Source organism: Delphinapterus leucas, chromosome 1 (assembly GCF_059928025.1).
Source record: "Delphinapterus leucas isolate spDelLeu-1000000601 "Yukka" chromosome 1, BTC_Dleu_Yukka2, whole genome shotgun sequence".
Lineage (NCBI taxonomy): Eukaryota > Metazoa > Chordata > Mammalia > Artiodactyla > Monodontidae > Delphinapterus > Delphinapterus leucas.
The window spans coordinates 141,024,880-141,169,058 of NC_143129.1; the positions used below are offsets into that span (position 1 = coordinate 141,024,880).

The 144,179-nt window shown below is 40.6% G+C and overlaps 2 protein-coding genes across 6 annotated transcripts; both read left to right on the top strand.

Annotated features, from left to right (window-relative positions):
* Positions 1–7,483: 7,483 nt before the first annotated feature.
* TACSTD2 (tumor associated calcium signal transducer 2) lies at positions 7,484–29,894 on the top strand. 4 transcript variants are annotated; one of them, XM_089921972.1, is made up of 2 exons: positions 7,484–8,624; positions 11,957–12,925. In XM_089921972.1, exons 1-2 carry the CDS (start codon positions 7,657–7,659, stop codon positions 12,072–12,074), a joined length of 1,086 nt encoding a protein of 361 aa, XP_089778098.1. In that variant the 5' UTR covers positions 7,484–7,656; the 3' UTR covers positions 12,075–12,925. The 4 variants fall into 4 exon arrangements, with proteins under 4 accessions (XP_089778098.1, XP_089778099.1, XP_089778104.1 ...); XM_089921973.1 differs by lacking the exon at positions 11,957–12,925 and adding an exon at positions 14,771–16,428 and having other exon boundaries at positions 7,490–8,624; XM_089921978.1 differs by lacking the exon at positions 11,957–12,925 and adding an exon at positions 29,876–29,894 and having other exon boundaries at positions 7,491–8,624.
* On the top strand, positions 29,895–97,176 carry OMA1 (OMA1 zinc metallopeptidase). Of its 2 annotated transcripts, XM_022575796.2 has the most exons (9): positions 29,895–30,394; positions 32,838–33,066; positions 35,852–36,025; positions 36,125–36,232; positions 39,000–39,128; positions 42,860–42,934; positions 56,130–56,186; positions 69,975–70,124; positions 96,671–97,176. In XM_022575796.2, the coding sequence occupies exons 1-9, from the start codon at positions 29,895–29,897 to the stop codon at positions 96,878–96,880; spliced, it is 1,632 nt and encodes a 543-aa protein (XP_022431504.1). In that variant the 3' UTR covers positions 96,881–97,176. The 2 variants fall into 2 exon arrangements, with proteins under 2 accessions (XP_022431504.1, XP_022431506.1); XM_022575798.2 differs by lacking the exon at positions 56,130–56,186.
* Positions 97,177–144,179: the final 47,003 nt, after the last annotated feature.

The window sequence follows — 144,179 nt, forward strand, 5'->3', positions numbered from 1 at the left end:
GGGGCAGGTGGATGAAATAGGTCAATGGGATTAAGAGGTACAAACCACTAGTTGTATAATAAGTTATGGGGATGTATAAGAAGTAATACTGTAATAACTTTGTATGGGGACAGACGATTACTAGACTTATCATGGTGATCATTTCACAGTGTATGCAAATGTCAAATCATTATGTAATATAGGTGAAACTAACATAATATTGTATGTCAACTATGTGTCAATTAAAAAAATTTAAAAAGACAAACAGCCACAGAGGCAGGGAAGAGCAGAAGTGCAAACAACAGAGGAGAGATGACTTTGATGCCCTGATCTGGCAACTATAGAAGAACAAGAGGCTGGATGTAGTCTGAACTTGTACACTAAGTGTGGTGGAGTTGAAAACCTGTGGGTTTGGGAAATTCACACGGTCTGTAACAGCATGGTGTAACAGAAAGAGCATCATCTCAGAACCAGACAAGATGAATGTGAATTCCAGCTCTGCCGCTTACTGTCTATGTATTCTTGGGCAAGTGCCCTTTTTCCTGAGTTTTCGTAAGTGAGAATAACAGAACCTAGATGTTGCAAGGATAAAGATAACACATGTTCAGAAGCTGACCCATAATAGGCTCTCAATAAATTGCAGATATTATAAGCATTGCCCAGAAACCATGTGTCTCTAGAAAAGAGGAAATTGGTAGCTGGGTAAGGGATAGTTTGGATTACACCTACCTTCCTGGGCAAAGGAGTAGAGAGGTGAGACAACAGGAACAAGCCTTCCTCCACAGATTCCTGGGGATCCTCTGCTGGCAGCCTCCCGGTTACACACATCATTTGCTGAACAGGGGCACTGGTGGAAACGCCGCAACCCAGGGTGTGAGGTCGGCACAGGAGGAAGGATGAGGGAATAGTGATGTCTCACCGAGACAAAGGCAAGGGAAGAGGCAGAAGGAAACAGGAAGAGAACTGGGGACAGGAGAGCTGGCTTCAAATATATACCTGAGGAACCATTGAGTGGAGGGTGAAAATCTTACTATTTAGTGCTCTAAGAATGGAAATTCGGATCAGTTTGTAAAACTTACAGAGGCACAGAATTTTCCTAAATATTATGATGAACTTTCTCATAAAGCTGTTCACGTCTAGAGTGAGTTGTCTTGTGGTGAAGAATGGATGATTCGTCAGCCCAGGTAACGCTCAAGCACCTGTTTAGGATTTGGAGAAAAGGTTCCTCTCTTTGGGTGGGAGACTGGGATAAATGACCTCTGAGATCCTTTTCAATAATTCTAAGGAGCATCACCTGGACCAGGACTGCCCAGAGGAGCAGGTTAGTGTGGGGTGCTCTCACCACCTGCCCTCACCTTTGAAACAGCGAGAAGTGCTAAGAAACAGCACACACCTTCACTCCCCTCTATGGGGTATCACACATCACCTGGCCGGCTCAGGGAAAGGAAACACCATGACTCATAAACATGGGCTTCAAGAAACGTGGCTGCCTGGGGAACGTTGTGATAAGATTTCCCAATCTCTCCCCATTTGTTGCCAAATCTCTCTGGAAACTGATGGGCCCGAGAGCCAGTGAGATGATGATTATTTTAACCTTTTTTTTTTTGGCTGCATTGGGTCTTCGTTGCTGCGCGCGGGCTTTCTCTAGTCGCCACGAGCGGGGGCTACTCTTCATTGAGGTGCGCAGGCTTCTCATTGCGGTGGCTTCTCTTGTTGCAGAGCACGGGCTCTAGGTGCGCGGACTTTAGTAGTTGCAGCACGCGGGCCCTAGAGCATGTGGGCTTCAGTAGTTGTGGTGCACAGGCTCAGTAGCTGTGGCTCGTGTTCTTAGTTGCTCTGCAGCATGTGGGGTCTTCCCGGACCAGGATAGATCCCGTGTCCCCTGCATTGGCAGGCGGATTCTTAACCACTGCACCACCAGGGAAGTCCGAGCCAGTGAGATTAATTACAAAGTTACTGGGTGTTTTATTAGCTTTTCCTCAGTCATAAAGCCCTGGGGAAAGAAGCAAATTACCCCTACAGGAAGAGACCAGAATGAGAGGGGAGCCACTTATGGTTTGCAATTCATGGCAAGGAGATCATGACAAGATCATGACGAGAAGATCATGGGCAGAAGATACTGAAACGACCATGACACAGACTTTCAGGTAGTCTGATGAACTACAAAAACCAAGCACAACCATAGACATCACAGCCAACCTCCCCTAAAAACAGAAGTCCCACCAAAATGAGCAGGTGCAAAGAGACACATGCTGTCTTGCCAGAAAAGTGAAAAGATCAGACTTTCCATTCCCTAGGCAGCCAGGTCCCAAAACACACCCAGTCTGCCATCCCGACATCTTTAAACTACTCTCACTCATTCAACACTTTTCAGCAAGAGACCAAACTGTGCCATGGAGAAGTACAGATGATTGTGTCACCAGACCTGGGTTCAAATCCCTCCTCTACTGATTCCTCACTGAGTGATCTTAAACCTCAGCTTCCTGATCAGATGAATGGGGACAAGAATATTTATTTTGTAGAATTGTTGGGGGGATTCTATGGAATGTATTTATAAAGTGCCTGGCACAATGTTGGTGATCAATAAATGCTAGTTCGTATTAAGAGAAACTATGGTAATGGAAAAAAAAAAAGTAGAAGTAAAACCAGAAACTTCACCCCACATATTTCCTCTAAAACTTAATTTGAGGGATTAACTTGATTTAAAATTTTTTATTATAAACATTTTCGTAATAGCAAACAAGGAAATACAGAGAGTGTTCCCGTCGCCTGGCTCTTTTGAATTCTAATAGTTTGTAATACTTGAGTCACATTTTTAAAGAAACGAAACATTGAAGATAGAGTCCTGTACCTCTTGTCTATTTGATTCTCTGCACCCTTGTCTCCAGCCCCTGGGCTGACTTCCCATTCTTTCTGTGGTTTGTTTCTTGGGGCCTCTGTCCTCTATCCCGAGCCAATGCTCACCACAGCCACCTTCTCTCTCTGCATTTTCTACATTCTGGCTGAAGGATCACCTGATTCCTCCAGGGCTCCAAACTCCCTCTGAGGAAGAAGGGAAACCCTCACCAGCCTTCAAGCACTGTCCATTGTCTCAATGGCTGCTCCTCACAGAGCCTGAAGCTGGCCCTGGCCAGGCCAGAAAGAAGAGTGAGTGCTCTTCCCAACACGGCACAAGGCAGCTTCACAGACATTACACGGCTGAATCCCCCACAACATCCCTAAGAGGTAACCATTACCCCTCTTCTACAGAAAAGGAAACCAAGGTGAAGAACCTGCCCATAGCCAGGCAGAATTCTAATGTAGGCTGTTTTTTCAGCAAAGCGGAGACATCAGGGACTACTTCCACTCCAATGTGAGAGGACCTAGTGGTTAGTGGCGTTAAGTCCCAGCGTTTTCAGATGTGAGCTCACTGGTGCACCTTACACAATTAGTTATTTTGTGCTCTTCCCAGAACCAGAACTTTCTAAAAAGCATTTGTACAATTAAGGGAAAGAAAAATAGTAAAAGACAGCCCAAGGAACATGAGATGAGAGTCTCACCTCTCCATTCCTTCAATCCTCCTCCATCTTAATTAATTTGTATGTATATCTGCAGTCGGGAGACCTGGATTCTAGGCCTGGCCTCTCCACTTATAAACCTGTGACCATGAACGAGTCCTTCTCTTCCCCTCCACAGGTCTCTGTTTCCACATCAGTAAAATAGGGATAATAATATCTCCTCTGCCTACACCCAAGGGTGTTGTAGGTATTCCAACAGAAAATGGGAGTAGAAACGCTAAACCACTATCTGTCTCTAGATACTCTCCATATTCCTGTATCCAGTGGGGGCGGGGGAATGATAAGTGTTCTTGGGCAGCTACCCTCCCTAACAGCCAGCCCCTTGGACCATATGGTCAGCAATCCACACAATAACCAGCTTTGTGCTTTTATGGTCTCAAAACAACCTCACATTCCTGAGACGGCCCGATGATGACAGCTAAGATTAATTCCATCTAGTATATGCCAAACACTCTGTTGGGTATCTTATATTCTTTATCTTGAATCATTAAAATAATTATGGATGGTAAGTATTTTATTTTTATTAATCGAATGCACTTTTATTTTTGCATTCTCTTTCTGTGAATCACCTCCTTAAATATAAAACTGATGTGATGGTATTGGTCTGATACCAAGGAAAATCAGATAATCAACACCAGTTTAGAAAACAGAGCACAAGAATAGATGAAGTATGAAGTCCAATGGGAGAAAAGCATGTTCTTAAGAACAAGGTGAGAAATCATCCTTTTCACGGATGGTGGGGAAATGTAGGCCTTATTATCCCCATTTTATAATTAAGGAAATTGAGACTCAGAAAGATGAAGTAACACACAGGCAGTGAAGTGATATAAAACCAGAATTTGAGGCAAAGTATTACTAGATCCAAAGCTCATTTTCTTTCAGCCATACTACACTGCTTGCCTCCAGAATCCCTGTCTGCTCTAACCTTCATCAGACTACATCCTTCCTCCCTACAGCTAATAAAATCTAGGATCATGCTTAAGAGCAAAAATAACACTCATGTATCATTACCCAGTCTTCCTTGAAACTGGGTGTTTGAAAGGTGGGTTATGGTGGGGATAGAGGTTCGTGGCTGGGGTAGGTGATGAGAATTGCACTAGAAGGGAACTACTGAAATGGTCAGCTTGAACATTCCTAGGAGCGTATATTGATACTACAACACTCTGGGCACAACTCAATGTTAAGCCAATAAATATTACTGCATGCCTAATATATGCTGGTGCTGGGGCTACAGTACTCAGATGTGGTTCCTGCCCTTGATATACAGTTGAGAAGCCTGAGTTCATGGCATGCTTTTGTTACATATTTAAAAATTAAAAAAAAAAACCCACAAAAACACGTGATATTTTGCAGACCTAGGCAGGAAACTGACAAAGGGAGAAGGGAGAATCAGAGCTGGGGCTGCTCTTAATAAACTCATCTTGGTATCTGTGTACCTGTTGGAGAAAGTCTGCCAGAACCACAAAATTTAAGAAAGTGTGTGTGGCGGGGAGGGGAGGTCATCTTTGCTTCTCTCCATCTTCCACGTAAGATACTGAGGATGGGTTCCTTTTATCCCCTTCTTCCCAACGCATAACGTGGCTAGAAAATCCAGAGGTTTGGAGACCGCGGAGCACAAGCCCAAGTAAGGCCCAGGCACTGGGGCTGTCCTAGCTAAGTAGACACCACTGTATACGTTCCTCATCCCTGAGACCCCTTCCCCATCAGCTTTCCTTTTGCCAGCCTAGGACCCATTGGAATATCAAGCAGGTGGCTCTCAGTTATAGAGGATTGTGGCTACCTAGTCAGTAGCTGGAAGAGTGAGAAGATAGGATAGATATTTAAAAAGTAAAAAGGCAGCGTATTATTTTTACAGTGTCTTACAGTTTACAAAGATTCGCCATCTACCATCTCATCTATTTACATTTGATTCTCAGAATGACTTATGAAATAGAGGATTACTATTATCTCCATGTTAGAGGGGAGGCCAGAAGCCCAGAAAAGTTGGTGTTGTCATTCTGGTGTTATAGGAATTAGGAAAGCACGGAGAAGGGGCATTGCCCTGAGTGCAATAGGAGGACCAATCAGGGAAGGCTTCCTGGAGGTGACCCAAGAGCTGAGTGAAAAGCACAAAATTATGCACTAAATAGGTGAAGAAGGGGAGAGTCCAGGTAGACGACTTTACAAAGGTTTGAAAACATGACGAAGACTGGAGAGGCAAGATGAAGCCAGATAAAGATGGTGATGATGGTGGTGACCAAAACAGTTAACACCTATCTATGCTTACCAAGTGCAGATACTGTTCTAAGCAGTTTATTTAGGTTCATTTACATGGATTCTAACACCTACCTTGTTAGGCAGGTACTTTTATTATCCCATTTTATTTACAGATGAGGGTAGGAAACTAAGGCACAGAGAAGTTAAGTAATATAACTTAAGAAGTATGCCCAAGATCACATACGATCTTGTGTGCTAACTTAACAAGTATGAATTTTATCCTAAGAGCCAAGGGCCCCTCTGACTCTGTGCCTGAAATGTTCTCAGCAGAGAGGAGATGGGCACAGATTTGTGACTTAGAAGTCCTTCTCTCATTCAGGGTGGACTGTGTGTTGGAGAGGGGAAAACTGACTAGGCTCCTGGTTCAAGAACCTGAACAGAGACAGTGTGGGTAGACAGCAGAGGAGGGCTCCCACAAGGCCTGGTGCTTGTGGGTAAGAAATTGCCCCCCACATGTCTCTGCTTTCTCTGCCTGTAAAGGCAGAATGATATATATCCACCTACCTGCCTCAGGAATTGCTAGAAAATTAATGGGGTAGAGGCCTGGCTGGCTTTCAGCTGTGAAACAACACCCTTGAACCACTGCTGGTGTTCTTTAAATGTTGAACATATAAAATGTGCTTTCACCAGGAATAATTATAGCTTGCTATTTATTGTTAATTTTACCACAGCTTTGAAACCCTGGACTTTCTTGATGAGTCAAAAAAAGAGATGGCAACTCCTCCATCCCATGGAAGCAGCCACACACAGGCAATTTCCCACGGGCTCTAGCCTTTCATTGTTTGCAGTGGTTCAGCTACTTATATGGGATATAGTGAAAGAAAGCAATGACTTGCTCTTTTAGAATCAAATTGTACAAAGAACTCCTTATAGCCTTGCTGATTCTTTGAAAGAATTTGTTCCTTTTCATCTCCCTATACTGAGTACATGCGTAAATATTCCGGGTTTGCGTGTGTGAAGGAGAGGGGAAAAAGGTGTTTAACAGAACTTCTAATACATTGGCCACCAGGCCACCTGGGTTTTACCCATGCTATGGTAACAGAAAGACTCCCTAACCTTTCTTCAGATTTTGCACCACTCCGTTTCCATAAGCATTTGTTTAAGGTCTCAGAACAGCCAGGCAGAGTCCCAACCGCGCCTCCGAGGAATCTGAGGAAGTTGATGGCTGGGAGACCTTAAAGTTTAACCACACCACTTTTAAAATGGGTCTGATAGGGAATGCATACCTGTCGGGACCTGATGTGAGGGTGAGATAATATTTGCAAACTGTAAACTATATAAATGTGTGCTATTACAGGAAGTAGGGAAAGAGGCGAGGAAGTGAAAGTAGGGACAAGGGCTGGGAAGGGGGGAGAGAAAAGCGGGGAAGGGGGACAAAAGAGTGACAGTCCCACGCCATATCTCTCAGTACAACTTCTGAGAATTCCAGCCCCGGAGAGCGGCCGAGACGCCCAAGGTCCTCGGCTGGAGGCCGCGCCTAGGGCGGGTCGCTCCGCAGGTGGGGCCGGGTGGGCCGGGGGCGGGTCCTCGCAGCCCTCAGTTGAGTATCGGTTTTCCGTTCCCGGGCTTTCGGTCCACAGGAGACGGGACAGCCTCCGCTCCCCTGATCCTGCCGCAGGCTGCGCAGGGCGGGTTGGGCCTTCCGTGGGACGGAGACGAGGATGGGGGGCGGCGGGATGTGTCACCCAAATACCAGCGGGTGAGTCGGCGGCCGAACCAGCCAGGCAGGTCCGGTGGAGTACAAGAGCGGGAGGGAGTGGCGGGCGGCAGACGCCTGGAGACCGTCTCAGACGGCGGAGCCGGAACCCAGCGCAGTCCCCAGCCCTCGCCAGCCCGCGCCCCGTCCGCGCTCCTCCGCCCCACCATGGCCCGGGGTCCGGGCCTCGCGCTGCCGTGGCCGTCGCTGCTGCCGCCGCTCCTGCTGCTGTCGGCGGTGATCGGCCACGCGGCCGCGCAGGACAACTGCACGTGCCCCACCAACAAGATGACCGTGTGCAACCGGAGCGGCCCGGACGGCCGCTGCCAGTGCCGCGTGCTCGGCTCGGGCCTGGAGGTCGACTGCTCCACGCTCACGTCCAAGTGCCTGCTGTTCAAGGCGCGCATGCGCGCCCAGAAGAGCGGCCGCGCGCTGGTGCAGCCGAGCGAGCACGCGCTCGTGGACAACGACGGCCTGTACGACCCGGACTGCGACCAGCAGGGCCGCTTCAAGCCGCGCCAGTGCAACCAGACGTCTGTGTGCTGGTGCGTGAACTCGGTGGGCGTGCGCCGCACGGACAAGGGTGACCTGAGTCTGCGCTGCGACGAGCTGGTGCGCACCCACCACATCCTCATCGACCTGCGCCGCCGCCCGGCCGTCCGCGCCTTCAACCACTCAGACCTGGATGCCGAGCTGCGGCGGCTTTTCTGGGAGCGTTACCTGCTGCACCCCAAGTTCGTGGCGGCCGTGCACTACGAGCACCCCACCATCCAGATCGAGCTTCAGCAGAACACGTCGCAGAAGGTCGCCGGCGATGTGGACATCGCCGACGCCGCCTACTACTTCGAGAGAGACATCAAGGGCGAGTCGCTGTTCCCGGGCCACAGCGGCCTCGACGTGCGCGTGCGCGGAGAGCCCCTGCTGCTGGAGCGGACGCTCATCTACTACCTGGATGAGAAGTCCCCGCAGTTCTCCATGAAGCGCCTCACCAGCGGCCTCATCGCCGTCATCGTGGTGGTCCTGGTGGCCCTGGCCGCCGGCGTGGCCGTCCTGGTAATCACCAACCGGAGGAAGTTGGGGAAGTACAAGAAGGTGGAGATCAAGGAACTGGGGGAGATGAGAAAGGAACCGAGCTTGTAGGTACCGATGGGGCTGGGGTGGGGTGGGGTAGGGCATCGGATTTCAGCAAGGTCCCAGACCCAAGTGAGTCACGCTTCTTGATTCTTGGCCCCAAGGAGGGCTTTCTCCCCCCAGATTCCTGCCTCCCCCCGCCACCACCAAATTTAATAGATCCTGTTCTCTGGGTCACCTCTTTCTGACTTCTGTCCTGAAGGAAGCATTTCTAAAATTCCTCCCCTTTCTGTCCAACCAGAAACCTGACTCGAAGGGTTAAGGGAAGTTTGGCATAGGGTTATGTATAAGGGTCAAGTGTTTGTATGACAACTCAGCATCGTTTACAAGTGACGCAAAATCAATGCTGACGGCTAAATGCGTTTAGATGGGAAACAGCGCTTTTACTGTCTTGGGTTTAAGTTATTTGATTAGCTCCCCTTGTATTGTGGCTTTCCTGATGAGGAGTTCGCAACTTGGCCCCGTGTAGTATCCTCATTTACCATCGTTTGTACTGATATTACCGACCACACATGCTTGTCATCGGGAAAGAAGCCTGTTTCAGCTGCCTGAACACATTTTAGATGTCTTTGTTTGCCGGCAGACTTTGGCCCAGAAACTCAGCATCTGTTCTTCAACTTGCCCTTGTTACAGCTGATACTAGCAAGGTTTCTTCTGTAAAATGTTTGTATATAGGTTGTCTTTGATAATGCTGTTGTGATTTTTAAAATAAAAAAAAAGAATGTAATAAAATATAAAAAAGGCACAAACCAAAAGATGGAGTTTGTGAAAACTTGCTCCAGGTTTAGATCACTTTGGTCTCCTCTAATTTCCCACTACTCAGATTTCTTATTTCAAAATTCTAACACTTTTTAGCAGGATGGGTCATTTCCTATAGCCACTCTGGTGTTTCTGAGATCCCTGAACTGGCAAGTGTAAACACAGGTCTTTCTAAATAAGATTGTTTGGAAACCCCCTGCAGGAGGGTGGGTCTGAGGGAGGAAGCTAGAACTAGCTACTGTTGTTGGGGAAGGGGACCAACTTTAGGTTATCTCTAAATGAGAATTCTCCCTTGGAGAAGGAAAACTCTACCTTTGTTTTAGGAGCTGTATCTCCTTTGAATCCCTGCCATACTTGGAAGTAGCTGTGCTATTCCCATTTAGTCCTTGGCAATTGACTTAATCCCAAAGTATTGCGGCTCTGAGTTAAATGACTTTCTCACATAGTCATAGCCAGTCTGTAGAGGGCTTATGCTCTGGCTGTGTGTGCATATGTACACAGTCTGTTTTCCTAAGATTCTACTAGTAATGTGCTTTAAAAACTTTTACTTCATTTTAGCTGCAAAACATCTTGTCTCCTTCACATTTATCTCCTTGTTTTCACTCATTTATGTGAAGCGGGGTGTGTTAGAAGGTCACTGTGGGGTAGTCTACAGGTAAACAAATTACTGCAATTCCTGGGAAATTGCTGCAACAATGGGTGTGCACAAAGGACAGGGTGGTTGGTATATCCAACCCCAAATAGCTAGATCCAGGATATCAGTTTCTTCCCTGGAATCCATCCCACGTTCCTCCTCCCACTTCCACTGGGTAGTCTATGCCGACCACTCAAGAATGAAGCACCAGTACGAACTGGGGCGAGGGAGCTCTTAGCTGCTGCCTTGGCAGCTTGGGGCTGTGGTTGGTGTGTGCTGGTGGAGTGATACCTTATGATCGCCAGAGTCTCTAACTCTATAAGCATTCCTGCTAGGGAGAAATGCCCATCAGGCTCCAAACACCCTCTCAGGCTAAAATGGGGCTTAACAAGGGGAGAAGGCTGATGTGGGTTGGCTTCCCCCACGTGGAAAGGACAGCTTCAGTGCCTGAGGATAGAATGGGGAACTTAACAGAGTAAAACCACTCTCAGGCAACCCCCTTCCCCCACCCCCCAGGTCACTGAACTCCTTAGCTAAAGGGACCTTGGCAATCACCTCTAACCTAGCCTCTCATCTTACAAATGAAAGCGTTAGTGACTTCTCAAGATTAATGTTTCTGTGGCACAACTGAAACTGGACAGTCTCTTGATCCCTCGTCCAGTATTCTTTTGTTTACATCACACTGCCATTGTTTCAAGAGTCACTGCAAAAAACCATCACTTGGGACTTCTCAGGCAGTCCAGTGGTTAAGACTCCATGCTTCCAGTGCAGGGGTCATGGCTTCGATCCCTGGTCAGGGAATTAAGGCGTGGCCAAAACAAAAAAAAACAAAAAACAATCACTTGACTGCCCAGAAAATAAACAGATTAAGGATTGAGTGGGCAGCTGAACAAAGGAAAAAAGTCCTGAGAAAGCCCATTCCTTCATCAGAATGTCACTTCTGGATAATTTCTAAATTTCTGCATTAATTCTGGACTATGAGTCCTTGCACTTTATTGCACTTCATGGTTCTAAAAGCACTTTCACATGTATCACCTCTGAGGCATTGGTTTACTGGTAATAACCCAAGTGTTGACAAACCTGAGTTCAAATCCTGCTCTACTGGGCAATAAGTCACTTAACTCTCCCGAGTTTCCTCATCTGTTGAAAACTACAAATCTCTGTCTATTACAAAAAATTAAATGAAGGTAATTGATAGGAGTGCCTAGAATGATCTGGGCACTTAGAGTTCAGTATATCTTAAATTTTTTCCTCTCCTATAGATTACATCCATTTCACATGTCAGAAAACTGAGGTCCAAATAGGCTGAGTAACTCATGATCACACATCCTCCATGTGCCAAAGCCAGAGTTTAGAGCCTTTGTTTTGGCTTTCTAGCCCAGGTTGCTACCCCAGATACCAAACAGGTTGAGACACCTTTCTTATTCATTTCTTCCAAGGAAGAGCCCCCCATGCTCTGTTCTGAAACTCAGCTTGTCTCTGCCAATCACAGGATTATACTATCCAGAACCGGCTATCTGTAGGGGTTTAGTCTCCACCTCCAGATTTCCAGCCCCGCCCCCCAAATTAACATTTACTGTTTTGGGCACAGGCCTGGGGCTGTCCTTGGAAGGAATGTAAAGAGCAGGTGTGACTCACCTAGCATGTCACAACTTGTCTTCTGAGCCCTGTGGGAGGCTCATCTGATTTCCTTGTTTGGGTCACACGGGGCTTTCTCCACTCTTGCTATTTCCTTAATTGGAGCAATTTTTTTTTTTTTTTTTTTTGGCCACACCTTGCAGCTTATGGGATCTTAGTTCCCTGACCAGGGACTGAACCCAGGCCCTCGGCAGTGAGATCACCAGGTCCTAACCACTGGACTGCCAGGGAGTTCCTGGAGCAATTCTTTAAATCATGTAATTTCTCCCTACTTACATAGTTTTGGCTTCACTGTTTTTCAAACAGAATCACAGAATGTCAGAGCTGGAAAAAGGATCATGTAGTCCAAGACTCCATTCTACGGATGAAGAAACTGAGGCCCAGAGAGGAGAATAGATTTACCCAACCTGAATTTTCAACCTGAAGGTTCCTTTTCAACCTGAATTAAATATGTCCTGCCACTCCCTTCTGGGAGTTTCTGCTGAAAGATCAGCTGTTAACCTTATGGGGATTCCCTTGTGTGTTATTTGTTGTTTTTCCCTTGCTGCTTTTAATAATTTTTCTTTGTATTTAATTTTTGATAGTTTGATTAATATGTGCCTTGGCGTGTTTCTCCTTGGATTTATCCTGTGTGGGACTCTCTGCACTTCCTGGACTTGATTGACTATTTCCTTTCCCATATTAGGGAAGTTTTCAACTATATCTCTTCAAATATTTTCTCAGTCCCTTTCTTTTTCTCTTCTTTTTCTGTGACCCCTATAATTAGAATGTTGGTGCATTTAATGTTGTCCCAGAGGTCTCTGAGACTGTCCTCAATTCTTTTCATCCTTTTTTTTTTTATTCTGCTCTGCGGTAGTTATTTCCACTAATTTATCTTCCAGGTCACTTATCCATTCTTCTGCCTCAGTTATTGTGCTATTGATTCCTTCTAGAGATTTTTAAATTGCATTTATTGTGTTGCTCATCATTGTTTGTTTGCTCTTTAGTTGTTCTAGGTCCTTGTTAAATGTTTCTTGTATGTTCTCCATTCTATTTCCAAGATTTTGGGTCATCTTTACTATCATTACCCTGAATTGTTTTTCAGGTAGACTGCCTATTTCCTCTTCATTTGTTTCGTCTGGTGGGTTTTTATCTTGCTCCTTCATCTGCTGTGTGTTTCTCTGTCTTCTCATTTTCCTTAACTTACTGTTTGGGGTCTCCTTTTCACAGGCTGCAGGTTCGTAGTTCCTGTTGTTTTTGGTGTCTTCCCCCAGTGGCTAAGGTTCGTTCAGTGGGTTGTGTAGGCTTCCCGGTGGAAGGGACTGGTGCCTGTGTTCTGGTGGCTGAGGCTGGATCTTGTCTTTCTGGTGGGCATGACTGCATCTGGTGGTGTGTTTTGGGGTGTCTGTGACATTATTATGATTTTAGGCAGCCTCTCTGCTAATTGGTGGGGTTTTGTTCCTGTCTTGCTAGTTGTTTGGCATAGTGTGTCCAGTACTCTAGCTTGCGGGTCATTGAGTGGAGCTGGGTCTTAGCATTGAGATGGAGATCTCTGGGAGAGCTTTTGCCATTTGATATTACATGGGGCCAGGAGGTCTCTGGTGGTCCAATGTCCTGAATTCGGCTCTCCCATCTCAGAGGCACAGGCCTGATACCCGGCCAGAGCACAAAGACCCTGTCAGCCACACGGCTGAGTTAGAATTCAGGCTTCTTTTATACTAAAAGGGGAGAGCGTATGGCTGGTTGTTGCAAACTTCTTGGTGCTGGGATCCTTTGCAGCGGTCCTCCTAGGTCTGGTCATAATCGTGCATGTATTATTTAGCACTCTCAATAGGGTCTGGAGCAACGTCATCAACACATCCAGATTTCTGCCATGCAACTTATTAGTAGCCACACTAATTGGTATAAATAGACCATAGATAGCTGTAGGCCACTTCAGGTCAGTTTTGTCATCAAATGGGTTGGCACCAAAGTTTCAAAACAGCTTTCAGTTTTCAGAGCATTCTGAATTTGTGGATAAGGGATTGTGGATCTATATAAATTATGGTTTAATTTTTGAGGACTTTTTAATATGGGAAAGTGCTCACAGTATATTGTTAAGTGAAGGGCAGGGGGAATAGTACCAAAGTGGCACAATGATCCCGCTCCATTTTTAAAAAGAAAAATGGGAACACATTTGTAACTTAAATGCAAAATTGGCTGTTTTAAATCCAAACTGACCATAACTGCTTTTGTTTTCCTCTTTTTCTCTTCTTTCTGTTTTTAATCTTCAAGTGCAATGGTATAATTTTTATCAGTGTAGAAATCAATCATTATTCCACTTGGTTTTCTTTGAACAGTCTACTGGGATGGGAGAAAGGGAATCCCTCCTTGGCCACCGCCCATTTGGTGAAGCAAAGGATAAGCCTTTGGATTTACAAAGGGAGGCCCCTTGCTTGGGGAGCAGGAGAAAGAACCCAGACTGATTTGTATTAAGAAGTGGGAGGATATTTTTTTGGAGTTGGGTAGAAGCTGGGGGATGAGGGTGAGGAGAGGATGGAGAGGCAAGGAGGAGAGATCATTCAGCATGGGGTTGACCCCTGTATTAGTTTCCTGGCGCCGCCATAACTATGCACAACAAATGTAGTGGCTGAAAAATAATAGAAAGTAATTTCTCACAGTTCTAGGGGCTAGAAGTCTAAAATCAAGGTGTGAGCAGGGCCACATGCTCTCTGAGGCTCTAAGGAAGCATCGTTCCTTGCATCCTCTAGCTTCTTGGCGCTCCTTGGCCTGTGACAGATAGTTTCAATCTCTCCTTCCTATGGCTGTCTTTCCTCTGTGTGTGTCTATGTCCAAATTTCCCTCTTCTTATCAGACACCAGTCATTGGATTGGGATGCACTGTAGTTTAGTATGACCTCATCTTAACTTGATTGCATCGGAGAAGAACTTATTTCCAAATAAGGTCACATTTATAGGTTCCAGGCGGGCATATATTTTGGGGGGATACTATTCAACTCCATCCAGACCACTAGTGTGTGACTTGACTAAGCAAAGGAAATTCTAATATTTCATTTCTTTTAAAGGCAGTGCCTGCCGAATGAATGAATGAATGATGAATACGGAACTGCGATGTAAATTTCCTCCTTGTCTTTACCCCCAGATTTTCAGGATAAGTCAGCTATGCAAGTGTGGAAATCAAGGAAAAGGCATCTCTTTGTTTCTGTGGGATAAAAAGGGGACACCCGTGGTAAGTGAAATCAGGAATCCCGGAGGAGGGACCCTGAGAAGGTAAGGCCAGGAGTGTCCCTGGGGGCAAGAGCCAGGATCTGAACTGACACCTGGTTACAGATACACACAAAATAAAACACAAAGACTCATCAGTGGGGATACTGGGGCTTTCCATTTTCTCCAAATATACTTTTACATATTTTCCAAATTTTCTATGATGCTTATAATTTGCTTCAATAATCAGGGGGACAAATGTTATTTAAAAGAAGGACAATTCAAGGTGATGTATTATTTAGATTTAAATCCAGATCTTCAGAAAATGCCTAAGGAGCTGGCAAACTGAGTTCTTCCTTTCTTTAGTCTCATCAGACCGCTTAATACTATTAAAGCAATAATCTTCATCCTCCATGAGTATAATTATCCTCTTCAAATTATTCCCTTTGATCAGCCTGTGTGTTTTCAAAAAATTATTATTATAGTTTTATTAAGAAATCCCTAGGTAAAAGTAATTACCAGTGTCTCTACTAAAAATTAATCAGGACATATTACAATTGTCCAGTAGCCACACACACACACATGCACACACACACACATACAGCAGCCATAACTTATATTTGGTCATAGCCTACTTTACCACACTTTGAAAAACAAATGAAGATTCAAAGTTGTGAATGAACAGACATTAGTCATCTACTACTTTTCATCACTATGCTAGAAACCAGAATAGAGCAATAAACAGAATTATTTTCTGTTCTCAAAGATCTTACATTTCAGCACAGAGGTAGTGTTGGGATAGGGGAATAAACTAAACAGGCAAGTACAATCATGTGAGATAAGTGTTGTGATAAGGGAATGCTGGGCTATGAGAACATCCATCAGGTAAAACTGATGTAATTTGGGGTGGAGGTGGGGATCAGTTTAGGGAAGGTCTACTTGAGAAAGTTTAAACTGAGACCTGAGGATAAATAGGAATTTGTCAGGTATAAGAAGAAGAGAAGGGGAAATGGATCAATCAAGGAGGAAAGCAGGTATGTAATACTTGATTGTATTATTAAGAACTATTTCAGGTGCAAGTGTTTGTTAGCAGCTAAACTCAAACCAGTTAAGCAAAAGGAATTTGTTGACTCATGTAACTGGAAAGTGAAGGACAGGTATTAGCTTTAGGCATGGCTGGGTCCAAGGGCTCAAATAATGTCAGGTTTCTGTTTCTCTCTTTATATCTTTATTCTGCTCATGGCTTGGCTTTCATTTTCTAGGCCAACTTCCTCCTCATCTAGGGCAATAGGGCCACCGGCAGCTCCAGTCTCGTATTTTATTAATTTAAGAGCCACACAGAAGAACTTTTTCTCCTTCAAATTCCCATTGGAAATAGTTTTTGTAGATCTTAACTAAGCTAAGGATCTTGAGAGGAGATCATCCTGACTTAGGATGGGGCCTAAATCCAATAACTGGTGTCCTTATGAGAAGAGAGGACACAGAAACACAGAGAAGATGGTGATATGAAGACAGAGGCAGATAATAAGAACCTGCTGTATAAAAAAATAAATAAAATTCTAAATTTCCAAAAAAAAAAAAAAAAAAAAGACAGAGGCAGAGACTGGAGTTATGATGCATCTCCAAGTCAAGGGGCTCACTTGTACGGGAGCGTGCTAGTGGTTTCATCGTGGGATTTGGAGTCAGGAGCCAGCTTGGGTCTCAGAGCCACCACTTACAATCTCTTAGTAGGAAAAACATAAGCATGGAGTGCTGCTGGTACACAGAAAAGTGGGGCAACTCACCAGGCCTGCTGCAGAAGCGTGCAGGACCTGCCGGAGGGTGTGATTTCTGCCCTGTGTTTTGAAGAATGAATTAGCCAGGTGACGGTAGAAAAGGCATTTGTAGTAGATGCCAGTGGTGCCCACACAGATCTCCCTGGATGGCTGTTGGTGTCTGGCCCATAACTCTGCACACGCTGGTTCTACTTGCAACAGCCAGCATCTGCATCCCTCTTCTTGAGGCTTTTGGATCCCTCAGAAGCGTATGCAAGATGCCGCAAGCGCAGAGAATTAATCACCCCCAGGACAGCACTCAACCAATGACTGGCTGGAATTGGTAGATAAATAGCCTGGCGACTTTCTCCTCCAGTTAGGAAAACTCTGTGTGTTACATAGTCTCCCCACACTCTTCAGAGAGACTCCACTCCATTTGACCCCGTCTGTAACTAGTTGGTTAATGCATCATGTATTGGCTTGCTTCCTTTTCCTGTCTCACTTCTCTGCTCCTCAGCTGGTGCTTCCTGGGATCATCTCCCAAATAAATTACTTACATTTGATTCCTTGTCTCAGGGTATCCTTCTGAGGGAGACCCAAATTAGACAACATTCCACATAGAAAAGACAGCATGTGCAAGAGCATTGGAATTATAAGCATGGACATCTCACAACACATTTAAGGGATTATCCAAATTATTTGAGAATCTGCTGCCTGGTCCCCTGGTCTAATGGGTAAATAATTATCCAGGGCTTAGAAATAAACGGGTACCATGTTGTAATGACCCCTCTTATATTTTGGGAATTGTTGGAGTTCAGAAGAATGGCTGGGGATTGTTAATTTTCCCTGGAGCCCTCACACCTACACAGTGCCTGGCACATAGTGTGCACTCAGCAAGTATTTTTTGAAGTAATGAATTTTATTGTGTTGAAATTGGGGTATTACAAAACTCCAGGGCTCACTATACAACACCCATTCATTAAATGTTTATTGAACAGAACTGAAGGCCACTGGAAAGCCAAAGGAAAGCCTTTCTTTGAACAGGCATTGCGCCACCTGGAGGAGGGGGCCTTTGCAGGCACTGGTTGTGTGCTATAGAATTTTTGAGAACTTTTAGTTAGGGTGCAAGGTTGTAAGCTGAGTTCTTTGTAAGAACAAAACAACAGCAATAGTTTAAATGTCCACAACAGGGGAATAATAAGTGATGCAGTATCATTTCCATAGAACACTATGCAGTGATTAAAATGAATTAAGTTATCTCTATACATTGATATATAAATTTCTCCAAGACTTGCTGTTCAAGCAATAAACTGAAGTCACAGAAAATACATGTAATATGATGTCATCATGTCAAAAAAACTCACCAAAATACACCCCATATCTTTGCTTGTTTGAGAGGCAAACTCAGCTACAGATCGAGTGGGATGCTGGGATGATTTTTAAGTCCCTTCCAGTTCTGATATTCTGTAATTTTAAGATGACAAGTCAAAGTTTATAGTTCCTTTAGAAAATATACTGCTTTGACTCATATAAGAAAACTGTAAAACTTTATGGAGGGACATAAAAGAAAACCTGGATAAATGGAGACATATGCCAGCTTCCTGGACTGATAGAGTCAACATTGCAAAGATATAAATTTCTTCAAAATTAATCTAAGTTTAAAAACAACAGCAATAACAAAATCAAAGTCTCAATGCATTTTTGGTGGGGGAGGACTTGAAAAAATTTCTAAAGTTCATCTTAAAGGTGAAATGGATAAGAAGAGCCAGAAAATATTTGAAAATAAAATCTATATTGTGAAGTTAGAATAATTAGAATCTTATACTAGTGCCAGAACAGACAGACAAAGGAAAAGATGTGGGTATTTATGAGAATTTAGTATGTAACAAAAGCAACACTTCAACTGAGTCAGGAAAGGATGGGCTGTTCAATAAATTGTTGGGACAGTAGTTACCTTGGTGTCCTCACCATGGAAGGGCATATGCATGTGTCTTTTGTAAAAGCTCCACTGGCCTAATCATTCAGAAAATATTTTAGGTTATATTTTTCTATTCTACTTTGCACCAAAATAAATTCCTAGTAGACTAAAGATTTAAGAACAAAGTCATTAAATATTGATACTAGAGGAAAATATTGGTAAATACATAATTTTGGGATTAAGACAGACTATAAATATGACCTCAAAGGCAAAAACCAAAATGAAAAGATGGATAGATTTGTCTATACCACAATTTTAAAAATTATTTATATATGCAGACATGAATTAAAATTGAAAGGCAACTGTCAAGCAGGGGAAATGTTTGCTACGTGAACGACAGACAATTCTTAAATATATAAAATATTTTTACCAGTCGATAAGATAAAAATGAATGTTTTTATAGAAAAACGGGTTAAGGCATGAACAGACAATTTGCTAAAGAAGAAATCGAAAGAGCAGATAAGCATAAAAAATTGCTTACATTGTTAGGAATCAAAGGAATGCACATTAAAACAACAGTAAGAAATGTTTTATCCTATCAAAGTTTTAAGTATTTAAAGTAATTTTATTTTTTTAATTCTGTTTATTTTAAACATTGCTTCTTTTTTAAAAATTATTTTATTTATCAATTTTTGGCTGCACACGGGCTTTCTCTAGTTGTGGTGAGAGGGGGCTACTCTTCATTGCAGTGTGCGGGCTTCTCATCATGGTGGCTTCTCTTGTTGCGGAGCACGGGCTCTAGGCACGCGGGCCTCAGTAGTGGCTCGCGGGTTCCAGGGCGCAAGCTCAGTACTTGTGGCTCACGGTCTCAGTTGCTCTGTGGCATGTGGGATCTTCCCGGACCGGGGTTCAAACCTACATCCCCTGCATTGGCAGGTGGATTCCTAACCACTGCGCCACCAGGGACGTCCTAAAGTAATTTTAATTTTGCTTTTCAAGAAGGTTACGTATCAAAATGTTAACAGTGATTATCTCTGGGTAGTGGGGTTAAGGGTACTTTTTTTTGCTCTTCTGTGGTGTTATTTTACTTGTGCAGTAAAGAAATAGTAGTTTGCACTGACTCTTAGAAAAGTGCCCAGCTGGGATCTCTGGAGAACTAACCTCTGGAGAGTGAGCAAGGACGTGTCCAAGCTGTGGCTTCCTCTTGGGCCCAGCCTGGAGCTTGCTGAGCCATACTGAACCCTCTTGGCCCCCAACTTCAGGAAGTGGGTCTGGTTGGCTGCTGTTTATACAAGGGGAATGAGACAGAGGTAGGGAGACCAGTCAGCAAGCTAGTGCAATGACAATCCACGTGGCAATTTATAAAAAGAACACACTGGAATTTGGTGTGACAATTCTATTTGGGCAAAAGAAAAAGAAAGAAAGAAAAAGAAAAGAGACTTCGCTGGTGGTCCAGTGGTAAGACTCCCTGCTTCCACTGCAGGGGGCACAGGTTCAATCCCTGCTTGGGGAACTAGGATCCTGTATGCCACGCGTCACGGCCAAAAAAAAAAGAAAGAAAAAATTATAAGTTATAAATTTAAAAAATGAAATGGCCTGCCTGTTCATGCTATATGAGAAGAAGAAGGTAAAAAAGGAGAGGAAAGTTAAAAAGTCAAATGTGGATGGAGAAAATACTAAGCTAATTTTTGTTGGAGTGGAATATGCAAATGAAGATGCAGCAACTGTCTATGTGGGGGTGCATTTCAGATGCAGAGCCAGCCATCTCCAACATCCGGAATGGTCAGGCCTAGCACGTATTCAAGAAAAAGGAAAGGCCACTTTAAGTTGACGACTGCTCGTGCCTTGCAGACAATCAAATATGTGACCCTCATCAAATCCTGTGCTCATCTCACCTGGCTCTCAGCCCGAATCTAGTTCAGCAGAGTCCTCTTGTCTGTTGTGCTTCTGTCTATGCCTGGTGCTAAAACAATTCATCCCTCATAATTCTTCAGAGTTAGTCTCTCCTTTAATTCAGTATTCAGTTTCCAGTACTTCCTTTAGGAGGTGAGATTGAAAGTCTTTCTGTATCAAAGCAGCTTCTACTTCTGGAGAAACTCGAGTTGCCTTAGGTTGCGTTCCCCAGAAACAGATTCTGAAAGAATTCTTTGTGTGCAGAGTTGCTGGAGAGGAAGGGAAAGAGGACTGGGCAGAAAAAGTGGGGCTTCTCCGCCAGTCCCATGGAGACCTGGGATGGCCCTGCAGAGTTGTCCTCAATTAAAATCCAAGGGTCAGGCCTTTGTCCCCCCAGATTAACCAGTCATTGGATGCGCACTGTCCCTGGAGAGAAGGCATATTCTTGGATGAGGCAGGTGTCTTCATCCAAGGGAAATCTCCAGAGAGGAAGCCATCTGAATCGCTCTGGCAGACTCTAGAAGAAGAAAAGAAAAGCCCAAGGGAAGTGGGCTTGCTGGAATGATTTATTTTGTGGAGCCAGAAGACCAGACAGAGGATTATGTTCCATTGGAGGCCCAAAAGACAGATAGTATACAAAGACAGCAAGGAAGGTACAGATGAGGAGAGCACCAGCTAGGGATGATGGCAAGAGAAGCAGTCACAGGGCTGGGCTTGATAATATCCAGGAGGATGATAGCATCCTGAAGCAATAGAAGCCAGGTGGTGGCTTTAACCACCAGAAGTCTGGGGGCTGTGATTACTATAACAGCTGGCAAGGTCAAGGGGGCAGCCTTAGGGGGCTTGATCCACAGAGGTTGTGAAGGTATTTAATAATACAAGGTGTCCCTAGGGGAAAAAATAGATGGGCAGCCAACTGGGTTCTGCTTAACATCTACGACCAGAAAGACACAGGAATGGAGGAACAGGGCTTCTCTGGTGGTGCAGTGGTTAAGAATCCACCTGCCAATGCAGGGGACATGGGTTCGAGCCCTGGCCCGGGAAGATCCCACATGCCGCGGAGCAACTAAGCCTGTGCACCACAATTACTGAGCCTGCGCTCTAGAGCTCGCGTGCCACAACTACTGAGCCCACGTGCCACAACTGCTGAAGTCCACGCGGCTAGAACCCGTGCTCTGCAACAAGAGAAGCCACTGCAATGAGAAGCCCGCACATCACAAGGAAGAGTAGCCCCCGCTCGCCGCAACCAGAGAAAGCCCGCGCACAGCAACAAAGACCCAACACAGCCAATCAAATCAAATAAAATAAAATTAAAAAAAGAAAAGAATGGAGGAACAGGAGGCTCAGAGTTGTTACCCCAATAAAAAGTCATGTTCTTTGCTTAATTCTCACATCTGAGTCAATTTTCAGACCCAGACCACAGAACCCATTGACCAAAGAGGTGGCTGGGTCCCTAGGAAGAAGAACCCTAAAACACTGAAACAAGTATTTACAGTAATGATTGCTCCATGGCCTATGACCATTTTCTCAGCTAACTATATATTGGGGAAAGAGGAATACCCAGACATTTCCCAGGGTCTGAAAGGATCTTGTCACTCAGAAATCCAAGTGTTATCAAGTCCTTTCTCTAAGACTGGGGACTTCTAGGGGTCAGGTAATAAGCGGAGTCCTGAATAACATCCAGCTTACAATGGGTCCCTGGGCCCATAGACCCACCCAGTGGTCATTTCCCCAGACTCTGAGTGCATAACTGGGAGTATATATATTGGGAAGCTGAAGGAAGCCCCCACATTAGGTCCTTGGCCTTGAGTTCTCATGTGGGGAAGACCAAGTGAAAGCCTCTGAAACTGTCCCCTCCCTATCAAGTCGAGATAGTAAATCAAAACCTGTATTTCATCCAAGGGGAAGCGGGGGATGATGGTGGAGTTAATGCCCATGAACAACCCAAAGGATGGTCGTCCCTGTCATATTTCCATTTAGTTTGCCTGTCTGGCCCCTTCAGAAACCAGGAGGATGGCTTACAAACTACTGCAGACCTAATCATGTAATATCCCTGATCACAGCTGTTGTGTCAGCTCTGTGATCCATCATAGTACAGGATCTGGACCACCTGGTCAACCCACAGAATGTCACACCTGTTTCACTGATGACATCATGCTAATCAGGCAGGATGAGCAAGAGGTGGCTAGTATATTGGAAACCTTGGTAAGAAACATGCACTTCAGAGGGTGGGAGATAAGCCCATGAAGATTCAGGGAACTGCCCCTTCAGTTTTTAGGGAACCAGTGGTCAGAGATATGCCAACATAGTTCCTTTAAAGCAAAAGGCAAATTACAAATTATAGACAAGCAAGATAAAAGAAAAAATTACTTTAAAACACTCTAAAAGTGATACCTAAAAATAGTGTTTACATCCTTTAGGATGTTCTTCATTGTGCATAGAATATAAATATAACAAACTGACTTTGAAATTATGGGATCATGTCACTATCTGATATTTATTTACTTGTTTACTTGCTTGTTGTCTCGTTCTTCACTGTGATATAAGCTCCATGAAAGTAGGGTCTGTCTTGCTCTCTGTTTCCCTGTCACTTAGAAGGCATTTGGTGCCCAATAAATACTTTTTGGTGGAATGAATGAAGTGTACTATACACATCACTTTGTAGCCAGCTATTTTCAACTAACTTCCAGATGCTTCAGGTTATTCTTCATCTTCCTTAGAATGTGCCATGTGAAAACAGAGTTTTCACAGCCCAAAGACTACTTCTATCAGTGCAACTTCTGAACCAAGAAACCTTAGCCTTTTGGCAGCCCTCGAATCTCCTTCCTTTTGGTCAGCACTGCCTTAGAATCTACAGCGGGCACAGGCTTGCCTGGATCACTCATTAGAGGGACCCAAGTCAGGTTCCGAGACCTGAGCAGGTGAAGATGTTTCCAGGCGAGCAGCTCTGCCTGCAGCCACGTTCCTCCTCCGGCCACGCGGGGGCGCTAGAGCGCCACAGTTCACATGGGATCGGGGCCCTCTGGGAGGAAGACTCTGGGCGGGTGTATTGACTACCCGGTGTGGGCGGAGCCAAAGGCGTTCACGTCCGAGGCGAGGGCAGGAAGTGAGGAGGCCGGGCTTCTTTGGCGGGGCGTACGCTTGCGCATAGGCCGGGTCAGAGGAACCTTCGGTTTCGCTACTGTTAGGGTCTGTCCTGGTGGGGGACGCCTTTGCACGGCTATTAAGAGTGGGCCGGGCCCAGGGGAGGGGGCAGAGTACGGGAGTTGGGGTGGAGGGAGCTTGGAGGGCCGCTGAGGGTTAGGAGCGGGGACACTTGGGGGCTCGGTTGGGTTGGGGTGGCGAGGCCTGGGGTGGAGGAGGGACGACGGGGAGCCGGGCTGGAGTAAAGCACGAGGGCGGCGTGTGGAGTCGGGGGAGAGGGCGAGTGGGAAAGGAGGACGTGGCAGTAAAGTCTCCGTTCCCCGCCTGATCCCGTCCTGGTGTTGAACTGCGGGGACCCCAGGGTGTTACCCTGGCAGCGCGGGAGTTGCAAATAGGCAGGTGGCTGCATTTTCCGGGAAGATAAGCTCCCTCTCCTCGCAGCCTTCTCATTAGCGGCGCTTTTTAAAAAGTTGTGGTTCTTTTTACCGCAGTATCGTGTGCGTCACAGTGACACCTTCACCCGTAGAAAACCTCTTCCAGCCGCTTTTGGTATCTTGAGACTTAAACCATCTCTTTTACCTGTCCCTCTTAAAGCAGAGAAAGTAAACGTTTTCCTACCCAAACCCCGCAGCGAAAAATAGGAAATTTCCTGCCTCAACAGTTGTAGGGTATTTAAATAATTTCTTCATGAACTTGTCTACAAATTCACTTTTTGTGCTCCTTAAATAATGTCACTTGCCTGCGTAAAGTGGAACAACAGTTGTGTTGTGCCATGCAGTGCTCAATGAGAAATTTTAGTCCAGGGAGATGAAAATACTTCATTGGGAATTCAGGGATTGAACAACTATGGTGACCCTGACCAATGCCATGTAACCCTCACGAAAAGGATTTGGGTTCATATCCATCATTCTCAGCTGTGGTGAAGGGGTGCAGTCTGGCATTTGGAAGCTTAAGAACCAACTCTGCTGCCTTCTAATTTATTATTATTTTTTTAAGCTTTCCATCATGTGTGTACTTTGCTTGAATGATTATTTTAAAGTACATGTGCTATTTTTGCCAATCTGACAGCTGTTTCCATAGAAACTAGGGAAGAAATAGTCACTTTCAGAATAGTTGTTAAAACTGTCTTCCAGGCTTCAGCCGTGAGTGCCAGTGAGCGCTGTACTTGCTCATTCTGAGATGGTACTTAAGGAATTAAGGATCTGAAACGTTCGTAGAGGCTAACAATCCAAATTGTTTAGTTTTCTCACATCATTAATTTAGTAATCCTGGAAGCCTGCCAGCTATGTTTGTTGACCTGCTACAGTTCTTTGAAGAGGATGTGTCAGCCCTGATTCTTTCTTCTGCTCTGTGTAGTCTAGTGATTGGATCTTTGAAAATGTATAGTTTTCTTCTCCCATTCTTTACCCTTTCTTAAGGATACAGCAGGGATTACAAAATATCAGGCACTATTTCTGTTTCAGGTGACACTTGTAGGTGATATAAATGATAGCGTTTTTGCTTATATGTGTACTACATACAGTGTTTGGGGCTTTTGCTAACTTCTGTGTCAGTAGAATACTTTAAATTTCACGTTAGTTGTGAGCTGTGAGCAGGAGTTTGCTTGACATGTGAACAGAGCTAAGCAGTATAAATAGATGTGCACAAACAGATGAGAGCTTTTCTTTTCTGAGAGGTGTAAGTAAATCAGTGGGTCTGGAGCTTCGGAATGGGTGAAGGAGGGGTAGGGAAGGTGCCTGGAGAAACAGTGGGAGGTGGTATTATGAGGGGCTTGGTCTGAAATATGCAGTTTATTGAAGCCCATGGAAATCAATGGTAATTACAAATATAGTTGCCTTTATTGATTTGGGGCTTACAAAAGTAATAACATATCCTGTAAAAGTTTAAACAGCGCGGAAATATATGAGATGGAAATACTGAATCCCTTACAACCATCATCCTGCCACCCCAAATAACCACTGTGAATGGTTTGGTGTGTATTCCTTTAGATTTACTTATATTTGTATATACTAGTGTGTTTTAAGCATTACTGAGTATGTAAAAAATTTGAGTAATTTTCAAATAATTTGATGTATAGATAATACTATTTATGAAAATTGATGTTCTGAAGCATCTTTCCAGATAATATTGTATTAGCCTAGACTGAGTTAGATTTATGTATTTTTCCCTGCAACTTTTATTATGAAGATTTGAAACACTAAAAAAAACTGAAAAAAAATTTAATGAGCACATATATAACCACCACTTAGATACAAAGGTTGTTAGCATTTTTCTGTATTGCCTTTATGTCCTGTGTGTATGTCTGAATGTATTTTTATTATAAAATTTGAAAGTTTTGTTCATCATGAAAAGAGAGTTGAGCAAGCATTTCAGGTATAAGATATCCACCTACATAACCACATCTTTATCACCTAAGAAAATAAGCAGCACTTATCTAAAATAACCTAAAAGCAAATTCATATTCAAATTACCCCAATAGTTCCAGTTGTCTTCTAAAACAAATTTTTTTCTTTCAAATTAGGATCTAATCAGAGATCACACATTGCATTTGATTGTCTCTTTTTAGTACCTTTTAAAAAAATAGCTTAATGTATAGTTGATATTGTACAATAAGTTGGACATATTTGAACCGTGCATGTTTTGACTTACGTGTATATCTATGAAACCAACAACACAACCACAATAGTGAACATCTTAGTTGCCCCCCCAAACTTTGTAATCCCTCCTCTTGCCCCTCTTTACCTTTCCATCCTCTGATTTCTCTATAAGTATAAATCGGTCTGCTAACTATATATTGTTATATATAGTTAGTTTATATATATATAAACTTCAGTTTATATTATAAAGCTGAAATCATAGAGCATGATTTTTGGAGAGAGAGTAGTGTCCTTTCCTGTTATTTTTTTTCCTGTGTATGAGTCTGGCTTTTCTCACTTGCTAGTGTTTTTGTGTATTGCTCTTGTATTCTGCCACCTTAAACTCATAGGTTTTTTTTGTAGATTTCTTTGGATTTCCTGGATAGACAGTCATGTTATCTAGGAATAAAGATCATTTTACTTCTTTATTATCTGGATGCCATTTATTTAGTTATGTATCTATTTATTTAATTCTGTTGCACTGCCTAGCATCTCCAGTATAATGTTGAATAGAAGTGGTGGGAGCAGACATCTTTGCCTTGCTCCTGATCTGAGGAGGAAAGTATAATCTTTCACCAATAAACGTACTGTTGCCTATAGGTTCCTGTAGATGTCCTAGTTACTGAGTTTTTATCAGGGTTGGTTGTTGGATTTTATCCATTGCTTTTTCTGTGTCTTTTGAGATGATCATGTAGTGTTCCCTTCTTCAGTTAGGGTGAATTACATTGATTGATTTTTGAATTTTTATTCAACCTTGCATTCCTGAGACAAACCTCACTTGGTCATGAGGTATTGTCTTTTTAATATATTTTTGAATTAGATTTCCTGAATATTATTAAGAATTTTTGTATCTATGTTCATGAGGGATATTATTCTATAGTCTTCTTGTAATTTTTTTTCTGTCTTTGGTATCAGGGTAGTGCTGGTCTTATGGAAGGAGTTGCAAACTATTCCTTTTTAATTTCTTGGAAGAGTTTATATAGAATTATTATTATTTCTTCTTTAAATGTTTGGTAGAATTCCCCAGTGAAGCCTTTTGGTTCTGGAGCTTTCTTCGTGGGAAGGTTTTTAACTATAAATTCAATTTAAAAATTGGGTATAGGGCTCTTCAGGTTGTTTATTTCTTCTTGAGTGAGCTCTGGTAGTTTGTATTTTTCAATGAATGTATCCATTTAATCCAAGGTGTCAGATTTAAGATTTTCTCTTTCATTGGTTTTAAGAAATTTGGTATACCTTAAAGTAGTTTCTTTTGTGTTTCCTGTGTGTGTGGTTTGTTAAACTTCTTGGATTTGTGGGTTTACAGTTTTCATCAAATTTGGAAAATTTTGGTCATTATTTTTTCAACTTTTTTTTTTTTTTTTTCTGTCTACTATCCCTCTCTACTTTTCAGGGTCTCCATTTACACATATATCAGGTCACTTGAGTTATCCCACACCTCAGTGATGCTGTATGCATTTCTTAAAGTCTGTTTTCTCTCTGCATTTCATTTTGGATAGTTTTTTATTGATACGTCAGTTCATAAGTCTTTATTTATACAATGTCTAATTTGGTGTTCGTCTCATCCAGTGTAATTTTTATCTAAGACATTATAGTTTTCAAATATAGAAATTCAGTGTTGATCTTTTGAAAAAATGTATTCCATGTCTCTACATAACATGTCCGAACTTTCCTTTAACTTCCTAAACATATGCAGTATGTATAACTAGTTTAATATCCTTGAATTCCCAGCTTCATCTCTTTAATTTAGGAGGACCATTGGGCTGCGCTAGGTTTCCCCTCTTTGCATGGTGGCCTAGAAACTCTCTCCAGGCAGAAGGCTGGGGCAGTTGTAGGGCTCGCCTAATTTGTTTCCCATTTCTCAGGGATGACTGTTCTTCGTTGCCTGATGTTCAGTATGTTGAAACCATTGTTTTACTTATTGTCTCTGTTTTTTTAATTGAAGTATAGTTGATTTACAATATTGTGTTAGTTTTAGGTGTACAGCAAAGTGATTCAGTTTGTGTGTGTGTGTATATATTTCAGATTATTTTCCATTATAGGTTATTACAAGATGTTGAATATAATTCCTTGTGCTATACAGAAAGTCCTTGTTGCTTACCTATTTTATGTATGGCTGTTTGTAACTGTTAATCCCATACTCCTAATTTATCCCTCCCCTCTCCCTTTCCCCAACAACCATAAGTTTGTTTCCTATGTCTGTGAATTTGTTTCTGTTTCGTATATAGACTCATTTGTATTATTTTTTGGGATTCTAAATATACATGATATTATATAATATTTGACTTATTTCACTAAGTATAATATTCTCTGGGTCCATCCATCTTGCTGCAAGTGGCAGTATTTCATTCTGTTTTATGGCTGAGTAATATTCCATTGTGTTGATTGGCACTTGGGTTGTTTCCATGGCTTGGCTGTTGCAAATAGTGCTGCTATGAACATTGGGGTGCATGTAGCTTTTTGAATTAGGGTTTTCGTCTTTTATGAATATGTACCAAGGAGTGGGATTGCTGGATCATATGGTAGCTCTGTTAGTTTAAGGAAGCTCCATACTGTTTCCCATAGTGGCTGTATCAATTTACATTCCCACCAACAGTGTAGGAGGGTTCCCTTTTTTCCACACCCTCTCCAGCATTTATTATTTGTAGACTTTTTGGTGATGGCCCTTCTGACCAGTGTGAGGTGATACTTCATTGTGGTTTTGATTTGCATTCCTGTAATAATTAGCAATGTCAAGCATCTTTTCATGTGCCTGTTGGCCATCTGTGTGCCGCCTTTGGAAAAATGTCTATTTAGGTCTACATATTCTTTCTGTTCTTTTAGTTATTTTCAGTGACAGGATAAGTCCCTTTTACTCTGTATTGACCTGAATCAGAAGTGCCAGTATTATATTTGAAAGGAACAAATTTGTATTTTATTGTTATTTATTTTTTTTTAGGTTTTTAAAAAAATATTTAATTTATTTTTTTGGCCGCGTCAGGTCTTAGTTGCGGCATACAGGGTCTTTGTTGAGGTGTGCAGGATCTTTTGTTGCAGTGTGTGGGCTTCTCTAGTTGTGGCGTGCGGGTTTTCTCTCTCTAGTTGTGGTGCTTGGGCTCCAGGGCACGTGGGCTCTGTAATTGTGGCACAGTGGGCTCTAGTTGAGACACACGAGCTCAGTAGTTGTGGCGTGCAGGCTTAGTTACCCCACGGCACGTGGGATCTTAGTTCCTGGAGCAGGGATCGAACCTGCTTCCCCTGCATTGTAAGGCGGATTCTTTACCACTGGACTACCAGGGAAGTCCCACAAATCTGTATTTTTTAAAATGCATTCTTTGTTAGACTTTACTATTCCATTAAATACTCTTTCCCCCCATTGCTGCCAATTGCTGAGACTTAGTGCTGTTTTTGTTTAATCCATTTCTTATTCCCCAACTAATTTAGCTGTTAAAATAAAAATAGACTCCCCCAACTAAAATTAAAAAATGAAACGAAGGAAAAAATCCAGATTTTGAAAGTACATGTTGTTGAGTTAAAAGTTAGTAAAACCTCTTTGGTTTTTATTGTTAAGAGGAGTTGCTGCAGGGGGCAGTGAGTTGAAACCCAAGGTAATTTAGTCAGAGATACGTTAAAGGAAGAACACCTTTTTCATAAGTGTTATATTCCCAGTTTGGTAATAAGTATTTTGCTTAGATATTTATAGTTTATATTTTGTGTTCCAGATAATCAAGCAAAACAAAGATGAGCTTCATCTGTGGACTGCAGTTTGCTGCTAGAAACTGTGTTTTCTTCCGATTTAATTTACTGACCAGCTGGAGAAAATGTAACACACAAGCTGTAACCTCACTGGACCGTCATCAAGTGAAAATTAACAGTATAGTAAATAAGTCTCTGGGCCTGGGAGTAAATCAGGGTGATAGATGGACATTTTTGCCTGAAAACTTTCATTTCTGTAGGACTTTTAATAACAAAAGAACAGGCTGCCTCTTGAGCATCAGAAGTAAGGAAACTTGGATGATTACCCAAAAATGTACTGCGTGGAATAACTCTTTCTCAAGACAGCTACTGATGAAAGACGTTCTAGTAGTTCCTGCGCTTTCAGTGGTGCATCCTCTAAACTGTTTACCCACAAGAGACATCAGGAGTTTCCATACTTCTCCACGGTTTCAAGCTGCTCCAGTTCCTCTCTTGTTGATGATTCTTAAACCAGTGCAGAAGCTACTGGCTATCATTGTGGGCAGGTAAAATGCTCTTTAAAATATAAACTCTTATATTAAAAAGTATCTGTAAAACTCACTTTTAAAGAAAACTTGATAGATTTCCCTCCCGTAATTAGCTCAGAATTCAGTTTCTAAACAGTTGGTTCTACTCAGTTTTTTTATGTATGCCTTAATAATCTTAAAATCATCTATTGCATATTATAGTACAGAAATGTGATCTTTAAAAATTATTCTTGTATATTTTATATAGACACTATTTAAAAGGTCTTATATTTATGATTACAAGAATCAGAAATGTTTGTTACAACTCACATATAAGAACTGTACTTACAAGCATTCCTTTTTAGTTCATGGAATTTGAGACAATGGAGCATGAAACTGAAGAACTTTGCTTACTTAAGAAAGGGCTCATTCCTAGCCACGTTAACTCTTAATTAGTATTTATTATTTATTTATTTATTTTTCTATTCTGTTTCCGACAAATCTTTATTTTCTCTTTGTGATCCTTTATAATAGTTAATGTTATTTTTCAGCTAAGTAATACTTCATATTTAATTTAAAACTCCCCCTCATAATTCTGTTTTCTCTTATTTGCTCCATGAAGATTGAAGAAAGGTAAAGTTAAGTATTGTCTCCTTATAAACTTTTCTTATGTTTGATAACTATGAAGTGCCTTCTAGCCTTCTTACTTCCATACTAACCAACCCAGTTTTCTTTTTATCAAAAATCAAGGACCTGTACTCTGTAATTTATTGTGTTCTTTATGACTAGGCTTTGGCACTCAGAAAATATTCAGCTAATTTAGCTCTCAATTTAAGTAACGACTATCAAAGAAAGCCAGAGCTAGACAATAGTTAAAGAAGTAAAAACAGATTTTATTCAGAACTTCTGCAGTAGGAGAAAACTTCTTCTGCATAGAACCAGAGTCAGCTCTGAATACACCATGGGCTATGTGGGCAGGGCGGGGGTTGGTAGATGGAAAACTATAGAGAGGAAACATCAGAAGCAAGGGGGGATTCCACCCAAACTGACCTACTAGATTTATTGCTGAAGGCAGGTGAGGGTGATCAGATATCACCTGGGGGATGATGAATGGTAAGGACAGATTGGGTATTGTGATCCGATATGGAGGATGAGGGATTCTGAGTTAATTGACCTAGCAGGATTCTTGCTAAAATTGGACAATGCAGAGATGAACACAGTAGTCCAAAAGACAAGGCCTGTTTGAAAAAGAGTTCAGGGGAGTCTGAGTAGAGTTCGGGGTAGGAGAGAATCTTTGTCACAACTCAGCCCAAGTTCTTGGGCCAATAACTCTTTTTCATCCTTTTAAATTATTTATTTATTTTTAACCTTTTGTTGATATTACTATTGTAAATCACCTAAAATTTTATTTTAGGATATGTTTTCATACATTTTAAATGATAATGTCATAAACTTTTAAATTGGAAATAAGTATACTTCATAGTTTGATCTGAATCTTTTTAGGTTGAAACACTTTAAAGGCATTTTAGGTGTGTCACTTAACAAGATTAAGATAACTCAAAGAAGTTATTTTATAAAATAACTTTTGTCAAGAGAATGATGTATATATTTTAAATTCTTGTTGTAATTTCACAGATGAACTCATAGGGGAAAAGTTCTGTTCCAGCGCTGAAAACATTACTGGTTGTCAAAATGTCCATGAACCCTAATAAGCAGCAGAGGGTCTATTGTTGCCTGGTAGCATTGGACCTCCCCAGATGTTATCTATAAAATCTCTCATTTCCGCATTTACAGTGCTTATGCTCTTATTACCTCTCCTTTGTCATGTTCTTGAGGGGTTAGTAGAGTTTCTGCTACTGAGAAATATTTGTTTCTAAAATCAGTGCTCAGATAGTTTCCCTTGTACCTTACTGAAGTACTGGCACATTGTCTCAGATGTCTGACGAGCAGTGGGGGCAGTGGTGGTTAAAGGTATAGATTTGTTGTACCATAACGCCTTCAGATGTTTATCTGGGCAATTCATCCCTATTATATTGCCTCCCTTGCCTCATTTTCCTCTTATTAACTCTACAACCTTGTATAAATTGTTTAACTTCTCTCAAGTCTCAATTTTCTCTTCTGTAACAGGATTATTATGAAGATTAAATGAGGTGATATACGTATAGCATTAGAAGAGTACCTTGAATGTGCTGAAGTCAATAAATGTTAATGGTAGTTATAGTAAAACAGCTTCTCATTTAGCGTTTACCTTTAAAATAACTGAAGAAAATTCAAATGAGCATTAGAATTTTTAACTATAGCTCCATATAATTGATTACATTTTCATCATTTGGCTAAGAATTTTTAAAAATTGAAAAAACCATCTATACAGAAAAATATAAAAATTCGAGTATTTGATGACAGAATTTTAGCATAAGCATTAAGTTTTGGTGATATGTACTGATTCTATTATCAGAACTTTGAATTTTTCTTTTTGCTCCAGGGGCATAAGGAAATGGTGGCAGGCACTTCCTCCTAACAAGAAGGAACTATTTAAAGAAAGTGTAAGGAAGAATAAATGGAAGTTATTCCTTGGTTTGAGTAGTTTTGGATTGCTTTTTGTAGTATTTTATTTTACACACTTGGAAGTGAGTCCAGTCACAGGAAGGAGCAAGCTTCTATTACTGGGGAAAGAACATTTCAGACTTTTATCAGAACTGGAATATGAAGCAGTAAGTAGAAAGAATTGTTTTCAACTACATTGCTTGATGTAATACTCAAAGGAGGAAAGTTTCTTAAATATGAAAGATGCACTAGTTTTTAATTTAATCTCTGATAGCAAATTAGCATTTTTTCCAAAAGCCCTCAGACCTTTCATGCTTAGTATTCCTACTGCCTACATTGCCTTTCCTTGTATCACCCAGCTAACTCCTGTTCATCACATGTCACCTTAAATGTCACTTTCTCAGGAAAGCCTTCCTTGATTATCCTGACTGGGTTAGGCAGGGTGGCTACGTTAGGCTCTAGGGGGTATCCTTCATACAGACTGCGTTATGAATTAGTCATTTGTAGCTATGCTCTGTGCTTGGCTATATTGGGGCTAGGTCTCCTACTTTTCTCTTTGCATACTGTCCTTTTCTTTTAAAACACTTATCGTGAGGGTAACACCATAATTATTTGCATAATTATTTATCTGTTGATCTGTCTCCCTTTCTAGACTAGCTCCAGGGGGTCAGAGACCCTGTCTATTCTGTTTATCATTTCATCTTAAGTACTGGCACAGTGTACAAAGTAGTGCTTAGTATATATTTTTTGAATAAATAGATCTGTAATTTGAATTTTTGTACCTTGAAAATAAAGTAGAATAAGATATTCTCTCCCCCCCCGCACATCAATTTTGGCTATTTATTATATTTTTTGAATGCAAAATAAAGTTGGAATTCAGAAGTCTTAACCTCCTTGGAAAGTATAGTCACTCAAGTAGTTAAACACTTTATACCACTAGTGAGTTCCTTGAGGACGGATCATCTTTCTATCTCTCATGCCTGGCACATAAACAGTATAGACAAACCTCATCTTATTGTCCTTTGCTTTATTACACTTTGCAGATGTTGCATTTTTAAAAATTGGAGGGTTGTGGTAACCCTGTGTCAAGCAAGTCTATCGGTGCCATTTTTCCAACAGCATTTGCTTACTTCGTATCTCTATGTCACTTTTAGGTAATTCTTGCAATATTTCAAGCCTTTTCATTATTATTATATTTGTTAGGCAAAAAAGATTATGACTTGCTCAAGGCTTAGATGATGGTTAGCATTTTTTAGCTATAAGGTGTTCTTTAAGGTATGTACATTGTTTTTTTTAGACATAATGCTGTTGCACACAATATGCACTGGGAAACCAAAAATTCATGTGACTCCCTTTACTAAGATATTCACTTTGTGGTGAATATCTCATTAAAGATATCGAGGGCTTCCCTGGTGGCGCAGTGGTTCAGAGTCCACCTGCTGATGCAGGGGACACGGGTTCGTGCCCTGGTCTGGGAAGATCCCACATGCCGCGGAGCGGCTGGGCCCGTGAGCCATGGCCGCTGAGCCTGCGCGTCCAGAGCCTGTGCTCCGCAACGGGAGAGGCCACAACAGTGAGAGGCCCGCGTACCGCAAAAAAAAAAAAAAAGATATCGAGAACTGGAATTGAACCCACAGTGTCTCTGAGGTGTGCCTGCATATGCTCAATTAATATTTGTGGAATTTATAACCTCACTTGACAGCTTTGTCATGGTTAGATTTTTATTTCAATTGAGCTTCTGAGTTTGTTAATGGAAAGTTACCATAAAAAAGGAAATAACAATGGTTTTTCACTAAAAAGATTGTTCTTAATAAAGATAAGACCAATCTCTTCTATACAGTTTATACAGAGATTTGAGATGTTTCTTAGAATAGTCTAGTTAGAAGCAAGTTTGAGGAAAGTGGTCTGTTAAGATTGAAAAAGGCCTAGTGTTAAATTAGTGTTATCTTCTACCATTTATATCACTAAGAAGCTTTAAAAAATTATATACATGTACATATATTTTTTTCTTATTTTTTAGCCTACAAATGTAATACCTGCTTGTTATGAAAATTCAAACACATGCTCTTATGGGATTATTATAAAGTACTGTAATTACATATAATTTTGTTTGTTGTATCTACTTCAGTGTTTTTCTTTGTTTCAGACAGTTTACACTGGTGACTTGTACTTTTAAAAAATGCTATATAAAGACTTTCAAATTCATATTCTATAAAATCATGTTTTTAATGCATCTCAAGGAGGAAGGTTACGGACTTCTTGATTCATATATGAAAGAAATTATACATTTTATGGAAATTTAATATTTTAAGAACATCCTCACTTTTCGAAGTACACTTGAAAGAGTCTCATGAATATAGCTTCAGAAAAAGTGTCTTCATATGGTGGTTAGTCTTAATTAGCATAATATAGAGAAAATCATATGCCCATTAGTTCTAAAAGTTTAGTAATTTCAACCTATCTGGCTAAAGCACTTTAAAATTAATGAAGTGTCCTTTTTTGGCGGAAGTTTAACTTTCTTAATAAGTATAGGGTGTTTTTCTATTCAGTATGTTATGAAAGTAATTTTCTTTTGTATTTTACTTTCTTATATGAAATCTTTCTGTTCTCTAGGCAATGTTTTGTTTTCTAAAATATTTAGGAATTTAGAAATAATATTTAAGCATTTTATTTGTTCATAGACTAATAGAAAAGATGAGTGAATTTTTATTTCAACCAATTTATATGAAAAATCTTAGTTATTAGAATTTATTCTCTTTGTGAGAAACCAGATTGCCCTTGCATAAATAATTCAAATTTGAAATTTTTTGAGTATTTAATATGTGCATATTTTTACATATTTAAAAATTAAAGTGTTCAACAGTAAGTGCCATATAGCACTCCTTAAAGCAATATAAACATTTTGTAGAGCTAACACTCTCTTAGAGACTACTTTTCTTTTTAATCTTTCAGTGGATGGAAGAATTTAAAAATGATATGCTAACTGAGAAAGACACCCGATACATGGCTGTTAAAGAAGTGGTTCATCATTTAATTGAATGCAATAAAGATATTCCAGGGATCTCTGAGATCAATTGGATAATTCACGTGGTTGATTCCCCAGATATAAATGCCTTTGTGCTTCCAGTAAGTAAATGTTACCCAGCCTAATTTTTAATTGTTAAATTTAACGTCCTTGTTTTTTATGTTGTTCTAATTCCTTACCTTATTTTCATTATGGTGCAGAACGGACAAGTGTTTATCTTCACTGGGCTTTTAAATAGTGTGACTGATATTCATCAGCTGTCCTTCCTTCTGGGCCACGAAATAGCACATGCAGTACTTGAACATGCCGTAAGTACCTAAAATGAATGTTCAGTTGTTGAAACACTCCTTTGAAATTAGCAAGTTAAATCTCTCAGAGAACTGAATCTTTTCAGTTATTTTTTGTGATGGAATTTTAGTTTTTAATAATTGACTTATTCTGTTACCTGAGAAAGTATGATTGGCTAATTTTGAGAATTTTTATCATCTTTAGTGTTTGATACTGAATAATTAGTGTTTCTGTTAAATACTATTTTTATCATCTGTCTTTTTTGCTAAGAAGTGATTATTCTCAACCTGTAATTATTTCAAATTAGATTTTAAACTTTCCATAATTATTAACATACTTAGAATCTAGTCAGCAAATCAACTGTAGGAAAGTGATATTACTATTCAAGTGGTAAGTGTTTTCTTACTTTTTTATTCATTCTCAGAGGATAGCTTAGAGCATCTTTGAAAATGTCTAGAATGATATGCCATGTATAATTAAGGCAGAGTAATAATAATGATACCTTTCCATTTTACAGTTTACTGAGTTTTTTAATACCTTCTCATTCATAATTTTAATACTATCCTCATGAGGTAAGTATTTAATATCCCTATATTACAGGGGTCCTCAAACCCCGGGCCGTCGACTGGTACTGGGCTGCACAGCAGGAGGTGAGCGGCAGGCGGGTGAGCGAGGCTTCATCTGCCGCTCCCCATCGCTCGCATTACCCCCTGAACCATCCCCCAACCCTGTCCGTGGAAAATTGTTTTTCATGAAACCGGTCCCTGGTGCCAAAAAGGTTGGGGACTGCTGCTATATTATATACGAGGTCTCTAATGTTTAAAAAGACCCTAAATAACATGACTAACGTGACAAACTGGCGGAATTGGAACTTTAATCAAGGTTTTCTGTTTGCAAGTCTGGCACTGCTTCCTTTTCCCACAGTTACCCGGCTGTTGGCAGCACTTTTCTCATAGATCATAGAATTCAGGTAGATTTATATACCCTTGTGAATATACATCTGTTTGACTTGGTGTGAATCTAGAAAAATAATATATTTGTTTACTCATAGTTTTATTTTTATTCGTTAGAAATTGTGCATGGCTCATTTGTTTGTATGATTAGCGAGAGGTGTATTTTTTAATTGAAAACACAAAGGTAAATAGTGGAAGGATTGTGAATATATCAGAAATGCAAGTGGAAATGATAATGTTATTAATCCCTCTAAATGTCATCTCAAATTCTGTCTTTTCCTTAGAGTATCAGTAAGATGAGGTGGGCCAAAGTTGTGCTATTCTAGAGCGCAAATAGTAATTATCTCCTTTATTTCTTCTGAGTTACAGGAAAATAGAAAAAAATTTCTTCCTTAAACGGATACATACAAGAATAAATCTAAGCAGTTGAAATACGTTATATCGTTCTAGAAATGGCTTTATAACTGCAAAATCAATCAATTTTGGCCATTTTTAGTTTTTAAAAGGTGTTCATTTCAGCACATTAATTTTTCTGGCATTTGGGTCAGTGCCTTGTTCAGCATAATGTTGTCATCTCTATCGGTGCAAGAGCAATAATTAGACGAGACATAAAAAGCAAATGGTCTTAAAAATAGGAAATAGTTATTAATATTTCTTTGTTAGAGGTCTTAGACACTGTCAATACTATGTTTTCTCTTTTAGGAGTCTCCATTTTATGTTGTTTTCATCATTTCACAAATACAAATTTAAAAAAATTTTTAGTTTTCTAAGATTATGTAATAACAATTATATTCTTTAATAATTAATTACAAGGGTTTTCTCTTGTATAATGACTTCATCATTTAGTGCTAAAATAATTCCATAATTGTTTTTCATGAGTCTTATAATGAAGCAAAGAATGCTTTGTGAAGGCAGATTATATTCAGAAGTATTCTAGGTGATTATTTTTAGTTGTTAGCCATGTTTCATACATTCAAGTAATGATTCCTATGTTATCAGTATCAGCACTACAATAAAATTTATTCAGCAACTTTAGTGAGGAACAACGAACAGTCCAGTGCATTAAACTTATATTTAGATATCACTACTCCAAACAACTATTTTAAGTAAAACATTTTTTGGTTACTGCTATAAGTAAATACAAAAAAATCATATAACTAAATTTCCTGGTGGGAAATACCAGGCTGATAAAGTTGCAGACTTGCATGACTCTTCACATATTAGGTCATGAAGTCAAAAGACTTTTATTTAAAAAATAAATTTCTAATATTTTCCTGAATTGACCTTGTTTTAACTGCTTCATATGTTAGGTCTAGTGTTTGGTCTCTGTCTAAAAGTATAAGCATAATAAACATATTTATTTGATTTTTTAAAAAGATTTAGTGACTGTATTAGAAACTATAACTTCCTGGGTTTGATTCCTTGTTCTTTTACTAATTGCTCTTTGAATTTGGGCAACTCTTTTAATCTCTCTTCATCTTAGTTTATCTATAAAATAGAGAACAATTGTACCTATTTTACAAGATTATTATGCTTGTTAATATAAGACACTGTAGGTTAATGAACCTGTCATTGTATCTGAATGGTGGTAGTGGCTCAAGTAGATATTAGTTGAATGAATAAATGAATGCATAAGTATGTACACAAGAGATGGGAAAAACAGACTGGGAAAGGATAAAGCACACAGAAGAAAACGAATTTGCAGTCTTACGTGGCGAAGTTCAGTTAAACACATGTAATTATTTAATGTTGTTACACACGATGAACTAGAAAATGTTAGCATGTACTATCTGAATTTATTAAGTGTAATTTTCATTATTTTGATTTTTCTCAGGCAGAAAAGGCTAGCTTGGTTCATTTCCTGGATTTCCTAGGTCTGATTTTTCTCACAATGATTTGGGCCATTTGTCCTCGAGATAGTTTGGCACTTTTGGGCCAGTGGATTCAGTCTAAATTGCAGGAGGTAAGTCTGAAACAATAAGTTGAATTTGCAATGGCCTGTGGTGAGGACATTTTACTGTAAAGGAAAAAGTACCAGAAATGTTTTCATACCTTATCATGAGTCTTACCACGAAAAACGGGTGCTAATTTTTAGCGTCTTACGTCTTCTTATTTTTAGGGGATATTCTTTTTTTATTTTTTATTTATTGTTTCTGGCTGCATTGGGTCTTCGTTGCCGTGCACAGGCTTTTCTCTGGTTGCGGCAAGTGGAGGCTACCCTTCATTGCGGTGCGTGGGCTTCTCATTGTGGTGGCTTCTCTTGTAGTGGTGGACTATGGGCTCTAGGCGCGCAGGCTTCAGTAGTTGTGGCTCGCGGGCTCTAGAGTGCAGTCTCAGTAGTTGTGGCGCACGGGCTTAGCTGCTCCGCGGCACGTGGGATCTTCCCGGACCAGGGCTTGAACCCGTGTCCCCTGCGTTGGCAGGCAGATTGTTAACCACTGCGCCACCAGGGAAGCCCTTAGGGGATATTCTTAATAGTGAGCATTCAAATTAGAAAATATTACATCTCTTATATGATGGAGATAGATGGATTAGAAGGGCTTGGCAACTTTTGGCTAGGTTTTTTTTTTTTTTTTTTTTTGCATAGTTATTGTTCTTACAGAGAGAAACCCAGTCACAACCCTTTCTTTCCTTCTGTTGCTTTACCTTCAGACGTTCCCCTTTTGTCTCCTAGTAACAGTGATGTACTCACTGGACGACTCTCCCTTCCCCCAAATATTTGCGTTTTAATGGGGAACTCTTAAAACCTGTAAACTTTTATGGGCGCAGGGTTGGCAGAAGCTGCTTGACTACCTTCATCTCCTCACTCCCAGTTAAATTAATGTTGCCTGGAAAATACTGAAAGGACAGTCTTAATAGGTGTTTGTTAACTTTTGTTTTTAGTACTTATGCGTAATGATAGTCATCTGATAAACTTTTTTGAGTCCTCCATCTTGTTCAAAACAGTACACTACTGAAAGGAGGTCTTGCAATCTTAATATTTGCTTTGTTTAACTATGATTAGCTATTATATTTTATGTCTTTCATCAGATATTTCTTCTTGTCCTGGGAGGTTTGGTTATTTAGGAACAATCTGTTATTTGTTTATTCAGTGATTTGTGGAGCACCCATCAGAGTGCCATCTGGGTGCTGTTTAAATCCAATGTGTAAAATTCTTTGAGACAAATTGCTTTAGAAATTGAATAACTAAGTCTTTTATTCAGTGTTAGCATATAATTTGGTTTCATTTATATTGAAATAAAGGTTCTTAAACGGAAAGAGAAAGAATGGTTATTGCTTAGATTATAGAATCTCATATTTTGAATTTTATTTTTATCATTGATGTGCTGGGAAGTCAGAGAAGGTAATGTAGTTTTCCCCCCATTTATCAATAAATAGCTTTTTCTGTAATGGAATCAGGAGATGAAGTCATAAGAAAGATAACTGGAAGCTGTTTCTCCCTTGAAATACTTGATGATCCTATTTGAGTATAATTCTTTAATAATTAAACTGAAAACGAAGTAAGGATTACTTCTGTTTGAACTCTTTTTCCCTAAATCAGGACCCCCTCCCAGCAATTTTGGTGACAAGGAAATGTTTCTTTCTCTGGAAGCTTGCTCATTGTGATTGGAGAGCAGAGGGGAATGCTGATAGTGAAGTTCTTGAGGGGGAATTGCTGACATTTTTTTGTCAGAGAAAGGAAGAGAGGAAGGAAGAAGTAGGGGGCCCTCACTTAACTGTCTGGGTACAATGTAGCAGCCCTCATAGAGCGCTACCAGGTAGGGTTTTGAGAGCTATTAATAATGATTATAGTAGCTAACATTTATTGAGTACTTACTGTATTGTAGGCACTAGGATAAACACTGTAGATTAATTGTGTACGGGGGTTAAGAATACAGGCTCTGATCAGATGGATCTGTGTTTGAATTTAATCTCTATTAGACCTAAATTTTGTAGAACTTCAGCAGGTTACTTCACTTATTATAGGTTTCAGTTTCTTTATCTGTAAGTTTGGATAATAGTAGTGGCTAACTCAAACATTATTGCGGGTTTAATTACACATTTAAAGCAGCATTTCTCAATATAGGCACTATTGACATTTTGAATTGACAAAGAATTGACAAGATAATTCTTTGTTGTGGGGAATTGTCCTCTGCATTGCAGAATGTTCAGTGGCTCCTACACGTCTAGATGCCTCTACACATCTGGCCTCTACCCACTAGATGCCAGTAGCACTCCCCCCTCTCTTCCCAGCCCCAGTTGTGACAATCAAAAATATCTCCAGACATTTCCAAATGTCCCTGAGGGACAATATCACGTCCAGTTGAGAACCACTGATTGAAAGCATTTAGCACAGTACCTGGTACCAAGTAAGGACTCAACAAATGGGAGTTATTATTATTATTATTATTTGCTCATTTTATTCTCTCTGCAACTCTAGGAGTTTGGTACTGTTACTGCTCCATTTTACATATGATGCTATTGGGCTTAGAGGCGTTAAAAAATTAGCCCAGAACTAATAGTTAATACACATCAGCATTTGGGCTTGAACACGTTTCTTTCCTTTTAAAGCCAATGTTTTTAATTGGTTATACTACCGGCAGATTTGTTGGGACACCTGCAGACTGCTTATGGAAAGTGCAGACACTATATAATATAGTTCAGCAACCTAAAACAGACATGATCGAGAAGGAAGCAAGTCATATCTAGTGGTCATATACAATGGATTAGATTGATTTTACTATTTCTAGCCATTACTGACATGCAGCTACCTCTGAAAAATTGCTTCCCCAATTAATAGCTCTTCTCTCAAAAATCCTGCCTATTGATCCATCTTCTACAAAGTTTTAGTACTTACTGAAAACTAGTATTTAACTGGAAAGCATTCACATAAATACAAGTAATTAGGAAAATTACAGTTATAATATCTATTTGTATTCTTTTATTGAAGTTGGAAGAAAAGTTCATTTTCCTAACTAATCGATACTTAGAAAACAAAGAGGAAATTAAGATAGTATGTCAAAGAAAGAACATTCTGCTATATGGTTAATTTTCTAACTGAAATAAATCCTCTAGTAGTGTCACTGGCTATTATATAGCTATAGTTTTTCAATTTTCTTTTAAAACTGCAAGATCACAATGTTCCTTGGTCATATTAAAAATCCTGCATCAATAAGCTTTCTTAGGGAATCCTCTACATAGTAAGTAGAGATTATAATTGGAAAAATGCAAGTCCACTGTATGATACTGTGGACTCTCCAAAAGTTTGCAGGCTGGTTTTTTCCTATTCTTTCCATGTTTTAAAAATATTAATCTCTGGGCTTCCCTGGTGGCGTGGTGGTTGAGAGTCCGCCTGCCGATGCAGGGGACACGGGTTCGTGCCCCGGTCCGGGAAGATCCCACATGCCGCGGAGCGGCTGGGCGCGTGAGCCATGGCCGCTGAGCCTGCGCGTCCGGAGCCTGTGCTCCGCAACGGGAGAGACCACAATGGTGAGAGGCCTGCGTACTGCAAAAAAAAAAAAAAATTAATCTCTGATGGAGGAAATAAAGGCTGCACTTTGTTTTATACCATGGTGTTCTTTAAATGTTAATCATGGAGAGCATAAAAGCTATATCCTAGGTACTTCATGAAATTAATTTTTAAAATCTCATTTTTTGCTCCTTTTGTTATGAAATAGCCTTAATGGAACTTTTCTTTTTTTTATTTCTTCTTAGTTTATGTTTGATAGACCATATAGTAGAACACTGGAGGCTGAAGCTGACAAAATTGGACTACAACTTGCTGCAAAGGTAAAATATTTAGTAGTTGAGAATACACAGTGTCCTTCATATAGTAAAAGATAAATGTGTATCATCTTAATGAGGTTTGGCGTGGGCATAGAATGAAAGTTGGGCTATATATAATTTTTCATTAATACCTTTTTAAGTCTGTGCCCTCTTTGCTATCTTTATTTTATTCCTTTCCCTTAGTTTGCTGATCTAAGGAGGCTTTTTGAGTAAGTAAGATGATGTGTAGCTGTTTTTCCCCACTTGGAGAAAGGTTTACCTTACTGTAGCTGTATTCCTGGCTAAGCAACCTGAATTTTCACCATTTAAATAAACGGTAGAAGAGCAGGCTTATTACTCTGTATCTTTCAGATTATTTTTGTTGCAGCAGATGGCTTATTTTTGCTAGCCACAGAGAGCAGCTCTGGGCCTTTACTCTGGTTTACGTTGGCTTTGTTCGTATCTACCTAACAGGGCACTTCATGCCTGGCTGCTGTTTTTAATCACCTGTGATAACTGCGTATTATTAGTAGGATTTAACATTAAAAGTAAAACTGTATTTTTAAAAATGAATGAAAACAGTGCCACTTCACATATTAAATTCAAATTGTATTTGATTCTTTGTTGAGTTTTCAGTAGTTATTAAAAGTCCTAACTATTGAAAATTACTATTATCTGAATTTCTCATTATGAGTTTTATGGATTTAATTTCATAAATCAAGATATTACTCATTCACAAAAGCAGTGTTCTTTGAATGTTACATAAGTAGAATTAAGTGAATTATCAGACTGCATAGATTAAGAGGTTCCCAAATGATGGGCCACAGATTGGCTCTATCAAGAATTTCCTAATTTTAATGTACTACAGTCTGTGAAATTTTCCCTCTAGGTAAGTGCATTCTGTGTTCTGATTAAGAAATCTTTGCTTATTTCAGTAAATTGTTCCTGTTTTATTTCCAAGAAGTTTTATTGTTTTGTTAAATATAAGGAGGAGGTCAAGATAATTTTTTTCTCATGTGGATATCTAATAGACTCAGCACTATTTATTGAAGAGTTTATCTTTTCTCCACTATACTTCAGTGTCTCTTTGTCATTAATGTGGGAGGCTATATGTAAGTCTGTTTCTGGACTCCCTGTTGTATTCCATTGGCCTGTTATTTATCTTTGAGCCAATACCACATTGTCATTGTAGCTGTGTTACAAGTCTCGATATCTGATATCTTGATATCTTGATTTCTGTCCTCCAATGTTGTTCTGCAATACTGACTTGGCTATTCTTGGTCCTTTGCTTTTTCATATAAATTTCAGAATCAGCTTGTTAAATCACATACCTGTACAAAAACACGCCTGGGATTTTGATGGGAATTGTGTGCATCAAACATAGATCAATATGGGGACAGCTGACTAGTGTCAACAGTATTGAGTCTTCCAATCCAGGGATGGTATATTTGTCCATTTATTTAGACGTTCTTTAATTTCTTTCAGTGATGCTTTGAAATTTTTTGGTGTGTGTAGGACTTATACATCTTTTGTTAGATTTGTTGCTTAGTGTTTGACATTTTTGATGTTATAAACAATGTCATTGAAAAAACATATTTGCCTATATAGAGAAATACAGTTTGTTTTTATCATTGGCTTTGTATCCAGCAACCTTGCTAAATAAATTCACTTAATTCTAATAGTGTGTAGATTCTTTTAGATTTTTACATATACATAGTTATGTTGTCTGGGAATAATAACAGCTTTATTGCTTCCTTTCCATTCTGTATACTTCCTTTTTTTTTTTTTTACCTAATTGCAATGGCCAGAAACTTCAGCACAGTGTTGATGGTGGACACCTTTGTTTCTTCATGATCTTAGTGGAAAAGCATTCAGTATTTCACCATTAATTCTGATGTTTGTTGTAAGCTTTTTTTAAACCTGACTTTTGTCAGATAAGAGTTTCCCATCTATTTCTAATATGCTAAGAGATTTTTAAAAATTATGAATATTAAGTTTTTCAAATGGTTTTTCTGCACTTATTGATGATTTTATAGTTCTTCTCCTTTAATCTGTTAATGTGGCAAATTACAATAATTTTTTTTGTTTAAAAAATGACAATTTTTTATTTTTGAAATAAACCAGTTTTGTCAATTATATTAACCTTTTAGTGTATTGCTGGAGTTGGTCTGCTCATGTTTAGTTTAGAACGTTTCTGTGTTCATAGGAGGTAGTGGCTTGGAATTTTCTTGTAATATCTTGTCAGGTTTTGGTATCAACATTATGCTGATCTCATAAAATGCGTTGGGTAGTGCTCCTTCTTCTTTGTAAGAGTTTGTGTAAGAATAGTGATATTTATTTTTTCAATGTTTGGATAAAGCCATATGGGCCTACACATTTCTTTGTGGAAGGGTATTTAATTATGGATTCAATAGATGTGGAACTACTCTTTAATAGATGTAAAACTACTATTCAGATTTTTATATCAGTTTTCATAAGTTTTGTTTTTCTAGGAACTTAGGTTTTGTTTAAACTTTCAGTATTATTGGTATAAAGTTGTTTTGATATACTCTTCTTATATCTTTAATGTCTCAAGGATTCCTGCATTCTACAGATATATTTTTTAAATGTCCCCTTTGTTCCTAGTATTGGTGATATATGCTTTGTCTCTTTGCTAGATTTTATTACATTCATTAATCTTTTCAAAAAGATGTTTTGGCTTTGCTTATTTTCTCTATTCTATATTTGTTTTCTGTTGTTTCAGTTACTGTTGTTATCTTTATTATTTCCTTCTGCTTTGAGCTTTATCTGCTGTTCTTCCTAACTTCTTTAGATAGATACTTATGTCATTGATTTGTCATTTTCTTTTCTAATGTATACATTTATGCCTAGCCGTTTTCTTTTCAGAATATCTCATCATATTGCAAGTGTTGATATGTTTTTGTTTTCTTCAGTTTAAAATATATTCTTGCTTTCATTGTAATTTCTTCTTTGACCCATGGGTCGTTTAGAAGTATATTCCTTAGTTTCTAAACATTTGTTGGTTTCCTTAGTTTCTAAACATTCCTTGATTTCTAAACATTTACCTTTTGTTTTTGATGTCTAGCTTAATTACAGTCTGATGGGAGAATATACTGAATGGTGAATTCTTTAAAATTTGTTCAGTTTTGCTTTTTGGCTCAGCATGTTACCAAGTTTGTTAAAATGGTATGCACTTGAAAGTGGATTCTGCCGTTGTGGGTGCAGTGTTCTGCGTATGCCCATTTTGTCAAGTTTGTTAAATCTGTTGTTTCAGATCATCTATATCCTTGCTGAATTTTTTTCTCTGCGTTTTTTTTTTTCTAGTTACCAAGAGAGGTTAGTCTCTCGTGATTCTGAATTTTTCTGTTTTTCCTTTTAGTCCTATTAATTTTTACTTTTTGTATTTTAATACTATTTTTAGCATACTCATATAGGATTGTTAGAGTTTACTGGTAGCTTGATCCTTTTATCAATATGTAATCCCTCTTTGTCTCTAGTAATGCTTCTTGCCTGAAGTTCTCTTTTTCCTTTATTAGTATTGTCATGACAGCTTTCTTTTGGTTAGTGCTTGTCTGTCATATCTTACTCCATTCTTTTATTTTCAAGTTTTCTGTGTTCTTATGTGTGTGTCTCTTATAAGTAACACATAGTTGTTTTCTCGTCCGTGCTGTATTTTGGATGTTTTTAGTCTGTTTATATTTTTAATTTGTATTTCTTAATGACTAATGCTGTGGAGGATATGTTTATGTGTGTACTGGCCATTCATGTACCTTCTTTTGTTAACTGTCTTTTTAGATATTTTACTCAGTTTTAAATTGAGTTGTCTTCTTATTCTTACATTGTAAGAGTTCTTTATACATATGCTGGATATAAGTCCTTTGTCAAATATTTGTGCAAATATTTTCTCTTATTCTGTGACTTGCTTTATTTTTTTTATTTTTTTTTTGCTTTATTTTTTTAGTGTGTTTTGAACAATAAAAGTTTAAAATTTTTATGAAATCTAATTTTTCTACTTTGTGTTTAATTTACTCTTTCTCTAGTTTTATAATGTAGATGCTTAGATCATTGGTTTTAGACTTTCTTCTTATTTAGAATAGCATTTAAAGCTCTAAATTTCCCACTCTGCATTGTTTTAGCTAGACACAGATTTTGATATGTTGTATTTTTATTTTCAGTTACACAGATTTTGATATGTTGTATTTTTATTTTCAGTTAAGTCAGAATATTTTCTAAAATTTCCATTGTGATTTCTTCTTTCATCCATGTGTTGTTTGGAAGTGAGTCATTTAATATCCAGGTATTTGGAGTTTGTCTAAACGTTTATTTCTAATTAATTATTTCATGGTCAGAGAATATACTCTGTGAGAATTTAATTTTTTCAACTCTGTTGGGACTTGTTTTATGGTGTATCATTTGGTCTATTTTGGTGACTGTTCCATCACTTGAAAAAATGTGTATTCAGTATTTGCTAAGTGTATACTCTATAAATATCAATTAAGTTAAGGTAGTTTATAGAGTCATTAAATCTTCTATATCTTCTGATTTTTTGTCTACTTGCTGTTGAGTAAGGAGTTTTGAAATCTTTAACCGTGACTGTGGATTTGTCTATTTTTTCTTTCAGTTCTGTTAGTTTCTGCTTCCTGAATTTTGAAGCTCTCTATTAGGTGCATACACATGTGGGATTATTTTATCCTCTTATTGAACTGGTTGATTATTGTGAAGTATTTTTTTATTTGTCTCTAGCAATACTCTGAAGTATTTTTTGTTTGGCATTAATTTTTTTAAATTTATTTTTTATTGAAGTATAGTTGAATTACAATGTTGTGTTAATTACTGCCGTACAGCAGTGACTCAGTTATACATATATATGCATTCTTTTCCATATTCTTTTTTTTTTATTAACTTATTTGGTTGTGCTGGCTCTTAGTTGTGACCTGCAGGCTCCTTATTTGCGGCACATGGGCTACTTAGTTGTGGCATGCATGTGGTATCTACTTCCCTGACCAGAGATCGAACCCAGGCCCCCTGCATTGGCAACGTGCAGTCTTAACCACTGCACCACCAGGGAAGTCCCTTATTTTTCATGTTCTTTTCCATTATGGTTTATCACAGGATATTGAATATAGTTCCCTGTGCTACACAGTAGGACCCTGTTGTTTATCCATTCTGTACATACCAATTTGCATCTGCTAATCCCAAACTCACAATCCCTCTCCCGCCTCCCTCCCCCTTGGCAACCACTAGTCTAATCTCTATGTCCCTTTTTCTGTTTCTGTTTCATAGATAGGTTTGTGTCGCATTTTAGATTCCACACATAAGTGAAATCATATGGTATTTGTCTTTCTGTTTCTAACTTACTTCACTTAGTATGATAACCTCTAGTTGCATTCATGTTGCTGCAAATGGCATTATTTCATTCTTTTTTATGGCTGAGTACTATTCCATTGTATATATGTACCACATCTTCTTTATTCAGTCACCTGTCAATGGACATTTAGGTTGTTTCCGTGTCTTGGCTATTGTGAATAGTGCTGCTATGAACATAGGGGTGCATGTATGTTTTTGAATTATAGTTTTGTCTAGATATATGCCCCAATCGAAAAATGCTCAGAAGACCTAAAGAGACATTTCTCCAAAGAAGACATACAGATGGCCAATAGGCACATGAAAAGATGCTCAACATTGCTAATTATTAGAGAAATACAAATCAAAACTAGAGTGAGGTACCACCTCACGCTGGTCAGAATGGCCATTGTTAAAAAGTCTACAAATAATAAATGCTGGAGAGGGTGTGGAGAAAAAGGAACCCTCCTACACTGTTGGTGGGAATGTAAGTTGGTGCAGCCAGTGTGGAAAACAGTATTGAGGTTCCTCAGAAAACTAAAAATAGAATTACCATGTGATTCAGCAATCCTACTCCTGGGCATATATCCTGGAATTAATTTTGTTTGACATTATTTTGCTTGACATTAATATAGACCCTCCAGCTTTCTTAGGTGTTATTGTTCACTTGGAATATCTTTTTCTGCCCATTTGTTTTCAAACTCTTTCAGTTTTTGTATTTAAAATGCATCTCTTACAGATGGCATAAACTAGGTTCTTGCGTTTTTATTGTTTGACAATCTATGCCTTTAGTTTGAAGTGTATAGTCAATTTATATTTAATGTAATTATTGATATGCTTGTATTTAGGTCTGCCATACTGCTATTTCTTTTATCTGTTTTTTTGGTTGCTCTGTTCCTCCTTTTATTCCTTCTTTGAGTTAATCATACTTTTTAGTATTCCATTCATTGGCTTTTTAGATATAACACTTCGCATTATTTTTAATGGTCCCTTGTGGGATTACAATATGCATCTTTAACCTTTTGAAATCTACTTCAGGTTTTGTTTTGTTTTTTTATACAGCAGGTTCTTATTAGTCATCAATTTTATACACATCAGTGAATACATGTCAATCCCAATTGCCCAATTCATCACACCACCCGACCCCCTGCGGCTTTCCCCCCTTGGTGTCCATACATTTGTTCTCTACATCTGTGTCTCAATTTCTGCCCTGCAAACCGGTTCATCTGTACCATTTTTCTGGTTCCATATATATGTGTTAATATACGATATTTGTTTTTCTCTTTCTGACTTACTTCACTCTGTATAACAGTCTCTAGATCCATCCACGTCTCAACAAATGACCCAATTTTGTTTCTTTTTATGGCTGAGTAATATTCCATTGTATATATGTACCACATCTTCTTTATGCATTCTTCTGTCGATGGGCATTTAGGTTGCTTCCATGACCTGGCTATTGTAAATAGTGCTGTAGTGAACATTGGGGTGCATGTGTCTTTTTGAATGTGGTTTCCCTGGGTATATGCCCAGTAGTGGGAAAGCTGGATCATATGGTAATTCTATTTTTAGTTTTTTAAGGAACCTGCATACCGTTCTCCATAGTGGCTGTATCAGTTTACATTCCCACCAACAGTGCAAGCGGTTTCCCTTTTCTCCACATCCTTTCCAGCATTTGTTTGTAGATTTTCTGATGAAGCCCATTCTAACTGCTGTGAGGTTATACCTCATTGTAGTTTTGATTTGCATTTCTCTAATAATTAGTGATATTGAGCAGCTTTTCATGTGATTATTGGCCATCTGTATGTCTTCTTTGGAGAAATGTCTATTTAGGTCTTCTGCCCATTTTTGTATTGGGTTGTTCGTTCTTTTAATATTGAGCTGCATGAGCTGTTTATATATTTTGGAGATTAATCCTTTGTCCGTTGATTCGTTGGCAAATATTTTCTCCCATTCTGAGGGTTGTCTTTTCATCTTGTTTATGGTTTCCTTTGCTGTGCAAAAGCTTTGAAGTTTCATTAGGTCCCATTCATTTATTTTTATTTCTATTACTCTAGGAGGTGGATCAAAAAAGATCTTGCTGTAATTTATGTCAGAGTGTTCTTCCTTTGTTTTCCTCTAAGAGTTTTATAGTGTCCAGTCTTACATTTAGGTCCCTAATCCATTTTGAGTTTATTTCTGTGTATGGTGTTAGGGAGTGTTCTAATTTCATTCCTTTACATGTAGCTGTCCAGTTTTCCCAGCACCACTTATTGAAGAGACTTTCTTTTCTCCATTGTATATCCTTGCCTCCTTTGTCATAGATTAGTTGACCATAGGTGCGTGGGTTTACCTCTGGGCTTTCTATCTTGTTCCATTGATCTGTGTTTCTCTTTTTGTGCCAGTACCATATTGTCTTGATTCCTGTAGCTTTGTATTATAGTCTGAAGTCAGGGAGTCTGATTCCTTCAGCTCCATTTTTTTCCCTCAAGAATGCTTGGGCTATTTGGGGTCTTTTGTGTCTCCATACAAATTTTAAGATTTTCTTTTTCTAGTTCCATAAAAAAATGCCATTGGTAATTTGATAGGGATTGCATTGAATCTGTAGAATGCTTTGGGTAGTATAGTCATTTTCACAATATTGATTCTTCCAGTCCAAGAACATGGTATATCTCTCCATCTGTTGATATCATCTTTAATTTCTTTCATCAGTGTCTTATAGTTTTCTGCATACAGGTCTTTTGTCTCCCTAGGTAGGTTTATTCCTAGGTATTTTATTCTTTTTGTTGCAGTGGTAAATGGGAGTGTTTCCTTAATTTCTGTTTCACATTTTTCATCATTAGTGTATAGGAATGCAAGAGATTTCTGTGCATTAATTTTGTATCCTGCAACTTTACCAAATTCATTGATTAGCTCTAGTAGTTTTCTGGTGGCATTTTTAGGATTCTCTGTGTATAGTATCGTGTCATCTGCAGTGACCGTTTCACTTCTTCTTTTCCAATTTGTATTCCTTTTATTTCTTTTTCTTCTCTGATTGCTGAGACTAAGACTTCCAAAACTATGTTGAATAATAGCAGTGAGAGTGGACATCCATGTCTTGTTCCTGATCTTAGATGAAATGCTTTCAGTCTTTCACCGTTGAGAATGATGTTTGCTGTGGGTTTGTCATATATGGCCTTTATTATGTTGAGGTAGGTTCTCTCTGTGCCCACTTTCTGGAGAGTTTTTATCATAAAATGGGTGTTGAATTTTGTCAAAAGCTTTTTCTGAATCTATTGAGATGATCGTATGGTTTTTATTCTTCAGTTGTTAATATGGTGTATCACATTGATTGATTTGTGTATATTGAAGAATCCTTGCATCCCTGGGATAAATCCCACTTGATCATGGTATGTGATCCTTTAAATGTGTTGTTGGATTCTGCTTGCTAGTATTTTGTTGAGGAGTTTTGCATCTATACTCATCAGTGATATTGGCCTGTAAATTTCCTTTTTTGTAGTATCTTTGTCTTGTTTCAGTATCAGGGTGATTGTGCCCTCATAGAATGGGTTTGGGAGTGTTCCTTCCTCTGTAATTTTTTGGAAGAGTTTTAGAAGGATGGGTGTTAGTTCTTTTGTAAATGTTTGATAGAAATCACCTGTGAAGCCATCTGGTCCTGGACTTTTGTTTGTGGGAAGATTTTTAATCACAGTTTCAATTTCATTACTTGTGATTGGTCTGTTCATATTTTCTATTTCTTCCTGGTTCAGTCTTGGAAGGTTATACCTTTCTAAGAATTTGTCAGTTTCTTCCAGCTTGTCCATTTTATTGGCATAGAGTTGCTTGTAGTAGTCTCTTAGGATGCTTTGTATTTCTGCGGTGTCTGTTGTTAAGTTCTCCTTTTTCATTTCTAATTTTATTGATTTGAGTCCTCTCCGTTTTTTTCTTGATGAGCCTGGCTAATGGTTTATCAATTTTATTTATCTTCTCAAGGAACCAGCTTTTAGTTTTATTGATCTTTGCCACTGTTTTCTTTGTTTCTATTTCATTTATTTCTGCTCTGATCTTTATGATTTCTTTCCTTCTGCTAACTTTGGGTTTTGTTTGTTCTTCTTTCTCTAGTTCCTTTAGGTGTAAGGTTAGATTGTTTACTTGAGATTTTTCTTGTTTCTTGAGGTAGGCTTGTATAGCTGTAAACTTCCCTCTTAGAGCTGCTTTTCCTGCATCCCATAGGTTTTGGATCATCGTGTTTTCATTGTCATCTGTCTCTAGGTATTTTTTGATTTCCTCCTTGATTTCCTCAGTGATCTCTTGGTTATTTAGTAACATATTGTTTAGCCTCCATGTGTTTGTGTTTTTTACATTTTTTCCCCTGTAATTGATTTCTAATCTCATAGCATTGTGGTTAGAAAAGATGCTTGATATGATTTCAATTTTGTTAAATTTACTGAGGCTTGATTTGTGACCCAAGATGTAATCTATCCTGGAGAATGTCTGTGCACACTTGAGAAGAAAGTGTAATCTGCTGTTTTTGGATGGAATGTCCTATAAATATCAATTAAATCTATCTGGTCTATTGTGTCATTTAAAGCTACTGTTTCCGTATTTATTTTCACTTTGGATGATCTGTCCATTGGTGTAAGTGAGGTGTTAACGTCCCCCACTCTTATTGTGTTACTGTCGATTTCCTCTTTTATAGCTGTTAGCATTTGCCTTATGTATTGAGGTGCTCCTATGTTGGGTACATATATATTTATAATTGTTATATCTTCTTCTTGGATTGAACCCTTGATCATTATGTAGTGTCCTTCCTTGTCTCTTGTAACATTCTTTATTTTAAAGTCTATTTTATCTGATATGAATATTGCTACTCCTGCTTTCTTTTGATTTCCATTTGCATGGAATATCTTTTTCCATCCCCTCATTTTCAGTCTGTATGTGTCCCTGGGTCTGAAGTGGGTCTCTTGTACACAGCATATATAGCGGTCTTGTTTTTGTATCCATTCAGTGAGCCTGTGTCTTTTGGTTGGTTCATTTAATCCATTCACATTTAAGGTAATTGTTGGTATGTATGTTCCTGTGACTATTTTCTTAATTGTTTTGGGTTTGTTTTTGTAGGTCCTTTTCTTGTCTTGTGTTTCCCACTTAGGGAAGTTCCTTTTGCATTTGTTGTAGAGCTGGTTCGGTGGTGCTGAATTCTCTTAGCTTTTGCTTGTCTGTAAAGCTTTTGATTTCTCCATCGAATCTGAGTGAGATCCTTGTTGGGTAGAGTAATCTTGGTTTTAGGTTCTTCCCTTTCATCACTTTAAGTATATCATGCCACTCCCTTCTGACTTGTAGAGTTTCTGCTGAGAAATCAGCTGTTAACCTTATGGGAGTTCCCTTGTATGTTATTTGTCGTTTTTCCCTTGCTGCTTTCAATAATTTTTCTTTGTCTTTAATTTTTGCCAATTTGATTGCTATGTGTCCCAGCATGTTTCAGCTAGGGTTTATCCTGTATGTGACTCACTGCACTTCCTGGACTTGGGTGGCTATTTCCTTTCCCATGTTACGGAAGTTTTCGACTATAATCCCTTCAAATATTTTCTCGGGTCCTTTCTCTCTTCTCCTTCTGGGACCCCTATAATGTGAATGTTGTTGCATTTAATGTTGTCCCAGAGGTCTCTTAGGCTGTCTTCATTTCTTTTCCTTCTTTTTTCTTTATTCTGTTCTGTAGCAGTGAATTCCACCATTCTGTCTTCCATGTCACTTATCCCTTCTTCTGCCTCAGTTATTCTGCTATTGATTCCTTCTAGTGTATTTTTCATTTCAGTTATTGTATTGTTCATCTCTGTTTGTTTGTTCTTTAATTCTTCTAGGTCTTTGTTAAACATTTCTTGCATCTTCTCGATCTTTGTCTCCGTTCTTTTTCCGAGGTCCTGGGTCATCTTCACTATCATTATTCTGAATTCTTTTTCTGGAAGATTGCCTATCTCCACTTCATTTAGTTGATTTTCTGGGGTTTTATCTTGTTCCTTCACCTGGTACATAGCCATCTACCTTTTCATCTTGTCTGTCTTTCTGTGAATGTGGTTTTTGTTCCACAGGCTGCAGGGTTGTAGTTCTTCTTGCTTCTGCTGTCTGCCCTCTCTCTACTTCAGGTTGATAGTGAGTAATTTCTGGCAAAATGTACAAACTTTGCGATAGTGTATTTGTCAGTCATGAATTTAAGCCAAGATGTAGTTCACCCTTCATGTTGTTTTCTTGATTCTGAGGATTTCCTCTTAATTTCCATTTGTGCTACTCGCTTCCAGTTTTTTTTTTTTTTTTTTGTGGTATGCGGACCTCTCACTGCTCTGGCCTCTCCCGTTGTGGAGCACAAGCTCCAGATGCGCAGGCTCAGCGGCCATGGCTCACGGGCCCAGCTGCTCCACGAACCCGGTTCCCCTGCATCGTCAGGTGGACACTCAACCACTGCGCCACCAGGGAAGCCCTCGCTTCCAGTTTTGTTAATGACTTGAAGCCCATAAGGCTTCAGCTTTTTGTCATCCTAATTGCTCATGGTTGAGGAGTACACTGAGTTTAAAAAAAAGAAAGAAAGAAAGAAAGAAAGATAAAAGGCAGCAGACTTACAGATTTTGCCCCCACAGTTTTATTTTTCAAGAGTCCCTTTGTGTGTGGTCTTTGCTTGCTTTTCTACAACTCCCACCCACCCTCCTTGTATCTCCCTGCCTTAAATGTAATTTAGATGCCAGTCAGGGATTTGGGTGGAGTTGACACAGAGTTTCTCATTCCTTTTGTAGTTCCCTCATTGTCAGAATTCCTCCTTTAGGTTTCTCACTGCTTTAACGTCCCTGAACTATGATCTCTGGCACTTTGGCTGATGAGCCTGTTGCCATTTTCTGTAGCTTTGTCAGTGGAAGCTGGGCAACACCTTCAGGCCAGAAAGCAAGAATTCTTGTCTTATCTCTTCTGTTGAAGTTTTTCAAGATTAAATTCTCTTCTGGCTTCTGTTTTTGTACAGTTTCCATTATGTTTAAATAGTTATTTTAAATCACGTTTTTATAATTGTTATCTGCTGGAAGGTTCACATGTTTGCTTCCCTTTTCTTGCGTTAGTCAAAGTTTCACCTTTCCTAAAATAATATTTTTGCAGGGCATAAAATTTTTAATTGGCAGTTATTTTCTTAGAGTATGTTAACGATGACATTTCGATTTTCTCTAGCTTATTGTTCCTGTTCAGGTTTCAGCTGTCAGTCTTTTTCTGTTCCTTTGAAGGCAGTGGGTCTTTTTCTTCCATGACTGCTAAAATTCTCTGTTTGTCTTTGCTTTTTTATCGTTTGTGTGTCTAGGTGTGCTTTTCTTTGTATTTATTGTGCTTGCTGTGGCTTATAATGTTTCACTAGTTTGGGAAATTCTCAGGCATTATTTTTTAACATATTGTTTTAGCAATATTTTTCTCTTTTCCCCTGTAGCTTTGGGATTTTTATACTTTCATTTGTCTCTCGAATTTTTTTTTTTTAATTTTCTGTCCTTATCTCTCTACATTTCAGAATGTATGTTTTCCACTCCTGTCTTGTGGTTCACTGATCTTATTTTCAGCTGTGTTCATTCTGCCATTAAACTCATTTTTGAGTTTTAAATTTCAGTTATATTTTTCCATCTAGAGTTTTAATTTGATTCTCTTTTATACATTTCAATTATCTGGTAAAAGTCTCCATTTTGTCATAATTTTCTTTATATTTTCTTGAATGCGTTAATCACAATTTTCTTTAAACATTCATGTTTGTTAACTTATTTTTATTATCTCTGAATCTGTTTCTGTTGTGTGTTTTTGCCTTTGGTCTTGTTCTTGGTGTGCTTGCTTATTTTTTTTAAATTATGACTTTATATTGTCTCTTTTCAATGAAGTATATTTATGGAATATGTGTGCTCTTTTTCAGATTCTTTTCCCTTGTAAGTTATTACAAGATACTGACTACAGTCCCCTGTGCTACACAGTAGGTCCTTGTTGCTTATCTATTATATGTATAGTGATGTGTGTCTGTTAATCCCAGATCCCTAATTTATCCCTCCCCCTCCCCTTTGGTAACCATAAGTTTGTGTTGGTGAGTCTGTTTCTGTTTTGTAAATAAGTTCATTTGTATCATTTTTTTAGATTCCATATATAAGTGATATCCTATGATATTTGTCTTTCTTGGTCTGACTTCACTGAGTATGATAATCTATAGGTCCATCCATGTTGCTGCAGATGGCATTATTTCATTCTTTTTTATGGCTGAGTAATATTCATGTGTGTGTGTGTGTGTGTGTGTGTGTGTGTATGTGTATACACCACATCTTCTTTATCCATTCATCTGCTGGTGGGCATTTAGTTTGCTTCGATGTCTTGGCTATTGTAAATAGTGCTGCTATGAATATTGGGGTGCATGTATCTTTTCAAATTATAGTTATCTCTGGATATATGCCCAGGAGTGGGATTGTTGAATCATATAGTAACTCTTTTTTTAGTTTTAAAGGAACCTCCATACTGTTCTCCATAGTGACTGCACCAATTTACATTCCCACTAACAGTGTAGGAGGGTTCCCTTTTCTCCATACCGTCTCCAGCATTTATTATTTGTGGAATTTTTGATGATGGACATTCTGACCAGTGTGAGGTGGTACCTTATTGTGGTTTTGATTTGCATTTCTCTAATAATTAGCAATGTTGAGCTTCTTTTCATGTGCATTTTGGCCATCTGTATGTCTTCTTTGGAGAAATGTCTATTTAGATCTTCTGCCCATTTTTTGGTTGGGTTGTGTGTTTTTGTGATATTGAGCTGTATAAGCTGTTTGTGTATTTTGGAAATTAATGCTTGCTTATTTTTTATTAAATACTGGGCATTTTATACAAACAGTGCTGTTGACTCTGAGTGGTGATTTCTTCTGTCATTGGGGATTCTCCTTGTAGTCTGGTGGACAACTAGAATAGAGCAGATCACTTCAGTCAGTCAGAGCCTGAGCTGAGTCTTTATAAGTTTCAATTTACCTCTAGTTCACTGTCATTCATAAGGGTATTACTGTCTAGCAAAGCCTATTGAAGGCTTGAAGTATATACTGAGTTCCTTCTCTGTAGTGGTTCCTGAACTTCAGTTTTTGTTCTCATGGCGCCATAAGACAGTTGAAATCTTCACTTAGTTTTTCATCTACTTTTTGTTTTAAAAAGTGCCCTGTGCAGCTACTTTGGTGAACTGGCGTCAAGTGTCTCTGTCTCCATACTTTCAAATATTGACTTCTCAAATTTGGCTGCCTTGTCAATCTGGACTTCTAAATTTTGGCTCTCTAACCCTGATAGACAGTGAAAAGCTCTTAGTCACCTCCTTCTGCTTCTGCTTGGATTTCATTTGATTTCTGCTTGTATTCTCAGTTTCTTGCTCTTCACTGCTTAAAATTGAATAGATTTGCTGGATGGCATTGTGACACAGAAGATCAGACTCACCTCAGTGAGTTTTCCTTCTTTCTGGGATTTTGTCTTCTCTAGTCTTGGTTGACTTGGTAACTCTTCAATACCTTTGAACAAATATTATTTATATTTTATCCAGATTTTCTAATCTTTTCTGACAGGAACGTCAGTCTGCTATAATAAGCTACTTGACTCCATCACTGTTAGGAGAGGAAGTCCCTAACTTAGTCTTTTGAATAGCTACCTAATATTCTGTAATTTGGATAACTCATTTAATTAGGTATCTATTAATGAACTTTTGGGTTATTTATTGGTCTTTTTTTTTTGGTTGTTGTTTTTATTGCAAATAATTCTGAAATCATCAACCTTATACTCATATCCTTCTGCTCCTTGGGCTTTAATAGCTATAGGGTGGGATTACTGGCATTTCAATTTTAATTTTAAAAGATACTCCCAATTATTTCAAAATGTTAATAGCAAATCTTACCAGTGACAACTCAGGATGCATTTTTTTAATACCCACTTCAGTACTGTTTTCAATCTCTTTTTGTTAATTTGGACAAAAAATGAAATCTCATTGCTTTTAAGACTTAAATTTTCTTGCTTAGCAGTCAGGTTGAACATAATGCTTCATTTTCATTGGCTCCTTTATTTCTTCTTTTGCAGATGGCCTTTTATTATGTTTTGATTAGTAGATTTTAAAAATACATATTCTAGGCTCCGCGTTGGCAGTTCTGATTCAGTAGCTAGATGATGAAGGTCTGAACCTGAAAATGTTTAGGAGCTGCCAAGTGATTCTGATATCCAGGCAGATTTGGAAATTACAACTTTGAGTAATCAAATGCCTGTTTTGTGTTTTGAGGTGACTTGGTAAATTTCCTGTTTTATTTAAAAAAAGAGGAATGAAATTAGAGAAGTTATTAAAGAAATATTGATATTCCTTTGATTATTTATCAATGCAAGCCATATATTTTTTTAAAAGTATATCTTGATAGATGAAACTATGATCTTATGTTCTAAAGCACACTAAATATTGTGTTATGGACTAGTGACCTTTTGGTATTACGGTTTATTTAGTTCAAAGGAGGATATGATATTGCTACAGATGTAAAGTCATGAATATATATATTCAATTCAACATCTTCAATATAAGATGTTATCTTATATTGATAAGATAACATCTTTGTTATGGAGCACTTAGGATATAAAGATGCAATCTCTGAATACAAGTATTTCTTTCCTGCCAAAGGGAGAAATAGTATGAAAACCTCAAATATTATATTTATACTACCGCTTACTCTGTCACCTTTTTAGATAATAACACCGTCATCTTCCATTTAATACTTACTGTGTTCCAGTACTTTGCTTAATATTTTATATGCACTGCCTAATTTAAGCCTTACAGTAACTCCATGAAGTAGTTGTTATCATTACCTGTGTTGTGTAGGTAAAGGAACTGAAGCCCAGATATTGTTACTTTCTTGTTCTCAGGTACAAAATGGTAAAGGCATGATTCAAACTTGAGTGTGTTTGATTTCAAAATCCATGCTCCAGTTTGCTATCCCTCTACCACAGTTACATTTCTCAAGGTCTGCTTGTCTACCTGTATATTGTTGTATCCCATGCTTACTTTGCCATGTTTATCATGTTCTTCTCCTTAGTAGCATTTGATACTATTAACCGTACTCCCCTTTAAAAAATATATGTATCCATTTGTGTAGCCCACATTTCATTATAGCATGGAAAGTAATTTAGTATTATAAACTCATAATGGGAAATAACAGCCTTCACTGCCCCCTGCCTTATACCCCAGAGATGAAAATCACCTTAACTTCTTTTTGCTATTTACCTCTATATTTCTACATAATGAGTTTATTTTGTAATTTCTTGACTCATTAAGTTTAGACATTATTAGTTTCTTGTTATAAAAGATTTAGTCTGATTGTTTTCTTACTATTGACTTTAGAGTGTTCTTTACATATTCTGGATACAGTCGTTTGTTGGATATGTGATTTGAAAATTGTTTTTCTTCATCTCCGGGTCATCTTTTCTTAACGGATTTTTTTTTTTTTTTTTTTTTGTAGAGCAAGCATTTTTAATTTTGATGAAATCTAGTTTAAGGAATCTCCAAGTAAACTCCACACCAGTTTCTGGGGCAAGCTCTTTCTGACAGCTTGCCCCACAGATTCCTGCAACTTCTGCAGCTTTAAACTCCTGTCTTCTAATACCTTAGCTCAGTCAAGCTCACCATTCTCTGCTTGGGTTCTACCTCCCTGTGGTGTGGTCAGGAAACTGCCCCCAGGCAGAGAACAGGGGTAAATCTCAGAATCACTCATGTTTTTCTCTTCTCTCAAGGATCATAGTCTTGTCCTGCCTGTTGTCTAGTACTTGGAAACGTGTGCCTTTTAGATTCATTCCATTTTATAGTTATTCATTTTGGGAGGACAGGTCCAGTACTAGTTACTTTGGTGGATGGAAGTGTAAATCCCCAAATAGTGGACTTCACTGTAAGGTTATAGCTCTTTCTTTGGGAATTTCCATATGGAATTTATATAGATATATATATATGTCTTTTCTCTGTGGCTATTCAGGTGTCTTTGCAGAAGAATCTTATAAATTGTTTACGGGTTGAGCCGGGAGGGGAGGTGGGCGTTTTCTTGTTCACTGTGGAGACTTTTACTTAATTCTCTACTTGAGTCTTTTTATGTCAGCCCTTTTCTCCTGGATGCCAAGTGCTGAACCGTTCTGGAGTTCCTGCGGTGTGGGGCTGTCGGTCAGCTGCTGTGGAAGCAATAATAGCCTAGCGATAATGAGTGAGCTCTGGGGCCAGAATTCCTAAGCTTGAGAGTCTGCTTTGCCGGAGACGGTACTAGCTCTGTGATCTTGGGCAAGTTATCTTCCCCTCCTGTACTTCAGTTTTCCTTATCAGTATGAAAGGCACAATAATAGGACCTGCCTGTGTCACAGAGTTAATACAGTTAAGGTCCTAAGAGCGTGAATCTTCTAATTATTTATATTCACATGTCTGCTGTTATTTCCTCTTTCTGTTTCACAAGTATCTCAAACCTGATATATTCAATGTTAAATCCTTGACTTCTCCTCACACCTATTTCTCTTCCAGTCTTCCTTTCCCCCAGATTATACCACCTTCTATTCAGTTGCTTTTGGAAAAAATCTGGAGTCCTCCTTAGCACTTCCCTCTTCTTTATCATTTGCATGTAATCTTTCACCAAGTCCTGGTTGTTCTCTCTATAAAGTATATCTTACTATGTTTCCATTTCCGCTGTCAGCGTCTGCACAGCCTCCTTATAGCTTTCATTGACTCCAATCATACTCACCTGCATTCTGTCCTCCCCCATGCCACATATAAGAGGCAGGTTCAGTGAGCTAGGATGCTCACTTTCTCAAGGTCAGACTTAGACGGTCATTGGCCAGCATTTCCACCAGATTCTTCAGTTTCTGGGCTGAATAACTCCCTACTTCTGACTGGCACATTCTCTTTCCTATTTGTTAATACAAGCAAGTAGAAGACAGATCTTTGAGGCCCAGATGTCACTCTCTTTAAGTGATGTACATAGCTTTTCTCTGACCTATTGGGTTAATTTTCATTTATTAGATCAACATATTTAGTGTGTACCTATCATTTACTACAATGTAGGGATACACAATAGTTACACAAGTGGTTAGCCTGGTGAAGATGTTGACGGGTGTGTTTTTGGCATGGCAGGCAGCATGTTCAAAGGCAACAGAAATGATGGTCTAGTCCAGGGGTTGAAAATTCTGTATGGCTAAAATGTAGGTAGTATTCAAGAGCACCAGTGTCAAGAGATAAAACTGAAAAGTAGGTAGAGACTTCTCGTTAGCAATTTTAGGATTTTATACCTTATCCAGCATGACGGTCGGGACCTTGGACTCCAGAGTCAGACCTGTGGTTTGAGCTCTTGTCTCCTCGACATGAGTAGGTAAATCCTTTAACCTCTTCAAGTCTATTTTCTACTCTGAAAAATAGCAATAATGATCACATTTACCTCAAAGGTTAATTTGAACATCCTGAATTTGATTCTTATTTGTGGCTTGTGTCCTCTTTTTGGACACTGATGCATCAGACTCTTTTGACTTCTTGCCATTTAATATTCAGATCACATAATTCTCTTATTCCTAATTCTATCCTTATTAGGCAACCTTCTGATTATAGTCTGGCTTCCTTTGTACCATGCCTACGAGGGAGAGAACATGCTGACTTGAGGACACAAATGCCCTGTGCCCTTGTAGTTTGGGCAGTTATAGTTACTGCTGTAAACTACTAAGTTGGCATTCTTATTTTATGTCAATCTTGTGAGCTTGATTAAGGGGAACTGTTCCTGAGAGATGGATCTATTGGTCATGTGCTGTCCCACTGGTTTATGAGATTTTAAGGCCAAGAGCTAAACAATATGGAAAATTCATTAAAATCAAGTTACTCTGAGGCCTCTTTCAAAATATACAGCTTGCCTCCTCTAGAGATACTCTATATCTGCTCTGCTGTTGGCTGTGAGTTTATTTTGTATCCTTACATTTTTATAGTTGTAGTTTTAAATTTTCATTTATGAGATATTTTATCATTACATAAATAATCAGAATGTAAAATATAGTTATAAAAACTGGTAGGACTGAGGTGTCCCTAGTGCAGAATAACAGCTAGCTGTCCAGTTATCAGCTGACAAAAAGGTGTCCCGTGAAGTATTTGGTTTTGTTGTGTGTGTATTCATTTGTCACTGTAAAGAGAATTTGACACTTTACAGTCATTTACAGAAATGACTTTTGTTTATTTGATTTCACAGAAAACTATAATTTTGAATATCTGTTTCTTAAAGATGAGAAAGAAAACTAATTTTCTTTTAGTGGTCCTACGCTAGAGGACAGTCTCTTAGGGCACTGTATATGATTGTTATTGATTGTCACAGTGACTGGGAGGTAGGATTACTGGTGTTTAATGGGCATGGAGGGGGCAGGGATATTAAATATACTATGGTGGCCTGGAGAGCTCACCAGAGAGAGGAGTGTAGCCCCAAGAGCTTGTAGCTCTTGAGATACATAGCTGGGTTATTTCTTCAAGTAACCTGAATAACTAGGCAGGTAGCACCATCTAGTGAGAGAAATAGGTAATAAGCAAAATCTACTTTCATCCTAGGAATAAGAGAAAATTCAAAATTCTAAATTTTCTGTAAAATAATAGGTTATAGAATCACAGACTTTTAGAGCAGGAAGGAAAATTGGAGATCATCTGATCCACCTTCTCCTTTTACAGATTAGGAAATTAGGTTCCAAAGAGTTGCAGTGATTTGTCTGATAACATACAGCTAGTTAGTAGCAAAAGCCGGGGCTAGAATTCAGGTCTCCGAGTTTTCCAGGTTAGTAATCTGAGCCTTCTTCATAGCAGACTATCTTTGTGTTCTATTTGGGTTAATATCTTAGGTTCTTTTTCAGTGATTCATTTAAGAAAGAAAAAATAATAAATGAGAACATTTCACTTACTAGGTGTGTTATGAAGTAAACTTTCATAATGCAAATATTACGCATTACATCTCATTTTGAACCTAATTGTTTCACCTAGAGAAATGAGACAAGCTTTTGTGTTTAATTTTTTTAGTTGCTGTGATTTCAGCACTAGTATTGAATCTTATGATAAAACTTCAGGATAGAGAAAAAAAATAAATACATGAAATTTATTAAAATTATGTTGATGATGAACTGACATGTTGGAAATCAAAAGATGCAGAAAATTTTAAAATGAAATGAATTATAAAATAATGGCAGTCTCATTTTTCCTCTTTGTTAGGGTACGTAAAATAGTTTTGACAAGTCAAAGTTTTTCCTTTCTTTTTAAATAAGAGAGATTGGCATATTTTGAGGATGGTTTAGCTGTTACCATCCCAAGACTATATCACATTTAGTTGGAAAAGAGCTTTTTTAAATTATTGACTAGAAAAATATTGTTTAGACAAGAAGTGGGTTATTAAGTAAAGTGAGCTTTAACAGGCAATGTCATCTATCAGCAGTATTGGGAGAATGAACCTGTTAAAGTGAGAGACTGAAATAAACTAGTTCCCTGGTAGATGGCGATGACAGTGATAACAGGAGTGCTGGTAACACTGATGATGATTTTGACAACAATGATAATAGTTATCATTTCTTTATGTGCTGCACATGTTCTGAGTGTTTTAAATGTGCTAACTCTTTTAATCTTCATAGCAACCCTGTGAAGTATAGGTTCGTTTTTACGTATGAAACTGCGGGATAGAGAAAGCAAGTAACTTGTCAAAGGGCTCACATATAGTAAAGTTTTCCCCTTCTGTTTCTGAAATGGAACTTTTTATCATACTTTAACCTGCTAGGAACAATTTTGGCCATCTGCAGTATTGCCCCTAAGATGACCATTTCTCTATCTGTTTTAGTTCCTTTAAGTCTAATTTTAAAATAGCCTCAGAGTATTCTTCTACATCTAGGAGTCCAGTTACCCTTCTCCCACAGTCCTTTGTAGTATTATTTCAGATGGCTATTTTATTTACCACATGTCTACATGGAATAGAGGAGAGAATGCCAGAATGACTGGGACAAGTGTAGGGTGTTAATGCCATTCCAAAAAAAATTCAGAACTGCTAGTGTCAGAATTTACCTCTTGGAGAGGGTCATGGCTGGCGTGAGTTTGGTTGGAGAGTCTAGGTGAATAGAGAGAGCACAATTCAGAGACACTTTTCTTCTTTGTACTTCTAATGAAAATTTTGGCTACAGGTAGGGTGTACTAGGTCTAGGTCTAATCATATATTTCTCTCTAATATTGTTTTGACCTTGGGAAGTGTTCAGATTATAAGAATAGCTCTTATACTATTGTACTCTCATGAATATGAGTTTTTAGTTGAATAGTAGCAACTTGTCAATTAATATATCCCCTAATGCACATTCTTGCATATTGATATTATAGGCTAAGTAAACTAAATCCTTCTTTAGTTGTAAATTCATGACATAATCACTTATGATCGTATTGAGGATCCTGCAATAACCATAGGCCTGTGGTTGCTCACCAGGGGAAAAGAAGAGTAAAAACAGTGTCTACTATGTTCTAGATTCTGGGCTTGGTACTTTACAAGAGTTACCACATTTAATCCCAATGATCCACTGCTTTAATTTCATTTTTACAGATAAATTTGAGACTCCTGCAGACTAAATTATTGGCCCAAGTTCACACACTCTGGAATCGGTCTCCTTGGGTTCAAATTGTAGCTCTGTCACTTACTGGCTGTGTTACCTTAGCAAATTATTTGACCTCTGTGGGCCTTGGTTTCTTTGATCTATAAAATGAGCATAATTATAGGATTTACTGCATGAGGTTGTTACGATTAAATGAGTTAATATAATGAATTAATATCTGTAACATAGTATCATGTAAGTGATTATTATTTAAATAAAATAAATAACTGGTATTTTGAACCCAGTCTTTCTGGTTCTAACACCCAGTCTCTTCCCCTTACCCCAGCATAATGTCTCAAAAAGTATTCCAGGACCAATGTATTTTACTAAAACATATTTTATGTTTCCTTTGAACAGCTGTGGCCATTACTAGTTCTCTTTTAAAAAGGAAATGTTGTCTAGAAAGTCTCATTCTTTCTATCTTTATGTACTTACAGACACTTGATAAACACAAATTCCTTACTTTACCATAATTTTTACTGAGGCAAGCGAGTTATGCTTGTGATGGGCTAAATATTTATTTTTAAAATATTTGTATTTTGATCTACAATGATCACTTCTTTTTCTTTTTTTGTTGTGGTAAGAACATTTAACATGAGCTCTACCCTCCTAACAAATTTTTAAGTATATAATACATTACTGTTAACTATAGCCATGATGTTGTACAGCAGATCTGTAGAATTTATTTATCTTGCATAACTGAAAATTTATGCCTGTTGAATAGCAACTTCCCATTTCTCCTTACCCCTAGCTCCTGGCAACCACCATCTACCCTCTGCTTCTGTGAGTTTGACTGTTTTAAATACCTCATTCATATAAGTGGAATTGTGTAGTATTTGTCCTTCTGTGACTGGTTTATTTCACTTATTGTTTTTTTTTAAATTTTATTTTTAATACAGCAGGTTCTTATTAGTTATCTATTTTATACATATTTATGTATATATGTCAATCCCAATCTCGCAATTCATCCCCCCACCCCCCTCTATCCCCCGTGCTTTCCCGCCTTGGTGTCCATACGTTTGTTCTCTACATCTGTGTCTCTATTTCTGCCCTGCAAACCGGTTCATCTGTACCATTTTTCTAGGTTCCACATATATCATGCGTTAATACACGATATTTGTTTTTCTCTTTCTGACTAACTTCACTCTCTATGACAGTGTCTAGATCCATCCGTGTCTCTACAAATGACCCAACTTCGTTCCTTTTTATGGCTGAGTAATATTCCATTATATATGTGTGCCACATCTTCTTTATCCATTCATCTGTTGATGGACACTTCGGTTGCTTCCATGTCCTGGCTGTTGTAAATAGAGCTGCAATGAACATTTTGGTACATGACTCTTTTTGAATTATGGTTTTCTCAGGGTATATGCCCAGTAGTGGGATTGCTGGGTCGTATGGTAGTTCTATTTTTAGTTTTTTAAGGAACCTCCATACTGTTCTCCATAGTGGCTGTATTAATTTACATTCCCACCAACAGTGCAAGAGGGTTCCCTTTTCTCCACACCGTCTCCAGCATTTATTATTTGTAGATTTTTTGATGATGGCCATTCTGAACAGTGTGAGATGGTATCTCATTGTAGTTTTGATTTGCATTTCTCTAATGATTAATGATGTTGAGCATTCTTTCATGTGTCTGTTGGGATCATATGGTTTTTATTCTCCACAATTTGTTGATGTGGTGTATCACGTTGACTGATGTGTGGATATTGAAAAATCCTTGCATCCCTGGGATAAATCCCACTTGATCATGGCGTATGATACTTTTAATGTATTGTTGGGTTCAGTTTGCTAGTATTCTGTTGAGGATTTTTGTGTCTATGTTCATCAGTGATATTCATCTGTAATTTTCTTTCTTTTTGATATCTTTGGTTTTGGTATCAGGGTGTGGTGGCCTTGTAGAATGAGCTTAGGAGTGCTCCTCCCTCTGCAATTTTTTGGAAGAATTTGAGAAGGATAGGTGTTAGCTCTTCTATAAATGTTTGCTAGAATTCACCTGTGAAGCCATCTGGTCCTGCACTTTTGTTTGTTGGAAGACCTTTAATTACAGTTTCAATTTCATTACTTGTGATTGGTCTGTTTATATTTTCTAATTCTTCCTGGTTCAGTCTTGGAAAGTTGTACCTTTCCAAGAATTTGTCCATTTCTTCCAGGTTTTCCATTTTATTGGCATATAGTTGCTTGTACTAGTCTCTTATGATCCCTTGTATTTCTGCGGTGTCAGTTGTAAATTTCTCCTTTTTCATTTGTAATTTTATTGATTTGAGTCCTCTCCGTTTTTTTCTTGATGAGTCTGGCTAAAGGTTTATCAATTTTGTTTATCTTTTCAAAGAACCAGTTCTTAGTTTCATTGATCTTTTCTATGTTTTATTTTTAGTCTCTATTTTATTTATTTCTGCTCTGATGTTTATGATTTCTTCCCTTCTACTAACTTCGGGTGTTTTTTTTTTTTTTTTAAGAATTCAAATTTATTTATTTATTTAACGTTTGGCAGTCTTTTTTTTTTCCAAACAGAAAGTCACAAAAATTATAATCATCCTCATCAGTTCACTCAGTCCCATGTAATTAATTTTTTTTCATCTTGATCTTTTCTTAGCACTTTTATGAATTCATCAGTTTTTCCATTAACTTTGGGTTTTGTTTATTCTTCTTTCTCTAGTTTCTTTAGGTGTAAGGTTAGGTTGTTTATTTGAGACTTTTCTTGTTTCCTGAGGTAAGAGTGTATCACTATAAACTTCCCTTTTAGAGCTGCTTTTGCTGTGTCCCATAGGTTTTGGATCATCGTGTTTTCATTTTCATTTGTCTTCAGGTATTTTTTTATTTCCTCTTTGATTTCTTCAGTGATCCATTGGTCGTTTAGTAGCATATTATTTAGCCTCCAGTAAACAGTATACTTTTAAACAACCAATGAATTCAAAGAAGAAATCCCAAGGAAAGTTAATAAATACTAGAGATGAATGAAAATGAAAACATAATATACCAAAAGTTATAGGACACAGTAAAAGCAGTAGTAAGGGTGACTAGTAATTAGATTGAGAATCAGTAATCAAAATCTTCCAGCAGAGCAAAGTCCTGGATCTGACAGCATCACCGGTGAATTCTACCAAGCATTTAAAGAAGAATTAATACCAGTCCTTCTCAAACTTTCCCATAAGACTGAAGAGGAGGGAACACTTCCTAACTCATTCTGTGAAACCAGTATAATTCTAATACCAAATCCAGACAAAGACGCTACAAGAAAAGAAAGCTACTGACCAATATCCCTTAAGAACATTGATGTAAAAACCCTCAACAGAATACTAGCAAATATAATTCAGCAGCCTATTGAAAGAATTATACACCATGGCCAAAAGAGATTTATCCCTGGAATGCAAGAATGGTTCAACATATAAAAATTAATCAAAGTGATATGCTGTATCAACAAAATGAAGGAGGAAAGCCACATGATTATCTTAATTGATACAGAAAAAGCATTTGGCAAAATTCAACACCCTTTCATGGTAAGGAACATGCAACAAAATAGAGGTAAGAAGAAAACTTACCTTACCATCACTTCAATAAAAACCATATATGAAAAGCCCACAGCAGCAAAGACTGAAAGCTTTTCCTTTAAGATAGTGAACAAGGCAAGGATGCGCACTTTCACTTCTATTCAACAAAGTACTGGAAGTTTCTAGACAGCAAGAAAAAGAAATAAAAAGCATCCAAATTTTAAAAGAAGAAGTAAAATTCTCTCTCTTTGGAGATGATATGATCATGTATGTAGAAAATCCTAAAAGACTCTACCAAAAAAGTTGTTTAAACTAATAAACAAATATAGCAAAGTAGCGGAATATAAAGTCAGCACATAATCAGTTGTATTTCTATACATGAACAGTGAACAATCTGAAAAGGAAACTACAAAAATAATTCCATTTACAGTAGCGTCCACAAGAATAAAAGACTTGGGAATTAACCAAGGAGGTGACAGGCTCGTATGGTGAAAACTACAAAACATTTCTGAAACAACTTACAGAAGACATAAATGAATGGAAAAACATCCTGTGTTTATGGATTGTAAACTTAATATTGTTAAAATGTCAGTACCCAAAACAATCTACAAATTCAATGTAATCCCTATCAAAATTCCAATGACTTCTTTTTTGCAGAAATAGCAAAACCCATCCTAAAGTTCATATGCAATCTTAAGGGACCTGAATAGCCAAAACAATCTTTTTCAAAGAACAAAACTTAGAAGGCTCACACGTCCTGATTTCAAAACTAACTACAAATTTGTAGTAATCAAAACAATGTGGTATTAGCATGAAAGGCATATAGACTAATAGAATAGAATAGGTAGCCCAGAAATAAACCCTCACACATATGGTCAAATCATTTTTTTGTCGAGGGTGGAAAATGGGTAAAGGACAATCTTTTCAGGAAATAGTGCTTGGGAAAGCAGGATATCCACATACAAAAGAGAGAATATGGACCCTTACATAACACCATATACAGAAAATAACTCAAAATTTTTTAAGGACCTGAGTGTAAGACCCAAAACAATAAGGCTGTTAGAAAAAAGCATAGGGCAGAAGCTTCACAACATTGGTTTTGGTAATGATTTCTTAGCTGTGACTCCTAAGGTGCAGTTGACCGAAGAAAAAATGGACAAATTGGACTTCATGAAAAAAGAAAAAAATTTGCATCAGAAGACACCATCCACAGAGTAAAAAGAGACAACTCACAGAATGGGAGGAAATATTTGCAAATCATATATCTGATAAGGGATTAATATATGAATATATAGAGAACTTCTAAAACTCAACAACAACAAAATCCTGATTCAAAAATGGGCAAAACTGTCTTTTCTTCATATTTATTTGACGTCTTTTCCCAATTATTCTAGTGGTATAGATGAAGAGTAAAATTTCTTTAGTACAGTTTAATAGCAGATTAGATTTCAAAATCTTTATATGAAGTTTTTTTTTGAGTTTTTTTTTAAAGCAATGAGCATATTCTACTTTTATTAAAATGATAATGGAAAATATTTTTAAAACATGTAATGACATAAAGGTAAATTTAAAATAATGTCCTCATAACTAAGCTTACTTTGTGCTTTTATTAATTTTGATTTTAGGCTTGTGTGGACGTCAGAGCCAGTTCAGTGTTTTGGCAACAGATGGAATTTGCAGAAAGCCTCCATGGTCTTCCCAAGTTGCCAGAATGGTTATCTACACACCCTTCTCATGGAAATCGAGCTGAGCACTTGGATAGACTCATACCTCAGGTAAGCTAACACTGCGTAAGGCAAGACATTATTTTTACTGTATCATTTATTTTTAATACTTTACTTCTTGTGCTTGGAAAAAGAGCACTAGAAAAGAAATCCTTTGTATTAGTTTGCTTTCTGCTAATTCTGCTAAAAACATAGAATAAATAATCACCTATTTTGATTACCATCAGTTTTCAAAGGATTTGACTGAAAAGTAAAATCCTGCTAGTCCGCAAGTCTTAGTGAATAAATTGGTGTGTATAGTTGACTTTACTTTTCTTTTTTTTTTACATCTTTATTGCAGTATATTCCTTTACAATGGTGTGTTAGTTTCTGCTTTTTTTTTTTTTTTTTTTTGCGGTACACGGGCCTCTCACTGTTGCGGCCTCTCCCGTTGCGGAGCACAGGCTCCGGACGTGCAGGCTCAGCAGCCATGGCTTACGGGCCCAGCCGCTCCGCGGCATGTGTGATCTTCCCAGACCGGGACACGACTTCCAGCAGGCGGACTCTCAACCGCTGCGCCACCAGGGAAGCCCTAGTTTCTGCTTTATAACAAAGTGAAATAGTTATACATATACATATGTTCCCATATCTCTTCCCTCTTGCGTCTCCCTCCCTCCCACCCTCCCTATCCCACCCCTCCAGGCGGTCACAAAGCACCGAGCTGATCTCCCTGTGCTATGCGGCTGCTTCCCACTAGCTATCTACCTTATGTTTGGTAGTGTATATATGTCCATGCCACTCTCTCACTTTGTCACAGCTTACCCTTCCCCCTCCCTATATCCTCAACTCCATTCTCTAGTAGGTCTGTGTCTTTATTCCCATCTTACCCCTAGGTTCTTCGTGACCATTTTTTTTTCCTTAGATTCCATATATATGTGTTAGCATACGGTATTTGTTTTTCTCTTTCTGACTTACTTCACTCTGTATGACAGACTCTAGGTCCATCCACCTCACTACAAACAACTCAATTTCGTTTCTTTTCATGGCTGAGTAATATTCCATTATATATATGTGCCACATCTTCTTTATCCATTCATCTGATGATGGACACTTAGGTTGCTTCCATCTCCTGGCTATTGTAAATAGAGCTGCAATGAACATTTTGGTTTATGACTCTTTTTGAATTATGGTTTTCTCAGGATATATGCTCAGTAGTGGGATTGCTGGGTCACATGGTAGTTCTATTTGTAGTTTTTTAAGGAACCTCCATACTGATTTCCATAGTGGCTGTATCAATTTACATTCCCAACAGCAGTGCAAGAGTGTTCCCTTTTCTCCACACCCTCTCCAGCATTTATTGTTTCTAGATTTTTTCATGATGGCCCTTCTGACTGGTAAGAGATGATACCTCATTGTAGTTTTGATTTGCATTTCTCTAATGATTAATGATGTTGAGCATTCTTTCATGTGTTTGTTGGCAATCTGTATATCTTCTTTGGAGAAATGTCTGTTTAGTTCTTCGGCCCATTTTTGGATTGGGTTGTTTGTTTTTTGGTTATTGAGCTGCTTATAAATTTTGGAGATTAATCCTTTGTCAGTTGCTTCATTTGCAAATATTTTCTCCCATTCTGAGGGTTGTCTTTTGCTCTTGTTTATGGTTTCCCTTGCTGTGCAAAAGCTTTGAAGCTTCATTAGGTCCCATTTGTTTATTTTTGTTTTTATTTTCATTTCTCTAGGAGGTGGGTCAAAAAGGATCTTGCTGTGATTTATGTCATAGAGTGTTCTGCCTATGTTTTCCTCTAAGAGTTTGATTGTTTCTGGCCTTACATTTAGAACTTTAATCCATTTTGAGCTTATTTTTGTGTATGGTGTTAGGGAGTGTTCTAATCTCATACTTTTACATGTACCTGTTCAGCTTTCCCAGCACCACTTATTGAAGAGGCTGTCTTTTCTCCACTGTATATTCTTGCCTCCTTTATCAAAGATAAGGTGACCATATGTGCGTGGGTTTATCTCTGGGCTTTCTATCCTGTTCCATTGATCTATATTTCTGTTTTTGTGCTAGTATCATACTGTCTTGATCACTGTAGCTTTGTAGTAGAGTCTGAAGTCAGGGAGCCTGATTCCTCCAGCTCCGTGTTTCTTTCTCAAGATTGCTTTGGCTGTTCTGGGTCTTTTGTGTTTCCATACAAATTGTGAAATTTTGTGTGCTAGTTCTGTGAAGAATGCCAGTGGTAGTTTGATAGGGATTGCATTGAATGTGTAGATTGCTTTGGGTAGTAGAGTCATTTTCACAATGTTGATTCTTCCAATCCAAGAACATCGTATATCTCTCCATGTATTTGTATCATCTTTAATTTCTTTCATCAGTGTCTTATAATTTTCTGCATACAGGTCTTTTGTCTCCTTAGGTAGGTTTATTCCTAGATATTTTATTCTTTTTGTTGCAATGGTAAATGAGAGCGTTTTCTTAATTTCATTTTCAGATTTTTTTATCATTAGTGTATAGGAATGCCAGAGATTTCTGTGCATTAATTTTGTATCGTGCTACTTTACCAAATTCATTGATTAGCTCTAGTAGTTTTCTGGTAGCATCTTTGGGATTCTCTATGTATAGTATCATGTCATCTGCAAACAGTGACAGCTTTACTTCTTCTTTTCTGATTTGGATTCCTTTTATTTCTTTTTCTTCTCTGATATCTGTGGCTGAAACTTCCAAAACTATGTTGAATAAGAGTGGTGAGAGTGGGCAACCTTGTCTTGTTCCTGATCTGAGTGGAAATGGTTTCAGTTTTTCACCATTGAGGACCATGTTGGCTGTGGATTTGTCATATATGGCCCACCTACTTTCTGCAGGGTTTTTATCATAAATAGGTGTTGAATTTTGTCGAAAGGTTTCTCTGTATCTATTGAGATGATCATAGGGTTTTTCTCCTTCAATTTGTTAATATGGTGTATCACGTTGATTGATTTGCATATATTGAAGAATCCTTGTATTCCTGGAATAAACCCCACTTGATCATAGTGTATGATCCTTTTAATGTGCTGTTGGATTCTGTTTGCAAGTATTTTGTTGAGGATTTTCGCATCTATGTTCATCAGTGATATTGGCCTGTAGTTTTCTTTCTTTGTGACATCTTTGTCTGGTTTTGGTATCAGGGTGATGGTGGCCTTGTAGAATGAGCTTGGGAGCGAGTGTTCCTCCCTCTGCTATATTTTGGAAGAGTTTGAGAAGTATAGGTGTTAACTCTTCTCTAAATGTTTGATAGAATTCGCCTGTGAAGCCATCTGGTCCTGGGCTTTTGTTTGTTGGAAGATTTTTAATCACAGTCTCAATTTCAGTGCTTGTGATTGCTCTGTTCATATTTTCTATTTCTTCCTGATTCAGTCTTGGCAGGTTGTGCATTTCTAAGAATTCGATCATTTCTTCCAGGTTGTCCATTTTTATTGGCATAGAGTTGCTTGTAGTAATCTCTCATGATTTTTTGTACTTCTGCAGTGAAAGTTGTCACTTCTCCTTTTTCATTTCTAATTCTATTGATTTGAGTCTTCTCCCTTTTTTTCTTGATGAGTCTGGCTAATGGATTGTCAATTTTGTTTATCTTCTCAAAGAACCAGCTTTTAGTTTGATTGATCTTTGCTATCGTTTCCTTCATTTCTTTTTCATTTATTTCTGATCTGATCTTTATGATTTCTTTCCTTCTGCTAACTTTGGTGGTGTTTTTGGTCTTCTTTCTCTAATTGCTTTAGGTGCAATGTTAGGTTGTTTATTTGAGATATTTCCTGTTTCTTAAGGTAGGATTGTATTGCTATAAACTTCCCTCTCAGAACTGCTTTTGCTGCATCCCATAGGTTTTGGTCATCGTGTCTCCATTTTCATTTGTTTCTAGGTATTTTTTGATTTCCTCTTTGATTTCTACAGTGATCACTTCGTTACTAAGTAGTGTATGGTTTAGCCTCCATGTGTTTGTATTTTTTACAGATCTTTTCCTGTAATTGATATCTAGTCTCAGAGCATTGTGGTCGGAAAACATACTTGATACAATTTCGATTTTCTTAAATTTACCAAGGCTTGATTTGTGACCCAAGATATGATCTATCCTGGAGAATGTTCCATGAGCACTTGAGAAAAATGTGTATTCTGTTGTTTTTGGATGGAATGTCCTATAAATATCAGTTAAGTCCATCTTGTTTAATGTATCACTTAAAGCTTGTGTTTCCTTATTTATTTTCATTTTGGATGATCTGTCCATTGGTGAAAGTGGGGTGTTAAAGTCCCCTACTATGAATGTGTTACTGCCGATTTCCCCTTTTATGGCTGTTAGTATTTGCCTTATGTATTGAGGTGTTCCTGTGTTGGGTGCATAAATATTTACAATTGTTATATCTTCTTCTTGGATTGATCCCTTGATCATTATGTAGTGTCCTTCTTTGTCTCTTGTAATAGTCTTTATTTTAAAGTCTATTTTGTCTGATATGAGAATTGCTACTCCAGCTTTCTTCTGATTTCCATTTGCATGGAATATCATTTTCCATCCCCTCAGTTTCAGTCTGTATGTGTCCCTAGGTCTGAAGTGGCTCTCTTGTAGACAGTATATACATGGGTCTTGTTTTTGTATCCCTTCAGTCAGTCTGTTTCTTTTGGTGGGAGCATTTAATCCATTTACATTTAAGGTAATTATCGATATGTATGTTCCTATTCCCATTTTCTTAATTGTTTTGGGTTTGTTATTGTAGGTCTTTTCCTTCTCTTGTGTTTCTTGCCTAGAGAAGTTCCTTTAGCATTTGTTTTAAAGCTGGTTTGGTGGTGCTGAACTCTCTCAGCTTTTGTTTGTCTGTAAGGGTTTTAATTTCTCCATCAAATCTGAATGAGATCCTTGCTGGGTAGAGTAATCTTGGGTGTAGGTTTTTCTCCTTCATCACTTTAAATTTGTCCTGCCAGTCCCTTCGGGCTTGCAGAGTTTCTGCTGAAAGATCAGCTGTTAACCTTATCGGGATTCCCTTGTGTGTTATTTCTTGTTTTTCCCTTGCTGCTTTTAGTATGTTTCCTTTGTATTTAATTTTTGATAGTTTGATTAATATGTGTCCTGGTGTGTTTCTCCTTGGATTTATCCTGTATGGGACTCTCTGTGCTTCCTGGACTTGAGTAACTATTTCCTTTCCCTTATTAGGGAAGTTTTCAACTGTAATCTCTTCAAATATTTTCTCAGTCCCTTTCTTTTTCTCTTCTTCTTCTGGGACCCCTATAACTTGAATGTTGGTGCATTTTATGTTGTCCCAGAGGTCTCTGAGACTGTCCTCAGTTCTTTTCATTCTTTTTTCTTTATTCTGCTCTGCAGTAGTTATTTCCACTATTTTATCTTCCAGGTCACTTATCCGCTCTTCTGCCTCAGTTGTTCTGCTATTGATCCCTTCTAGAGTATTTTTAATTTCATTTATTGTGTTGTTCATCATTGCTTGTTTCCTCTTTAGTTCTTCTAGGTCCTTGTTAAATGTTTCTTGCATTTTGTCTATTCTATTTCCAAGATTTTGGATCATCTTTACTATCATTATTCTGAATTCTTTTTCACGTAGACTGCCTATTTCCTCTTCATTTGTTAGGTCTGGTGGGTTTTTATCTTGCTCCTTCATCTGCTGTGTGTTTTTCTGTCTTCTCATTTTGGTTATGTTACTGTGTTTGGGGTCTCCTTTTTGCACGCTGCAGGTTTGTAGTTCCCATTGTTTTTGGTGTCTGTCCCCAGTGGCTAAAGTTGGTTCAGTGGGTTGTGTAGGCTTCCTGGTGGAGGGGACTAGTGCCTGTGTTCTGGTGGATGAGGCTGGATCTTGTCTTTCTGGTGGGCAGGTCCACGTCTGGTGGTGTGTTTTGTGGTGTCTGTGGCCTTATTATGATTTTAGGCAGCCTCTCTGCTAATGGGTGGGGTTGTGTTCCTGTCTTGCTAGTTGTTTGGCATAGGGTGTCCAGCACTGTAGCTTGCTGGTCGTTGAGTGAAGCTGGGTGTTGGTGTTGAGATGGAGATCTCTGGGAGATTTTCACCATTTGATATTATGTGCAGCTGGGAGGTCTCTTGTGGACCAGTGTCCTGAGGTTGACTCTCTCACCTCAGAAGCACAGAACTGACTCCTGGCTGCAGCATCAAGAGCCTTTCATCCACATGGCTCAGAAGAAAAGGGAGAAAAAGTAGAAAGAAAGAAAGGAAGGAAGGAAGGAAGGAAGAGAGAGATGGAGGGAGGGAGGGAGGGAGGGAGGAAGGAAGAGAGAAAGAAAGAAAGAGGAAGGAAGGAAGGAAGGAAGAAAAAGAAAGAGGAAGGAAGGAAGGAAGAAAGAAAGGAGGGAGGAAGGAAGGGAGAAAGGAAGAAAGAAAGAAAGAAGAAAGAAAAAAGAGGGAGGGAAGAAAGAAAAAGGAAGGAAGGAAGGAAGAAAGAGGATAAAATAAAATAAAGTAAGATAGAGTAAAGTTATTAAAATAAAAAATAATTATTAAGAAAAAAAATTTTTTTAAGAAAAAAGAAACAAAAAAAAATGGACGGACAGAACTCTAGGACAAATGGTGAAAGCAGAGCTCTACAGACAAAATCTCACACAGGAGCATACACATACACACTCACAAAAAGAGGAAAAGGGGAAAAAATAATATATCTTGCTCTCAAAGTCCACCTCACCTCCTCAATTTGGGATGATTTGTTGTCTATTCAGGTATTCCACTGATGCAGGGTACATCAAGTTGATTGCGGAGATTTAATCCGCTGCTCCTGAGGCTGCTGGGAGAGATTTCCCTTTCTCTTCTTTGTTCTCACAGCTCCCGGGGTTCAGCTTTGGATTTGGCCCCGCCTCTGGGTGTAGGTTGCCAGAGGGCGTCTGTTCTTCTCTCAGACAGAAGGGGGTTAAAGGAGCAGCTGATTCGGGGGCTCTGTCTCACTCAGGCCGGGGGTAGGGAGGGGTATGGATGCAGGGCGAGCCTGTGGCTGCAGAGGCCAGCATGACGTTGCACCAGCCTGAGGCACGCCGTGCGTTCTCCCGGGGAACTTGTCCCTGGATCACGGGACCCTGGCAGTGGTGGGCTGCACAGGCTCCCGGGAGGGAGCGGATAGTGGATAGTGACCTGCGCTCGCAAACAGGCTTCTTGGTGGCGGCAGCAGCGTCCTTAGCGTCTCATGCCCGTCTCTGGGGTCCGTGCTGATAGCCGTGGCTTGCACCCGTCTCTGGAGCTCCTTTAAGCAGCGCTCTTAATCCCCTCTCCTCGCACACCAGGAAACAAAGAGGGAAGAAAAAGTCTCTTGCCTCTTCGGCAGGTCCAGACTTTTCCCCGGACTCCCTCTCGGCTAGCCGTGGCGCACTAACCCCTTCAGGCTGTGTTCACGCCGCCAACCCCAGTCCTCTCCCTGCGCTCCGACCGAAGCCCGAGCCTCAGCTCCCAGCCCCGCCCGCCCCGACAGGTGAGCAGACAAGCCTCTCGGGCTGGTGAGTGCTGGTCGGCACCGATCCTCTGTGCGGGAATCTCTCCGCTTTGCCCCCAGCACCCCTGTTGCTGTGCTCTCCGCCGCGGCTCCGAAGCTTCCCCCTCCGCCACCCGCAGTCTTTGCCCGCGAAGGGGCTTCCTAGTGTGTGGAAACTTTTCCTCCTTCACAGCTCCCTCCCACTGGTGCAGGTCCCGTCCCTATCCTTTTGTCTCTGCTTATTCTTTTTTCTTTTGCCCTACCCAGGTACGTGGGGGGGTTTCTTGCCTTTTGGGAGGTCTGAGGTCTTCTGCCAGCGTTCAGTAGGTGTTCTGTAGGAGTTGTTCCACGTGTAGATGTATTTCTGGTGTATCTGTGGGGAGGCAGGTGATCTCCACGTCTTACTCTTCCGCCATCTTCCCCCTCTCCCCTAGTTGACTTTTCTTGATGGTGGAGCTTTACCCTTTTTAGTATCATACTTTTTAATTTTAAAAAAATTTGGTGAAAGTCTAAAACTCAAGGTGTATTTTTCATCATACTGATCATAATCTTTTCTTAGTGATTTAAGCTTATCATTAAACATACCAGTTAATGAGTTGTACAAAAATTTTGGGTCAACTGGGTCTTAATTCCAGTAGTGACACTGGAATTTGTTTTCTTAGGGAAAAAAAAATCCTTCATTATTAGTTTGCTTTCTGGTTATTTCTTTTAAGATAGAATAAAGCATGTGCCATGTGCTCTTCTTTTTCTCTTTTATTTTTGTGTAGAATTCATTAATGTATCAAGCTGAAGCAGCTTTCTCCCAACTAGTATTCCCTATCTTCTAAAAACCTTTTGATTTAACATCAGTCGGAATGTTTTCTGTGCTTTCCACATAGGTACAAAATGAATGTCAGACATCTTTAAGCCAGGCTATATGCTCCCTTCTGTCTCACTTGCATTAAATTTGCTGGTTGGTTATAAAAGCAGAATATTCTTTACCAATTTAAGAATTGGTTTTGGGCTTATTTGCTAAAGGATAACACAACAAATACAGATGTATTATAAAACTATCCTTAAATATGTCTTCAAATTCAGATGAACAAACATTGACTACCTATTATAGGAAAGATACAAAAGAAATAATACGTGGTCTTGATATTTGCGGATGCTAAGGTAAGTACAGGATGATTCTTAATATATTAAAGAATATGAATTACCTTAAGAAAAGTAGAAATACAGTGGTATACATTTTGAAGGAAGAATAGCCTGCATCTCATTTGGGATAAGAAATTACCATAAGGTGCATTAATTCATTTGTGAATATTTATTCGTGTTCATTGCTAATCTACCATCCTGTGTTCTGTTGCTGGGGAATGAGCAAGGAGCAAAACAGTCTCTGTTTTCTTGGAGCTAACTTTCTAGTTAGGTAATGCAAACAATAAACAAGCAAACAGACATACATACAGTATGTCAAGCAGCGATAAGCACATTGCAGAAAAACAAAGCAGGTTAAAGGTAGGAGAGAAGGCTGGGAAGCAGAGAATGTGTACTAGTCATTGTTCATTTGTCAAGGAAGACCTCACTAAGCAGAATCTGGAAAGAAGCAGGGGAGCAAGTCCTGCGGGTATGCGGAAGGAGAATCTTTTAGGCTGAGGAAGCAGCAAATCACAGGACCTGAAGTGAAAGTATGCTTGGTGTGTTCAGGGAATAGCAAGGAAGACATTGGGGCTGAATGTAGTAAGGGAGGGGAGAATGATTGAGGTGTACGGGGGCCAGGCGGTAAAGGGTCGTCTAAACCATTGTAAGAACTTGACTCTTATTTCAAGTGATATGGGAAGCTAAGAGAGGGTTTTGAGCAGAGGAGGGACTTGATCTGACTCAAGTGTTTTATAGTGATAGCTGGAGCTCCTGTGTGGGCTGTAGTGGGGCAAGGATGGAATCAGGAAGACTATTTAATAGGCTCTTGAAATAATCCTGGTAAGAGATTATGGAGGCAGAAGAGAGGGAGAGAAGTGGTCAGATTTTGGATTTATTTTGAAAGGAATGATGACAAGATTTGTTGATACTTTGAGCATACTTTGTGCCTTTTATGAACACTGGGGACAGCCAGACATACCTTCTTGAGACCTATCCTAAATATATTTCATTTATACTCTTAATTTGAAGAAAAAATATGTGAGAAAGAAACAGCAGTGAAATTTACTTGATATAATGTGTAGTAATTATTTGTCTTAAAAGACAACATAGGACTGGGACAATACATGTTTCATTAGTAACTGGTTTGTATTGAAGAGCACTGACTCTGAGAGTCTTCTCAGTGCCATCCAACACCCAGGGACCTCATACTACCCTGGGAGGCTTAACCTATCTCTAAAGCCACAATAACCACATGGTTTTCTCTTAGAATTTCCTTTCTTTTTTATTTTTGCTTAGTGAAATTCTAAAAATATATGGTTCGCTTAAAATGGATAATAAGTTCTACCCAACTTTTATCTGATGCCTGTCCTAAATTCCAGGTTTTCATTTCATTATCAGATAACTAAGGATCTTTAAAGAAGTAATAAATGTGCTTTGAAAAGTCTTTAAAATAATAACGAATTGATTAGTGAGTATGAAAAAAAATGGTTGGAGAAACTGATATGTTATTTGGAAGCCAATGGCAAAGAAAAAAACTGAGAGATATTTTTCTTCTAAAAATAAACTATGCTAGTTCAGAAACTTAATTTGAAAAACTCATATAATTTCTTGTATTTTCCCCCCAAGTGAAAGTAATAAAGCTCTACTACAATATTGGGAATAATTCAGTGGTTGAAGTGAAACTGACAGTTAAGGCGTGAGAATATTGTTAATTAGAACACATAGTCATAATTCAGAGATTGGAAGTCCCTACTATCATAGGTCTAATTTCTGTAATGGAAGAAAGTGATTCCTCAGGCAATATATAGAATTATGTGAGTCTGTATACTACTAAAGGCTTCCTATTTTGGGTTAGATTTTATTTAAGGTTTTTTCCTACTTAAGTGAGGACAGTGTTATATTCTACCTAAAGCTCATGTCCTTTGACATTCCTGACAGTATGCCTGAAGTAATGTATGCCTCTAAGGCAGTTGGGAATCTAGCACCATAGTACAGAGGTGTCTAGGCCAGAGATGAGGACTTCAGAGTCACCAAAAAAAGGTGATAGTTGAAGCAGTGAGAGCGAGTTCACTTAGGAAATAAGCAAAGAAAATAATCCTAGACAGTTAGCAGTATTAGGTGGATTCCACATTTAAGTGGTAAGAGGAAGACAGAGCCTTCCTCTGAGGAAGTAGATGAGGTCCATAGGAGGAGAAAAGATCAAGAAAATTAGGAAAGATTCTTTGGTCCTCTGAGAATACAAATCTTGGTAACTTTGATTTGTTTTTAATTTAACTTATTAAAGATTGCATATTTTTATTTTTTTAATGTTTTCCTTGAATATAATCACAGAAGTGTATTATTTCTTACCGTACCATATCAACATTTAAGATGTTTTAAATCTGTATTTTATGCATTCAACAAATATTTATTGATTACTTGTTATGTGCCAGATTGTAGGAATTGTAGGTTCAGTGACAAAATAGACAAAAAACCCTGCCTTAAGGAAGCTTATTCTGTAGTAAAGGGTGACAGACAATGAATAGAATAAACTAGTACTGTACAGAATAAATCACCAATATATTGTATGTTAGTCAGTAATAAGTGTTAGGGAGGAAAATAAAGGAGGAGGAATAGTGTATTATCTTGGGCTGCCATAACAAAATACCATAGACTGGGTAGCTTAAGCAACAGAAATTCATTTCTTCACAGGCTTGAAGGCTAGAAGTACAAGGTCAGGGCTCTGGCTTAAGCAACAGAAATTCACTTTTTCTCAATTCTGAGGGCTGGAAGTCCAATAATAAGGTTATGGCCGGTTCGGTTTCTGGTGAGGTCTCTCTTCCTGGCTTTCAGACAGCTAGCTGCCTTCTCCCTATGTCCCACTTGGTGGAGACAGTGATTGCAGTAGTGTCTTTTCTTTTTATAAGGGCACTATTCCATCATGAGGGCCACACCCTCATGACCTCATCTAAACATTACCTCCCAAAGGCCCCATCTCTATAAATACTATCACATTGGGAATTAGAGCTTCAACATATGAATTTGGGGAGGACACAGTACATTCCACAGAAGATAGGTAATGTGTGAGCAGAGGTGATCATGGTGCTGGAATAGCTGTTGGAAATGGGGTTGGGAAAAACAGAGCTGGAGGAATCAGGCTCCCTGACTTCAGACCATACTACAGAGCTACAGTGATCAAGACAGTATGATACCAGCACAAAAACAGAAATACAGATCAATGGAACAGGATAGAAAGCCCAGAGATAAACCCATGAACATATGGTCACCTTATCTTTGATAAAGGAAGCAAGAATACACAATGGAGAAAAGACAGCCTCTTCAATGAGTGTGACTGGGAAAACCGGACAGTGACATGTAAAAGAATGAAATTAGGACACTCCCTAACACCTTGCACAAGAATAAACTCAAAATGGATTAAAGACCTAAATGTAAGGCTAGACACTATAGAACTCTTAGAGGAAAACATAGGCAGAACACTCTGTGACATGAATCACAGCAAGATCCTTTTTGACCCACCTCCTAGAGAAATGGAAATAAAAACAAAAATAAACAAATGGGACCTAATGAAACTTAAAAGCTTTCACACAGCAAAGGAAACCATAAACAAGACAAAAAGGCAACCCTCAGAATGGGAGAAAATATTTGCAAATGAAGCAACTGACAAAGGATTAATCTCCAAAATTTACAAGCAGTTCATGCAGCTCAATATCCAAAAAACAAACAACCCAATCCAAAAATGGGCAGAAGACCTAAACAGACATTTCTCCAAGGAAGATACACAGATTGCCAACAAACACATGAAAGGATGCTCAACATCACTAATCATTAGAGAAATGCAAATCAAAACCACAATGAGGTATCACCTCACACCGGTCAGAATGGCCATCATCAAAAAATCTACAAACAAATGCTGGAGAGGGTGTGGAGAAAAGCGAATCCTCCTGCACTGTTGGTAGGAATGTAAATTAATACAGCCACTATGGAGAACAGTATGGAGGTTCCTTAAAAGACTAAAAATAGAACTGCCGTACGACCCAGCAATCCCACTGCTGGGCATATACCCTGAGAAAACCATAATTCAAAAAGAGTCATGTACCACAATGTTCATTGCAGCTCTATTTACAATAACTAGGACATGGAAGCAACCTAGGTGTCCATCGACAGATGAATGGATAAAGAAGATGTGGTACATATATGCAGTAGAATATTACTCAGCCATAAAAAGAAACGAAATTGAGTTATTTGTAGTGAGGTGGATGGACCTAGAGACTGTCATACAGAGTGAAGTAAGTCAGAAAGAGAAAAACAAATACCGTATGCTAACACATATATATGGAATCTAAAAGAAAAAAAAGGTTCTGAAGAACATAGGGGCAGGACAGGAATAAAAACGCAGACGTGTCTTTATTCCCGTCTTACCCCTAGGTTCTTCATGACCTTTTTTTTTTTTTCAGCTCGGTGCTTTGTGATCACCTAGAGGGGTGGGATAGGGAGGGTGGGAGGGAGGGAGACGCAAGAGGGAAGAGATATGGGAACATATGTATATATATATATAACTGATTCACTTTGTTATAAAGCAGAAACCAGCAAACCATTGTAAAGCAATTATACTGCAATAAAGATGTTAAAAAACAGGAAAAAAAAACAAAGAACGCAGACATAGAGAATGGACTTGAGGACATGGGGAGTGGGAAGGGTAAGCTGGGACGAAGTGAGAGAGTGGCAGGGACATATATACACTACCAAATGTAAAGTAGATAGCTAGTGGGAAGCGGCTGCATAGCACAGGGAGATCAGCTAGGTGGTTTGTGACCACCTGGAGGGGTTGGATAGGGAGTGTGGGAGGGAGATGCAGAGGGAGGAGATATGGGGATATATGTATAGCTGATTCACCTTGTTATACAGCAGAAACTAACACACCATTGTAAAGCAATTATACTCCAATAAAGATGTTAAAAAAAGAAAAAAAGAATTGGGGTTGGGTCAGAGGAGGTTTCACTGGGAAGATGGTATTTGAATGAAGACTTGAAATAAGTGAGAGAGTGAGCCATGTACCTTCCCAGGAGGAAGAACCTTGCAGGCAGAGGGAATAGTAAGTACAAGTCCCTGAGGCAGTAGTGAGCCTGGTATTTGACGACCAGCGAGGAAATCAGTGTAATTGGATGGGGTAAGCAAGGGAAGGTGGAGGGTGCAAGGCTCTACATCCTCGCAAAAAAAAAAGACTGGCTTTTGTCAGAGATGGAACACCACTGGAGGGTTTTGAGCTGAGGACTAGAGGAGTAACAGGATCTGAATTATGTTTGAAAAGAATGTGATCTACGGCTCCTGCAAAGCAGTACAATCATATAATTTTGGAATATTTTAGTATAGTATATTGTTCAGAAAATAGACTAGTTCCTTTATTGTTTTGTTTCTAAATCAAGAAAACGCCCCCAAATTAGAAAAAAAAATGCCCTTTTTTTTTTTAAATGTGAATTCTGAGATAAAGCATGTGTAAATGCCTAGTTAAATATAATCCTGTGATCCGCTAGCATTTAAAAAGGATAAAAATAGGGTTATAGTAATAATATTATTTGTAGTTAATAATATGATATGTTATAATTTTATTTACTTGAAATAATCAGTTAAATTTAGGAAACACATGTTCCACATATTCGGTTACCATAACAACTTGGGAGAAAAACTGAAGAACAGATGTTATATCAACCTGTTGAGGTTTAATAGTATGACAGTTTTGAAATTATAGTTACAATGTTCAGATTTTAAATTTATATATATATATATATATACCATACGTTGTCCTCGAAAGACCTTATTTAATTTTCCTTCTGTAAGTATCACTATACAATATGAATAGGTGTGAATAAGAGAAACTGTATGATAACCCAGGGTAGAAATTTACTTGAAAGAGTTATTTTACAACTGAAAGCATTTATACTGAATTTTGTATTATTTCTTCTCTCACCAACTAACTCTATGCCATCCTTTCCTTGGTGAGGGGGAAGGGGATGGGGAATAACAGAATATGTAGGAAAAACGATTAATTTGGACTTACTAGTTGTCTGGGGTTATGTTATTGTAGTCATAATTTTGAATAGGATTTATTTTTTAACGTTCTTAGAACTTGCAATGTCAGCTTTATTTGTAAACTATTTTTTAAATCTTGAGTTTCAACGTTACTACATTTAATATTTAGACATGAGAATCAGTGGCAGACTACAAACGCATTCATTTTAATCTCATTTTATTTCAAATTCTTTAAACTTTCAGGAAGCTGGGGATTTTAACTCATGTGTAAATCATTCTTACACATTTATAATTGGACAAAGTAAATGCATAAATCATTAATATTATACATCTCATAAGTGGAAAATATGAGTGTGTTTAACATTGAAGTGAAATGTCGTTGTTGGCCAATGTACACAAACATACACTGTTCACCTTGCAGAATTTCATTTTGTCTGACAAGAAGAGTGTTGAGGAAAAGGCAAATATCATAGCAGCTACTGTAATTGAATTGGCCTCTGAATCATATAAAGCCAGGAAGCCTGACAGTAACATTGTCTAAAACCTTAAAAAAATATTATGATGCATGTGATGTGTATCTACTTGAGGCTGAAATGAATGGGCTATTAGAAAAAACTTGCTTTTATAGGGAAAGGGGAGAAAAGTAATGATATTTTTAGAAAAATATGTTTAAAATTTGAGGTGATTTTTTTTCCTTGAAACATCTTGGTTTCTATTTTCAAAGGAAGCTTTTAATCTAATTATGAGGCTTCTTTGGCTTTAATTTTTTTTCCTGTCTTTTTTGAACTTAATTATTATAGTTTATATTTTTATGCATAAATAATTGCTGTTTTACTTGATATATAGTAAATAGAAGAATCCTGATATGTACCAGCAGTTGTTTTATAAATATTTCTGTTATTACTGGGAATAAATACAGCCATTTCTTAATACCTGATTCTCATATGTTAAGAGTGGTTGATCATAAAATTTTATTTGAAAGCTTTTCCATATTATTTTATCATTCCAGAGGATAATTGACCCGTGTCAAGGTGGCCTTAATTTTTAATTTTTTGTATCTATTCAAAGTTTTAGTTATTTATACTTAATTAGACCACTTAAAAAATTAGTCAGACTCCATTTCCATTGCAGTTTATGAAAGGAAATGAGTTAGAGGAGAAAAAAAAATTTTTCAGGTAAAATCATGACTTACACAAATATAAAATGAACCACATCTGAGATTTTATTTAACTTATTATTAATGAGGGAGCCAGTAATATCTTACAACTAGTTCAGATGACTGTACAAGTAGGTGCAAAACTGATGCATGCATAAGGCAATAATCAGTTGCATTTCACCAGACATAGTTCGTTTCCTTTTCTGTGGACAAGTATCATTTACATAGTTCATTTCCTTTTCTGTGGACAAGTATCATTTACATAGTTCATTTCCTTTTCTGTGGACAAGTATCATTTACATAGTTCATTTCCTTTTCTGTGGACAAGTATCATTTACATTGTTTTAAGTTTTCTACAACTTACAGAGTGGTAAAATCTCTCTAAAGCCATGAAAGGCTGGGATAATACCAAAGGATGCATTTGACAGGATACCAAATGATCTTCTAATGCCCGTTTCAAATTCTTTCACAGTTTTCTCTGTTTTTATTTCCTGTTGTCTTCCAGTAGCCTTTCAAGTTGATACCAAATCAAATCATCCTGTCAGACTAATAATAAACAGAAGTTTTGTTTTGTTATTTTTAAGTAGCCACGTAGACATTATCCTTGTATTTTCTGTCTCTTAAAGTGGTAACCTACTATTCTCACTATTTTCTGTTAAATTTGTTTCTAGTGAGTTTTTGCATTGAGATTATTGATGCTAAAATTTCAGATCTTTTGAAAAGTATATGCTTAACCTTCAGAAATCAAGGGAAAGAGTTGGAGATTGAGAGGGTGTAAAGAGACTGCTTTCATTTTTCAGAAGAAACATTTAAACCTCTCATGAGCCATTTAGAACTGAAGATGTAGATGTAAAATCAAGAATGAAGTTATAGAAATGCAAAAATGACAGAGGAAAAGGGAAGCTACAGAGGAAAAAGTTTTGTTCTAAAGAAAAATTTTTTAGTTTACCTTTTGATAATAAAAATTTAAAAACATATGTAAAGATAGAGAATAATTTGAATAATTTAATAAACCCCCGTTTTTCACTTACATTCAGTAGTAGCAACCTTTTTATACACTTGCTTCATCTGCCTCTTCTCTTATTTCTTTCCCCAGAAGTATTTTAATGCAAATCCTAGACATGAGGGCTTTCCCTTCTAATTACTTCAGTATGTATTTTAGAAAGTAGTATCATTTTCTTTCATAATCATACCATTATCATAGCTAAGAAAATCAAGTAATTCTCCTCAACACAGTTAAGTATCCTGTGCATATTCAAATTTCTCTGTCTCAAGATACAGTTTTCTGATTGTTTTGTTCAAATCATAATCCATCAGTATCCATACACAGCATCTGGTTGCTGTGTCCCTTAAGTCTGACTTTAGAACAGTGCCCCTCCCCTCTGTTTTGTTTGTTTCTAAACATGTTGACGTGTTGAATAGATCTAGTCCCACATTGTAGATTTATCTGATTGCTTCTTTGTGATTTTGACCAACTTGTTTCTCTGTATACCTGTAAGTGAAAGTTACGTTTTTGGCAAGAATATTTTATAGGTTGTGCAACTGTGCTTCATATTGCTTCACATCAGGATTCTCTTAATCTGGCTGCTCCATGTTTAGTGATGTCACGTCTGATCAGGGGCGTTGGATGGTGATGGCCTTAACGCCTCCTTTGGAAATGTGGTTCTCCCCCTTATGACCAACAAGTGATTGTGGAGTGGTGATTTGGCGCTCTGCAAAAGATCCAATTCTTTAGCAACCTGAGAAGTGTTTTGATTAAGGTAATATCATCCTCCTCTGTCTCTAAAGGCTTAGCTAAATGTGTGTCTTCAGGAGGAATTAGAACAGTGAAGAAGGAGCTCAGACCAGCCAAGTCAACTCCAAAGGAGTAAAAGATGTTGCAGCCACATTTTTCTCCTACTCAAGAGTAGATTTAAGATGTAGGTAAGGGCTTCCCTGGTGGCGCAGTGGTTGAGGGTCCGCCTGCCGATGCAGGGGACACGGGTTCGTGCCCCGGTCCGGGAAGATCCCACATGCCGCGGAGCGGCTGGGCTCGTGGGCCATGGCCGCTGAGCGTGCGCGTCCAGAGCCTGTGCTCCGCAACGGGAGAGGCCACAGCGGTGAGAGGCCTGCGTGCCGCAAAAAAAAAAAAAAAAAAGATGTAGGTACGACAGATTTTTTAAAAAAATCAGAATGATGATGAGTGCATAAGAGTTGGCAAGAAAGGAAAGTTGACCATAGGTAATTGTATTTAAAAGACTAGGTAGTGTGTGAGTGTCCTTAACTAATACCACCACAAAGACCCTCGTCTAAACTAAATCCAACAATAACGACCAAAAAGCAAAGCCCCTGAAATGCCCATTTTCCCCCAGTAAGATAAGCTTCCAAGAGTAGAAAAATCTTAAAAACAAAACCAAATCTCAAATCTCAGTCTAATTTAAAAATGTTACTTCATTGGAGAGGACAGCCTAGGTGATGAAAACTACAGAAGCAGCACCACGTGAAGCTGGCATGATAAGGCTGACTTAACTACATTGAAAGTGACAGAAGAAGAATGACTTTACAAATGTAAGATACATCCATTTCAAAAAATTGCTAAACTTGTGAATACAGCAGAGAAGCTTGTAAAACTTTCATTGGAGGTTGTAAAGAGAAGAATTGATGCTCCAGAGCAAAGACTCATTGATGCTTGGAGATAGAGGAACATAGCACAACCAAATTAAAACATCCAAAGCTAAAAAGTGTCTAAACAATGGAAGCATATTGAAGACACAAGGAAATCCAAACTGCATTAACAGTGGTAAGGATTCATTCATGTCTTTATTTCTTTGACTTTGGTTTCTATATCCATATTTTGATTTAGATAACATTTCTAAAGATAGGTTTTTGGAAGAATCCCAGAGCATCATGCATGAGAAGCCTGATATGAACATCCCTATATAGTTAATTTATCAAGTGTTTAATCGTCATTGCAAAGATAGGCTCTTAAAGATGCCAAGGTATAAAGAGAAAATTTAAAAACAATAGTAAGAATGACTTTGGATCTTACCTTTCAGACTTTGGAGAACTGTAAGGGCTTAAGGGGGAAAGAAACAAAACCAACCAACCAAACAGAAACCAGCGGAGCTAATACACTTTGCTATGGTATCTAGCCAAACCAACTTTTCTTTCTTTTAAGGTGGAAGATCCCTTAATAAATGAAACACATAAAACAATCTGTCAGTGAAGTGCTCAGTAGCAGTAGTGCTCTTTACAGAATCCACTGACTCTCGAGAATTAGATAAAATATATAGTTTCGTTTGTTTATATATGATTGTGATTATAGCTTGCACCCTGCTGTTCTTAGAAAACCACAGATCATGTAAAGGAATTAACAAAGAAATGAGTTGAATAGGACAAAAATAAGATTTAACCAACATTAGAGACTAAATGCTTAGAAATAGATGTATATTTTCTTCTTAAATGTGCATAAATCTTTTATAGCAATATTGGTCATACAACTTTTTTGGACAAAAAATATGTGTATGTAATATAAAAAGTGTTACGGTTCAAATTGACAGAACACAGTACATTAAAGTTAGCATAACAAAAAATAAAAGATGGGTGAAAGTTAAAATAAAATTGTGTATAAGGCAAGAGAGAAATCCATAAACAATAAGAGCAGTGATATAGTTATGTTTTCATGGGTTGCTGTCAAACTGATTTGTAAAGGAAATTTTATCAATTTAAATGTCTATATGAATAAGACAGAAGAAGAGAAAAGAAAGAGAGTAATGTGTCCCAGATAGGGAAAATACCATTAATAAAATTAAGCAGAAATAAGCAAAATTACAATAGTTGTTTCTTTGGAAAATTTAGTCAAAGTGAGAATCATTGGTTAGTTAGACAAAGAATGAAATGTAAATATGATCAGGAGAGGAGCTACAATAATTAACACACAGGAGAACCAAAAATATTTCGAAGAATGTTATTTTTAGTTGGATATTAGTTAATGGGCCAGGTCAAAATCAGAAATAAAGTGTGTGCATGCATGAGTGTGTGTGTGTTTGTGAGTATTGCCAAAATGGATGTAGCTAGAAGTAGAAATTATAACTAGAATGAACCTCCTCAAATTAAATTTTGAGGAAAGTGGTAAGGTGTAATTAAATCAAATAAATAAAAACAACTGTATTAGAAACCCAAAGAGTCATAACAGATAAGTAGAGAAAAGGACACCTAGCCCTGATGGGGATTAACTTTGGAGAATTTTTTTAAAAGTTCAAAGAACAAATATTCGGTGAATAATTAATTCTAGCTTCAAAATATAGAAAGGGGCATTGTTAATTATTTGATGAGCAAAATGTTAATCATTTTGTGAGTAAAAAGATTTTGTTTTGACAATTTGATAAGAACAACACCTTTAAAAGAATTTATGGACTGGTGTCATTAACCAGCCAACGATACAATACTGCTTAACAATAATGATTTACAGTGAGCAAGTAAACTATCCCCAGATGCACGGATAGCATAATAAAAGAAGCTGTTAACACAGAGGAGGAAATTTAGGACTCATCTTTAATTTCTCTCTTCCCTTCCTCTCTGTATCTTGCCAACTAGAAAATTTTGTCGACAGCCTCCACAAGGCATTAGGGATGTATTCCCTTCTCCATCAGCATTGCTACTGCCCTAGTAAAAGTCACCATCATCTCTTCCCTAGGTTAACTGCAGCCATCTCCTATTTTAATCTTCTTGTTCCACTTTTCACCTCAACCCCTAACAACGTATTTTCAATACAGTAGCCAGAATGCTCTTTTTAATGTCATTTCCATGCTTTCAGTGGTTTCTCATTTAACTTTGAATAAAAATCCAAACTCCTTACTTGGTCTTTAAATCATGTAATTTGGCCACTGCCTGCCTCTCCAGCTTTTTCACGTGCCACTCTCCCCAGGTTTTCCTTGATTCCAGCTATTTCACGTGGAGCCTCTTTCCTCCTTACAACCCCTCTACTTGCCGATTTCTCAGCCTGGAACATTCTTCCCTCAGCTCTTTACACAAATGTTATGTGCCTAGGGAGGCTTTTCCTGATCCCCCAATCTCCAGTAGCCTCTCTTCCATGCAGTCATTCTATAACGCAGTTTACTGTTTAATTTCTTTGTGTACGTAACTAAAGTTCCCTTGTTTACTTATTATCTGTCTCCTCCCCCAGAATGTAAGGCCCCTTTTCACTGCTATATCCGTGGTGCCTGAGACCATTTCTGAGATACTTAGCGAATATTTGTTAAATTATTGCATGATGGTAATAATAGGAAAGGTAAGTAATAAAATATTGTGTTAAAAACAGAAAAATTGGGCAATGCAGTTGAATAACAGTTACATTCTTTCAGAAGTTTAGCATGCAGCAGATTAATAGTCCATGATGGGAGAAGAATGCTTATAGGAAGTAGTGAAAAAATAGCAGTGGTCTAAGGAGTTTGGGGTTTTAATCTGACCCACTCACCTAACTTTGAGGTAGCTACCTAATCTAACATTCAGCTTTCTTCATCTGTAATATTAGGATAGCCATAAGTCCTGGATGTTTTATGTATGTACTTGTATGTTTGTGGGGTAAGGTCCTGCCTCCTTCCCTCCCTCCCTCCCTTATAAGACACTTTAATGATAAGTATTCAACACTGAGCCCAAGATTTCAAAAGTGGTTCATATCATAATACCAATTTAGATAACAGGTTAAATGCCTGGCACAGTGCAAGGTACATAGAAAATGAACAGTAAACGTTAGTTCCTTTTACTCCTAGTTGGAATCTTTAGGCTGGCTAATCCCATAATCCCATATTTAACTCTAGATCTTACATGGGATTCTTTTTTTTTTTTAATTAATTTATTTGTATGTTTATTTTTGGCTGTGTTGGGTCTTCGTTTCTGTGCGAGGGCTTTCTCTAGTTGCGGCAAGCGGGGGCCACTCTTCATCGCAGTGCGCGGGCCTCTCACTATTGTGGCCTCTCTTGTTGCGGAGCACAGGCTCCAGCTGCGCAGGCTCAGTAGTTGTGGCTCACGGGCCCAGTTGCTCTGCAGCATGTGGGATCTTCCCAGACCAGGGCTCGAACCTATGTCCCCTGCATTGGCAGGCAGATTATCAACCACTGCGCTGCCAGGGAAGCCCTACATGGGATTCTTAGAACTGTATATTCTTATTATGAGAGTGTGTTCCTGTTTTCTCTTAGACTGTAAACTCTTAAGAGTGTTTTTCTTATGACATTTATCATAACCATTTATTCATAGCTTGTGTTCTATAAATGGTTGTTTAAAATTCAGCCTGCATTTATTAAGTACCTATTATGTGCAGTGCATGAAGTTAAACACAGAAAACGAAGGAAATAGAAAGGCATATTCTAGCTGTAGAGTGGGAAAACTTTGCTTACTTTAAAAGAGATGAAGGCATATTTACTAAGATTTGAATTTATAAAAAATAAAAGATGTTGACACGGCAAAATGTAATAAAATTAATGTGGAAACGAAAGTGAGAAAATAATATTTTACCAACATATGCAATAAAATCTTACTATGCAAAGCAGGTGAAGATTTGATGGAAATATGTATGGTCTGTAACAGGATTCTGCTTGATGGGTAGAGGAGAAAAACAGTTCACAGATGAATAGATAGTAACAGAAAACCTTTATAAAGGTTTATAGTTTGTATAGCTTGTATAGTTTATAAAGTATGTATAGTTTTTCTAGCAATTAAGGAAATGTAGCTCAGACATCTCCAAAGTGCATTTTATTCAGTAAAAGATTTACTCAAGAAACATATAATGTGGTGCAAAAAAAACCAAAAAAACAAAAAACCCCATTAGTACATGTAATGCAAAAGTATTAAAAACAACAAAAGTGTGTTCTAATCCCTTTTTTCTAAGCCTTTTTATCAGTACTTCCATGCCAGCTTTTTAAAAAACAGACTTTATTTTTAAGAGCAATTTTAGATTCATAGCAAAATTGAGTGGAAGGTAGAGATTTCCCATATACCTCTTGCTTCCATATGGAAACAGGCTCCCCCCACTATCAAAATCCTGCACCAGAGTGCTACATTTGTTACACTAGTTGAACCTATATTGCCCCATTATTATGACTCAAAGTCCATAGTTTTCGTTAGGGTTCACTCTTAGTGTTGTACATTCGATGGGTTTTGACAAATGTATAATGACATGTGTTTATCATTATAGTACCACATAGGGTAGTTTCATTGCCCTAAAAATGCTCTCTGCTCTGCCTTTTCCGCCCTGTCTTCCCGCCAGCCCCTGACAACCATGGATCTTTTTAGTGTCTCCATAGTTTTGCCTCTTCCAGAATGTCATGTATGTAACTAGGGTCATACACTATGTAGCCTTTGCAGATTAGCTTTTGTTTTTTCACTTAAAAACATACATTTAAGGTTCTTCCATGTCTTTTTATGGCTTGATAAGAGCCATAAAAGTAGCCAACACTATTTCTTATTAGTGCTGAATAATATTTCATTGTCTGCTTGCATCACAGGTATGCAGTAACCTACTAAAGGACATCCTGGTTGCTTCCAATTTTGGCAATTACAAGTGAATAAACAAACGCTAAGCAGTTTTTTGTTTCCTGCCAGTCACTTAACCTCTCTAGGGCTCAATTTCTTCTCCGTAAAATTTAACTGATGATTTCTAAGGATTCTGAGGTTTGAAATTATGTGGTTATCTAGATAGAAATCATAAAAATCTTACGTTCTGTTGATTATGAATAACTCAGGTATGTATGTACGCGGATGACATTATAAGGTGGTGAAGCCTTTCTGGTGAAAGCAGTCTGGTCCTATATAACAAAAATTTTACTCTATTCTTACTCTTTGATTAGATCATTCTATTTTAGGGAGCCTCCCTCAAGTAAACCCAAATGGAGGTTAGAAAAATAACATCTTTTTTTTAAACAAAGGTTTTCACAGCAGGGTAATTTATAAAACCCACATAAAACAAAACTATGGAAACAATTCAAATGCCCAGTCGTGGGGAAACGCAAAGTAAATTGCATGAGGGCAGGGATCATGACTTCGTTCTGATCAGTGTGTACCTATCACCTTACTCAGTGTGACGTTCTAAATATTTGTTGAACGTGAAAGTCCTGAATAAAATAATTTAAGGGAAAGAGAAGAGCTTTTACTGAATATAAAAGGTTGTAGGATATGGCACTCTTCTCTTTGTTTGCTGCTTTGCATCTCTCATTGCTAAATTCAGCTGTGCCAGCTACTACCTGCTGAACTCCACACCTGGCCCTTTACTGATACCACTGAAGGCCTTAGGCATGTGATGTAGCAGCCGTGACAGGTTGGCTTCTCACTTGGAAAAGAACATCAACATGGTTGTAAAGGAGTTAAAGCAAGAGTAAACTGTGCGTCCCAGTTTTGACAAGACAATCTCAGTTTATGCCTGATGTCTCAGTGTAAATCTTATTTTAATAGCATTTCCTTTCACTCCCAAAGGTATCCTTGTTTGGACAGTAGGTCACCATTTAGCTGAGGGCCTGAATTTCTTTTTACTTTAGTGCTATAGTTGGGAAACATTTCTTCCTTTTTTCAGTTCAATTTACTTTAACTAACATTTATTTAACACTCAATACATATTAAATCTACTGTATTGTGAGATACAAAGAAACTTCAGACAAGGCCCCTATCACCAAAGAATTTCACTTTAATGCTTTTTCCTCTTCAGTTTATTTTGGTAACTTATAGCCTCATTCAGGGTCAAAGGTCTCCTAGACCCAAGCTCTTGCCCTGGCCTCGACCATTTAAAAAGACCCTTTTCTGGCTTGCCTCTATTTGCATGCCCCCCTCTCCCATGGGAGCTAAGGGAGTAGTCTGTTTTAAGAACCTGTGCCCTCACCACATGGCACTCTGGTATTTGGGATAGTGGAATTCCTTGCCCAAACACTTTGGAGCCCGCTTTCAGGGCCTGCATGGACCTCTTCCTTTGGACGCACGCACACAAGGTCCCTCACTGTGCCAGGTAGGCCAGGCGTGGGAGGAGAAGGGAGTGGACAGCAGGCCAGTGGCAGCAGCTGGGGTAGGCTCCCTGCAACCTTACATGTGAAATTAAAGAATTCTAATTTTGCACTTGGCTGTCCGAGTCATTTTTTTTAAAAAGGTACAGCTACTTTTTTTTTTAATATTAATTAATTTCTGGCTGCATTGCGTCTTAGTTGCAGCACACGGGATCTTTTGTTGTGGTGCGCGGGCTTCTCTCTAGGTGGGGCATGGGCTCTGTAGTTGCGGTGCGCGGGCTTAGTTGACCCTGCGGCATGTGGGATTTTAGTTCCCCAACCAGGGATTGAACCCGCGTCCCCTGCATTGGAACGTGGATTCTCAACCACTGGACCACCAGGAACGTCCCCGTCAGAGTCATTTTGATTGTCTGTTCCTCAAAGTAGAATAGAACATTTTTTTATGTAGTCATTTTAGATGTTTAAATATATGGTATCTGAGCCTCCATTTGCATTCTGGCCATGGACCCCACACATATCAGGAGCAGGCCCACTCAGAGGAAAACCTAAAATCCGCAGCGTGACCTGTGAGATCCCGCAGTCTGCTCCTGCCTCCTTCCCGCCTCTGCTGCGGCTGCCCTGGCTTCCTCCACAGCACTCCAGCCATGCTCCCTTCTCAGGTTCTGGCACTCACTGCTGCTTCTTGGAATTCTCTTCTTCTAGGTACCCATGCGACCTCTTCCCTCAGGTCCTTGTCCTTTAGGTCTTCTCCCCACTGCTCCAAGTCATTATTTCATCAGTGAGACCTTACATTTTTAAAACTTTCCTACTCCCCAAGCACTGACTCTCCCCTCCCCTGCTTTTCCTCCCTTAACATGCATCACTATCAAACATTTAGAAGTAGTAAAAACCTAAACTAGCTTTTCCCCTTAAACATCTTTCTTTTAAAACCCCTTGGGTATTAAGACTTTTTTCCCTTAAAAAAATTGCTATTTTAGTTTTCATGTCTTAAAGTCATTCATGTACCCGCTTTGAAGAAGCACATAGTTCTCTAAGGCTAGTACTTAAAGCGGCAGTCTCCCGATCCTGCCTTCAGTTTCAAGGGTAACCATTTGCAACTCTGTTAAATGATTCTTCTGGTATTTCCCACCTTATCTGTATAACGTGCTTATATGGCTACTTCCTAACTTTTCGGTTTTAGGTATTATCTATTTCTTTTCCCCCATAGAGGATGAGAATTAAGTTCTCCCTTACCACTGTCACACCCTGTGCACACGCACACATGTATCCAGCTCTCCCCCTTCCCAGTATGGTTAAGTTGTGATTTTGGTTAGATAAAGATGCAGTTTTTTAAAACTGTAAACACTAATCACAGCTGAGCCATGTCGTATACTGTGCTTGCTTTTCCCTGCATCATTTTATTTTTCCTGGAGTTAAAAGTTGTCATGATTTTGATTTGCTTACTTTTCTAGATTATTAGCATCATTTCCACCCCAGACTGTCCCAGTCATGTATATCTTCTTTCAGTATGTTCACATCTATTTTCTGTTGTTTTCTCTCTCTTGAAAAAAATCTCTCTGCGTCTTCAGATATTCTCTAATCTGAATAATGTTCTCAGGATTGGCTCGAGTTTGACAAATCATAGAGATACTTCCAAGAAGGCTTATTTATCCCCAGTAGGACAGTGGGCAGTCATTGCAAATACAGTTGTTTTTTGCAGATATGTTATTATATAAACAAATCATGTAGATATAACTATTTACTATGAATTTATATATGGTTCTCTTTCATATGTTGTAATTAAGATACCTTTTATTGCAAAAATACAGAATGTATTCTTATATTTCATTGTTTTACATAGAGCATATTAGGAATTACTGGAATAACCTTAATTAATTTATATATGTGTGTATATTCTGTGTTGTATCCTTTCTTTATAGGCACTCAAAATTAGAGAGATCTGTAATTGCCCACCACTTTCTGGACCAGACCCTCGATTACTGTTCAAACTCAGCATGAAGAATTTTCTTGAAGAAGCAGAGAAAGAAGACCTAAATATCACTGTTAAACCGAAAATGGATACTCTCCCCATTCAAAACGAGAAGCAAATAGCACTAACGTGTATAGTTGAGAAAAGAACTGGCAGTTGAATTAAAATTTATGAGACACCAGGTATATGAAGAATGCAGTAATCCTTATCATTTTCATGTTACTTTTTAAAAAATATTGTTTGAAATGAAAAAAAAGGATACTCAGGGTCAAATCATGTATATTACAGGTATTATCTAAATTCTTATACTAGGTATTTATTTTTCATAAAATATTGATATATGTTAATCTATTTTAAAATGTCTTCAATGAGGAAACTGTCACAGAATAAATTTATATTACACATTTTACTCTGTTGTATACTTTTTTTTTTTTTTTTTTTTGCCGTACGCGGGCCTCTCACTGTTGTGGCCTCTCCCGTTGCAGAGCAGAGGCTCCGGACGCGCAAGCTCAGCGGCCATGGCTCACGGGCCCAGCTGCTCCGCGGCATGTGGGATCCTCCCAGACCAGGGCACGAACCCGTGTCCCCTGCATCGGCAGGTGGACTGTCAACCACTGCGCCACCAGGGAAGCCCTCTGTTGTATACTTTTGATTTGGAGGGCAGAACTCTAGTGGATGAAGAATCAGAATATCGGAATGTGCGGTAATTGTTACTGTCGAGAGGGTTCCAACTGAGCCTAAACTGCATTTCAGAGTCTGGATGGTTATGATGAACTGGGAAACTGACAGTCTGAGATATGCAGAAATCGGTTTGCATTAGGGTGGGATTATATGGAATAGGGGACCTTGAGATAGAGAGATTCCTGGTCCTTGCTTATGGCTGATGAGGGATTAAGAAGAAGCTGAAGAAGCTTTTTTCATAGGGAGGCACAAGTAGTGCTGTTTGTGGTCCAAGTGGCCAAGGGAGAAAATGGGGAGAGAGGATAATCTCTGCATACATAGTGTGCTTGTGTTGCACTGAAATCTTAACAGGAAGTCATGTCATCTTGGCCTCTTGACGGTATTAGTTTGGGTATCTCTAGGGTTCTCAGAGGAAACACAACCAGCGTATTCTCATTGAGGATCACCAGGAGACGCAGGGGCGAGGCGCGGCCCCCAAGTTGATCTTCCTGGGCAGCAGACATCGGCAAAGTGCTGAATGAAGATGAGAGACGCACAAGACACATCCCTAGTGATACCCAGGAATCACTGTATTAATTAAATGTGGAAATAGGTTTTAAAAATGTATTAGTATTTATGTATTATTAGTATTCCCATGCTGGTGAAGTCCAGTGATGTTGAGGTTATATTTCTAAGACAGACATTTTTCTTATAAGACATTAAATCAAATAAATCATTTCTTAGAATCAAAGGGAAATAAACTACCTTTTATTGAGTTTCTACTATGAGCTGTGTCCATGTATTACACAACCCTGTGAAGCAGGTTTTATTACAGGCATACCCCAGAGATACTGTGGGTTCGGTTCCAGACCACTGAAAGAAAGCGAATATCGCAATCAAGTGAGTCGCAAATATTTTGGCTTCCCAGTGCATATAAAAGTTATGTTTATACTATACTGTAGTCTGTTAAGTGTGCAATAGCATTATATCTAAAAAACAATGTACATACCTTACTTAAAAAGTAATGCTGTTGGGAAACTGTGACTCAGGATTGCCACAAATCTTCAATTTGTAAAAAAACATGATAGCTGTGAAGTGCAATAAAGTGAAGCACAATAAAACAAGGTATGCCTGTATTTTCATTTTACGATGAGAATTAGGCTTGGAGAGGTTAAATGATATACTCAAAGTCTCTCATCTAGAAAGAGCAAAGCTAGATCTGTCTGACTACAAATCTGTCCACTTCCACACTCTCGGTATCTAAAAACTAAGCTATCAAAAGGAAAAGAACAAACTCTTTTCAGTTGTTTGTTAGCTTCCTCATGTATGACTTCGATACAGATAAAAATCTCCTCAGTACAAAATCAAGGATCGCTTATATTATCTCTAGGACGATTTTCCAGGTCCTCCTCTCAGACCCTTCCGTCTAACTTCACATCGAAAGCCTGGAGTGAGGCAGGATGAAAGCCTGTGACTTCTCATTGGGGGTGTGTCCTGACACTGTTACATTTTCTTAGACAAAATATTGACCTAGTTGTTAAGAAGACAAGTCCAGAGCCTATTTATGTTTCTCGGGGTTTACTATAGATTGCTTGTAAGGAATTTCCTGATCCGCCCGCAAGACAACACTTGTAAGGCAGAGGTTCAGGTTAACTGTTCTCCATACGGTTGTTCTTTCCTCTCCCTAGTGATTGATGTTCTGTCACGGGCACTCCATGACATGTAAAGACATCTGGAGAATGTCACCTACAGGTAAACAGTAAAACACACCATTAGATTTCCCTGTAGGTTTCCTAAGAAAATAGTGTAGTGGGGATCCTAAGTCTATTTTTTTTTCTTCCATTATCACGTCTAATTGTTCAGACTTCCTAGAACCACGTACAAGTTGACATCATGTCAGAAAGAGCAGAGAAAATATAGAGATAATACCTTTATAGTACATATGAAAAAGATTTTTTTTTAACCCATGGAATCAAATGTAAGAGAAACGTTACATTTCAGCTCAGGGTTTTAGGAGAAATTAAATAACAATTGGAATGTAATATGTGTATGTATGCTTTAAGTTGTACATGGAAACGACCTCTGTATGTCCAGCATTTAGTTTCATAACTTACTTTTATTGCTTTTTACGTGCCTGTAAGATTTAGATGTTATTGGCTGGTTAGCTTAGTTGTAAGAAACATGATGCTAGTAAATCCAAGGCACAAATTCAGTCTAATCTCTTATAATCCAGATAGTTGTAGGACTGTATCCTCTAAAACTAAACTCAAAGAAAATATGTGTATTTACTGCTATGTCCCTAATACCTAACCATTTTTGGCATATTAGCGTTTTACTGATAATGTACCCTCAACATCATCTGGTCAAAAGATTTTTTAAAAAAGAAATAATCATACCTGGTGAAATCTCTGCCTCTTGGTAGCATGGGCAAGTCACTTAAACCCTCTAACCCTCATTTCTTCATTTCTAAAATGGCGATAATAAACCCTACCTTATAGGTTGACGTGATGATTAAGGGAAATGATGTACTGAACGCATTTAGCACAGTGTCTAGAGCTCCAAACATAATAAAAATAGCTCCAATTTATTGAATTCTTACTTTGTACTAAGCACTGTGCTATGCATTTTTCAAGCACTATTGCACCTCACTGCGGTTGCAGTAATAGTTGATAGATGATGGGTATTATATGATCCCCCATTACAGATCAGGAAACTGAAGTTTAGGGGGCTAACGAAACTTGCTCAAGGTTACACAGTATATTTCTTAAGATTATTTTACTTGCAAGAACAGAAAAACCAACTCAATCAAGAAAAGTTATTGCCTCACCTAACAGAAAAGCCCAGAAGTGCACTAGCTTTGGACACAGTTTGGTCCAGAGGATCACGATATCATCAGAGCAATGGCTCTCTCCCTGTGATTTTTCTCAGCTCTGGCTTCTCTCCCCTGATGATACCAACATGGCTGTAGGCAGCTGCCAGGTTTACTTCACATCTAGATGGAAAGAGTGACCCATCTTGCAACTTTTGAAACAAAGCCTTCAACACTAACTGCAGCCTCTAAAGAGCATCCCAGAAGCAATCACCATGGCAGGGGATGGGATTGTCCTAACTGACTGGAGCCAAGGATGGGCACAGTCAACAGTACCTAAACAGAGCTCTACCGCATGGTGAGGGACATGCAACCACGAGGTCTGTAAGTAATGAATAAAAACCTGTTACCTTTGTCCTCTTTGAGCAAAAAAAGTAACAAGATGATCCTTTGAAGATTGGTCTGAAAGTATATTTAATCTGAACAAAAACAATGTAGCAAAATTTTACATTGATATGATAGTGGATTTGCATTGACACATTTGCTTTACTATTTACAAGGTATTTTTTTCTGACCTGAATTATATCCTCAACACCAACCTATGAGATTGGAAGGACAAGTGGCATTTACTCACAGGGGAGAAAACTAAAGCTTGGAGTAATTAGGCAAATTACCCAAGTATGCACTCCAAGTAAATGGCTGAACTGGGATTGGAAGGAAAGGATTCATTGGTTTGTAACCTTGTGCTCATTCAGCAATACCACATTCTTTGGAGAGAGAGGCGTTACCTCCATTTTTTATCTGGAAACCGAAGCTCAAAGATATTAAGCAACTGTGTGCCCAGCACTACTCAGCAAGTAACAGCAGAATTGAGATTCAAACCCTCATCTTCTGACTCCAGAGTCTGTGCTCAACCATTTACTACTTCAGTTGGCAAATCTCATAAAGGAAGTGGGAATGCAAAGGGTTTCTTTCCCTTCACCCCTCTCCTGTGAACAGTGGGGCAATACCCTCTCTTCCCTCACTTAAAAGCACTCACTGTAATACTCTATGGCAGGTGGTAAAAATTATCTATTTTAAGTATATTCCAATACATGGAGATAAAATTCCTGGTAATTGTCCTATAATGTTTTTTTTAATTGAAGTATAGTTGATTTACAATGTCGTGTTAATTTCTGCTGTACAGCAGAGAGACTCAGTTATACATATATACATTCTTTTTTATATTCTTTGCCATTATGTTTTTTTCTTCTTTTTTTTCTTTTTTGCGGTACCCGGGCCTCTCACTTTTGTGGCCTCTCCCGCCGCGGAGCACAGGCTCCGGACGCGCAGGCTCAGTGGCCATGGCTCACGGGCCCAGCCGCTCCATGGCATGTGGGATCTTCCCAGACCGGGGCACGAACCCGTGTCCCCTGCATCGGCAGGCGGACTCTCAACCACTGTGCCACCAGGAAAGCCCTACATGTAATAGTTTGCATCTGTTAACCCCAAACTCCTAGTCCATCCCCTCCCTCTTCCCCCTCCCTCTTGGCAACCACAAGTCTGTTCTCTTTGTGAGTCTGTTTCTGTTTCGTAGATAGGTTCATTTGTGTCATATTTTAGTTTTCACATATAATTGACATCATGTGGTGTTTGTTTTTCTCTTTCAGACTTACTTGACTTAGTATGATAATCTCTAGTTGCATCCATGTTGCCGCAAATGGCATTATTTCATTCTTTTTTATGGCTGAGTAATATTCCATTGTGTGTGTGTGTGTGTGTGTGTGTGTGTGTGTGTGTATACACACCACATCTTCTCTATCCATTCATCTGCTGATGGACATTTAGGTTGTTTCCATGTCTTGGCTATTGCGAATAGTGCTGCTGTGAACATTGGGGTGCAGGTATCTTTTCAAATTAGAGTTTTGTCTGGATGTATGCCCAGGAGTCGGATTGCTGGATCATATGGTAATCCTATTTTTAGTTTTCTGAGGAACCTCCATACTGCTTTCCATAGTGGCTGCACCAACTTACATTCCCACCAGCAGTGTAGGAGAGTTCTCTTTTCTCTGCACCCTCTCCAGCATTTGTATAACGTGTTTTTATTTGAGACCGAGAGAGTTCCTTAATCTGGTAAGAAATATCTCTCATTTCACTGTGGAAAGAAAACACCATCAGTGTGCTTCCCCTTTGTACCTTACTCCCTAACTTCCATCGTAAAACCAATAGCCTTCAAAGGTAGGCCAGCGACTCTAGCTTTTTAATGACAAAGAACTCCTTTTATATGACCTGGCTGTACGTGCATGGACTTGTGCAAACAAGTTCTCTCTATCTTGAAGGGTTGGAGGGTCTAGACACATGACCAGGGCCTCTTGCTGCGCTGGCTGTTTAGGAGCTGAGATCCTTGGGCATGGGGCACATAAGTCACAGTGTGGTCCTGCTTCCAGGTCTCAGAGTTGCTAGGATGTCATCAAAGACCAATCAGGACCGCTGATCATCATGTGATCTCTGGTGCTACCAAATTCCAGCCAAAAGCAAGATTGGTGATTTTAATTAGTTTGAGTGGCCTAATTATACGAGAGAAAATATAACATTTTTAGTTAGGTTCTTTGAAATATTAAGCATAACTGGCAGATTCCAATAACAACTTCACAGGCCCCAAGGGGCCTGGGACTTCTTCCTGGGCAGCGTGGGTTTACAATCAGATTTGCTTTTTTCTCTCCAGAATATAAAAGAAAGTAAAATTAACATGTATTAATTTTGACCAATATATCAAATTATAACCATATTTTTGTGGGTTAGTGATGATGGATGGTCTACCCAAGGATTCTGTTGTTCCATGTTTAAGGATTTTTTAAAGTATTATTTTTGCGGAGAAACAAGTGGAATTTAATTTTTTCCACAACTCTTCCCCTCTGATGTTAGAATACCTTGAGGAGAAGCAAGGGCAACATGACTAGTCTTATTTTTAATTTGGGAAAATGGGATGATAACATTTTCCCTGCCTGCTTCCTAGGGTTATTAGGGGTTTTAAGTAAAATAATGTGTATCTGCTTTGTACAACATCCAAAATGCTGCGCCCGGGTTGATTCTAGCGTTGTCTTAGCCTGGGTGATAAGATTATTATTTAGGATAGGCCATTTCCAAAAGGATGGCCGTTTGCCTGATGCGATACAACCCAGAATTGATGATGATCTGTTCTTATCCAAGGGTGAGAAAAAGGGAAACTTATTTGTAGCATGTTTTGGCTTAGTCTAATTTAGGAATGTGCATGTGTGTGTGTGTGTTTAACCTAGTTATTCTATTAATCCTACTATGAGTAATAATTAATCAGTGTCCCTGATTTCCATCAATTTCAACATTCTGATGCCTAAATCTAGAGAACTAAGATCAATGTTTTCTGGAAGGGCCAGCCCATTCTCCAGATGATGGATTGGGAGGATGGGGACTAATATTTGCTGAGTACTACTGAGGACAAGATGCCACAACTTTTCCTCCTTTTAATCCTGGCAGCAGCTCTCAAGGCACAGGGCATTCTCCCCACCTACGTATAAGGAAACGGAGGCTCCCAGGGCTGGGTAACGGGGCCAAGGTCACACAGATAGTCCAGGAGTTTAACTGGGTTTGTGAGACTCACAAGACTTTACTGCCTTTCACACGCTGTCTCTCACACTGAACATGAGAGCAGTTGCCAGGGCAACATGGGAAACATGTATTCGGGGCCCTTCATTCTTGCACCCAGGGCTTTTCTTGTGCTCCATAAGCTCTGAAACTTCCCATGATCTCACCTCTCAACACTCATCTCTTGCCAGGAGGCAACCAGCTAACGGAAGGGTGTTCACGACAAAGGCCCAGCAGCCCTCGGGAACACAAACTGGCCCATAGTAAGTGCTCAGTGAATTCAAGTCCAAGGATTGAAAGAATGAGTGACTGGAGGGATGTATAAATGAATCCAAACAAGCAAGCTATAGGAGTCATTTTAATGCTGAGACAGTTTGGGGGTGAGCTTTATTTATAATATAGTGAAGATTTGGAAAGTCTCACGCATGCGCACAGGGGTGTTTCTACTTCACGCCCTCCCAGCCCCCGGGTCGTGTAAGCCTCGGCTCTACCACAAACACTCCATGGCAGGGGATGGACAAACCCCGCCAGTTCTGCATGCTCTAATATCTCACTCACCCTCTGCTCTGCTTTATGTGTCTTCATAGGACTTCTCTCCATCAGAAGTGATAGACCTCTTTGACTCTATGGCTACCCAAGGTCATTGGGGTCACCAGGTTTGATCTGAGCTGATCACAAGTAGCTAACTCCTCCTCCCAAGGGAACTGGTTCAGGAAACACTGACGATTCAAGGGCTGAAGATGTGGGTTCAGATCCTGCCTTCCTCACCACTGTGTGACGGCTCGGGTCACTCTGCACCTGTGGGCCTCAGCTTATCCTTACTGTACGTTGTGAGGCTGGAGAGAGCTTTGCCACTACCCCTGCCTCATGGCACTGCAAGCCCGCCCCGTGCCCGGGTCCTCCTCGAGGGCAGGGGCTCCATCACAGCCTTCTTTTTTATCCTCAAGCCAAAGGTCTGCTCCATACCTGTTTCCTAAATCAGTATAAAGAATAGTAACTAACATTACCTTTTTTATTTATCGAAGTCTAGTTCATTTACAAAGTTGTGTTAGTTTCAAGTGTATAGCAAAGCGATCAGTATACACACACACATACTTTTTCAGATTCTTTTCCAGTATCGTTTATTACAAGATATTGAGTATAGTTCCCTGTGCTACGCAGTAGGTCCTTGTTTATTACCTAATTTATATGTACTAGTATTAACTCTTTAACGTTGTCTGGCAAATTCCTCACAATGGGAGTCTCCATCTTTCTGTGGAAGAGGCTAATTTTCCTTTTAGGTTTGCCCTAACGTTTGTGCACAGGGGTGTTTCTACTTCACCCCCTCCCAGCCCTAGGGTTGTGTAAGCCTCGGCTCTACCACAAACACCCCATGGCAGGGTATGGACAGATCCCACCAAACCCTGCCATAGTTCAGCCTCTGCAGCCAGACAGACCCGGATCTGAGGCTGGCTCATTCTAGGTGACTTACTTCACTCTGTAAGGCTCAATCTGCTTCTTCTGGAAAATGGAGTCGATGCTTCCTGGGGGTCGGTGTGAGGACCACATGTGTGTCCAGTGCTGGCATGAAGAAGTCAGTGCCAGCAGTGAGTGTCAGCGTCACAGGTGAGGCCACACCCGTGTGCCCTCAGCCCCCCGGGCTGGCCTGCAGCAGCAGTGGAGAGTTTCTTTTCCACTGCTCTCCTCACCTTCCTGCTTCCTGAAATGCCCCTCCTGAGGCATTTCTCTGGCACTACAGGATTTTGCTCAGCCTCAAGCAGGGGCAACCCACAAGTGCAGGGTGAGGGGAGCTCCCCCGGGTATCCTACAAACAGTGGGGCATCAGAGTCAGTGGATAAATGTCTCATCCTCTTGGGATGATTCTAGGTTGTGTTCCCCAGTCTATCACAGGGTCCCCTGTGGGACTGAGTCCCAGTCGCCCACAGCTTTAACCCACTCATTAATGCATCCTGCATTGGCTTTCTCCCTCCCCACTCTGTCCACTTCCTTATGTGAGCTTCCTGAGAGCAAGGCCAGATAAACGACCTGGTGCCTACCTACTTTCCCCTGGTGCCTGTCTGAGGGCCTGCTTTTGGGGGGTCCCAAACTGGGAAGTTAGCTATCAAACATTATTATTATTATTGAGTCCCCATAACAATCCCACTTAACAGATGACAAAACTGAGGTTCAGAGAGGTGGGAACTGGCCCATGGTTACGCAGCACATAGTTCTAATAATCCTTACCTCTCAGGGTTGTTATGAGGAAGTAATGAGTCAACTCTCAAATATAAATGGGCTTCATAAACTGTAGTATTGGGCACGAGTTGTTTATTGTCCCTTCATAATGCCACCTCTTCTAATGATGGTGACACGGAAAGTGATCCTCTGATGCCCAAGTACAATAGCTAATCATTCCTCATTCAGGCCCCATAATCAGTCCCCAGAGCAGCCTCAGAGTTTGAACGTGTTACCCGTGATTCATAGACTCTGGACGTGGAGTGACCCTAATAGCCGCCCCTGCAGTGGGAGTTTTGACCTGGAAATCATAGTCCAGGCATAAAGTGGTTTTTACACACACGCGACAGCCCGCCTGGGGGCAGGAGAAGTTTATTTAACAGCCGGAAGAGATTGCGGAGTAACACTCAAAGGCCTTGTCCAGAACGCAGAAATCTGTCGGGGGTCGAAATGTGAAGGAAACGCAGGCTGGGGAGACAAACCAGTTTTGGGGAATCCTGCTCAGAAGCGCTCCAACTTACTCTGCAGGGGACATTCAGGCTGGATTGTTCTGGAAATGCGGTCACTAGGGCTCAGCAAGGTCCTGAGTCACTGACAATAAGACCAGTAACCAGAGCAATAACGAGAGCCACCATTCGTGAGTGGATGAATAATGAATCACCTCTTACGAGCCAGGCGCCGAAAGCACTTGACGTGCAGGAGCTGCTTTGATTCCTGCAGCCATTCTGTGACGTGGATGTGATCGTCTCACTTTATAGATGAATGCAGAAATCAGAGCCTAGAGAGCTTGGGTGACTTGACCCAGAGTCACAGTGTGGACTGTCCCCATCCTCCAAGCTCGTGAGCCCCAGATTTAAGGCCATCTGATGCCATTAGATGAGGGTGGGTTAGCTGTTTGGCTTGTTGGTTGGTTTATAATGCACAAAAATACAGCGTGATGTGGAGAAGTGTCTTTTGAATCAGACAGACCTTAGACAAATTCCCTCACTTTCCCAGGACTAATTTCACCCCTACCAAATATTCAGTGATATCTTCTTCACAGAGCAGCCACGAGAAGGTAGTGAGTTTATGCATGTATGTGCCTGGCACATGGTGACCAATCACCACTTGATGTTTCTCTTTCCCTTTCAAACTTATGGCTTATAGTCCAGTTACTTCCAAAGATGGTTTGCAAAGGAAAGTTTGGGGCCAAAATCTAAGAGGAGATTCACTTCTTGCCAGGCCTCAAATGGTTTAAGAGATTCTTTTGTAAGGCAGAGAATGTCAAGAGACAAATACAAGATGGGTTTTTCAATGAGGTATTTTGTTTTCTACTCAAGGTAACATTACGTAATATTCAGGCAATACCTTCCCTGGTTTCTCTGCCCTCTGCCAGTGAGCTGTCTCTCTTTGAACTATTACAAAGGTGGCAGCAGAGCTGGAGAGCCTTCCTTACCCCCAGCCTCGCTGACATATGAATGGCAGACAGAGGTCCCATGGTCAAGTTCAATGACCACAACTGGTCACTGACTCTCTTCCTTAAGGGGAACTGCCTCTCCCTGTTTTTACTCAAGATTTTGATAAGATGTTGAACTAGGCTAAGTTTCTACGTGAGACTTATGAAAAGTAATAATGATCAAAATAAAACAAAAATTAAAACTAAAGTTTTCTTAGGGCCAAATATACCACAAACAGGAGAGGGCCACTTCTTGGAGAAGATGGTATGGTGAAGGTGGATGACACAGAAAGAGCTGGTTTACTGCTCATAGGACTGAGGCTAATGGTCACACAAGTTATATACTGCACACCTCCAAAGGGCGCCATCCACCCAAACTACAATGTGGACAACACCTGGTAGAGTTATACAGCAAGGCAGCCCTACCTATGATGCTTTTATCCTTTCTGTCAAGGAGAATGATCATCAAGGTAGAACATAATTAAGGGTGAACTGAAGTTCTAGGTGGAAGAAGAGATGGTCAGAGAGAACCTGGATGCCTTTATTAATGTTTATAATCACAGTAGGCAATAGTAATAGTTAACACTTAAGGAGTAAAACTTGTCAGAAATTCTACTAAGCACTTTGCATATATTATCCCATTTTACCCTCAAGTATAATATTGTTGCCAACAGCCGTTCTTCCCCTTCCCTTCCAGCAAAGCTTTATTTTGTTTAAATGGCAGTGTGCCCTGCCCAAGGAGATAAATCATGATCATCTAAGTCAGTCATAGCAATGCTGTCTCCCTAAGCCAGTGATTGGTCTAGGAGTAGGTATGTGACCAGATCTGGCCAATGAGAAGTAGAGAAAAGTCTAATATTTTCCAGGATGGCAAATATTTTCCCCGGCCGAGAAAGACGAGAGAGGCCACAGAAAATGCTGGTTTTTTGTTGTTGTTTGTTTATTTTATTTTACATTTTTAATTGAAGTATAGTTGATTTACAATGTTCTGTTAATTTCTGCTGTACAGCAAAGTGATTCAGTTATACATACATACATATATATATTCTTTTCCATTACGGTTTATCTCAGGATATTGAATATAGTTCTCTGTGCTATACAGTAGGACCTTGTTGTTCATCTGTTTGTTTTTTTTTTATAAACCTGTGTCTTCTATCCCTGCTTTGCAAGTTTTGTGTTAAGATATGATGTCTGTTGCTGCTGTGGCCTTTTAATGAACTTGAGAACAGGCCAAGAGAACCATGAAGATACCAACCTAGAATGCCAACATCCCTGTATTGCTGAGCCAATGCTGGCACTGCCTCCCTTGAAACCTTTTATGAAATGAGATAATTAAATGTCTGTATTGTTTATGCCACTGCTAATTAAGTATTCTCTTACTTGCACCTGAAAGAAGTCCTACTGATAAAACATTTTTGGTTCCATTTTGCAAATTAGTTAACTCTCCCAGTGTCACCCAGCGAGTAAATATGTTTCAAGCCAGGTCTGTCTGGGCCTGAGCTTTTCACTGCCGCCATTCTGCCTGGGGCCAAGCCTAAGGTCCAGGGGAATTACATTCCAAGGGCACTATGCTGGCCCAACCAAATAAGAAGAACTCTCAACAGTAGACAGTTTCGACGGGGAGGGAGCTCTAGGTTACTGGAAATAGTCAAGCAAAGACAAGACTACCATCCGTAAGGTTTGTTGGAAAAGAGAGTCTGGCTCTGAGTAGGGACAAGTGAGGAAGTGGGACTGTGAGTGAGAGGCAAATGTTCTGTGAATGTGTTCTGGATTAGAACCAAGTGGATCCAAAGACTAGGTAAAAAGAAGTTGCAGCCCTGGCTAACCAGGGTTTCAGTCTGAGACAGCATCTCAGTCATCTGTGCTCAAGGAACAGGTATGATGGCTCTGCTTCTGGACCACCAAGGGCAATGATGTGGTGACCCATAAAGGTCAGGTCTGAGTCTACATCAGGGTCCTAGCTCTTCCATTTCTTACCTGTGAACCTCAGCTTCCCCCTTTGTCAAATGGGAAGAATGCACTTGGTATACTTCGCAGGGCCACTGTGAGGATTAAATGAGATGATTGTACATGTCCACAAAGATTTATTGAGGACCTACTATGTGCCTAGCCTTCTGCTGAATCCTGATGTCTGTGTCAGCTGTAAAGGGTTCCCCAAATTTAAAATGTTAAGTATTATTCTTTATTTTAAAAAACTGTCCAACTCTTCTCTCCTTCCCACCCCACCAAGGGAATAAAACAAGGACCCCATTTATCTATTTTGAAAGAAATTGAGCTCTTATCCAGGAAAATAGAAGAAATGGCTCCAACAGACAGAGTTTCCAGCAATACAAATCCCCCAGTGGCCTCTCTCTGCCACCGCTCAATAATGGTGTTTGCTATAAATCAGAGAGCTTCTTTATCAAGTGCCTTGGAAGCGCTTGGGACCAATTTAGCCCTAGAGTGAGATTAATCACAAATGCTTCTTTAGAAAGAGTGATGGGTGTGAATAAGAAGGGTCAGTAGAGATCATTTCGATTTACCCCGATTGCTATAGATAGCTGGAGTTTGCAGAACTAGGGCTCTAAGTTTTTAACATTTCTGTTTGAGAAAAATTATTGCAACCAGAATTCTGCTATACCCCTAACAATGGCCTAGAAGGACAGGGGAAGGAACTAATGTTTTTTTAAAGTACCTACTATATGTGCCAGACGCTATGTTTACATCATCTGTTTTAATCCCCATAACAACTCCATGAGATAGGTCTGGTTACCCTCATTTTTGAGACCTAGAGCAGGGAAATGCCTTGTACAAATGACCAAGTGGCAGAGATGAGAATAAAATGCAGGTCTGTATGACTGCAAAATCTTACACGGGGCCTCTCAGGACCTTGACTGTAGATCCCTGGCAGCAGAGTTCCATGTAGTCTCCAAGACAAAACTGGAAGCGGTTTCCTGAGACTGCTGGCCCCAGCAATGACGTCTGAAACAGTCCTCTAGGAGCCAGCTTTCACGGCACTGTTCTGTGGTGGCCTTCTCAAACATCTCACATGTTTTCATAAGACAGAGAATGAATGAATGGATGGATGAGTAGGACTCTGCCTCCTCTCTGCTCATGCACAGTATGGCAGCCACGGAGGGTGTGGACCCACTCAGCACCCCCTTCAAGAGAACCTGCTGTGGGGAGCTTAGCTTACTGGTGATCCGTAAGATTCACCTGGATGGCTCCCAGCCAGTGACTGGGCACAGCAGGGGTGCTAGCTCTGGGCTGGGCCATTCCTGCCTCACAGGAGGCACCTGTAATAGACAGCCTTTGCTTGGGGACTCCCTGTTGGTCTAGCTGAGACTTTCTTACAATGGCACTAGTCAGAAGTCCTCCCGACTCAGTCCTCCTTCCTTCCCACTCTCCCTTCCTATGCGTCAGACCTCATCACGGTCTGCAGGCTCTCCCTGCCTACTCCCCTCCACACATCATTCACCTACATTTCTCCAACACATCTCTGGCACATCTAATCCCGTCTTGGTGTCTGCTTCTTGGGAGACTCTAGTAGACAAACATGGTGATTCTATTTCCCCAACCCAAATGTCTATCACCAGGAAAACAGATCGATATGATGATATCGACATGCAGTGGAATGCTATCGAGCAGTGAAAATGAATGAATTAGAGATAAAGGCCTCAACATGGATACATCTCAAAAATACAATATTGAGCAAAAACAAAAAAAAGTTGCGAGTGATAGATGCAGGATGTAATATGTATATAAAGTTTTAAAACATGCAGAACAAAGCAGTACATCATTTGTAGATATGTACATATGTAATCAAAGTATAAAAGCACACTAGGTAGTAATAAGCTCCAACTTCAGGAGTGAGGCTGCCACCGGGGAGAGAAAGAAAGGAGAACGCAGCCAGGTTTTCTATTTTAAGCTGGGTGGTTGGTACATGGTTGCTCATTGCACCTGTGCTTTTTATCTGCCTAAAGTATGTCATGAAAAAAAATTAATATATATTAATTCATACCCAACAAATCGCCTCTTTTTTTTTTATATATCTTTATTGGAGTATAATTGCTTTACAATGGTGTGTTAGTTTCTGCTTTATAACAAAGTGTATCAGTTATACATATACATATGTTCCCATATCTCTTCCCTCTTGCGTCTCCCTCCCTCCTACCCTCCCTATCCCACCTCTCCAGGCGGTCACAAAGCACCGAGCTGATCTCCCTGTGCTTCGCCTCTTTTGAAAATATATTAAAATGATTTGAAATTGGCTCTGCTTCGGAAAATCCTGGATCTATGTTGTCACATGCCAGCAACGGAGCCTTAGTCTACTGTGGCTTTTCCTGCACTGAGTAGCAATTCCTTATTTTTATGCTTGTTCTACTCTCTTTCTCTCCCTAACCCTCACTGGACCATGAGTTCTAAGAAGACTCTCATTTCCTTATTTCTGAATCCCCAGTGGTTATGACAGTAGCAGGGGAGCAATATGTGTTTATTATGTTTTTAATAATCAGGAGGTGGTAAAACGAGGGACTGGGAAGAGAGAGGGCAGGTAGAGCAGATGGCAGAGCATAGGTAGCTTTTCCAAAAGCCGAGAAGGCACCTTCGTCTGAGCAGCGCTGCGTGTGGGTGATAGGTCTGCTGTGGGGCACCGGGGTAGCCAGGTCAGAGGGTCTGATGCCTGAGTGCCTAGCACTGTGCCAGCCACTTTGTTAAATGCTTCGTGTGTTTTATTTTCAGTCTTCACAACTTGGGGAGTTAGGCATTACAACCCCTTTTTACAGATGAGAACACTGAGGCTCAGCAAATTTGAGAACAGCTGGAGCCACCCAGCTGCTCATTAGCAGAGCCAGGTCACACAAAGGGCTTTCTGGTCCCAGTGGTCCACTGTGGGGCTCTGCCTCTGGGTCCTGTGTCTGTTTTACACAAGTCAAGTGATGTGTTTGCTATGAGGCCAATCATCCAGGTAATAATGTGTTCGGTTATTCATTTACCACTCCTACGTCCCAGGCCCCAGAACACATAGCACAGACTCGGACCCACTGACCGTCTAGCAGGGGACACAGAGACACAGACAGGTGCCTGTGCAGTGGGATGAGTTCCATGATAGGTGAAGGTCAAGGGGCAGTGGCAGCACAAAAAGTGGCACATCACCCAGTGTTGAGTTGTCCCGGCTACCTGGAGGAAGTGACCTCCAGAGGAGACCCCGGTGGAGCCGGTGGAAGGAAGAGGGGTGAGCGTGTGGCAGGGGAGGGAGCTTGTTTCTTCAAGAAAGAACTGCTTCTCTGATGCCTGAAGAAGGGAGAGTAAAGTGACAGGGCTTCATGTGATACCACTTGGACGTCCTCCCTTTCCTCTGCCTTCCAGGTTCAGAATTCAGTGCTCCAGGGACTTCGGCTGGGCACCCACAATGCTTCTGCTCACACTTACCTGATTCGTATTAGTCCGGGTCCTTAGAGAAAGTAGAAACCAGAAACCGAGACAGGATTAAACATGCAGGAAATCTGAAACAGGAGAGAAAATGAAGGGGAAGCCAGGAGACGTTGCAGGAGCTACAGTGTGTGGAGTTGATGTGACCCTGAGTAAAGGACAGAGGCAAGGCAGAAGGGTTGGGTAGAGGGGTCTTAGAGAACCCTAAGTTTGGCAAGGCTGTCTGGGAGTCCTTGAGCCCAAGTTGCCTGGGAGAGGAGACCCGAGTCTTCCAGGAATGGCTCTGCCTGAGTGTCCCTGCTGGGCTCTGCCACTGGCTGGGAGCAGCCAGGGACCAGCGTGGTGCAAAGGCGGTGCTGGACTTCAGAGCACAGTGGGTGGGACCACTGGTCAGTTACACTCCCTGAGGTTGGACACCTGAGAGGCATGTTCTTATAGCTACCACACTGCCCTAGGTTTGTTCATCCCCAAAGTCCAGCTTCTCCCTTGGCCTCAAGGCCTGAGTTCTAATGGGGGAAACACGTCTGACCAGAGGTAGTATAAGGGTACAGCTTGGAGCCATTGCCCCAGCTCGGACACTTACCAGCTGCGTACTTTATTCAAGCTACTTAACACCCCAGTTTTCTCATCTGAAAATGTGGATACTAACACTATGTCATAGGGCTGTTGTAAGATTAAATGAATTAAAACACATGACAAGTGCTCAATAAATGTTATCCACTATGACTTTAATGGAGCCATTTTGGTTCGGAGGCTGTTTCAAAGCATCACTTTGATAGGGCTGCATCGAATGCGAAACACCATATGCCCTACCACTGATGTGACAGGTACACCCAGCCCCACTCTCCCCATCTTTTGCAAAGCTTCTCCTGACCCTGAGGCTCAGTTTGGGGTCCTCCTCTGATCCTGCAGTTTCCCTCGCCCATGGAACTTTCCACAACGATTGGTTGCAATTTTGTCATTGTTGTCCACTAAACTGAGAGTTCCTGAGGGGTGGGGACGGTATCTGCCTCACTGCTGCACTTTCAGAGCCTGGCATGCTGGCTGGTTGCTACCCTAGCAAGGCTCAGACACAAGTCCACTTTGTACCATCTTGCAGGGCATCTGCTTGAGAGGGGCAGGGGCTGCAGTCTCACCCGTGCTCTGGACTCCAGGCTATGTGCTGAGAGGCGATGTGTCTGCCTGGAGGAGGTATGGTGTTCTAACCTGCATTCACTCCCTTAGGTGACAGCTCACCAAGCCGGGCCCCGCGGGGCTGCACCTGCCCAGAGGAGGGTCCTTTTCTTATTTGAAAGAGGTGCTGCCAGCTAACAGCAGCTCTGCCAATCAGTGGGGCTTAGAATGTGTGCAAAAGCATGGCATGGTGCCTCATACTGTGTTAGCACCTCCTTCCAGAAACTTCTGGAAAGTCTTGCATGAGTCCTTTTGAGTCTCTTTCTGCCTCTGTAATATGAGAGCTTGGGTTGGTGTTCCTCTAAGGTCCTCCACTGCCCTGACGTTCAAGGGCTCGAGGGAGCCGGCTGTTTGGATCTTGCTAAGGTCTGAGGACAAGCGCTGACTCACGTGGAGGTCTGGATCCCGCACATCCTCTCAGCCCCTCGCCTGGTCAGCCTCTCCTCCTCCTCCCAGGAGTCTGCTGGACCAGGCCCCCATTCACCACATATGCTGCATAATTTATACTTTATTAGGTGACTTCATATATCTTACTTCCTTTAATGCTCACAATGACCTAGTCATATTGGTATTATTATCTCATCTTATAGATGAGGGAAATGAAACTCAGAGAGGTTAAAAATTTGCCCAAGACCACAGAGCTAGTAGTAAAAGGCGGAGCTCAGACTTGAACACAAATCTAGAAAGTAGAATGCCTACGCACTTTCTTTAGGTTGCTTATAATCTTTATCTGCATTGTGTTTCATTCTTCTGTTTAGAGCCTCAGGCTCAGGGGATGTGATTCCACTTCATTCTAGTCCCACCCAAACACCTCATGTATACAATAGGTGCTGTCTAAATGCTGCCTGAGTAAAAGCCAACATGCTTGAGATGCAGTCGCATCATACGTCAACCCCCAGAGAAGCCCCGTGTAGATACAGACCCCGTGTATGCAGGACAGCCCTCAAACTGGTATTTCCTATGTGTGCACTCAGGGCAGCTGGTGTGGCACCTTTAAGAAGACATCTCTGGTTAAAAAATAAGATGCTCTTCTGCCTGTGCCTGTGGCGGTGGATTTGTCAGCCAGATGCTCTGCTTCCCCGTCTCTGCACCATGTCCTTCCCTGTCCTCTCCTCCCCACAGCCCAGGCTCCACATCTCCTCTCATTTAGATCCACTCTTCCTTGACCCCTCTTGCTGTGAGCTCAGCTTCTCCCAACCACACCTTCCTGCCTTTTCCTAGTTTGGGGGCATTCACCCAGAGTCTCCCAGACCCGGCTCCACAGACATCCTGTGGGCAGCAGCCCACAGCCTGCCCTGTCTCAGATCCCAGGCACTACTTAGATGCATGGCAAGAGCTGTACAAATTCGTATGTGCCTGTGATGCCAGGAACTTAGACATATGGGTCCACCAGGCCACACGGATCCATGTCCACTGAGCCAAGAGCAGAGACACAGACATGCATTTATGTCCATGGGGGCAGACCCAGGGCCCGCATGCAAACCCACACGTGTTTCACATGCAAAGTGTGCCCAGATGCACAGGTACATGCACACACACAGTCTCCTGTGTGCATGTGACCTTATGCATTTGAGACCGAGTCTGTGGTGTTCATACCCCTCAGTATGCAGATAGCAGTGTATGCAAACTCACTGCTGTGTGCCCTTCCATGGAGACACGCACAGGCATGCAGAGGCAAGGGACAGAAGCTTAGCCACCTCCTAAGTCTGCAGGATTCCATCGCAGCTCGTAACCTTTTCAAAGGCACAGGTTCACACCTTCTCTTTGGGGTCAGCTCTGCCTGTGTCAAGCTGTCTGGCCCTGGGAACAGAGCCAGGGCTTCTGGTCTGGGATTCCCCAGGTGCACACACCCGGCCTGTCACCTCCACACGTAGACTCCCCTCCCACCAGGAGCTTGCTGCTCTCAGCGGGGAAGGAACGGAGGCTGGAGGTAATTAAATCTCTCTTTTCGCTTCAGCAACATTGATCTGTACAGGGACATACTCTGACTCCAAAGGATCAAAGCTTTTAATTTCCCAGCTGGAATGTGCTGTTCTTAGACTTGTTTCATGTGTGAGTCAGAAGAGTGAAAAGTACAGCATATTTTCTCATCTTCAAAGCATGCTGTAGCTTGTAAGGCACTTTTGTACCATTTCATTTGAGTCTCACAATAAGCCTGTGGGTAGTAGGTAGTATATGAATTTGCCCATTTTACTGATGGGGAAACTGAGGCTAAAACAACAATAACTGTCACTGATTTCCAGCTACATGTCAGGCACTGGTCTAAGTACTTTGCATGTTTTGATTTTTAAAAATTCCTACCACAACACAGAGGTAGGTCTGTCTTCACCCATATTTTATAGTTGAGGAAACTGAACACAATAAAGTGTTATTCACAGCCTGAGGTTACTTAATGAGCAACCTTTCTGGCTTCACCAGATGCTATATGAAGTTGAAGGGACTTGACACAAGGTATTTGTCTTTTGTTTGTTTGTTTGTTTGTTTTTGCGGTACGCGAGCCTCTCACTGTTGTGGCCTTTCCCGTTGCAGAGCACAGGCTCCGGACGCGCAGGCTCAGCCGCCATAGCTCACGGGCCCAGCCGCTCTGCGGCATGTGGGATCTTCCCGGACCGGGGCACGAACCCGTGTCCCCTGCATCGGCAGGCGGACTCTCAACCACTGTGCCACCAAGGAAGCCCTGTTTGTTTGTTTTTAAATATTTACTTTATTTATTATGTTTTTGGATGCATCAGGTCTTAGTTGTGGCACATGGGATCTTTCGTTGGGGGTGCACGGGCTTCTCTCTAGTTGTGGTGCACAGGCTCAGTAGTAGTGACGCATGGGCTTAGTTGCCCCATGGCATGTGGGACCTTAGTTCCCTGACCAGGGACCGAACCGGTGTTCCCTGTATTGCAAGATGTATTCTTAACCACTGGACCACCAGGGAAGTCCCCGTATATGTCTTTCGGGTAAAAATCTAAAGCAATGACTTCTCCTTCTTCTGACCATCAATAGCCACATATATGATTTTCATACATCTACCACCCTTGAAAGAGTTTATCCAGTACAAGCCCTGTATTTATTAAGAAATAGCCTGTCTTATGCCATTTCAAGAGACTTTTTGAAGTTTTGAGAATAGCTTGGATTACCCTGAACCTCTGAAACATTTCTACTGACAGAGATGCCTTGGGATTGAGAAAATTCAGGCTGGAGACACTTAAGATGTGGAAGGGAATTTAATTAAGGTACCTCCTTTATTGATCTGGGTCCAAATCCTGGATTTGCCATTTACCCCTTATATGTCCTTGGTCCAGTAACACACCTCTCTGAGCCTCAGTTTGCTTCCCTGCGGTGTCAGATGGAAAAAATAGCACCCATAACTGGAGCATCAAGGCACAGCAAGATGATCATGGATAACCCACAACGCCACCGAATGAGGAAAGAAGTATTTGTAATGGTCAGAAACACAATACAGCCAGCAGAAGTACATGAAATAAGTTATGTAAATTGTGAACTATGTGTCAAAGTTCTGTTTGTCCTGAGACAGGGTGGAAATCATCACATTTCTCATCAAGATAGAAAATAAAAACAGAGAAAAATCATGAGCCCTTTGGAATAACTCAGCCACAGAGAAATCTCATTCTTTTCATGGGTGCTCTGTTGGGGCACCCACGGGACTACCATTGCTCATCTCGATGCTTGGCTGCCTCTGTATCCATTAATGTACACATTTTGACTTATTTTTTTTTAAAGCTCTTTAGTAGTTTAGCTGGGGTCAGTTGTGATTTTGTCCTTAGTTAATGTGCTTATATGAAATCAACTTCAGAAGGAACAAATCTTGCTTTCTCCTTGGCAATCCCTGAGTAGCTCTGACTCCTCAAAGCTTCCATCTCTTGTGTGTCTTCATCGTTGCTCTCTCCTTTCTTGTCCATCCTGCCTTTTCCTTATTTAGAAATGTTTCAAGAGAATGAGTACGAGTCTCAACCACATTAAGACAAATAACTGGGCTGTAGATCAATCCTTTTGATCATGAGCCTCTATTGGCATTGGAAACTTTGAGCATCCAGTATAAATGTATGCACATTTCTTTGTCTACAAATGGTACAGTTACATATGTACTAATATTTTGTGTGAAAGATATACACAAATGGAGATTTTTAAGACGGGGATTTTTTTAAGCATGAGATAAAAACGAACAATAATTTTACAATAATTTATTAATGAGACAGAAATGCCCTAAAATATTATGATTTTGAAAACCTTGTTTTAACACTTTCTGAAATAGTTATTTAAAAGTTTGGCCCAACGTTTAATTTATATGAGAGGTTGAATTTAATCATTGTCTTAGCTGTAAGGGACTGCCAACAGCTGGTTTCATCACAGAAAATGTCAGCAAATTGCAAACCTTTGTCTTTTTGAAAAACAATTTTATATCTCAGCTTTATTCTAGACAACCCCTTTAAGTACCCAGCTCTGGGATAACTAGTGAGCCTCTCTTTGGTATAGAAGATTTTCATCGTCTTCACCCAACTCTAGTATTTCAGATAATATAATCTGTAAAGCCACTTAACTGTGCACATGTCCACTACAGTAAACCATGAAATGTTGGAAACCAAAAATTGAATGAGGACTCTGTGGGTAGCCCTTCTGCATTGTGGGACACTTACACTTTCCTCAGGATCCCTCAGGGAGAGTAGGTGACAAATAGATTTAGTAAGGGCATCAGGGCCCATCTGTATATTACATCTTAGTAAACATTAATAATTTACTTATTTTAAGTTTAAGCATATAAATAGAGGGCTAGTATGTTTTCTTCCGCAGCTCCCATACATCATTCTGCATGCCGTCTGGGTAGGTCAACCTCATTTTGCAGACCACTCAGAGAACAGTGAGATTCAGGACTATGGACAGCTACATACACAAGTGGGAGGACACCATATTTTAATAATCTGTCTCTGACTCCTATCTGATAGGATAGTTGTGCGAAATAAATAAAATGGCATAGTAAGTGTTCAATAAATATTAATTCCTTCTGTCCTCTTCTCTGCTGCTCAGCCTGAGGCCAAGTGAAGGAAAAATGATGGATCCAGGGAAGATGCTCTGGCCAGAAATAAAACAATGCAATTTTGGAAGTGTTTCTGGTGCCTCCCTCTGCAAACACAATGCCCCAATTAGGAGAAAGGATTTATGTACAATAAGTTTATATCCTATTATAACACAGATGATGTGCCCTTCTTTCCCCGCCTCACATATATGCATATATATTACTGATATGTCCCACTGATGCCAACTTCATCTGATAAGGCCTTTTGCTATCCTGTACTCTGCTGAAAGGGAGCCCTGGGCACTCAGCCCAGTTCATGCTTGTGGTAGTTGCCACACATGTCCACAAATTCTTTGATGCTCCTCCTTAGAAGATGTGGAGTTTAATTCCTCTCTCAGTCCAATGTGGGCTGGATTTAGTAACTTGCTTCTAATGAATAGAATATGGCAAAATGGTAGTGTGTTATTTTTGAGATTACATTGTAAAAAGTCTATGGATTCTCTCTGTCACTTGCTCTCTCTCCACCTTGGGTCAGTTGCTCTGGGGAAAGCCAGCTTCCACGTCTTGAGAACGCTCATGGGGCCATGTGTAGAGGCCCATATGGTGAAGGTCCAAGATGATCAAACAGAGCTGGAGTGAAACCCAGACCCCCTGCCAACAGCCTTGTGACAAAATCCTCTTGCAAGTTGATTCTTCTGCCCCAGTCCAGCCTCCAGATAATGCAGCCCCAGCCAGAAGCTTCACCGCAGCCTCGGAAGAGACCCTGTGCCAGAGCCACCCAGACAACCTGCTTACAGATTCATGACCCTCAGAAACTATGAAATAATGAATGCTGTTGTTTTAAGGCATTGACTGTTTGGGTAATTTGTTATACAGACAAATGATATAATGCTCAAAATCCTGGGCTTACCTTCCTCACTGATTTTAATTTTTCTTTTCTTGAGTTTTCCAAGACAAATCATTTCTGAGTGTCCCTTTTATTTCTGGTTTTTAATCACTATTGTGACTTCTGTTATTTGGAGCTCAACTTCCTCATCAAAACCAACAGTTGTTACCATACACTGAGCATTTATCCCATACCAGGGATGTGCACACATACGTTTTCTTACCACTCATCTCTACCAGAATATGAAGTGATCCTATGATTATCCCCACATGATGAATAAACTGAGGTTCAGAAAGGTTAAAAAAACCTGGCTCAAGGTGATACTTAAACTTTAGTAGGTCATACTGCAAGCCACGTGCTTTAAACCACTTTGCCATTCTACCTGTGGCTTTGATCCTATTTCCTTTCACTTACTTAAAAGTTTTGGTGTAGGAGAAACCTGGGTTCAAACCCTGGCTCCACAACTGATCAGGTGATCACTGTTCCCTCCTCTCTAAAATAGGGGAAACTGCACTTACTACAAAGATTCTGTTAGGGGGCTTCCCTGGTGGCGCAGTGGTTGAGAGTCCGCCTGCCGATGCAGTGGACACGGGTTCGTGCCCCGGTCCGGGAAGATCCCACATGCCGCGGAGTGGCTGGGCCCGTGAGCCATGGCCGCTGAGCCTGCGCGTCCGGAGCCTGTGCTCCGCAACGGGAGAGGCCACAACAGTGAGAGGCCCGCGTACCGCAAAAAAAAAAAAGATTCTGTGAGGGAGAGCTGAAAGGATACACAGGAAGTGCCTGCCTGTCCCACTAGACCAGTGCTGTCCAACTGAACTTTCTATGAAGATGGAAATGTATCCTGTCTATCCAATATGGTCGCCACTTAGCCACATGTGGTTATTGAGCACCTCAAATATGGCTAGTACAAAGGAAGGACTGAATCTTTGTATTGCATTTAATTTAAACTTAAGTAGCCACCTGTGGCTAGAGGCCACCATACTAGGTAGCACAGAGCTAAACCAGAAGCTCCAGGAAGGCAGGGGCTGTGCCCCTTTGGCTCACCAGCACATAGTCAGCACTTAGCACAGTGCCTGAGAGCAAAGAACTACCTGTAATTAATTGTTGCATGGATGAATATATACATGAACGAGTGGCCCATTGTGGGCCTTCGATAAATAGCTTCTATCAGGCGGCAGAGCATTGATGTTTCTCGGGCCCCTCCTGCCTGTGCGCTTCTCGCCTTTTCTCCCCTCATCCACAGCAGCCAATTATGCTCTCCTGCAGAAATGTCATTTGAGCCAAGAATTGGACAGAGACTGGATTTCAGGTGACTGGGGGAGGAGGAAAAGCAGCCCCCTGCACCTCTAATGGGCCACAGAGGACAGGAAGCCCCCTCCAAGGCTGACTAGAAAGTTTGTCTATAACAGAGATGGTTAAATTAATGATGAGGCTCGGTGACAGGGAGGCCAGAGCGGACCCCCTAAATGTCACCTTCGTTATTTCTCAAGCCCACACGAAGAACTGCCTTCCCAGTCAACGTCCATGTTGTTATTGTTCTGCCTCGGGGTGGAGGGATTTTTTTCCCCCTAATCCTTACCACACGCATGGTGTAAGTTCAGCAGGGGCAGGAGATGAGATGGCACAGGACGCTTAATAAGGGTTTTGGCTGTCACTGAGCAGGAACTACTGTGTAGATGTGGGGAGGGGACAGAGTGAGGGTGGCCTGCTAGGGCTCCCTTTCTCGCTTCCTCCCTGTAATACGGAGTCTGCCTTCCCAGACGTGAGAGTGAGGGAGCGCCCTCTGACACTCTGACCCAGCACTCGGGTGGTTTTCCTCACTACTCCTTCTCTGCATCAATATTCTAGTCTGAAACAGAACACGGCATGGCTGGGAGCAGTGAGTTTTGGGCTGGGGGTCTGGGGATCCAGGTAGGAGTCTGGACTCTGACACGACTGGTGTGGGTGACCTCTGGCAATTCACTTCCCCTCCCTGGACCTCCATTTTCTATTCTATGAAATGGGACTGGACACGGCAATCTTTAAGACCTCTTTAAGCCTCTAAACTTGCAGAGTGGCTGAAAGTATGGACTTTGCAGTTACATAAAGTTTGAACCCTGGCTCTGCTCTCTCTTGGCTATGACTTAGCCTCTCTGAGACAATAATAATAGAACTTCACAGGGATGCTGTGAGGATTAAATGAGATAATGAATTCCGGTGGTCTCAGCCCTGGCTGCATATTAGAATCACCTGGGATACTTTTTAAAAATACCAATGCCTACAGCTTCAGCCTCAGAGATACTGACTTAATTGCCTGTGTGGAGGTCTAAGCACTAAGATTTTAAAAATGAACTTCTCAAGTGCTTCTAAATCATGTTTAAGGCTTGGTGAGGGTTTTCATATTTAGCAGAAGCTTAATGAGTATTTGGTGACTCAGTGGATTTTTTTAAGGTCATTTGTGTCATCCTCTTTTCCGAAACCTGGCTCTCTGGCCCTAAGTTACAGGAGCCAAAATATAGCCCCGGGCTTGCAAAATACATATGCCCATTGGTTCCTCCTTTTTTCTCCTTTTCCTAGACCTCATACTCCTCCATTGCCATGACTCTCCTCTCCATGCCTCCTTTCCCCTGCTCTGCTCTGGACCATCAAGCATTATTGCGCTTTGGGATGCTTTCAGTAGCCTGTTATCTTTCTGCTTCTCAGATGAATCAGTAAAATATCATGAGCATATGAGCATAGACTCTGGAGCCAGATTGTCTGGGCTCTAATCCTAGCTGAGCCATTTATTAGCTGTGTGACTTTGAATATTTTTCTTAACCTCTCTGTGCTCAGTAACCTCATCTGTTTACTGAGGATCCCAAAGATCGCAATCTTTGAAATCAGTTTTTCCCCCCATTAGACCTTCTAACAGGGTTACCTTGTAGTAGGGGAATGAAAGAGAATTGAGAAATAAAGTATTGACACAATGTTGAATATTTTCCATACCTATGACATTTCATCCCCACAAAAATAAGCAAGAAAGATATGCTCGTTTATTAGACGACAAAAACAAGGCACAGAAAAGTTGTTTAACCAAAATCATGCAGTGAGTAGAGGCAGAGCCAGGGTCCTGCCCAAGCCTGTCTGACTCCAGAGTCTGTGGTGTGTGCTTCTGATGGGAGAAAGGCCACCTCTTTGGGGACGTTTATCTGCTTTGACCTCACAGCTCTGGGAGGGATGCTGGGGGGTATGGAGATGGGGAAGAAAGAGACACCCACCCATAGATGCTCAACCACAGTTTCTGAAACAACTGCCCATTGGGTGACATATATCAAATTAGAAGATATATTTGTGGCTTTTTTTAAAAAAACCTTTTTTTATTTAAAATTTTTTTTCATTGAAGTATAATTGATGTACAATGTTGTGTTAGTTTCAGATGTACAGCAGAAGGACAGCTAAGAGGAAATAGAATACTTGAGTAACCATACTGTGGTCCCTTGGCAAGAATTAAATATAATAACATTGATTCCTTCTTTTGTACATCACTCCGTAGTAATACAGAAGTTAATTCCCGAAGAACTCTGAGCGAACTTAATTGAGCATAGTGCGGTAGATGTTTAACACACACCTCACCCTATCCCCACATCCTTACGACTTCATTTTCCATTGTACCGAGTTCCACTGGCCAGTGCCTGCCTGTCTCTGCTGAGGGCTTTTTTTTTTTTTTTGGTAGGAGTTTATTAACTTGTTTATGTATTTTTGCTGTGTTGGGTCTTCGTTTCTGTGCGAGGGCTTTCTCTAGCTGTGGCAAGCGGGGGCCACTCTTCATCGCAGTGCGTGGGCCTCTCACTGTCGCGGCCTCTCTTGTTGCGGAGCACAGGCTCCAGATGCGCAGGCTCAGTAGTTGTGGCTCACGGGCCTAGTTACTCCGCGGCATGTGGGATCCTCCCAGACCAGGGCTCGAACCCATGTCCCCTGCATTAGCAGGCAGATTCTCAACCACTGCGCCACCAGGGAAGCCCTGAGGGCTTTTTCTGACTGCCAAAGCCTGCTTTGCCTGTCCTGCTTTGGTGGGCTGTAATCCCAGGGAATTAAGGCCCCCTAGAAGCAGCCCTGGCCTGATGACTGATACGTGTTGGTTTATAACAGCCAGCTGCCTCACCCCTCTGGTGGGGTAGCTCTGAGAGGCATATGCTTCCCTGCCAGAGTTCTCCCAGGAGGATTAAGCCTCACCTGTCCCCAGTAGTAGCTGAGTTTTAATGGACCCATCGATTGGCTGCCTTCCCTTCCTTCCCTCTATTACTCTCCCAGCCCCACAGATGTTTCCTGGGATCCCCTCCCAAATGAGATACTCGCCCTCAAATCCATATCTCAGAATCGCTTCTGCAGGAACCCAGATGCAGACGCTATTCAGAATTGCGCTAGGCGGTGGAGAAACACACAAGAAGGATGCACTATCTTTGAGGAGCTCACGAACCACGGAGGGAGAAGAAGGAACACAAACACAGCTCAGGTCAGGATGCTACAAGTCACTGTTGAGGTGTGGCCCAGAGGCACCAAGAGCAGGCCGGGTCAGCTCTGCTTTTTTTTTTTTTTTTTTTTTTTTTGCGGTACGCGGGCCTCTCACCGCCACGGCCCCTCCCGTTGCGCAGCACAGGCTCCGGACGCGCAGGCTCAGCGGCCATGGCTCACAGGCCCAGTCGCTCCGCGGCACGTAGGATCTTCCCGGACCGGGGCACGAACCCGTGTCCCCTGCATCGGCAGGCGGACTCTCAACCATTGCGCCACCAGGGAAGCCCTCAGCTCTGCTTTTGAGTTGGTAGGGAAGGAGAGGTATTGGAGTTTTATAGAATAAATAAATACTGAAAGGTGGGAAGAGTGTATGACAAAATATCTCCTTTCCTAGGAAAGGAGGACAGCACCGTACTGTCACCGACCGGGTCTGGAGGATCGTGTCTGGGAACAAGCGGTGCTGAGGAAGTCTCAGACAGGTGTGAACAGAGGTGACAGGCGGTAGGCTCTCCATCAAGACCTAGGTGAGGAGTGAGGGGCCCGAGGTAGAGGCAAGGAGGAGGCTGACACTCAGAAAGCAAGGGCGGGTGTCCCTAGGATGCCCATTTCCTCTCCTCTCATCCCCCAGTGCCCTGGCATCTGTCTGCCCTTCACAGGCCCACCTCCTGCACCCTCCCCTTCCCAGCCCCTTCGTCTGTCGGCAGAGCTGTTCTGCGTGGCCTCTGCTCAAGATGAACTTTGAGTCTGGATCATCGACTGCTCCAGGCCTCCTGAGCCAGCCGGCCTTCTGACCTCGCTCTTTCTGAGTCCTCGTGCTCTGGCTTGTCTGAAAGGAATTTCTGGTCACCAGGCAGCGGCTGGACAATGTGTCTTAACGCTGAGGCTCCTCCATTGGCTCTCCCCAAACTGCAGTCGCCCCTGTAGCTGGACACGTGGCATTGACTTTGTGCGGTGGGGGAGTTGTGTTTTTATAGCCTGACATACCAGTGCACTCATTTGAGCAGCACTTTTTAAAAAATTTGCTTTATTGAAGTAGAGTTGATTTACAATGTTTTTAATTTCTGCTGAACAGCAAAGTGATTCAGTTGTACATATATATGCATTCCTTTTCACATTCTTTTCCATTCTGGTTTTTCACAGCACTTTTAGAAGTGCCTGCCCTTGTCACGGCTCCTGGAAGGAGCAGCTTGTAGGGCATTCGATCCTGTACTTCACTCAGCTGCTCACTGTGTCAAAGGTGGACACATAACCCAAGCCTGGAATTATGTGGCAGACAAACAGTTGGGCTGAGCCAATTGATTTCTTTCCCAAACTTTGGAATTGGAAGCGTAAGAGACTGCTGCCAGCATGTGGTGGGCCCTGGGGCAGGAAGGTTGCGTGGACCAGGAGCCGGAGGAATTGGGGGGCCACGTACAAGCTGGTGTGCGAACAGAAGAGAGCAGGGCGAGTCCAGAGGATGGAGCAGGCCCATGGAGAGAAGCAGAGAGCCGCAGGCCCTGCAAGAGAGAGGCCAGGGGCTTCCCTGGTGGTGCAGTGGTTGAGAGTCTGCCTGCCGATGCAGGGGACACAGGTTCGTGCCCCGGTCCGGGAAGATCCCACATGCCGCGGAGCGGCTGGCCCCGTGAGCCATGGCCGCTGAGCCTGCGTGTCCGGAGCCTGTGCTCCACAACGGGAGAGGCCACAGCGGTGAGAGGCCCGCGTACCACAAAAAACAAACAAACAAAACAAAGAGAGGCCAGGTGTCAGACCCCCTGGGACTGGCTCTGCTTAATTGTCTCTCATAGGTTCTCAAGACCTCTAAGAAGCCCTACGGTTAATGCCTTTCCCCCAGGCTAGCTCAGGTGGGTTTCTCTTCCACACAGTCAAGAGTCTTAAAGGAAATAGAACCCAAGGGTAGCTGCTGCTGCAACATGTAGCAGCCCTGGAGGGCAGCCTGAGGGAGGTGCGGCCGGACTCCCACCAGCATACTAGAGGAGCTCACCCCAGAGTGCGTTATTGCACCAGGTCTTCTCGGCAGCATGCCTCAGGCTACAAGGGACCCCTGAGTTGCAATAGGAGAGGCATCTCGAGAGGTGGGATTCCAGATAATTAGTGGAGATGGCCAGAGATTCAAATAGGCTGAGCGGACGGAAAACAGTCCTTTGCGGATGGGGACGGTGTGAGCAAAGACATGGGAATATGAATATATTCATTCACTATTATTATTAATTATTATTATTATATAAATTTACATACAGTCAAATTGACTTTCTTTTTCTGGGTGTACAGTTCTAGGAGTTTTAATACACATAGAGATTTATATAATCGTCATCACAACCAGAACACAGACAGCTCAGCACCTCAAAAACACCCTTGTGCCCCTATGTGGTCAAACCTTCCTCCCACCTCTAACCCCTGGCAACCACTTCTCTGTCATTGCACTTCTGCCTTTTCCAGAATGTCATATAAATTGAATCATACAGTATGTAATCTTTTTTTTTTTTTTTTTTTTTTTTTTGCGTTACACGGGCCTCTCACTGTTGTGGCCTCTCCCGTTGTGGAGCACAGGCTCCGGACGCGCAGGCTCAGCGGCCACGGCTCACGGGCCCAGCCGCTCCGCGGCATGTGGGATCTTCCCGGACCGGGGCATGACCCGTGTCCCCTGTATCTGCAGGCGGACTCCCAACCACTGCGCCACCAGGGAAGCCCAGTACGTAACCTTTTGAGACCATCTTGTTTCACTCAGCATAGTGCCTTTGACATTCATAGCTGTTGTTATTTGCTGTTATTGATTGCTGAGTAGTATCCCATTGTATGGACGTATCATACTTTGTTTATCCAATCCACATGGTTTCCTATTTTTGGTAACTATGAATAGAGCTGCTATAACATTCTTGCACAGGGCTCTGTGTGAAGATATTTTTATTTCTCCACGTAAATGCCTAGGAGTGGGACTGCTGGATCATGTGATAAGTGTAGGTTTAACTTTATAAGAAACTGCAGACTGTTTTACGGAGTGGCTGTACCATTTTGCATTTCCACTCATGAATGAGATTCATGCCCTAACAAAAGAGACCCCGTATGTCTTATTTGCCATGTGTAAAATTGGAGCCATGTAGCTCCTCGAGCCAGAATTAAAAGGAGCTTCATGGTCTTCCAGTGCATAGTCTAGATTTCAGGCTGCCTTCGAGTCCAGGCTGGGAAATACTAGAGAAAAAAATCAATGGGAAACTCACCAGTAGTTTGGCTTCACTTGAAGTTCTGTTTCTTTTGCTACCATTTTCTTTTCAGAGTCCTCAGAGAGCTGCCCCATGCTTTCTTTCTGGAGTTTTTAGTTGCTTTCAGTGGGAGAGAGACAGAGTGGAGAGTGTCTTGACTCCATCTTGACTAGAACCAGAAAACACTCATTCATTTTGTATTCACTAATTTTTTCACTCACTCACGTTCACTCATTCGTCCTTCATTTGTTAATTCTTTCATTTATTATTACTTATTTGCTCAGAAGTCGTATGTATTTTAATCAGTATACCTGCTTGGAGCCCTTACTATTAATCAGGTACTATGTTACTCACTGCAGATACAGACATGAAATAGATACAGTTCCTGCCTCGAAATAATTTGGGCTAGAGAAAAAGGAGATTAATTATCAGATAAATATAAATATAGTGGAATGATACTGTGATAGTGTGAGAGCAATCAACTGCCTTAAATGAAGGGATCCATAAGAAGGCAGCCTAGCTTCTGGAAGTTGTCTCTTGGAGACGTGTAAATTTGCGGTAAGAAGGTACTTCACTTTGAAAGGACAGCATGAATATAGAGCATGAGATTGGGAAATCAAGGGGGTGTGTTTGAAGAAGTAATGTCTCTTGTCTTTGACCTTGGCCTTCCTAGGATTTCAGGACAGGGGTGTGACTGAAAATAATCCTAGAGCAGAACATAAGGACTCCTCCAAGATAATCCTTGAGTTTAGAAAATTGGTATTTGGTGGTCTCTCCTTTCCTATTCCTACCCATCCTGGTGGGTTCCATCTACTTGGTATTCTGTCAAAGCAAAAATGTACGCTTTGTCCAAGGAGCCCATCCGGTCTGTCATCCGTAAACAGGAGGGAAGCAACAGAGCCTGCTTTTGCAGCTGCATCTAGAAAATACGTGTGTGTGTGTGGGGGGGGTGTAACCTGACTCCTACTGATGTTCAGATTCAAGAGGTGCCAAGTCCTGAGATTTCTCAGTCATCTTCAATAACCTTCCATCTCCCACTTCTGTCCTGGATCCCAACCCCTGGGAGCTCATTCATCCCCTGATATATACAATACCTGCATCTGATCTGCCAGTTTCCCTATATTTGCTTATGTATTCAATCATTCATGAATTCACTCATGCATGCACAAGTACATCCAAGTGTATTCCACTCACATTCTATGCCAGACCTTGTTTGACTATCCCCTTCTATGGAAATCTTCTTCTGCCTTCTACACTATTCCCATTTCTTTTCTACCTCTCTGACCATTCTTTCCTGTCTCTTCTGATGGACTCCCTTTCTTTCTCTTCTTTACAAGTGTGGATGGCTCACCTTTGAACTGTTCTTGAAGTCTTCCCTGCCCCATCCTCCTCTGGCCCTCTTGTCCTCCCAGCTGAGGCAGCTGTGCAATCCAGTGCTGAGATGGGGGGAGCTCACAAGGGTTTTACTCAGTCACTGAGCCCAGCTTCTAGTGCTTCAGTTCTAATAGCTGTGATTTTTGCCTCATTTCTGAGACCCTGATGGGATCTCTAGTTACAGTAGTTTCTTCTGCTCACAGTAGTTTCTTCTACTCACAAAATGTGTTGGGCCCTCTCTGCTCTGAGCATGTTGGCTCTTCCCACAATGGGGGCTCCTTCACCTGCAGACTCAACAGCAGGACCAGCTCCAGATCTTGAGTTACAGCATGAAGCCTCCCTGGATCTAGTCCATTCCTCATTGCATGCTTGGATGAGAAGAGAACATGAAATCGGTATCAGATTCATCCATGCTGCAATCTAAGGTTGCAGGAGATAAGTTGTTTAACTCTCTGATATCAATTTTCTAATTGTAAAATTGATTGTGAGCAAAATTCTTACCTTCTACGTTGCTAATAAAACCCTGTCTTTGTTTAGCTATTAAGCAGTCACAGACTTCTGGGGGCTGGGAGTTGAAGTCTTGAGCTAAGCTGATTGTGGTAGTAATTCCTTTCTTCTTACCAGTGATTGGTTTAGGAAAGGACATGGGATGAAATTCTGGTCAATGAGGCATGAGGTGGATGTCTGCTGGGGGCTTTGGGAAAGGATTTCTTCAATGGAAAAAGTCTCAGGGGAGGAAGCATTCACCCTTCTGCCTCATAATGCTGTCCTTTGTGTGATGCCTGGAGTTACGACAGCCATTGCATGAGGCTGCACGGTGCAGACCAAAAGCACAAGCCCACAGCCTGAAGAAGACAACAGGGAGGAAAGATGGAAAAACCTAGTTCTGGATGACGTTGTTAAGCCACTTAATTGAGCAACCCAGAAGCTGTACTTCCTCTGGTCTTTTTGTTATGCAAGATAAATTTCCTTTCACTTCCATCATTTTTAGTTGGGTTTGCTCCCACTCACTGCCAAAAACATCCTGATATGTGGCATTATAATGCCTGTCTCACAAAGTTCAAGTGAGACTTTCTGCTCATCCTTTAGAGCTCAGCCCAAATGTCACCTCCTCAAGGAAGCCTCCCCTGATTGCTCATAGTAGGTCATATCATCCTGTCATGCATCAGTCACTAGCACCATATAACTTTCCTTCTTTTCTTTCACCGCACTTGTCACAGTTTGCCTACCTAATTATTTACACCCTCTCTCACTGACCTCTAGGCTCTTTGAAGGCAAAGGTGGTGTTCCTTTTGCTGACCTTTGTATCTCCCATGGCTATTAGCAGTGTCCATCCAACAGCTCATCGACCCTCAATAAATCTTTGTTGAATGAAAGAATAAATTAATGCATGAACATATTTAGAAAAGAGCTGGCATTGGCAGGAAAGTCTACCTTCATGCCCTTTCTGAGACTGAAAAGTTGATCAACTCTCTCCTTATTTTTCATCTTGACAAATGACTTTGTACCCCACCATTGGCTGATAGGTTTCAAAACAGTTTTACATTTACCTTGAAATGCACCATTATTTCATCCCCTCAGGAGCAGGTGCTATTTATTCCTCCCCACACCCCTCTCGCTTCTGTTCTTTAGCATTCATGACAGCTAAGCAAACCCCTTCTTTGATTTTTCTTCTTCTGCAGGCTCTAGGAGACTGATCAGTCATTACCTGTGAATAATGACCAGGGAGGTTGCTAAGCGATGTAGGAGTCTAGCTACCTCACCATTGAGCCCTCAGCTCTTAGCTAATGAAATGAAGGAAGTTTTGTCACCAACTCCAATCTTACGGGATGTCCAAAGAGCTGTCTTTTACTATCCAGTAATAGCCATGGGGCCCACGATTGCACAGGGATATGGGGGCTTTGGGAAGAAGAGCTGAAACAGTCTTGTCATCCCTCTGGAATATTTCAGAGAAACAAGCCAGCATATCATGGTGATTTATTTTCATGAAGCGTTAGTTTGCCTTGGAAGGTGGAGGTATGGGAGTTTGGAGAGTCAGGGCTTGTTGTGAGAGGCAGAGCTCGTCCTCAGCTTTCTCTTATCCATAGACAAGGAGCTAACAATGATGGCATCAATAACAGCAGTAATAACTACAGCCTCAGAGGAGACTGGAAATGGCGTTGGCAGCAAGCACACACATTATCCAGCCCAGCATTTCTCAAAAGATGCTTTTCAGAGCATAAGTCCCCCAAATGCTCTTTGCTAAAAGAGCTCATGGTGAAACTGTTTGGAAAACATAGTTATACTTCACTCAGTAAACACAAAGTTCCCTGAAAAATAAAGAAACCTGATGGACTTTGTTTAACACAGAGCTCTGGTGCTTATTTCACCAAGGAAACACTTAATTTTTGTAACTAATGTATTAATGACTCCTGGAAGGAACATTTTGGGAAATGCCAATATGAGCAAAGGTGGTTGCTAGGTATTCTCGTACCACAAACATTTACTGAGCAATTCATTCATTCATTCATTCATTCACATAATTATTCATTTAGTTGAGAAAGATCTATTGAGAGACTACTCTGCATAATGTAATGGGCTAGGAGCAAAGGATGCAGATTTGATCATTGCCTGCTGAAAGCTATAGTCTAGTGGACGAGACAAAATTAAATAACACACTTCACAATTGACTGCTAAATTACAGCTGTGATGGGTGCTACAGAAGAGCAGTGTAGGGTGCATATAAATTTATACAATAGGATAAGGGAGGCGGTTTGGAAGGCAATCAGGGAGGCCATGCACCAACCAGCCTGGTTTCCCCAGGACTAGGAGTGTCCTGTGATGGGTGACCTTAACAGCTAAAATTGGGACTGTGTCAGGCAAACCAGGATGGTTGGTCACCTTAGCAGAACGTGACTTCTGAGGTTCTATCTGAGGGTCTTACTGTGGCAGAGAGAACTCTGGTAGGGTGGAGAGCTGTCTTCTGGAGCTGCTTCACTGCCCTGGGCCTGCCTTTCCCTATCTGAGCAATGAAGGGGGTGATGGCTCTTCTGCTTTCTCACAGGTTGTTGGAATGGCAGGTGGGATGATTGCTGGGGAAGACCTTTGCCAGGTATAACGTGCGTCCTAAGTGCCAGGAATTACTATTCCTGCAGGGGAACTGTAATTCATCACTCCCTGAAGGAAAGTCCCCATTCATCCAGGAGAGGATTTTCTGAGAGCGTCACTAGCCATACAGCTGAGTTTCTAAATCCAACAGCAAGAGACATTTTCCACAGATGCAAGAACAGGAGTGCATGTGCAAGCTCACCACAGGAGGCATAAATCACGGAGCAGGACGCCATCTGGATGCTATAGGGTAACAATTTTCCCCAGGCCCAAGAGGGGCCAGAGCCCAGTGGCACTGTTCAGGGCCAGGCCGAGGGCAGTGCCTGGTCTCTACAGCCCAAAGAACAACCTTGCACATGGACTCGTGCACATTGGGTGATTCTCATCACCTGCTGGGGTTTCAGGCTTTTCATCTATAAAGTGGAAAAAATATTTACGATATGGTCAGAATGTAATGAATTTACCATGCCCAAGGAGTTGCGTTGTGTTTACATATACATTTAATCCCCACAGAAAAGTAGATTTTATTATTATCTTTCATGTTACAAATGTAAAAAATGGGCTTAGAGAGGTTAAATACTTGTCAAAGGTAGGGTGACCGACTGTCCTGATTTGCCTGGGACTATTCTGATTTGAGCACTGAAAGTCCCGTGTTTTTGGAAACCCTCAGTCCCAGACAGCCTGGAGTGGTTGGTCATGTTACAAGGTCGCATAATTAGTAAGTGGTGAGCTTGTAAATATTTGAGGAAGACGATTATTTGTTAAACTGTTAACGAAAATTATAACAACAAAAATTTGATATAATTATATTTTTAAATAATAATATATAGTAATAATCATTATTAAATCAGCTTCCTTTTCAATATAAGCCAAGTGCTTCTAGCCTTTTAAGAAAACCCCTTTATTTTAATAATGCTCAGCAGACATTTTTGCTACTCAGCAATATTTGTAGTTTTCTTCCTTCTGGGCGCAGAATCTTTGATGTTAAGCATGACCAAAGGACTTGTTTTGACCAATGGCGTGTGATTGGAAGTGATAGGCGTCACTTCAGGGCAGAAACAGGTGAGAACCTGTGTGCAGTTCTCCATCTTCCCTACAGTGGATGCTGGAGAGGCCTCTCCCAGATCCCTTTTGCTGGCTGGTGCACTCACCCCCCAGCTGCTGAGAGAGTCGGACAGAGCTCAGAGCTGTCCTTGCTCAGCAAGGCTGAGAGGACCAAATCTAGAGCCAGATGACCTGGTTCAAGCCCAACTCAACCAGGAATAACCCTGGGTACTTACTTAACTTCTCTGAGTCTTGGGATCTTTAAAAGGGAAATTCCCTACCTCATGGTGCTGATGTGAGGATTAAAGGAGTAATACATGTAAGGCTCTTATAACAGTTTGGCAGATGGTAAGCTCTCTGGTTGGCTATTTTTATTTCTCCTGCTTTACTCTACCTCTAGGATAGTATGACAACCCATACCAATGGCGCTAATGCTGTCACAGATGATTTTTTTTTAATATGATAACTCTGGTGTATTTAGCTGATGGTAATTTTAAGTGATCATCACTTAGATTTCTTCTTTTTTTTCTTTTGGCTTTTTTTAAATTGAGGTATAGTTGATTTACAATATCATGTTAGTTTCAGGTGTACAGCGCAGTGATTCAGTTATGTGTGTGTGTGTGTGTGTGTGTGTGTGTGTGTATACCCACACACATATATATATATTCTTTTTCAGAGTCTTTTCCCTTATAGGTTATTACAAAATATTGAGTATTGTTCCCTGTGCTCTACAGTAGGTCCTCGTTGGTTATCTATTTTATATGTAGTAGTGTGTATATATTAATCCCAAACTCCTAATTTATTTCTCCCCACCACCCTCTTTCTCCTCTGGTAACCATAAGTTTGTTTTCTATGTCTCTGAGTTTCTATCTGTTTTGGAAATAAGTTCATTTGTGCCTTTTTTTTTAAGATTCTACATATAAATGATATCATGTGGTATTTGTCTTTTTCTGTCTGGCTTACTTCACTTAGTACGACAATCTCTAGTTCCATCTATGTTGCTGCAAATGGCATTATTTCATTCTCTTTTATGGCTGAGTAATATTCCAGTGTGTATGTGTACCACGTCTTCTTTATCCATTCATCTGTCGATGGACATTTAGGTTGCCTCCAAAAGAATGGTTTTGAGCAACAGATGAGGAAACTAAATGCTGAGATGTTTAATAGTCTGTTCAGTGTCACATGGGGCTTTAATGCTGGATTTGGATTAAGAGCCAATACGGGGGAATAATAACACTAATCAGTACTTACCATTTGCCAGGCACTGCATTATCCCATTCAATCTTCATAATAACATCTGGAAATTACTATAACCCCCATTTTACAGTTGTGGAAACAGAGGCAGGAGAGGTGAAAAAGAAAGTTTCACAACTACGAAGTGGTGGCAAGAGTCAGAAAAAAGTAGAAATGAGATATTTTGAGGTGAACTGTTATTTAGCAACAAAAATCAAGTATGATTACTATGTTTAAACAATGAAAAGTGTTGGTTACTAAGGTTTTTGTAGGAGAGCAAACATGTTTGTTCATTTATTTACACAGCGTAACACACGACATCTCCTATTCTATACATTGCCTTTTAAAAAATGAAATCTTCATTTCAGAATAACTTTAGAGAAAGCTTGCAAAGACAGTGCAGGGAGTTCCCACACACCCTTCAACTAGCTTTGCCTAATTTTAACATCTTACTTTACTCTGGTACATTTGTCAAAACTATTGGTACACTACTATTAACTAAACTCCAGACTTGTTTTCAGATTCCATCAGTTTTTCCACGAAAGTTATTTGTCTATTGTAGGATCCAATCCAGGGCTTACTGAATTTTAAGTGAAGAAAAGCCTTAGAAATGATGGGAAAGCTTGTTTGCTAATGGAATCAGGATTTGATATTAGGGCAGTAGAATTATAGGTGATTTTTTTTTTTCTGTGTTCAAAACTTTAACACTCTTGTTACATGAACTCTATGGGAAATGTTACTACAAGAAGGCTCCTGGACTGTGGGCATTTGGCACTGTTGAGCACAAACCAGGTTATGGATTGGAAAAGTCCTTAAATTATCTACTGGCCCCATGGGGTAAAGGAGAAGCATGTATGTGTGTGCTGTGGGAGAGGCAGGTGACGGGCGACTGAGCCACCACCATTGTCACAAGGAGGGGACAGGAAGATGGAGGGGCTGGATGCATTTATTTATTTATTTATTTAACATCTTTATTGGAGTATAATTGCTTTACAATGGTGTGTTAGTTTCTGCTGTATAACAAAGTGAATCAGCTATACATATACATATATCCCCATATCTCCTCCCTCTTGCATCTCCCTCCCACCCTCCCTATCCCACCCCTCTAGGTGGTCACAAAGCACCAAGCTGATCTCCCTGTGCTATGCGGCTGCTTCCCACTAGCTATTTTACATTTGGTAGTAAATATAAGTCCATGCCACTCTCTCATTTAGTCCCAGCTTACCCTTCCGCCTCCCCGTGTGCTCAAGTCCATTCTGTAGGTCTGCATCTTTATTCCTGTCCTGCCCCTAGGCTCTTCAGAACCTGTTTTTTTTTTTCAGATTCCATATATATGTGTTAGCATATGGTATTTGTTTTTCTCTTTCTGACTTACTTCACCCTGTATGACAGTCTCTAGGTCCATGCACCTCACTACAAATAACTCCATTTCATTTTTTTAATGGCTGAGTAATATTCCATTGTATATATGTGCCACATCTTCTTTATCCGTTCATCTGTCGATAGACACTTAGGTTGCTTCCATGTCCTGGCTATTGTAAATAGAGCTGTAATGAACATTGTGGTACATGACTCTTTTTGAATTATGGTTTTCTCAGGGTATATGCCCAGTAGTGGGATTACTGGGTCGTATGGTAGTTCTATTTTTAGTTTTTTAAGGAACCTCCATACTGTTCTCCATAGTGGCTGTATCAATTTACATGCTGGATGCATTTAAATTTTACCTTGTGGGTCCATTACCGGTGCCTAGTAAATCTAGGAGAGTGACTCCAAAGGTTTTTTGTGGGTTCTTTTAGCTTGAGATTCTGTGATTCTTCGAACAAAAATGTATTAAGTATCTTTAGTGTGCCAGGCCCTTTGTTGGCTGCTTTACCTACGCTGTTTCCTGTAATCCTCAAAATAAGATGTCCTTACAGATCAGAAGAGTGAGGTCAGGGAGGCTAAGTGACTTGCCCAAGGACACACAGATTGTCAGTGGCAGAGTGAGGGTCAGAACTAGATCTGTAGGACACTATTGGTCTTTTATGTTCCAAATTGTACTTGTTTGACATCCTCTCAAAAAAGCCTCTTTGGACTTTGGCATCAAAGGAGGACCCTTCTACTCTGATAGGCATTTGGGTAAAAGGCCTGAAGGGATGCTATAGGAAGGGAGACAGAAGCTTCAGAAGGTACAGTAGGGTTGTGTGTGTGAATGTCGTCAGTGGGTTGCTGAGTAGAAACTATTCCTTGAAAATGATTTCACCCTCTCCTTCCTTTCTTCCTCAGTTGGGTAATGATAAGGAATCGTGTGTCAACTCTTGGTTAAAACTAGCATTTCGGAGTTTTTGGAGGGTGGCCAGCACTGGCATGAATGAGCAGGGCCCAGTCAGCCTCTGCATCCATCCAGGGGTTCCCCTGGGACTGGCCAAGTTGAGTTTCCTGGGCCAGATGCTTGGGAAAACTCCAACTTGCCTTTGGGGGTATACACACATGTGCGCGCGCGTACACACATCAAAACCAAATAACGTGGAATTAAAAAGCTGGAGGCACCCCAGCGTGCCCTATTTACAAACTGCTTTAGTTCCTTCTGGGTTGTATTTGATTTTGTCCTTCACTGAGAAATGGGGAGACATCAGAATTACTATGTGCCAAAGAGAGGACTCCTGACCATCCTTCAACCTCCCTCACCCCCTCAGTCCCTTTCATATGACAGGATGCCCTCAATTACTCTCTCTGGGGGGGTCCCAGTCAGAAGAAGATGGAGCCAACCATCTGTTACGGACTCCAGTGAGCAATTTAATTTTCTCTTGTTCCCAATGAGGAGGATTTTGTAAGAACATAAATTACCATCAGTGCTGGTTAATCAGGCACTTGCCGTCTGAAGGGGCAGAGACGGTCAAGCCGGAGAAGCCCACTGACCTGGGCTTACCAGAGGGCACCCTGCACTTTGGTGAAAAAGCCATATGAAAGGAGCAAAGACTGTCAGACAGGAAACTTCCATAGAGATCATCCAATCTGACACCTCCTTTTATAAAAGAGGAAATCGAGATTGTAGAGGGGAAATGATCTGTCTAGCTAGGCAGGGCAGAGTTAGGGCTTGAACTAAGCAGCCCTATATTCCCAAACGCACACACGGTAAAATGAATGACTTGACTACTTGCCCTTGGGTTTGATCTCTAAAGGCAGGATCAAAGAACAACAATCATGATGGCAATGACAACCACAAGAGCTACACTTTATGTGACCAACAATCTAGGAGCAGTTTAGTGTGGAGTTAACAGAATGGGCTCTGGAGCCAGGTTGCCTGGGTTCAAATCCCTGTTCTGTTACTTACTAGCTATGTGACCTTAGCAAGTTACTTAACCTCTGGGACCTACAGCAGACATTGTCAGTTCTTGGTACTATCTCTTCACATCCCCTTCATATTCCCATTCAATCCAGCCCAACTTTCCATGGCCAGCACCTGCATCTTTGTTGGAGGGCTATCCTTGGGCCTCCAGAACTCAATTTATCAGTATACATGAAGGCCGAGTCTTCTGGGGGCAGCCTTTGACCAATGACTGACAGATATGGGGGTATAAATGCCCCAGCTCCCTTGCCTCTTGTCTGAGATAATTTCCACGCATGTGTTTTGCACCATTTCCCAGCGTTCCCTGCAGGATTAAGCTCTATCCACTCACCTTAGCAGCTGTGGCTTAATAATGTACCTGTTATTGCTGCCTTCTTTCCCACACACCTCTCCATAAAATATTTGCACTCAGATCCTTGTCTCAAGAACTGCATCTGGTTTGTTCATTCAAGCTAAGACAGTGCCTCAGCTTTCTCATCTATAAAATGTTATTAATGATGTTTTTGTATCAAACAGTTGTCGTTAGGGTTACGTGGGCTGCAAATGCAAAGAACCGTGCCTGAACTTTAGTGGAAATTCAACAGATAGCTGTGTGGCTGATAAATACTTGTCTCATTAATTATCTCATGAATTCCATGCTATACACACAATTACCCCCATTATACAAATAAGATCATTCAAGCTCATAGAGGTTAAGCAATGTTCCCAAAGTCATGCAGCTTAAGAAGGAATAATGTCCTGATCTTAACACAAATCCATCTTTGAAGTTCCTTCCATTTTCTGGCCTCTTCCAGGAGGTTTTCCCTGATACTCCAAATCTGGCCTCTTCCAGGAGGTTTTCCCTGATACTCCCAATCTGGGTCAGGTCATGGGTCCTTCCTCTGTGCTTCCATTGTGATGGGAAGCATACACTTTAATACACTTGCCTCAGTGTATTAAAATGGTCTGCTTTCTTGTCGGAATTTCTGCCTAGGCTTGGAGCTCCTTGGGGCCTGTGACCTTCCCTCCTTGGCATCTCTGTAAACTCAGCATCTAGCCTGGTACCCTGCATGTAGTAGGCTTCTACTGAGGGCTGAATAAAGCAGCAGCAAACAAGGCAGGGAACCCTCCCCCCCGCCCCCGCATCCCCAACCTTCGCCGTAAACCCCAGGGTGTAAGTCTGTGTATGGGTCTCACGGCCTTCGGATTTCAACTGGGAGCATCTTGGGAATCTTTCCAGGAAATTCTCTTCTCCTCCCATTCCTGCTGCAGAAAGGGTTTGTAAATGTGGTTGACAGGCCTCTTGGGGGTTCCAAAATTTCATCAATGTGTCTAGTCCTCCCTAAAATTTTGTCGGGAAGACAAGGATCTCACGTGGTACCACATAGAGATAAATGAGACTCTAATCCCAGGAACGTCCCATTGTGAGGGCCTGATGGAGCTACAGAAGCTTTCAAGGACTGTTAAGGTGTATAAGAAAAAGCAGGCAGGAGATGAAAGGTGTATTGGCATGACCAAGATGAGGTCCAGCAGGGAAGAAGGAGACCAGAATGAGGCTGGGAATGCAGGGATCTTGTAACGACAGCGATGATGAGCATCAGGCCCACCTCCTTTTAATGCTGGTGCTGTGGGTTGGTTTCAACATGTTGTTTAAGAGTCCAGGTTCTGGAGTCAGTATCCCTTGAGAGTGAATCCCACTCACTAGCTGTGTGATCTTGGGTGAATTATTTAGTCTGTCTGTGCCTCACTTTTCTTATTTATAAAACAGGGATAACACGTACCTTCCTCACGGGATTGTCATAAATACAAAAGCGTGTGAAATGCTTGGGACAGTGACCTGACACATAGGAAGCAAGTAGGCAATTGTTCATTTTTACTAGGCACTGAATAAGACTTTAAGGAATAAAGTGTGGACAATTTTAGCTCTCTGGAAGCTCAGGATCTAGGGGTGAGCTCACTAAACTTTTTTGATTACTTGCCCCATCAGTAATAAAATATTTGAGCAGGTTCCCCCAATAAATGCTCATTTGTTGAAGGGAGCCGAATGATACAAGTAAGAAGAGGATGCTGGGGGAGTGCAAGGGAGCGGCATCTAGTCCAGCCCTGGCTGGGGGCGGCCCGTGTGACTGATGGAGGTCAGGGAAGGCTTCCTGGAAGAGGCAATACTTGAAGTGAGTCTCGAGAGACACGTCAGAGTTAACAGAGTAGAGAAGGTAGGAGAAAGCTTTCCAGGCAGAGGGAAGACCTGAGCCGAAGCCGACAAATGGGCTGTGAGAGGGCCGTCTGCAAAATGTTGAAAAGTTTGGGGCCTATGGCACTGAGTGAGGGAGTGGGGAAGGGTTACTCTGCTGCTTAAAAAGCCCTCGGTGGTAGCCCACTGCTCTTCGAATATACACCAGGATTCTATACAGAACCATGAAAGTCCATGCCCTGGCCCCTCCCCCTCCTAACCCCGCCCCCTGCCACCTCCCCGCCTCCCTCTGCCTTAGCCCCGCTGGCTGTCTCAGTCTGCTTCTCCCCACTTCGGATTCTGAGCCAAAGATTCACGTGCAGGTGGCTTCTTCTCTGAGTGTTCCCAGGAGGAACCTTAAGGAAGCAGGAGAAGCAAGATAGGGAACAGGGAACAGGAAGCCAAGTAAGTGCGATTTCAGGTGTAGTTCCAGACTGTTCTTGATCCCACAGGAAGCGCTGGAGTGTAGGTTATACCTCTGGAGGGAAGTATAATTTATACCTCAGGGTTTGTCTAGATTTTTTCTTTTTTTATTGAAGTATAGTTGCCGTACAATATTATGTAAGTAGCAGGTGTACCACGTAGTGATTCATAATTTTTAAAGGTTATAGCCCATTGGTAGTTATTATAAAATATGGACTATATTCCCCATGCTGTACAATACATCCTTGTAGCTTATTTTATACCTAATGGTTTGTACCTCTTACTTGCTACCCCTATATTGCCCATCCCCGCTTCCCTCTCCCCACTGGCAACCACTAGTTTGTTCTCTATGCCTGTGAGTCTGTTTTAAATTTTGGTTGTTGTTCTACTCTCTAGAGTTTGTCTATCTAGTTTTGGTTCTTCCACACCAGTCAGTTGTTGGCACTGGGCACCTGAGGAGAATGTAGACTTTTAGGCACACTGGCTCTCCACACAGGTGAGGTGTCTCCAGCCTCTGAAGGCCACAGGTGTAAGGTAAGCTACTAGCAGCAAATCACACAGAAACAGAAGGGATCCCAGAGCATGAGGGCAGGGGGGACCAACAGCGTCCATTATACCAGCCTGCTTTGGTATCCTGAATGCTCCCAGCTCTCTCCTTCTACGCAGGGTCCTTCACACCTGCTGCTCCACTGCCTGGAACCCTCTCTCCCCTTCTTCATCTGGCTAAGTCCTCTCATCCTTTAGACCACCGCTAAATGCCATTCCTAGGAGAAGCAGTTTGACCCTCAAGACTGGGTTGGTGGAATCTACAAAATACAACAAACTAGTGAATATAACAAAAAAGAAGCAGACTCACATATACAGAGAACAAACTAGTGGCTACCAGTGAGTCGGAGGAGGGGTAATGTGAAAGTAGGGGAGTGGTAGGTACAAACTACTGGGTATAAGATAGGCTCAAGGGTGTATTATACAACACGGGGAATATAGCCCCCGTGTAATACTGCTAAATGGAAAGTAACCTTTAAAAATTGTATTAAAATTTTTTTTAATTCAAAAGAAAAGACTGGGTTGGACCCACCAATTGTTCATTCTCAACACACCCCATATTTTCCTTCCTAGCACTTCATAACAAATTGTAATTAACTATGTATGTAATTGGTCCCTGTGTATTAGGTAGAACTCTGTCATTTGCAAATGATGGGAAAACAACTCAAATTAGTTGAAGCAAAAATTGGGGAATGGCTTCTGCAGTGGGAAAGGGTAGGGGGTGTGACTCCAGAATGGCAGGACAGACTGACAGCAGCCACTAGGGCCTCAGGACTTGGTCCTGACGCGTCCACAGAGCCAGACTCTTCTCTCTCCTCATCTCTAAACTCTGCTTATTTCTTTTTGGCTTCCTTTTCTGCCGCCGCAGTTGTGAAGGGAATGTGGTCACTGATATCACCACGTCCACATCCTCGTAACTATTGGAAAAAACACCAGTTGACCTGAGTGACTCAAGTCCCTACCTCTAGAGCTATCACCACAAAGGACGTGGAGATGGGCCACTGTGATTGGCCAGGCCTTGGTCATGTGCTTACCTAGCTCAGCAAAATGCAAGGCAATGCCCCTGATGGGTCCCCCAGAGTCACATGACTTGCAGGTGTGGTGTGCTGCTCCTCAAAGGCAGTGTCGGGGAGGAGCTGCGGACACAACATTTTCGTCTTATTTTGTGCTCTCTCTCCCACAGATATTTGTAGATATCACCTACTACGTGTCAGCCACTGTTCCAGGTAATGAGAGACAGGAAAGTAAACAACTATGTTCCTGCTTACGCCAGAAGCTTCTCTTATAATGAGGGGAGACGGAAAATAAGCCCAGAATCATCATAAATGCGTCAGGTGGTGAAATGTGTTCTGGAGAAAAACAAAGCAGGGTACAGAGGACAGGGCATGGCTGAGGGAACACTATGTTCTACAGGGTGGTCAGAGACAGCAATTTGGAAGATGGCACTGGCAGGGGCCAGGTGGCGAGGAATCACTACACCATTCTGAGGAATGTGGATTAAATCCTCATACCAGGTCTGATTGCCTATCAGCCTGCCTGCCTGCCTGCCTTCCCACTTTTTCTTAAAACATAGTATTTAGACTGCAGGTATCAGAATGCCAGGTGACGGCAGGGCATTTGTTAAAAATTCGGGCTCCTGGGCCTCTCCCCAAACCCACAGATTCAGAATCTCTGGGGTAAGACCTAACACTGTATCTTTAACGAGTTCTCCACGTGATTCTTATGCACATTCAAGTTTGAAAACTACTATCTAGGGCAGTAGAGAGATAAGAAGGACTCTGAACAGGGGAAAAAGTTGATCTGCTTTGTGTTTTTTTTGTTTTTGCGGTACGCGGGCCTCTCACTGTTGTGGCCTCTCCCATTGCGGAGCACAGGCTCCGGACGCCCAGGCTCAGCGGCCATGGCTCACGGGCCCAGCCGCTCCGCGGCATGTGGGATCTTCCCGGACCGGGGCACGAACCCGCGTCCCCTGCATCGGCAGGTGGACTCTCAAGCACTGCGCCACCAGGGAAGCCCCTCCTTTGTATTTTAGAAAGCTCTGGAGACTACACGGAGGATGGGCTGGAGGCTCAGAGACTGGGCGGTTGTAGAGGCCACAGAAACAGAGAGAGAACATGTAACTGGAGGTGGTGGAACAGAAGAGAAAGTTTAAGTGGTAGACAGGAATTGGTGCCTGGGAGGGTGTGGGGATGGAGGAGAGGGGACAGTTCAAACACCTCCTGTGCTCTGACTCAGATGCTGGCGGCAGGGGGCGGGGAACCCTTCACCCAGGAACAATGAGCTGTGGACATCATTGACATTGCTCTTCTTTCTTTAAATACTCTATCTCCAAGGAGTAATTTTAGAGTCACATGTTACAATGGTATCATTTGATTATTCAGCAGATAATAAAAAATCCTTAATTGTTTCTTTTCCTCCTCCTCTTCCTAGTGTTTCTTCTTTTTTGAGTTTCTGGACCTTTACTTGAGGGAGGTTGGTATGAACTTCTTGACTTTCTAATTCCTGTCTCGGGTATGATTCACTTGCCAAGAGAAGACCATGAGGAAGGAGCCAGCTTCATGTTCGTGACGTGGGACACGTCTTTGTGAGAGCTCTTTGTGACAGCTCTTTGTGAGAGCTGGTGAATGATACTGAACAGCTAAGAGACTTGACAGATTAAGCATATGGTGGTCTGAATTTTTGTTGTTCCAACTGGGAAACTTCAGGGAAATTGGCTGTTCTGCTGGGGGGATGGTTCCATTCTTTCATACCAGTACAGAATCCCATAGGATAAAGAATAACATTTCATTATTTCTCTTTACTCATCCCCCAAACTCCACTGAGTGTGCCTAGGTATAACTAGCTAATTTGGGGGCATGAGGATTCCATGAGATAATGGTGGTAAAATTCTTGGCAGTCAGTGTAGTTGTCTCAGTGGAATACCTGGGCAGGTATTATTAGGCCCATTTTTCCTGTTCAAAGCAGTGAAGCGACTTGCCTGAGATCTCACAACCAAGATGAAGATCTGGCTTCAATCCTGACCAGTTGGACTCTAAAGTCTGTGTATTTTTCACCACTGGGCAGGTGAGTACTGGGCCGGGTGTCAGAACCTCAGTTAAACAGGCTGGAGTCGGGAATGGTTTCAGGGGGGAAGACCATACTAGTTTGAGAAGCTGAGGCAGCCGTCTGATCCTCTCCCCCATGGTGGCCTTGCCCAGGCCACAGACTGCAGATCCCGAGCTTGTCAGGGACCAAATCTCATTCCCACTGATATTTGTTCAATAGCTCAGACATGCTAAGGTTAACTGTCTTATAAATGATGAGACAGATTAACAGAGTTAGGCCTGAGGCATCAATAAT

Excerpts from the sequence above, each read along its gene's own strand:
- TACSTD2 (XM_089921972.1), top strand. The coding sequence starts at position 7,657 with ATGGCCCGGGGTCCGGGCCTCGCGCTGCCGTGGCCGTCGCTGCTGCCG. Across the intron at positions 8,625-11,956 it reads ATGAGAAAGGAACCGAGCTT|AATCACAGAATGTCAGAGCT; the intron begins GTAGGTACCGAT and ends TTTTTCAAACAG.
- OMA1 (XM_022575796.2), top strand. The coding sequence starts at position 29,895 with ATGAGCTTCATCTGTGGACTGCAGTTTGCTGCTAGAAACTGTGTTTTC. Across the intron at positions 33,067-35,851 it reads CAGAACTGGAATATGAAGCA|TGGATGGAAGAATTTAAAAA; the intron begins GTAAGTAGAAAG and ends TTAATCTTTCAG. Across the intron at positions 36,026-36,124 it reads TAAATGCCTTTGTGCTTCCA|AACGGACAAGTGTTTATCTT; the intron begins GTAAGTAAATGT and ends ATTATGGTGCAG.